Below are 123769 nucleotides of genomic sequence, written 5' to 3'. Positions count from 1 at the left end.
AGCATTCAGAAATGGGAGCTGCAAAGAGACTTGGAGTGCTGATACAGGATTCCCACAAAGTTAATTTGCAGGCTGAATCAGTAGTAAGGAAGGCAAATGCAATGTTAGCATTCATTTCAAGAGAACTAGGATATAAAAACAGGAATGTAATGCTTGAGGTTTACAAGGCACTGGTAAGACCACATTTGGAGTATTGTGAGAAATGTTGAAACCCATTTCTGAGGAAGGATGTGCTGAGTGGAATGGCTCTGAGCCTGTACTCACTGGAGTTTAGAAGGATGAGGGGAAAATTTCATAAAATTTACAGTACAATGAAAGGCCTGGATTGATCGGATGTGGAGAGGTTGTTTCCACTAGTGAGAGTCTAGGACCAGAGGTCACAGCCAGAGAATAAAAGTACGTCCCTTTAAAAAAAGATGAGGAGAAATATCTTTCGCCAGATGGTGGTGAACCTGTGGAATTCATTGCCATAGACGGCAGTGGAGGCCAAAGTACTGGGTGTGCTTAAAGCGGAGATTGACAGGTACTTGATTAATAAGGGTGTCAAAGGTTACAGGGCGAAGGCAGGAGAATTGAGTTGACTGGGAAAGATAGATCAGCCATGATTGCATGGTGTAGACTCGATGGGGATGAATTGCCTAATTTCTGCTCCTATGATTTATGAACATAAAATTTGTTAATAATCTTCCCCTGCCAGATTTATAGGTGTGGTGGTTTGCTCCATGTTTCTTCTTCATCAAAGGCAGTCTATATTCTCCCTAATCAGCTTTATAAAATTAATCCCATCGCGTGTGATAATCGTACAGAATTTGCTCACCAGATGGTGAAGAGATTTACTCACCTGATCATTTTGTTGTTGAGTTTATGGGATTTAGCACCATTAAATGTTGTCTTGTTGTAAACTAAGGACTGTGAATAGGTATTTATTCATAAGCATTAAATATAATTACTTTAGCATCTTGTTCCCCTCCCGATGGTAAATTTCTTCATGATAGTTGGGAAAACCAGTAGTCTTGTTCTGCTATGATTTTAGTCATTACCCCACATAATTCTTCTCATGCTGGCTCCAGCTTCCAAATGAGAATTTGCATTTCCAATGATCTGAAACCTAATTTGATATATGGAAATTAGATGCATTTAAAAACAAGTAGGCCCATCCTTACTCAATAACCTATCTATGTAACAGCTTATTTCAGGAAACATGGATTTAAAATGCTAGGTATCTATTGCAAGAGATTATGTTATCTATTATTAAGCAGATTTATCCCTAAACTATTTAGACATAAACAGTTAAGAATGGTTTTGAAGAGCCCAGTCTGTTGCAGGAAGGCTGGAAATGATTTGCGAGGAGTTAAATAAATCAGAATATTTGAAAAGTGCATGTTGCACGTGAGAAGTCACAGCTTATCACGGCAAATGCACAGAATTGTACAATGACTGATGTTTTTCTTAGTGATCCGCTGAACATTTACAATTATTCATCCAACTATAATGAAGTTTAGAGACACAAGGAACTGCAAATGCTAGTTTGCAAGAACAAACACGTGCTGAAGTAATACAATGGGTCAAGCAGCATCTCTGGAGAACATCGGTCGGTGACATTTCGGGTCCCATAATGTGGAAGAGTACCATTTCATTAGTTTAACCTTAAGCCATTGGAGTTGATCCGCCTGTAGGCAATGTCTGAATATTCTCAACTTCACATCAACCTGATCCACTCTGTATCTAAAATAGAAGATAGACACAAAATGCTGGAGTAACTCAACAGGTCAGACAGCACATCTGGAGAAAAGGAATGTGACAAGTCGGGTCGACATTCTTCTTCTGAAACATCACCTATTCCTTTTCTCCAGAGATGCTGTCTGACCCGCTGAGTTACTCCAGCATTTTGTGTCTATCTTTGGCTTAAACCAGCATCTGCAGGTCCTTCCTACCACTCTGTATCTAGTTTACCAGCAGAGCTGTGGTAAGAATATAGGAATGGGATAAAGTTATTAGCCTACTGTTCCTATTCATAGTTAAAGAAAGAAATATGATCAATTAAATTTATTGATCAATGCAAATGAAACCTTACTAGTGGAGTTGCTGCCTCCTGGTGATGCCTGTTTCATATTTGCACAATTTTCTGTGGGATGCACTGCATCCTTCAGTGCTAGTTTTTTCCCCACAGCCCAACGATGTGCAAGGCAGTAAATTATTTGGCTACTATGACTTGCCCAGAGTGAGTAGCAAAATCAGGATAATGTAATCCAGAGCAAAATTGGGTACTTATCAATTGACTGCCTTGGTGGGCTTGAGAGTCTGCTTCTGTGCTGCAGGACTTTAACATCTTAGGTGAATTGTGTGCTTGATGATAGGAATATTATTGAGGGGGTAGTAAGTTGCTTTTATTACAGCAGCACAAATTATGGAGAAACAGATTTAACTGATGTACTGTCAAAATGTTATTGTTTACCTAAATTGCTGAGTTTCCCTTTCCAAAGATGTTGCCCGACCTGCTGGAATTTCCAGCATTTTTTTAATTTAAACGCCAAATTGACTGATTGTACCAGATGTTATGAATCAAATTCATGAACATGTGTGAGAATTCAGTATCATTATCACCAGAGCAGAATTTCTATTTAAATGCCTGCTCCAAGATTGTTCCCTGTGCTCACTTAATGGATGTGATAAAAATAAATGCCAAATGCCAGGCAGTGGGAACTGCTTAATCCAGTTACATTTAATAGCAACTACTTTGCTTTAAAAGCCCATTCTTCATGAAATGTGCTTCTCAGTTTGGTTGTCTGTTTGATCCCTCATACATGGAAAACTTGGAAAATTGTGAAATATAAACAGTGACAGGTCAGGCAACTTCCGTGGGGATATCAGCAGTGATGATGTCTCAAATACTATCCTAATCATACTTATTTCACCACTTAAATGCAAGAATATTTTTCCTTTCCTATTATGCAAATAGCTATTTAGATATTGCTAGTTGTGCAGTTATAAAATGTAACTCTTAAATGCAAAAGTTTTTCAATATCTTCTCAAATTGATCAGAAATTGCAAGTCAAGAAAAACTCAAGTCACTTTGTAGGAATATAATATTTTAGACATTGTAAACATCACAGGCTTGAAGCCTACATTTTCATTTAAGCATATCACAGTTAAAGTATGCAATACATTACAAACGGTCATCTTCACATAATAGCTTCCATTTTACACAAAATTGCAGTTTTCTCCATTGGGTTTATCAGTTTAGTAGCACACAGCATTGAAAAAAACATTTCAAATGTTCACAAACAGCTTTATTAAAGCTGTAAAGTTAGGAAATATGATTCTGTTTGGTCAGTACAGAACCAATAGTGCTTGTGGAAGATGATGGACTGGTAATAAGAAATAAATTCAATTGTTTTAATGAAGTATCTAAACTTCTCCTATTTCATGGAGAGTAAATTTGTTTGCAATTTTCTCTGATGTTGGTTTACAATTAATCAATTTAGTAGATTTAAAGAGCATTCGAAGATAATTACTGGCTCGATAGATAGAATGCAATATTTTTCCAGAGATTAAAGAATGGACAGTACAAACCAAGTAAACAGATGGGACAAAACAATCTTGGATTTTTGCCCCTTAATAAAGGTATCATTAATACTCTTCAAAATAGACTGCACTGTGGAACTGCATAAAGCATTAGTTAGGCCACAGCCAGAATACCACGTATGGCTGTGTCCACCAGATCATAGGACATATTTGCTAGACTTGGTTTGAGGGGGGGGGGGGGGGGGGGGGGGGGGAGAATAAGAGTTCATAGAAGAGACTGGCTAGGTTGTTTTATTTGGAATAAAAGTGAAGGGTAGTTGATTTTAATGGAGCTGATTAAATTTTATGAGGCCTGGGCAAGAAGCAATTTCCGTTGACAAAGCAGAAGATAATAGCAAAGTGTCATATATTTAGTATATTAGCAGGACTAGAAGCAGGAATTGAGAAAAAATAATGAGTCCTGAAACTCTCTACCCGGAGGCAGAAATTCATTTTGGAAAAGTACCTGTTTGAGTACTCAGAAAGATCTCTCACCAGGTGAGAGACAGAGCTTTGAATTGGGACTAAACTAAATGGCACTAATTTTGTTTGGCATTGACATTATGGGCCTAATGGCGAACTGTTCCATAAATTTCTATGATTATAAAAACGTCCTGCAGCGTCCAGTTTATTTAGACTATCAGTAAAGATCATTTCTAAAATTGGGTAACAATGGAAATCAATGATGGCACATGAAAATTGACAAATTTCATTGAAAAGTGGACTCTTTCTGTGATTCAAAAATATGCTATTTAATTGCTAATCTCTCCACTTTATCTATGATGTAATAATACTAACCAAGTACCTAAAATCAGATCTACAGTGCATTCAGGAAGTATTCAGCCCGCCTCACTTTTTTCTACATTTTGTTACGTTACACACTTGTTTTAAAACTGATTAAAAAGAAATAACTGAAATATCACATTTATAGTATTCAGACCCTTTGCTATAACACTCAAAATTAATCTTAGGTTCATCCTGTTTCCATTGATTATCCTTGAGATGTTTCTACAACTTGATTGGAGTCCACCAGTGGTAAATTAAATTGATTGGACATGATTTGGAAAGGCACACACCTGTCTATATAAGGACCCACAGTTGATAGTGCATGTCAAAGCGAAAACCAAGCCATGAAGACAAAGGAATTGTCCGTAGACTTCCGTGACAGCATTGTGTCGAGACACAGATCTGGAGAAGGGTATAAAAAATTTCTGCAGCATTGCAGGTCCCGAAGAACACACAGGCCTCCGTCATTCTTAAATGGAAGAACTTTGGAACCACCAGGACTCTTCATAGAGCTGGCCGCCCGGCCAAACTGAGCAATTGGGGGAGAAGGGGCTTGGTCAGGGAGGTGACCAAGAACCCGATGGTCACTCTGACAGAGCTCCAGTGTTCCTCTGTGGAGATGGGAGAAACTTCCAGAAGGACAATTATATCTGTAGCATTCCACCAAGCAGGCCTTTATGGTAGAGTGGCCAGACGGAAATCACTTCTCAGTAAAAGGCACACGACAGCCCGCTTGGAGTTTGCAGAAAGACACCTAAAGGACTCTCAGATCATGAGAAACACGATTTTCTGGGCTGATGAAACCAAGATTGAACTCTTTGGCCTGAATGCCAAGCGTCACGTCTGGAGGAAACCAGGCACCGCTCATCACCTGGCCAATACTAGACCTACGGTGAGGCATGGTGATGGGGATGTTTTTCAGCGGCAGGAACTGGGAGACTAGTCAGGATCAAGGGAAAGATGAACAGAGCAAAGTACAGAGAGATCCTTGATGAAAACCTGCTCCAGAACATTCTAGTCCTCAGACTGGGGCGGAGGTTCACCTTCCAACATGACAACAACCCCAAGCACACAGCCAAGACAGCGCAGGAGTGGCTTCGTGACAAGTCCGAATGTACTTGAGTGACCCAGCCAGAGCCCAAACTTGAACCCGATCGAACATCTCTGGAGAGACCTGAAAATAGCTGTGCATCAACACTCCCCATCCAACCTGACAGCTTGAGAGGATCTGCAGAGAAAAATGGGAGAAACTATCCAAATACAGGTGTGCCAAGCTTGTAGTGTCATACCCAAGAAGACTTGAAGCTGTAATCACTGCCAAAGGTGCCTCACAAAGTACTGAGCAAAGGGTCTGATACTTACGTAAATGTGATATTTCAGTTATTTCTTTGCAAACATTTCTAAACACGTGTTTTCACTTGTTTATTATGGGCTATTGTGTGTAGATTGGTGATTAAAAAAATACATTTAATCCATTTTAGAATAAGGCTGTAACGTAACAAAATGGGAAAAATTGAAGAGGTCTGAATACTTTCGGAATGCACTGTAGATAACTAGCAGCACATTATAAACATTATATGCACTAGAAGTAGTTTCTTATGGTCTTTGTGTCAACTTGCTCTTTTCTTCTTCCTGCTCACCAAGTTTGAAATGGGTGTAAAATAAAATGCCAAACAATGTACACAGAATTCCTAGACCTTGATTAATTGAAAGAGGGTCTTTAAACAAAATGTATCCTCCAAGGAGGGTGATACAGAACTTGAAATGTCCAAACATATTATATCTGAAGTTTAAGTCAAGGAACAAAACAATGTTGTGCAACAATTATTCTATTGTATAAGAAACAAACGTACATGCTAATGGAAGGTCCTTATGCATTTTATCAAAATTATTGCAAGGGACATTTGCAGATGAATTTACATAATCGTTTGCCACAGGCGTGGTACCAGAAGACAGGAGGGAGGCCATTTAAAGGGAGCAAGGACAAGCTAGAGCGCTACAGGAAATTAGACAAAATGCTGGAGTAACTCAGCGAGACAGGCAGAGAGAAGGAATGGGCGACGTTTCGGGTCAATACCCTTCTTCAGACGATGCTGCCTGTCCTGCGGAGTTACTCCAGCATTCTGTGTCTTCCTTCGATTTAAACCAGGATCTGCAGTTCTTTCCTACACGCTACAGGAAATTAACAGTCCTTCCATAAGCTAGGGTTTTGTCCAACTCGCCTCTACCCCATTGACGGCATTGTCTTTGGAAATGATGCACAATAATATTCAATTATTTCAATCACACACGTAATTGTCACTTTGTCACATCTACCCTGGCACAGTGAAATGTGCTACATGCTGGGAACTATATCCTGCACTCTGTATCTTCCCCTTTGCTCTATCTATTGTACTTAATATAGGTATGTTGCAAAACGTACCTGAAGCGTCGCTGAAAATCTATCCCAGCCCGTGTGCGCGATTTTGGCGCCGTTTAGAGCGGGGCGGGTTTAAAAAGCGATTTTCCCTAGGCTGTTCAAATCGAGGTTTTTCAGCCTAGTTAATTATTAATGCAAAATCGCTGGAAGATTCCCTCGCTTGAGCTATTATTAGTTTTAAGGGCTTTATTTACTTGTTATAGTAGGTTAAAAATTAACCTCTAAACCCACGACCGCCGACAACGGGCCAGATCTCATACAGGGACAACAGAAGGTAGGCTGTTTATTTTTACATTAAAAAGGGTTTCTTAAGATCCCTTTATACAAAGTTTAAAGTTGCGAGTAGCTCATTTTGGGCCCATTATATCCCGCAGTATTTTTCAGGGCATTTGGGGGCACAAATCAACCGCAATGTGAACGTTCTAAACCAGCGCGTTCACAGGATCCCACTAGAAAGCTGATTTAAATGGACTTTAATTTACAGCAATTAAACACTAAATTCCTTCCATTTGGCCTATAAATTAATGTAAATGAGATTTAAAAATCATGTTTTATTGTGAATTGTTTGTGAATATTATTTGGACACTTAGGCTATTTAAAAATGTTAATCATTTATTAAGTAATGGATAGATGTTTAGATCTAGTAATTGAAGTTTGGAATTAGCTACAATTAGGTAACTAACTAATTATATGCTTTAATTTCAGGTCATCCAAGTAAGATTATTTTATATTTGTTTCAGAATGCTTCAATCTATGATAACTGAAAATTTCATTCCGTTCTCTTAATTTTTAAGAAAGTTATGGGCTTTTGACTGTCCACGATCACAGCTTTTTTGTTATGTCCATAGAAATTCAATAGGGAACAAGATGCTAATTTCCGAGTATGAAAATGGCCATAACATTTTAAATACTTGAGATATGAAAGTGAATTAGGTGTCAAATTAAACTTATTTTTATGCTTAATCTGATGGGATAAATTGCAGACTTGATTTTTTAAATCTCAAAATTTTGTAACATTGCTACTTAATACTGGCTTGACTGTATTTATGTATGGTATACCTGATCCATCAGATAGCATGCAAAGCAAAGCTTTTCACTGTACATGCTGGAATATTTTGGATGCAATTCTTGAATGATTCTGGATAAGGCATATTCAATCATCCTATGCTTACTGGAGGCTATGTACTTCTGACTCAAAGGGAAATACAGTAACTTACAAACTCATTTATAGGAAAATGGAATTGGTAAAAGCCTAATGCAGGTCACGGAATTCAAATTTGTAGGGAGAAAGAAAACTTATGTGGACTTTAGACCTTAGAACATTTGTTGACACTCACATCAACCCAAATTTTATTTAAATCGAAATAATTCATGTAAAAAAGTAAAAACTGCAAAACGTATAGTTTCAGCAACACAGTGAATGACTATGACTTGGCAATAATACAGAAGGATACGTAACAGGCGAGGTATTTCCAATGATCCAGTAAATGGACAAATTCACCAAAAAGGCAATTATTCCAGAAAACACTACCATCACCTGCAAAATAAAAAAGTTTACATTTATTTATCATGTTTTATTACATATTAGTGGCGCAGAAAATGCAATTTTTACTATATTCCAAATAAATATAATTTAAACTCCGAGTGTTCTTGTCCTATTTTTTAAAGCACAAGTTATAAATGAAAGCAGAACTGTTTGCTGCTGGGCAATCAGATAAACTGAAACCCATCCCATTTGCAATATCTATCTATTATATAAAAGTCTGTGGCTGCCGCCTGCCGTCCGTCCGTCCGACTGCTGGCTGGCTGCCTTTCTTCCTTTTGATTCGCTGCTCCTTCCTATCAGCTTCCAACACACTTCAAAACAAAGTTGCAAGACAGGAACACTCTGAACTTTTCACCTCAATGGGATATCACAGCAAGTGCTTCAATAGGAGGGGGAGGGCAGGCAGGGGAGGTGAAATCGGAATTTTTTTAAAATCCACTGCTGAGGGAGGCAGGGGAGTGCTGCAATCTTACATTTGGGAACGGGTTCAGTTCCGTTGGAGGAGACGGGTGCATGGTGGAATATTGGGTTGGGGGATCACACCATTGGGGGAGCAGACCCAACGGGTCTGCACTTGGCCTAGTATATTTATAAAACTAAAGCTCCCCGCATCTTCAGTACATTGTAGTAATGATTCAGGCCAAGAACTGAATTTACAATCCCTGGATGTGATCGTCCCTGGTTTACAAATTGAATGGTTTTGCAGTCAATACTGTGCTCCCATGGCTTCCTTAGCACTTTGAAAGTCTATCATTCTCCTCCTCTGAGAGGATATATCATATGCACCTGGCTTAAAACTAGTTTGAGCTGGGCTCTTGGTCATTATTTTACTTTGAGCTAATTTTAGTCAATATGCAAAATGCACTCAACTAGCTATCTGGCATGCCAGCAAACATTCATATTATTACTCAGGCATTCTGATGGGATGAGTATTTCCTCTCAACTTGAATATGGAATATGAATATAATAAAAACTGTCGGAATGCAAAGTCCAACATTTAAAACTAAATTGTTAGTTTCATTCACCAAGGTCAAAAGAGTAGAGGAGAAATTAAAAATATCACATTGTTGCAACAAGATGTTCTTATGAAGTATGTGGTTAAAAAAACATGAAGCTTAAAGGGCCTGTCCCAATTAGGCGATTTTTTAGGCGACTGTCACAGTCGTAGCAGGTCGCTGAAAAAGCGGCGACTGGACCCCCCCCCCCCCCCACGACAATGTCTACGACAACCAAACACCTAATCGACGTCAAGCTACCGGCGACCCAATCGTCACGACTTAGGACGTCCACCTACGACCACACCATTGATTACCTACGACCACACAAACAACATCCTACGACAACCGAAGTCAACCTACATCAACCCGCGACAAGCAACGACCCTGTCGGCGACAACTGAAGACAATTCAGTCGCCGGTACCTGTCGCTGGTTGACGTAGGTAGTCGCCCATGAAATTCACTGAAGTCAGCACCCCTCGACAACCTGCGTCATCCTGGCGACAACCTACGACAGCACCTACGAAAGGAGAAGCCAAGCTACGTCAAGCCCACAGTCGCCAAAAAGTTTTGAACGTTTCAAAATCCAGCGGCAACCAGAAAAACATCACGACTCTTTACGTGACTTGAGAAGACTACTCACGACCCTGCGAAAACAGCCAAGTCGCCTGTAGTCGCCGAAAAAAATCGCCCAAGTGGGACAGGCCCTTTATTTCTTTGTAGGGCAGCGAATACAGAAGGGACTTGTGTTCAGTGGGTCCTCAAAGTATTCTTTACTTAAGCAGTAATAGTTCTTTGATTAACAGTGCATTAAATGACGTTTGTAATCTGTACATCACTTTTGTACTACTTCAAATACATTGGAGACCACTTTAATTTCAATTAGATTTAGCAGTTTTAAATATTCTGGTCTTTCACGCTTGACAAAGAAAATCTTAAATTTCAGTACTCCAGATATTTTTTTAAATTGCACAAATAATGATACCAAATATTGAAGCAATCTTACCAATGCTGTAGTGGACCAATTTCCAAAAATTCCCCCGTCTCCAATCACTGGTTCAAAAAAGGGAACAACAAACATAAGAATGGCAGAGGACATCGGAGCCTGGTAATATAGGAGCTGCATAGAGTTCACTTGTAGTTCATGTTGTTTGGCTCCTACCCACTAAAAAGCCAAAAAGAAACACTATTGTGCACATTAGTAAATAACCATCATCAAGTTGTTCATCTGAGCCTGATAAATAATAATACCAATAATACTAATTCCCAGATCCAGCAATCTATGCATTTACATTTACAAGTTTTGCAATCACATTTACAAGAAGTGTCAGGTGAGAATTAACTCTCACAATCTATTCAAATGAACAGATAATGGAAAACCTCGGCTCAATGAAGCAGCACCACGTTAGGAAGCTATCTCTTTAATTTCACATTGGAAAATAATGTCACCACGCCGATTTAGTTTGTTTTGTTTGCCTTAATTATGCAGACATTAAAAAGTTCCACAGCAATATCAATACACTTGTGGCCTGAAGGAAAGAATGGTTGGCACAAACTAAAAGTGTTTATTTCCAGAACAGCAACACTATTATGTATATTTTTACTGTGTCAGTTTGACATATAATACATCGGCTTTCTGGAAAGATAAGGTTTCACAGCAGGATAACTAATCGGTTAACACTTTGGAATTCTTTCATGTCCAGCCTCAGTTAACTCAACACTGATCAGAAACTAAATTATGGATCTTACTGGCATTTGTGGCACATTCGTTTTTTCGAATTCAGAGAAAAATAATATTCCCATGGAAGGAATTCTTTTACAACAATGGGCAAAATGCACACCTGCTAAGGGGCCTCAAGGGAAATAAAGCACCATACTGATTTCAGTAGCACTTGACATTGGCGTTGACTTCTTACTGCTATGCCAAAACACTTTCTGAAACACCACATATCCAAAACAGAAACAATTCACAAATAAAAATTAAAATAAATTGTTCCTTGGCATTAAAAACGAAATTACCAGGATTTGGAAAGCCTTATGGAACTTGCAAAATTAAGTCTTTGTGAAACCTACTTATAACAATTCTAAATATATAAAGCAGTCACCCAAAATTGAAGATCGTAGACGTACCTACTATTAAAAATTGCATTTGTGTGACACTCGTGATATCAGTCCATGTTACTTTGCAGACAATTGAATCATTATGACAATTGAAATGCAAGAAATGCAGAACTGCAAAATTCCGCAAACAACAAAGTGATAATGTCCAGATAACATTAGCCAAGAGATAAAGTTAGCTAAAAATTGACCGGGATCCCAGTGATAACTTCCAAGCTTCTCTTTGAAATAGTGGTGGGATCATTTATGTCCATCTAAGTTAAGACAGGGTCTAATATGTTGCATTATAGACATGCAACTATAAGAATTGCATAATAGATTTTTATTCATTAAACCAAGTTTTATCAGATAGATGGATGGTGTTCAGAAACAGTGTTGTACTCTTTCAGTACACTGAGGTATGTCCTAGGTAGTTCAAGTCTCTGAAGTAGGGCTTGAGCCCACAGCCTTTAAGATTTGAGACTACTATCAACTGAGCCACAGATAACACTTGTTAAGTATCTGGGAAACCATCCTTTGAAAATAATTAAAGAATTGCAAAAGAGAAAGTAAATTGCTCAAATCACTCAAGATATTTAATATTACATTTAAAATTTACTTACTTGAATAATCTTGTAAAATCATGGTAAACTAATTTGTTAAATAGAGTTAAATAATTTTTTGAAGAAACACTTGGATGAAAAATTGGTCTTATCTTTGAAACTGCCTTCAAGTTTTTATCATCATCCTACTGTTCTCTCAAAAACATTGATTCTTCAGAATCTCGAAATTTATATTGTGAGCAAGGAGCATTTCATTACAAAACTATAAAGAAAGTATCAGAACTACTAACCACTTGATACAGAGAAGTAACCAAAATACCAAGAGTTGCAAATAGTATTCCCAGAAAATTAAATTGCACGTCAAAGTAAGAGTTCAGAACTACACCCAACGTAATAGGGATCTGTAATAAATAGGAGATGATTAGATCAGAATATCTACAACTTTACAGCGAGTACTAACTATGGCATCTCCTAGGGAGATGGTCTAAAAACGATGAGCTAAACATTTTTAGATGGAATTTACATTTCGAAAAGCAACAATTGTAACTTTCAGGATATTTAATGTAAAAGTCTATTCATTAACTTGTTTACGAAATATTGTGAAAAAACAAATTTCAAGAGTTCTTCCAGTAATTTTACTGATGATGACACATCTAAAAGGCAAGCTCTGTAAAAGTGTTGATTCAAGCACAAGATTATTTTCACAATAAACTCTTCATGGAAAGCACAGTGCTAGTTATTCATTCTCCGTTATTTCCCCCATGTATTAAACGCATAGTCATGAACATTTACTTATATTCACTTCTAATGGGCGGGCTTTAAACTTTCCATAACTGCACATTAGAACATTCAGTGCTACAGTATGCATAATCATTTATGGTATTCGAGGTAGAAAAGCAGAGTACAGATACTGGAAATCTGATATTAAAACAGAAAACGATAGAAAAACTCGGCAAGTCGGGCATACATCTGTTGAGAGTGGAATTTGTAGTTAAGTTTTGAAGTAAAATATTTGGTCAAGCTTACATAAAATCGTAGATTCGTATTGCATGGAAACAGGCCATTCAGCCCAACTTGTCCATGCCGACCAGAGGGCACCTGTACTAACCCTTCTGCATCATGGGGGCACTGTTTCCAGTGCTTCCTTCAAACTCACCAGGTCTACCAGAAAAAAAAATTATACTACGGTGCAACATTTAAGCAAATGAATTAACCATGCATTGAGGTATTATTAGGAGTGAAGTCCAACAGATATAAAAAATCTTCTAGTCGGACACCAAAGCCCCGAGGAGCTGGATTATTAGAGTTTGACGGTATTCCTCCGATTAAATGCCTGAAGATGTTTCAAAAAGGTTGAGGGGTTTCCCACAACTAATTTTGTTCAATGGGACGGGAAACAGGCCATTCAGCCCAACATGTCTGCGCCAGTCTGTTAACGGTCATCCATCCGTTCAGGGTTATATGGATAACTCTCCATTCACCAACAATTAAACTTGAGCTGGCAATTGCTAGTCTTATTCCTGTTCTGCATTACTTGTGAGTATGATTTCAGTCTAACTGATTCCGTCTGCCTGCATATAGTTTGTATTCTATTGCCTGCCTGTTTATTTGTCTAAATGCCTTTTAAACATAGCTATCGCATCTGGTTCTATCACCTCCACTGGTGTTCCAGGCACCTATCAGCTGGTGTAAAAAGACGGCGCACAAATCTCTTTTAAACTTTTCCCCTCTACCACATATCTACACCCTCTAGTATTTGACATTTCCACTCTGAGAAACATAGAAAATAGGTGCAGGAGTAGGCCATTCAGCCCTTCGAGCCTGCACCGCCATTCAATATGATGATGGCTGATCATCCAAATCAATATCCCATACCTGCCTTCTCTCCATACCCCCTGATCCCTTTAGCCACAAGGGCCACATCAAACTCCCTCTTAAATCTAGCCAATGAACTGGCCTCAGCTACCTTCTGTGGCAGAGAATTCCACAGATTCACCACTCTCTGTGTAAAAAATGATTCTCTCATCTCGGTCCTAAAAGACACCCCTCTTATCCTTAAACTGTGTCCCCTTGTTCTGGACTTCCCCAACATCAGGAATAATCTTCCTGCATCTAGCCTGTCCAACCCCTTAAGAATTTTGTGCGTTTCTATAAGACCCCCCCTCATTCTTCTAAATTCTAGCGTGTACAAGCCGAGTCTCTCCAGTCTTTCTTCATATGAAAGTCCTGCCATCCCAGGAATCAGTCTGGTGAACCTTCTCTGTACTCCCTCTCTATGGCAAGAATGTCTTTCCTCAGATTAGGAGACCAAAACTGTACGCAATACTCCAGGTGTGGTCTCACCAAGACCCTGTACAACTGCAGTAGAACCTCCCTGCTCTTATACTCAAATAATTTTGCTATGAATACTAACATACCATTCCAGAAAAAGATTGTGTCTGCCTATATTGTATGTGCTTTTCATAATTGGTGAACAAATTCATTTGTGGAGGCTGGAACTGCAGATGCTGATTTAAACTGAAGATGGACACAAAATGTTGGAGTAACTCAGCGGAACAGGCAGCATCTCTGAACCCCCGTTTTGGGTCGAGACCCTTCTTCAGAATGTATCTGCTCTGTTTATCTGCATAGCAACAGTTTCATTTGTAATTTTTGTAAACATGTTATAGCTTTGTGATATGCTATCCAGACATGGGATTCTGTTTTAGCAAAAGGGGAGCAAGAGGAAGAATCTGTTTTAGCAAACTGGCAAAAATAAATTCAGGTGGTAAATCTTTGATATAAAATAAAGATTGAGAATGTTAAAGCCTGAAAACCCAAGAAACTTGTCAAAAAGCAGCTGACAAACACACACAAATAATGTTAGGGAAAATAACATTGATTGGTTAAAGATGAGAATAGAGGGAAATGATTTTCTAAGGAAACAATTAATCTCAAATGAGCTCAAGAACTCAACTGTAAAGGTAACAAAATGCTTTTTAGCAGATTGTTTGGCTATTCATTGATATTTTACACAAATATCTGGAAAAGGGCCTTACAACGATGAAATAAATTGACCATAAAATAAATGTTCCCTACAACAATATCAGACTGAACACTTTACATTAATTCTAAATACAGTACTCACGACCGTTTGCCGTTTTGTCCTACGGTTACTGTTTCTAAAATCCAAGTGGCTTGTCACATTGTAAATCGGTACAAATAGTTTCAACCTGTCAGAAATAGTAACCGAAGATAGACACAAAAAGTTGAAGTCACTCAGCGGGTCAGACAGCATCTCTGAAGAAAAGGAATATTTGAGGTTTCGGGTCGAAACTCTACTTCAGGCTTTTTGCGTCTATCTTCGGTTTTAACCAGCAGTTCCTTCCCATAGATAAAAGTAAGTATCTCCGTCCAAAGAATCAAATTCGCAGACTTCGTTTTAATACTTGTCAAAACTTCAGGTGAGTGCCTGGGGAACATTTGCTAATTCTTCTAAAATGCCCAGTTTTTATAAGACAGTGAACAATGCGAGAGTATCAGACAGGCAGAATAAGTTTACCTTGTGTCCTCCTTACCAGTGTCAGCTTTATCTTGGTGGAGAAAGTTTTCTTGTAGTAGAAGGTCTGGATGCCAATGATGACCGGCGTGGTCATGGCCTTTGCCAGCTGGTAGGTGCCGATGGTGTTGTTCTGCAGGGACAGGTTGGTGAAGACAACGAAGCCGCAGAAGCTGAGCGCCAGCAGCAGGACCCTGCTGGGCCGCAGGCTCTTGGGGCAGAAGAGGCCGAGCGCCTGGCAGAGCCACAGCCCCAGGGCGGTCATGACAAAGTGCACCAGGGTCAGGCTCATGTTGGGGAAGCCGTACTGCACGTAGATCCACTTGTTCACCAGGACGATGCAGATGGACGAGGCCAGGTTGACCAGCAGCCCGAGCACCAGGCGCCCGCTGCCGCGCAGCTTCAGCGCCTCCGAGACGGCCATGACCCGGCCCGAGGCCGAGGCCTAGACCTCGCCCGCCGCCCGGCCCTCCCTCGCAACGGGAAAACTCAGCCCCGCTCCCCGCTACCTCCACGGCATTGCCAACCCACGCCGGCCCTCGATTACTGGCAAACACCGAGTGGAGGGCGGGCGGGGCGTCCCTCCTCCTCAGCCCGCACCTCCCTCGCCCCCGCCCCATCCCATTGCCCCGCCTTGTCCACAGGCTACATTTTATCCTGCAAAGTAAAGCGATCTCTGTGCCTTTAAGGGTTCAACAGTGGTTTATTTGTCACATATGCAACTGCACAGTGAAATTCGTTTTGCATATATATATATTACACTTGCAGGCGCCTCATTTTTGGCACCGTTACGTTATTCAAAGTGCAGTCGGCTCACACGCTCGATGTACTGGAGCAGTTCCCACAAACCGACATCCCCCTCCTCTCCTAGTCCGACTATCTTTGCGTTGAGGGGTGGGTGGGGGTTCCTCCTGCAGAGATGCAACACCTGTACTTATACCCAAAGGTCCTATAGCGGAGCTCTGCTATAAGATCTTTGCTTATACCTCTTCCCCTGTAGCCGCCGGAGGCATTACCCCGGTTCACCTTTCTACTTGCTCTTGCTCCTCTCGTCTGGCGTCTCCAGCTCCCTCACGGTTACGCCCAAAGATTATAGAGAGCTCCTCTAGGATCTTTGGTTACGCCGTCCGATGAGCCTTTGAGAAAGTCTAAGAAAGCTCGGCATTTATCACTTTTCAGCCTGTCTCCCAATTTTTAACCCCTACACCTCCTCCCTCACATCCAGTCAGAGACACCACCAGTCCTTCCAGGTGAGACAGAAATCCAGAGAATGGAGCAGCTGGGCTTGTACACTCTGGAGTTTAGAAGGATGAGAGGAAATCTCATTGAAACATATACGATCGTTAAGGGTTTGGACACACTAGAGGCAGGAAACATGTTCCCGATGTTGGGGGAGTCCAGAACCAGGGGCCACAGTTTAAGAATAAGGGCTAAGCCATTTAGAACGGAGACGAGGAAACACCTTTTCTCACAGAGAGTGATGTCGTGGAATTCTCTGCCTCAGAGGGCGGTGGAGGCAGTTTCTCTGGATGCTTTCAAGAGAGAGCTAGATAGGGTTCTTCAAAATAGCGGAGTCGGGGGATATGGGGAGAAAGCAGGAACGGGTTACTGATTGGGGACGATCGGCCATGATCACGTTGAATGGCGGTGCTGGCTCGACTGCACCTATTGTCTCACGCTCCTCCTCAACCACTGCATTCGGTGCTCCAGATTGCCAAGACAAGGTGTAGACTGGGTTTATTTCACCAAAAACTTGCGTTCAGTCCGCCAAAGCATGGTTGCTAATCATTTTAACTACACATTCCTGTACTGACCTTTGTCTTGGGCCTCCTTCATTGTCAGAGTGAGACCATATGCACCCTGGAGGAACAATGGTGGAGGCCCAGGAGAGAAAGGCAGTATGGAAATAAGAAGGGTAGTTGAAATATTTCGCAATCAGGAGATCTCATAAGCCTCAGCAGACCTGAAGTAAGTGTTCAGCAAAATAGTCGCAAGTCGACATCTGGTCTTACCGCTGTATGGCAGCCCACATCAGGAGGTTGCAGTAGCTAAGGTTAAGAGTAGGTACATGTGAATCTCCGTCACACCTAAAAGGACTGTCGGGGTCCCCGTCTGGAGTAAAGGGAGGAGGTATAAGCACAGGTGTTACATAGAAACATAGACATAGAAATCAGGAGCAGTAGGCCATTCGGCCCTTCGAGCCTGCACCGCCATTTAATATGATCATGGCTGATCATCCAACTCAGTATCCCGTACCTGCCTTCTCTCCATACCCTCTGATCCCCTTAGCCACAAGGGCCACATCTAACTCCCTCTTAAATATAGCCAATGAACTGGCCTCGACTACCCTCTGTGGCAGAGAGTTCCAGAGATTCTCTGTGTGAAAAAGGTTCTTCTCATCTTGGTTTTAAAGGATTTCCCCCTTATCCTTAAGCTGTGACCCCTTGTCCTGGACTTCCCCCAACATCGGGAGCAATCTTCCTGCCAACCCCTTAAGAATTGCCTGTCCAACCCCTTAAGAATTTTGTAAGTTTCTATAAGATCCCCTCTCAATCTCCTAAATTCTAGAGAGTATAAACCAAGTCTATCCAGTCTTTCTTCATAAGACAGTCCTGACATCCCAGGAATCAGTCTGGTGAACCTTCTCTGCACTCCCTCTATGGCAATAATGTCCTTCCTCACATTTGGAGACCAAAACTGTACCCATCTCCTGCGGTTGCTGGGGAAAGTGCCGGAGGAAGCAGTGATTTGAGTGGGAAGGGATTAGTGAACCAAGTTCTTGCGGTAGGAGAAGTAAGGCAGAAAGGGTTGGAGATGGGAAGATGTCATTAGTGGTGGAATCCCTTAGGAGTTGGTGGAAATGTTGGAGGATAATGGGTTGGATGCGGAGGTTGGTGGGGTGAAAAATGAGGACCAGGGGAACATTGTCCTTGTTACGTCGAGGGGGGGGGGGAGGAGCGAGGGGCGGAACTACCGGACACAAAGGAGACACATGTGGGCTCCATCTATGATAGAAGGGAGGAACCCACGTTCCCTGAAAAAAAATTAGGATATCTTGGGAACAGATGCACCAGAGACGAAGAAATTGAATTGGATTGAGAGTAGGGAATAGCATCTTTGCAAGAGGGAAAAACTGTAGTCCAGATTAGGTTTGTAATAAGTGTGCATCAATAGTCCCTCTGCTGTGATGGAGACAGAGATCAAGAAAGAGATTTGAGGGCAGGGCGGACGTTAGTGGTGAAGTTAATAAAGTACACGAGCTGCACGGGTGGAGGAGGTAGCCTTAATCTAGACATTGATGTAGTGGAGAAAGAGCTGAGGGATAGGGCCGGTGTACAGTGCAGGGCACGGGAGAACTGTTGTGAGAAGCAGTGGATGGTACTTGAAAGCGTCGTGCGGTTCCATTCTATTAGTGGACACGGCGAGTGGCACAGTGCCGCTGACCGGGGTTCAATCCTGACTACAGGTGCTATCTGTACAGAGTATGAACGTTCTCCCTGTACGTGCTTCAGTTTCTCCCCACATCCCAAAGACGGATAGATTTGTGGGTTAATTGGTTTCTGTAAAATTGTAAATTGTCCCTAGTGTGTAGGATAGTGTTAGTGAAAAGGGTGATCACTGGAGGGCAGAGACCCGGTGGGCTGAAGTTTCCATGCTGTATATCTAGTCTACTCTGAGAGTATGCTCTTAAGAGATTCTAACCACAACATGCTAATTGTATGATTGAAAAATACAAGATCAGCCTTTTGTTTGACCAATCCATGGGATAACACTCTTAAATTATTTGTAAGGAAGATTTTGAGATGTTAAGTGATCTGGGAATGAATTCTAGTTGTTACCCGAATGTAGTAGTGAAGCTCAGATTTATTTTAGATCCTGCACTGGTACAGAATCTGAGAACACACCTACTGATTAGAGTGAGGAATGTAGGGCAAAAGTTTAAGGTAAATTACTTTAATTAATAGGCTTTTACCTAATGGTATTAATAAATATTAACATTTAATTTCTTATTCAATTTCATTTGTTTGAATTGAATCCAGTAACTAATTAACTATAGTATTCAACAAATAAGATGATCTAGAGAATGCACATAATATTTTTTAAACTACATAAATCAAAATGGCTAAACACAAAATATTTCCACTTTATTGATTTATAATTACAAACCAGAACCAGTGCATTTTAGTAAAATGCTAAAAAAAATTTACAAAAGTGTAAATAAATCCAATGTTGGCCATTTCCAGTGAAACAAAGTTCAACTTTAAATGGAGAAGCAAGGGTGGTGGATGAGAAATTGTGAAATCTGAACAGAAATTGGCAAATTTTGGATTCCTATTTTAAAGGAATCGTATCTTCTCAGCAATTTCAGATATCCTCTAGGACTGTAATTCATATCCGAGAGGTCCGAGATTCTGATCCAACAGCATGAGTGATGACTCTCTCAACAATCGCAAAAACTTAGCCATTTCCTCCTTAGCAAACACCTGTTGTAAGGAAATACAAATTACATCATCATTACAGAAGAACTTCACTCAATATTTAATTATCAATTAGATGAATCTGGCTGACATTTCTGATTGGGAACACAAGCATGTAGTTACTGAAACGTGCAAGCAGTCCAAGATTTCCAGGCTTACACTGGCCTTATCCCCAAACTCTCTCTCCATTACATTGATGACGACTGCATAGGTGCTACCTCCTGCACCCATGCAGAGCTCATGGGCTTCATCAACTTCACCACCAATTTTCATCCTGCACTCAAATTTACTTGGACCATCTCTGACACCTCCCTCCACTTTCTGAATCACAATCTCCCTCACAAGAAATGGACTATTAACTGACATCTATTACAAACCCACTGACTCCCACAACTATCTCGACTACACTTCTTCCCACCCTGCTTCCTGCAAAGACTCTATCCCCTACTCCCAGTTCCTCCGTCCACACCACATATGCGCCCAAGATGAGGTGTTCCATAATAGAACATCCGAGATATCCTCATTCTTTAGGGAATGGGGGTTCCCCTCTCACATCATAGATGAGGCCCTCACTTGTGTCTCCTCGGTACCCCACAGCTCTGCCCTTACTCTCCCTCCCCCTAGTCGCAACAGAGACAGAGTCCCCCTTGTTCTTACCTTCCACCCCATCAGCCGTCGCATACAACACATAATCCTCTGACACATACAATATCCACCACCAACAACGGGATCCCACCACTAGCCACATTTTCCCATCTCCCCCCCTTTCCGCAGAGACCATTCCCTCCGCAACTCCCTGGTTAACATCCCTTCCCACCCAAACCATCCCCTCTCCAGGTACCTTCCCCAGCAACCGCAGAAGATGCAACACCTGTCGCTATATCTCCTCCCTCGACTCTGTCCAGGTTACCCGACAGTCCTTTCAGGTTAGGTGGAGGTTCACTTGCACCTCCTCCAACCTCATCTACTGTATCCGTTATTCAAGTCTGGGCGATTGTTTCGCGGAACACCTTCGCTCAGCCCGCGTGAACCAACCTGATCTCCCGATTGCCGAACACTATAATTCTCTTTCCCATTCCTACACACTTTCAGACTTCAGAGAAGAAGGGTCTCTACCCGAACATCACCCATTCCTTCTCTCCAGAGATGCTGCCTGTCCCGCTGAGTTACTCCAGCATTTTGTGTCTACCTGCACAGACCTTCCTGTCCTCGGTCTCCTCCATTGTCAGAGTAAGGCTAAACGCACCTCGTAACAGCACCTCGTATTATACTTGCGCTGCTTACAGCCCAGTGGTATGAATATTGATTTCTCTCACTTTAGGTAGCCCCGGAATACCCTCTCTCTCTATCCGTCCCCCACCCAAGTCGCACTAGCTTTTCAATTTCACCCGACTAACAGCTTACAATGGCCTGTTTCCTTTAATATCGTTACTTTTTTGCATATCTTTAATTCATTATTCTTTATCTCTCCACATCACCGTCTATATCTTTCGTCTCCCTTATCCCTAACCAGTCTGAAGAAGGGGCTCGACACGAAACGTCACTCATTCCTTTTATCCAGAGATGCTGCCTGTCCCGCTGAGTTACTCCAGCTTTTTGTGTCTATCCTAGATTTCTGTAGGCCTAAAGCAGCCAGCGAAGCTCAGTCTTACTTTAGATCCTGAACTGTCACAGAATCTGAGAACACATCCATTGATTCCAGGGGAGATTGTGGGGCAAAGATTTAAGGGGCCAGAGGAGAAGGTAAATCACGTCAATTAGCCTTATTGTATTAGTAAATATTAACATCCAATTCTTTTTAGCAAATTTCAATATTTAATTGACTGGATGTCCAACACAATATTTTTTTTTTACAGCTGACAAAGCGTCACCCACAGTCTTGCTAGCAGTTAAAGCTGGAAGGAGCTTTCTGTGATTGGCATTCTCACTGCATCACACATGACCCTATACATGCTGAGTGCAAGCAGGGTATGGGACGAAGTGCCCGCAGAATGAGATAGTTGGCACTGGGAGAGCACAAATGCAGGCATGGGTAGGTGCGACCCACTGTACCTACCATCAAAGTGTGCAACACCGCCCCCATCTGTTATGGGGTAGACTGACTCCCCCCCCCCCCCCCCCCCCCCCCAAATCTTTGCACATCCCCAATCCTGGACTTTACACTGGTCACTTTAATTTAATGTTTTGTGTATCTTGTTGTGTTTTACGACTGGTGGCGGACCAATTCACCTCCTGGGATAGGTTCTATTGTATGGTATCGTGTGTGGTGGGGGTGGGGTGGGAAAGAGACTAAGGATAGTGGTGGGAAGGCTAGTGAGGTTTGCCAGTTCAGGAAAATCCAGCCTAATAAAATTATTATGAAAATATGTTTTTGATATTCATCTCCCTAACCAGAAGAACCTACCGTGGCATATCCTTTAAAAGTGACAGATTACTTATATATTACACGATTATGTTTTACCTTTTTAGCAGAAACGTTGCACTCATTAAAACAGCATGTCTTATTGCAATAATCATTCTTTTAATATTGGGTGAAATATATCAAGGAGATTTTAGGACTTCTAAACCCAATTTAATACAGGTCCTGGGAAGGTAAATTTAATCTATTAACAGAGAACCTTTTATGTTGATTGGAATAATGTTTTCAAAAATATCACGATTAGCTGTCAGACGTACAAAGTCTATTTCTCAAGTGAATCGTGCTTTACTAAATTACTAAAAGCTGACAAGATTTTAAATGGATCTCAAATCTGCTTGCTTACTTGATAAATTTTGTGTTGTTCGGATGAAATCACATCAGCCAGCTTTAAACATTGTTGGTATTGCTTAGTGCTGTGCAACACAGTATGAAGCAGGAAGCACATAGCTGGTAGGCAGAGCTGACGTAACAATTTCAACTGGTGCTTGCGCTCGACATCTTCTTCACCATTCTGGATCATAAGAATTATATGTTAACTATAGGAATTGTGTTAACATTGCTGTAGACAAAATATGCATCACTTGTAACTTAAGGTGAAATTAAGCTAATTAACTGCAACATTTTCAAAGCCTGTTATCATAGTAAATTAATAAAACTAAAAACACAAACAAACAATGGATCAACTTGCAGTTTATTTAACGTCTTGCAACAAAATACTTTCAGGAGCCAATTGTGAAGTTTTTAGGAAATTGTAATTTTACATTGTGATGGCCAATGCATTAAAATGTTAAAAATATTTTATATGAAAATACTGCTTTTACTAAATTTTCTTTCTGGATATATTTTGGATGACAGCTCTTCAACAATGGCCTCCTCAAACCTGTTATGCCATCTAACAGGCTTTATTTGTTATCCGAGTTGGAATTTCATGAACCTAATGAGTGTGCTGCACTTATTACTACTGCACCAATTTGAGCCAAGGATTGGACTAGACTGAAATTCAAATAGTCAAAACAAAATATTGGAAATACACAGGTCCGGCAGCATTTATGGGGGAGTTGATGGTAAGAGATGGCACGATTCAAGGGTTTATCTTTCATCGGAACTAAGGAAACTTAGAAATCAAATATGTTACAAATTAAAGGGAAAGGCAAGCATTGGAGTGAACAACAGGTATGTCTGGTACAGAGCAGACCAAGAGAGACCAATTATGTGAGCTGAGGGGGATGCAAGCATATTAATTGCAGCTGGGGATAATGGCAATTTGATTTGAAGGGATGGCTTGTTATGATTAGATGGGTCTCATGTCAGGTTGTCAAGAACTGATATAAATGTGTAGGAAGGAACAGCAGATGCTGGTTTAAACCGAAGAGAGACACAAAAAGCTGGAGTAACTCAGGCAGCATCTCTGAAGAGAAGGAATGGGTGACATTTCGGGTTGAGACCCTACTTCAGACCAGCATTTGGGGTCTAAGAACTGAAATAGATGTGTGTAGATTGGCCAAAAGAATGGTCATCCATGACCAGAGGAGCCGTGGGTTACAATTACTGGGGAATGACAATGACTACAATGAAATAATTCCATGACAAAAAAATAATGAAAGACCTTCAACAGTGAACAAATAATTCCTTGATGAAAAAATATTGAAAAACCTTCAACAACGAACTCAAATTATTTCTTGTCAAAAAAAGTATTGAAAGAAATTCAACAATGAATATATTTTATTTTTACCTCTCTTATGTCAACCAACCATCCTCCATTTACAAAAAGTAAGACATTATAGATATTTTCTTTTACATCATTGGTCAGTTCTTCTAAGTTGTCACTCCATCTTTTATAATCAATCTATTGAGGGATTTAAAAAAATCATTGGAGAAACACAAATGGAAAAAATAAAACGGCAACAGCTAAAATGTTTACGGATATTTTTAACCTGGAACTTTTTCTGCTTGTGCTCATGAGCCACCGTCTCTGTGAAACTTGCATTTTCAGTAAGAGTGGGTTCTGGTGGTGCAGATTGCATCACTTTAAACCACTCATTAAATTTTTCGTGTGCTTCCTGGAAGAGATCATAATTTATAAAATTACAATGGCAAGGTGCAGAAAAGCGAGAATACTAAGAAATCATACAATGCAAAAAACACATTTGCACAGTAAAATTTGACAGTATGTTTTCACAAGAGTACTCCAGCTTAAATAATTAAAAAATAATAAAAAATTAAGTTAATGGATAAATTAGAAAAATATATAAATAAGGGTGAAAATCTCCAAGTTATGTTTACACCACTTGGCTGAAATTAATTGTCTATATGAATTCTGTTAACGGTCAGCCATCCGTTCAGGGTTATATGGATAACTCTCCATTCACCAACAATTAAACTTGCTAGTCTTATTTCCGTTCTGCATTACTTATGGATATGATTTCACCGCGAGGAATGCAGCATTTTGGAATCGTACCAGATAAGCCCTTATACACAAGTGTTCCCGGACAGCATTTTCATCCTCTGCTGGAGGCATGGATTCCATTCCATAATCATCCCAGTTTGCATACACCTCAGCGATAGAATCCTGTGGGATTTTGCTGAACACTTCTTTAGCTGCTTCATATTTCTTAGAAGCTAGAAAACAAAATTACACTTCTTATATAATAGACTACACTCACCCATTACATGGTTATATTTTATTACAAATTTATCTTTTGGAATGTCACAAATAAAAATTAATACCAGGTGCTGGAAATCTGAAATAAAACAGAAAATGCTTGAAACACTAAGCAGGTTAGATAGCATCAGTGGAAAAAAAAGTTAACGTTTAAGATCTGGGACCCTTCAAGAGAACGAACTTGAGACATTAATTCTTTCCCTTTCCACAGAAGCTGCATGCCTTGCTGTTTTCCTATCTTTTTGGAATATCATTGGAAGCCTCTGGCACAGAAGGCAGTGGAGGCCAATTTTTCATTTTTTGATGGTTTCAAGAGAGTTAAATTTAGCTCTTAAGGCCAAAGGAATCAAGGGATATGGGGAAAAAGCAGGAAATGGGTACTGATTTTAGATGTTCAGCCATGATCATATTGATGGCTCAAAGGGCTGAATGGCCTACTCCTGCACTTATTTTTTCTATGTTTCTATTTTGATGATGCTTTTATGTTTTTAATTCCAAATATTAAATGTCACATGGAAAAGCTCTTCAGTTGCCAAAATAAATACATACAATATTTATTTAATAATATCAGAAACACTGAGCATTACCAGAAACAAATTTGAGACATTCCAAACTAAATCCAAGTTACAAAACATATATCCTTAGAACTCTAACGACCTAAAATTAAAATTGTGTGAAAAATAAATGATTGCGAATTGTATCTATAATAAAGCATAGAAGGCATGACAAAAATAGGACTGAACAGGTGTAATTATGGTAAATTGTTGGCATTGTTTTACGTCTAGGGACACAAAATTCCACAAAGTACAATGCATAAAAACATACTAAAATAGACACAAAATGCTGGAATCTCAGAAGCATCTCTGCAGAGAAGGAATGGGTGATGTTTCGGCTTGAGACCCTTCTTCAGACTGAGAGTCAGGGGAGAGGGAGGCTAGATATACGTGGATGGGGAAGGCAAGAACAGGGTACTGATTGGGGATGATCAGCCATGGTCACATTGAATGGCGGTGCTGGCTCGAAGGGCCGAATGGCCTGTTCCTGCACCTAATTGTCTATTGTCTATAAGGTGTGAAAACGACAGATCAAAGAAATGTAGAATGTATCATTGTTAGGTGAGAGGAAGAAAAAACACGCTAGGTGTTTGTCATTACCTATAACACGCTCAAGTCAGCAGAATTGAATAGGATTTCACACCAGTGAAAAAAACCATGGAGCTCCCTACGTCACTTCAATGAAGTCAGTAAGTTGTTTACTGATGTTCACAATCTATGTCTGAAGATTTGATTATTTCTAGGTTCACACCATCCATTATACAATGAACTACAAGAGAAAGGCCTTCAACATTGGAGATTAAAAAAACCCATTCCATCCCAAACTAACATTTCCATCCCAAACTAACTAGCATAATGGAATGCCTCCATTGACATGATGCTATGGTGTGCAATTGCCAGTATGCAATATGGTGTGCAATATGCTCTTGATAATACAAGTGAAAATAAACCAGGTATTAAGTTCATATTCTGATACTGATCGCCAACATTAAAACACCAGCCTCGTTTATGGATGTCTACACAGTACGAGCTTGCCATAGCTCACTTCAGACATTTCAGAGGCAGTTTAGAATCTAGAAAATGGACACTGCACAGCTTAATTCCAAGGCAAGAAAATCTACATAAACATTAATCATAAATCAAAGTGATTTATGAGATTTACACATCTACTTTTAATTTATGATGAAATAAATATAAAAAAGTTGTTTTTAAAACATGCATGCAGTAAGAAAGCCAACATACCCAAGAATTTTCTCATGATCGCATTGCTTTGTATTAGTGCTTCTGCCCTTTGCGAAGGATCAAACATCAACCACTCAATTACATTAATTTTCATTTGATCTTCCTGTAAAAGTCATAAGTTATTACCTGACCCAGACAGCAAAATGTTAAATTTGTGACTTTACTGTTCTAGTTTTTTCTCTTAATATTTATTTGTATTAATCGACACAAGTTTCAAGCATAAAGTTACATGGACTTCATGTAACTTGAAGTTTCAAGCCTTGAACTGATTATAAGCAAAGGTTTAGAATCTCCGTTGGACAATATCGAATTCTAATACAGCCATGGATTAAACTGGGGACAAATTTCTTCTGGTCAGTAACTTTGGAAAGTTATTAATGAGAATAAAACACAAAATATTGGTCCATTCTTGCCTCAAATATTTTGCTAAAATTGGATTGAAAGAATGCCAATGGCTCAAAATAAAATAAAGGGCATTTGTTTACTAAATGCCATTTGTCAAGCATATTTTAATGGAAAATAACACTCACTTTTGTCGTAGCAGTGTCCAGAGATGGTGATAGATCATGGTGAGTAAAGTCCTTGGCATCCCTTTTCCTGATATTTTCCACGACAGACTTTGTCACAGCTGCTGCATCAAGACCTGTGTAATAATTTTGACAAAATATCACAATAAGTATTCATACAAAAATATATTCACTGAGAAGTTAGCATTTAAAGCCTTTCAAACCACATGATACTAGTAGATTATAATATGTTATACGTAATTCGAAATGTTATCTATTCAGCATGTGATATGCTTTCAAAAGCATTGGCATCCAATGGTATTGGTTTAGCAAGATCATGAAACCTAAGGAATTGAGGCACGTGAGTTTTGAACAGAATCCTACTTTGAGAAATATTTCTTCCATCTGCACTGGTAGTTACAGCTATGAAATCGCAATGGGATTGTAACCCCTCCCGCTACAATGTTGCAATCGCAGGACACTGAGTCTTGCCAGCTCTAGCGAGTGCAATTGCATTTTTTTTTTATTTTAAAATGAGGTAGGGTGAATAAGGGGAAATGAGCCACCCCTGCACAATTGGGGGGCTATGGGTGAGTGGTGGAATATTAAGTTGGGGGAACGGGTGAGTGGTCGAATATTGCCTTGGGGGAACGGGTTGTGTTGGGTCCAGGCCTTCCGTGCGACCCACTTGGTCTAGTCGCTTCTAATTCTGAAAGCATTACAGGTATATTGTTTTGTACAGTATATATGATTCATATTTTTTTCAGTTTATCAAGTGAATTTTTTGTTATGCTGACAATGTTTGTTTAGAGTCAGAGGTCAAATATGATTGGTCATGTGTGACCTCACAGGGAAGTATTTTTTTCATAACTCAGCTTTATCTTACAAACTGAATTTTAAAAAGTTAGAATGTTCATATCTTCAGCGGACATGCATTATAGTTCTGTAGGTAGGAAAATAGCAATAAGGTTAATCTCTTACAAGAATTTTTCAATGTATTACTTTCTGTGATGACATCTGGTCACATATGTTACATTTTGGTTCACTTTTGGAGAATTTAGAATCAGCCTTTTTTATGACATACTTGTCACAAAAGTTTTGATATTTCTCTACATCTCAATGGATTCTCAAAGGATTTTACACCTAAAACTCACTTTTCTGCCTTTCATCTCAGGACAGCCCTACCTAATTAATTAGAGATTCATCCTGAGAATATACGAGTAACCAGACGAAGCAATGAAGTCTATTTAATTGAGCCTGAACAGAAGTTACTTTTAGCAATTTTTAATGCAATTTAATCAAAACATTTATGTCACAACAATTATATATTACAATGTTTCCTTACCAGCCTCTCTTGCAAGGTCTAGACAACGTTTCCTTTGTTCCGTCTCTGTGACAGTCTCCAAAAATGCTGAATATTGAGCTATACCCAATTGCTGCGGTAAATGTCTTACATAAAATGCTATCAAGTCTATGTACTTCATTCCAATTAGGAACTGCAAAGGAAAATATATTTTTTAAGTGATTTTTAATGTTTGTATTCTTGCAATAGACAAGAACTTATTTCTATCATATAAGGGAGCACATGAAGTTATATTATCAGGAAAGCCGAAAATAATTTGTTAAATTATGCATAATAAACACATCAACAGTCATCCAATGTGTAGCATACTCAAAAGTGGTGCTTGGAAAGAAATTAATTATCTCACCTCAATATAGCTTTTTAGAATGCTCATACAAACATCCTCCTGAAAATGATAAAATAATTAAAGTAAGATAATTTAACATGTTTACATGTCTAAGATGATCTGCATGAATTTTTAACTTATTTATACAACAAAACAAATTAATTCACTTTATTTAATTTTATCAAGTATAAAAGTTTTAACGGAAAGCAAGGATAAAGAATACAGAGAGGGAAATAGAACCCTGAATATCGCTCAGGTTTGCTCCAGTATTAAAAAACAAATTGTATTTATGAACATAATGGCATTAGCTCCTTCGTTCTCAAGAAGCAGAAATGGATGTTACAAAAAAAAAAATGGTGATGCCTTTCAAAAAGCATTTCTTCAGGAAGGAGAGTTCAATAATTAATCAAGAAAATTAATCAAGAAAATTAGATCTTAAATGAAATCCAAGTTTACTGAATTTAAAATTCAAAGGAACTGAAATTTTAATTTCTGATTTCACATTAAATTTCAATTTCCTTTGCATTAAGAGACTTCTCAAACATTGCAATATTAAATTGTGTTTAACAAGTGTACCTTTGTTGGTATGCCAAGATTCCATAAGAACAACACGAGATGAGTCATGAAACGTAGGAGATGAGGAGGAAGCTGGAACTTACACTTTGTAAGCCAATCCTGAAATTCATCCATCAGGCCTATTATTAACAAACAAAAGACAATTACAAAAAACTATACAACTTAGGTGATAATGTCAAATCTCACACTTCATTTTGATACAATTTACATTTATTTTTCAAAAATACTCACCATCGATATCTCCCAAGATTATGTATTTCTGAATGATGTGATAATGAGCTTTATTCTCCTCTAAGACTTGCTACAAATAAAGAAATTAGTTCAATATTCACAAATTTCTGAGCAGACTAAAATATTTGGTACCAACATTTTATGCACACTAAACATAATCCAACTCCTGACACCAATCTCCTTTTTATTAATGGATTCATTTTTGACATTGGGCATTTGCACACTATAGGGCAAAATCTTTAAACCATTTAGAAAAATGAAGAATTTGGAAATCAATATTTACTTAAAATATATTTTCCTTGATCTCTGGGAAAAATCAAAGATTTTGGGATAACTGCAGAATTGACTGGAAACATGTTTGCAATGTACCAGCCTAAACACAAACAGCTGAATGGTCTATTATGTGTCTTTGTTTCTAATCTGCAATATTAGCAACCATTTTGATTTCAAGGAAAAGCCTGGCAGTAAGCCTAACATCTGTGGTAGGAAAGTTACTGGAGAGGATTTTTAGATAAAATATATATGCATTTTAAGACAAAGGCTGATTGTTTTGTACCTGGCTGATAGTGACTTACAAATTTGATTACGTTTCTTAGAATAAATAATGAAGAAGGTTGACAGGGGCAAGGCCAGAGACATTATCTGCATGGACTTCAGCAAGGCCTTTGATAAGGTTCCATTTGGTAGGCTGCTATGGAAGGTTAGATTGCATGGGATCCAGGGAGAACTAGCTACCTGCATACACAATTGGCTTCATGGAAGGAAGCAGAGGTTGCTAGTGGAAGATTGTGTTTAAGATAGCAGACATGTGGCTACCGTTTGCTCATTGCTGTTTATATTGATGATTTAGATGAGAATGTACAAGGTATGATTAGTAAGTTTGTTGATGACACTGATACAGGTAGTGTTGTAGACTCTGAATATCCTTATCAAAAATTACAACAAGATCTTGATCAACTGGGCTAGTGGGCTGAGGAATGGCAATGGAGCTTAATGCAGATAAGTAAGAGATGCTGCATTTTCAGTGCAGCCATGGCAGCAGCCAGGGCAGAGCATTTGGAGATTGAGAGTGCAGGCACATAGTTCCCTAGAAGTAGATATGACAGTAAAGACAGCTTTTAGTACATTGTCCTTCATCATTCAGGGTATTGAGTACAGAAGTTGGGACATACTGTCACAGTTGTATAAAATAATGGCGAGGCCACATTTGGAGTACTGGGTTGAGTTTTGATCATCTTACTACAGGAAGAATGTCATTAAACATGAAAGAGTACAGAGAAGATTTACGAAAATATTGCAAGGACTCTAGGGCCTGAATTACAAGGAGTGATTAGGCAAGCTCGGACTTTATTCCTTGGAATGCAAGAGACTGAAGGGTGATCTTATATAGCTGTAAAAAAAACATGAGGGGAATAGATTCGGTAAATGTCTTTTACTTATGGTAAAGTCTTTTATTTATGGTAAAGGAATCAAGAACCAGACATAGGTGAAGATGTCAAGGGAAATATTTAATAGGAACCTGAGGAGCAACATTTCCACTGCTGCTAGGTATATGGAACGAGTTGCCAAAGGAGGACGTTGAGGTAGGTATTACAACTGTATTTAAAAGAATCTTGGACTGATAGATGGATAGGAAAGATATGGAGGAATATGGGTCAAATGCAGGCAGATGGGACTAGCTCAGATGGCATCTTGGTCGGCATGGATCATGTGGGCTGAAGGGTCTGTTTCCATGCTGTATGACTATCTAAATTTCACAAGGTTTTGAACCTATTGAATTAAAAGATGGATCTTCAGAAATATTTATGGTTACATTTTGTTCCTAATATTATTTAACCAGAATATCAAAACGTTGTCATGTACATTTCTAGGGTGCCCAGATAACATTCAGCATTCTCCACACTTCCTCTTCTGCAATTCTCTTTGGTTATTTTTGGTTCTAAAGGATTGAAATAAGTGTTATTTAACTGTTTCCCCTTTTGATGGGCCTACACTTTTGATCAGGAAGAACCAAAACCCATGGCCCTCATCAAATTTATAAGGCTCGGTTACTATTCACTATAGGTCAGATTTTTAATATGCGTCAGAAGACTAGTTCTAAAATTGATATGGAAACATCTATTGTCAATAAACCACATACAAATACAACTATATTTTCTCAAATGAGTACACTCAGAGCCCCAGCTGACCAAAGGCAGTAAAAAATGAACTAAAAAAAAAAATTCAATAAAACCTCGTTTTACGGACCATGGTTATTACCAATTGTCTGCTATAATCGAATACGGTATGTTCAATACATGGAGCTCAAACAAAGGACTGCAGTTGCTGGTTAATATGCAAAAGAACACAGTGCTGGAGTTACTCAGCAGGTCAGACACCATCCATGGAGAACATGGATAGGTGACATCGGGACCTTTCTTCAGACTATTTAGTCTGCTGAGTTACTCCAGTACTTTGCGGCATTGCATCTTAAACAGTTAGCACGGCTGTCGTTGCGGTTCATGTTGTAGCCCATGGGGATGGCACTTTCTTCAGGCTGCCGTATACAAAGATACCGTGGGGCTCCCTCCCTCCCACCTGCTGCCTTTTCTTCTTGTCAGCCCGTTGTTTTAACCGCTCCGGGCTGGACTGCGACCTCAGAAAGGTTTGCAAGGATACATGCCAAACATGGGCAAATGGTGCTAATTTAGATGGGGCATATTAGTTGACATGGACAAATCTGGCCGAAGAGCCTGTTTCCATGCTGTATGACTCTATGACAACATAATGCAGTCCCAACAAGTCAAATCAAAACTTCTTTCCAATTAAATTCAAAATTCAATCTCATCTATGAATCCTTATGAACTATGTTCTACTCTATTTTAACAAGCTCAAGTTTCACATCCTCTAGATCGCAATTTACAACTGAAATCCTCTAGTAATCCTCAAATATCACCATTCCTTTCTCTTTCATTGAAAACCTCTAGAAATTGTGCCATAATTTAACGAGGCCATGGCTGATCTATATCCCAATTTAATATCCCACAATATTCAGTTAACAAAAATCTGTGTCAGATTTAAAATTAACATTGCTTTTTCCAGGAAGAGTTCAAAACCTCTATCACCCTTTATGCCCCGGAAGTGTTTCCAAATATAATTCCTGAAAGGCAAGTCTCTAATTTTTTGGATGGTGCTCCTTTGACCTAAAATTTCCATCGTTTTTTTTTTTTAAACACAATTTCCCTAATATTTACTATTCCCCTTCACACCTCAAAAAAATCCAAAAATACAAACCTGATTTTTGTAAACCCTCTCAATTTAATGAGAGCTGAGGACCCACTCCTTTAAAATATGTGTTGCATTTCTTCCGCTACAAGTACTACACCACTGATAGTACTGTCAGCCCTTTGTCCATCTTTGGTGCAATTAAATTATTTCTTTTTCTAGGCCAATGTCTTGGAATCTTGCTCCATTTTCTTGCTCCATTAGGTGACTTGGGTCACCATTTTATATAAAGACATTTAGAAAAGACAGGCTTATTTAATAGCATAAAACATTATTAATTAAAAAATAGAATTTAAGAACCCACATGCCTTATGTTTTGTCTTACCCTTTTGTCTGTTGCTTGCATTTCTTCAAATATTGCCTCTGGTGTCCAACTGAAAATGTACAAGGCAAGGTTTGTAATGAATAATGTAATGTAATCAAGAATACTGAGTGAAACCTGAAATATAGTTGCGTATTTTGTGATGTTTAGTAAAAAATTTGAAGTTTATACGTACTTCGCCTCTATGTATTCTTTAGGTAACTCTTCAAATTCACTCATAGGACTCAATGAGCGGATTTCTTGTTCCACAAGAGTGTCTACCATGACCCTGAAGTATGCCCAAACGCAGTCTTCCCAAGTATCACATACTGAAAGGAGCTAAAATTGATGACAAAATGTACTGTGAAACTGTAGGAATACAAGCAATTCAAGATTTCTGAATTTTCTGTATGGTTTTGTTTAGAGATCTGGAAAAGGAAGAGATTGCTTTGAATATATTACCTGTTTTAGGTTTCCACTTAGAGCAGCATAGATTGCTCGTTCATATCTGTTAAACTGTTCCTAGAAATTCAAATAATTCATGGTTATTCAACATTATAATATTTACAAAGCTTTGAACACCAAGGAGACTGCAGATGCAGAAATCAGGAACAAGAAACAGATTGCTAGAAGAACTTAGTGGGTTAAGCAGCATATGTGGAGACTGAGATCTATGTTGACAAAACTACCTGAAATTGATCTGCCCTCATCCTGCAACGATTTTGGCGCTTGGGGGGGCTAGTTTAAAACGCGATTTTTACTAGGCTGAACTAACACATGTTCAGCCTAGGAACGAAAAATCGCCCAGACCCGGACGCAAAAGGTATGCCAGTTTTATAGGCCTCGATAAATATGACGTCAAGACCTTAAAATTACTGTTTTATTTGCGAATCGCAGCCCCAGGGTGGGATAGAGCATACAATAAAGGTATCCCTCCATTTTTTACATTAAATGGGGCATATATATAACCCTGTAATTAAAGTTATCTATAGCGAATAGTTTTTTTCTTTTTATAAATACGCAGTATTGTCTCGGCATTCCAGGGCACTAATCAGCGCGCTGTCACATTCTACAGCGCGCACACAGAAATCATCTTCTGCGATTTAAAATGGGCAAACAGCAATGAACACTAAATTCCTTCTCTGGCTTATAAATTTTGCCCCTAGATATCAAGGTCATGTTATATGTCTATTTGTGAATATCTTTACTTCCTCTTTAAATTTTATCTATCCTTAGAAATCTGGACTCTCCAAGATCTCAAGCTTTTTTGTAATGTCATTGAAAAAAAAAACAAGATGCTAATTTCCGAGTATGAAAATGGCCAACCTCTTTAATGTAGATATAAGTGAACCCCTAATCCATGCAGCATTCGAGGAAACAACTTTTGCACCTTCTTCAAACCCTCCACTTCCTTCATGCATACGGGTTCCAGAATTGCAAATGCAGATCCTGCAACAGAAGCTGTAGGCCTACAGCACAGGAACAGGGTCCCATAAAGCTGCGAACATGGCAAGACCAACTGTCTTTTGCAATACTGGTGGGATATGCTACAATCCTATCTACTTCCTTGCATATCCTGCTGTGCAATCTAAAGGGAGCTATGGCCATTGTATCTGCCTCCAAAATACCTTTGAACCACATCACTTCTGTTGATGCCGGTCTTTGCCCTCTCAAGGTACTAAATCTATCCTATCTTTCCTCTCATTTTTATATATATTTATCAGGTCTGCTCAACATTGGGCATTCCGAAAGAACAATCCGCCACAATACGGCCTCTCACTGTTAAGAACCCCACCATGCAGCGCTCAGAGAAACCCCCCTCTTCAAACCCGCCACTTCCTTCATGATAATTTTTTCCCGTGCAATGCAAAACTGACATGTGGCCTACCAAAGTTTTTAAACAACAATTCTGTCCTTTCTACTCTATCTCTTATGCCCCTGCTGGAGGGAGGGGGAGGGACTATAAAACCAGGATCAGTGGTGTGCCTCAATTAGTCTCTGCAAGATGGAGCTCTGTCAATTAGTCTCTGTCTTGAAGTAAAAAAGCACTGCCTGCAAATGGCTGTTGGGGTTTGGGCACCTTGAAGTAAAAATACTCTCTCTCTGCTGATCCCTCTCTCTTTGAAAAATCCCTATTAACGTTTTCACCCCCCTCTCACCCTCTCTCTGCTGCCCCTGCTCTCCCCCTCTCCTCTCTACCCCCCCTTTCTCTCTCTCCCTCTCTCTCCCCCTCCCCTCTCTCTCTCCCCCCCCCCCTCTCCTCTTCTTCTCCCCCCCCCCTCTTCCCCCTCTCCTCTCCCCCCCCCCCCCCCCCCCCCCTTTCTCCCCCCTCCTCCCCCCCTCCCCCACCGTCCCTCCCCTAAACCGCACGTTGGGGGAACAGACCCAACGGGACGGCACTTAGTAAATTTCTCTAGTAAATTTTATATTTTCACCATAGATTTGATCTGTAAAAGCGCTCACACTTTCTTGGATTAAATTTCATCTGCCATTTCTCCGTTCATTTCTATAGCTTATCCATACGCTGCTGTATACTTTGGCAGCCTTCCTCAGTCTGCGACCCCAGCAATCTTGGTCTAATCTGAAAAATCAATAACCAACCCACCCATGTTTACATCCGTGTCATTTATAATTATATAACACAAGCGACAGACTCAACTGGTCACAAACCTCCATCTGAATATGGTCCTTCCACACCGAAAGGTCTGTCTTCTATCAGTAAGCAAGTTATAAATCCATATGACCAAGTCACTGTTATTTAGTCTACCATGGGGTCTTTATCCAAGTTCTTCTAGCATTCTTTCCAAGATTCGAAATTACAAAGAAAGACCATAAAACTTGAATTTCAATGTACAAAAATAGCCTGGACTCCAAATTATCTACAACATTGCTCAATCAGCGCATTTATAAGATTTAAAACGACATGTGTAGCTTACATCTTCTGCCATCCTCCAACAACAAGCCTTCCAAACACTTCTGTACGGATTTCCTTCTACACTTTCAAGCGTTGATCCTGAAATCAAACAGCAATTCATACAATAATCTGAAGCCATCAGAATAGCTAAAAGATTAAACATTTTAGAATTATCCTCACCGCCATCAAGGTTTGGATCGTGATACAGTTTCCACCCTTCAAGCGTTGCAGCTCTCCAAGCCTGACCACAACGTTCACAGAGTCGCTGAGCCTGGTAAGTGTTACATTATAAATTATTACATAGTTATTATACAACCAAACAAGGAATTTTGCATTGGGCCTGTCAAAATGAGATCAAAACAGCTGTACCTTATCTGTCATTCCAGCTCGGATGAGAGCAAAGAGATATTTCATAAATCTGGCATCATCTTCCCTATCCAAGTCAGCAAGAGGCATTTTCTGTCTTATAGGAGCATCTGGATCCTTGGAGAAAACATAAAAGTTTGGTCAGCATTTTGTTTTTGTGCACTTATCACATTTCAGTTTAGTTTAAGCTTAGAGATACAGTGCGGAAACAGGCCCTTCTGCCCACTGAGTAGTGATCACCCATGCACCAGTTCTATCGTACACTCTAGGGGCAATTTACTGAAGCAAACAAACAAGCACGTCTTTTGAATGTGGGAGGAAACTGGTGAAACCTGAAGAAAATCCATGCGGTCACTACAAACTCCGTACAGACAGCACCCGCAGTCAGGATCGAACCCGGGTTTCTGACACCGCAAGGCAGCAACATTGCCGCAACGCCCCTGGCTGTCCTTATGTGAACCAGATTAGCTTAAGAAGAAGCACAAAATACAACAGATGCTGGAAGTTTAAAATAAAATGCAGGAAATGCCAGCATGGATCAGTTCCAGTATTCCAAAAGTTTGGGATTTCAGCAGTTGTTCCAGCCAATTTAATGTAAAAAAGGGCAAGCCCCGACCCCATGAACCAATATAAGGAAAATCAGAACAAAACCTACCAGCTCAGTCACAAGTTGCCTTGAAAATCCAGAGATTCCAGATCTTTGTTGTTTCAACACATGCAGTGTATTTTCCCTACAAGATTAAAATAACATTTAGAAAACCGAATTAACAAATTGTTCTCTACATTTATCTCCTTAATGGTTCTTATATCTACACTACCATCTGTTGATTGGAGACTAGCCCGCTGATGTTATTTCCTAACCAGTAATGAGGATAATGATCTCTAAGGTAATTAACACCAACTAACTGTCCCCCACCCCCAAAGTCTGCAGATGGATATTTGATCAACTATTTTATCAGCTTAAAAATCAGCAGTTGGAATCTACCTTGAATAAGAAAAGGCATATATTTAAATAACATATATATCGAAATTGTAGAGTCTGGAAAACTGAAGCTAGTAAAATGTTGGCGAATCAATCACCATTTGGCAGAGTAGCTGCTTTAAGGTGCCAGAGGGTTCGATCCTGACTGCGGGCGTTGTCTCTATGGAGATAAGATAGTAGGGAAGGTTTAACTTACTAAAAATATTCCACTTTGTACTATCCTTCTTAGCTTATGTTCTGGAGAGAAGGAATGGGTGACGTCTTCAGTCTGAAGAAGGGTATCGACCCAAAACGTCACCCTTCCTTCTCTCCAAAGATGTTGCCTGTCCCACTGAGTTACTCCAGCATTTTATGTCTACCTTCAATTTAAACCAGCATCTGCAGTTCTTCACAGAAATGAAACAAAGATCCCAACTTGGTTCACACACTACAATAAAATTCACACACTCCAATAAAACTGTGGTTCTTACCAGTATACAGATTTTGCATAATATTCTATATTCTCTGCAAAATTTCCAGCCTCGTCGTTGGCAATACTCTCTAACCAGTCTACAACAATCTATGAAATTAAAAATAGACCATTAACATTCATAAACAAGATCAGATAAATCCTCACGTTGCTGATTATTGGACAAAGCACCCACCATGGACTTAAAAGGTGACTGGGACCAGTGACCTCAAGAGAAGCAAGCAATCAGATGTTAAGTGTGTGTTTGTTACAATCATTGAAAAAGGACATACATTGCATATGGAAGATGATACTGAAAGCTTACTTTCTCAACTAATACAAATTCATTCATATTTTAATATACTATTGTATAAATGTTCATATTATCATATTATTAATAATAATGTATCATTAATAATATATAATATTAAGATTGTTCATATTATTTTAATATACATATTAATATGTAAATATTATGTTAATAGATTATTTTGTCCACAATAATATTTAATATTTTACTAATTAGTGTCTCAAGTACTACCAGATAAGATTATAACACATTAAAAGACTTGGAGATGGTTAATTGCAAATCAGTTACACATTAAGTTTAAAATAAGCATCTACACAGTTGAACATTTACTTTTAATAAACCTTCCTTACTATGTGGCACAACCTAACAAAAAAGTTAGACTATGACACTTCCTAATCACCATTGGCAAATTGAAACAACAAGTTCACAGGTAATTTATTACAATATGCCACTGTGTAAGAGATGTGATAAATATGGAGCAACATAATCAAAGACAATGTGCTGATCTCAAATATCTTTCACTGAAGAATGCAGTGGAAGAACAAAGAAGCAACTACAGGTGCACAACCTTTTATCCGAAGATCCAAATAACGAAAACCTCCGAATAGCGGACATTTTTTCAGTCCTTGAAAAAAGGTCCTTGAAAACGTTCACCGAGGGCGGCCCGCAGAGGTGACAGCGGAACCTCCGGTCGGTCCTTGAAGAAAGGGGAACTAAATCCCCATTCATAAAAGAGAAGGCGAGGGTATATTGCGCGGGATGGTTAATAATTGACAATGTGCTGCTGTCTGCCCGCTGAGTTAAAAAGTTCCCACGGTAGACTCACGATACAGTGTATCGTGAGTCTTGCGTGGGAACTTTTTTAACTCAGCAGGCAGGGAGCAGCAGATTGTCGCTCCCTTCAGTTTCACCCCACCTATACCCCTCTGCTTCCCAGCCATGTGTGTGACCCCTTCCCTCCCCTCTCCAGCTCCCCGCCCATTGCACCGGCGTGGGAGCTTTGCACTGTCTTCACGTCGGCAATGCCAGTCACCGGAGACGTCAGGACCAACGGGACACCGACCCCCAGGCCCACTGCAAGCACGGAGATCCCAGAGACCCACAGCCAGCAGCAGCCCAGGCCCGTTCCAACTCCAGAGGAAAACTTAAAAACTATATCAAATTGTAGTCAGGACCACTGAAGCTAGTAAAATGTTGGCGAATCAATCCCATTTGGCAAGGGCTGCTTTAAGGTGCCAGAGGGTTCGATCCTGACTGCGGGCGTTGTCAATGGCAGATAGTAGGGAAGGTTTAACTTACTAAAAATATTCCAAGCTGTGCCCCCTCATCGGGAGAAGGACCGACCCCCAGGCCCAGTCTGCAAGCACGGAGATCCCCAAGATCAGCAACTCTTCTCCAGCCCCGCTCCAACTCCCAGAGGAACTCCACGCTCCCCGTAAACCAGCATCTGCAGAAACAGATGGTGCGCAAGGTGCGTCTTGTTCTTACGCAGCTCGGGCTGTGGGCGAACTGCCACTTGTCGCCGTAGCGGCCTATCGGGGAGCGGATTCCTCTGGAGTTGGAGGGGGAGGGGGGTATTGTGCTGTTTGATCGCCCCCTGCTATCCCAGGGACAGGGAAACAGGACGTTCACCGAGGGCGGCCCGCAGAGGTGACAGCGGAACCTCCGGTCGGTCCTCGATGAAAGGGAAATTAACTCCCCATTCATAAAAGAGAAGGTGATGGTACATTGCGCGGGAGAGTAGGAATCCCAAGACAAAGTTGAGTGAGCGTTCACCGAGGGCGGCCCGCAGAGGTGACAGCGGAACCTCCGGTCGGTCCTGTAAGAAAGGGGAACTAAATCCCCTTCATAAAAGAGAAGTGGAGGGTATATCGCCTACCTGGAAGAAACCGGACACTTTTTCCAGGATGTCGTCTGCACACCAAAGCTCACGTTTGGCGCCAAACGCACATCGCCTCTGCTACACACGGATATAAGAGTGTGAAAATGTCGCCTTAGGCCGCCTAAGGGCATGTAGCCCCGCTAGGGTGACATGACTGCGAGAGGTGATTCAATGCTGCGGTCACATTTACAAATTCAGGAATTCATTCAACACACTGCATTTCATACAGACATTTATTCTGCAAGAAAAAACTACATTGAAGACTCAAACTCGCGACCGAGGAACTGCCGGGATCAAGGCGCAAACTTGCGACCTTGCGGAAATGAGCCGAGCACTCTACCACTGAGCCAGCCATTAAAATCTACGCTAAAAAATTTCCATTCCGAAGACCGACAAATTCCAAATTACGAAAAGTGTCTGGTCCCAAGGCTGTCGGATAAAAGGTTGTGCACCTGTACTGATTTATTTTTAATATTTTTAAATATTTTAAATGATCAAAATTCCATTAGGCTGTTAAATTTGGACTCCTGACTTTATTGTACCTTTATTATCAATTGACATATGCTGAACAATTTAATGGCAGGTCAATTAATGTACCACAGTCACTTTCTGAACAGATAATATTCAGAGGATTTTTGATTTTCTACATATTCAATTATAAGGAATTAAGATTTTAAGCAGGTAGCCTACAGCTGGCAGTGCAAATATTTTACATAAATCAATCCAAACAACAGATCACCATTTTTTAAACTTAGCGGAAACATAAAATCTGCAAAATTAGCGGGCAAATAGTACAAATTTCTATGCAGGATATATTTTTCCAGTTTGTGCATAATAAATACTCTAGGTACCTGGCTCTGTCGGATCAGTGAATCTCGCTGGAAAAGCATCTCAACAATGGTCTTTTCAGTTGCATTTGGAGTCTGTAAAAAAAATGCTTTTCTCTTGTAGCAGATTATTTGACTTTTTTCCATTACAAATTATTAATGCTCCATGTTAGCAGATCACTCCTCATTTAACATTTAATCAGCTTCTCAATCATCAAAGACAGTACAGGATCACCCAACCCACAGCCCCATAACAGTAGTGTGGAAGGGAGGATGGTGTCAGGCAAGGAATACAGTCTTATTTTAAGAGCATACATCAGCTCAAAGATACATTTTAATCATGTTTTGAAATATGCCCTTCCTCCCAAATAACTCATGTGGAAAACAATGTTGAAATTTTTGTTTTGCTCTTATTTTGGGTTAAAAAAGGACCACGATCAAAAGACTTGCAAAGATCTCTTGTCAACCACCTGGGAAGATTAAGTATTGCAAGTCATCAGCAATTGGAGGTCAGTCAAATTAGCCTAAGTGGGACAGGCCATTAATGTACATCAACAACAGTGTATTACATTAGTGTATACTTACAGATATATCATACATTACTCCCTCTTCATTACTAGATTCAACTCTATCCCTGTATAAAAATAATTTAAAAAATCAACAATTAAAGAAAATAAAAATATTTTAGAATTTCTTAGTTTTCTCATTGAATACAGAACTAAAATTATTAGTCCACATGGTCATAAATATGAATGTGAAAGTCTAATTATTCTCCCTTTTGTTTTTAATTTAATTTTCTCCTTTCTTATACAATCCTTTTCAAGGAGAACAGAAGAAAATTAAGTAAAAAATCAATTTAACTGATAAGTGATCTACCTGCAGAATTAAATAATTGTTCATGAATGGAAATTATATAAACAGAAACGGAATACTTGATGAACTCAGCCAGTTAACCAGCTTCTGTGGAAAGACAAACAAGTTAATGTTTCAGGTCAAGGATCCTTGATCAGTGTTCTGATTCAGAAGGGTTTTTTAGATCTGGAAGGACATTAAATGAGAGAAAAGACTCAGAAAATAATTACAATACATTTATTAACAAAAGTAAAACATTAGCAAAACATTTAAGAAAGGCAAAGAAAACCACATCTGAAACAGACCAAAGAGAGAACTTCTTCAACATAGGCATTCATGGAAGAGAAATTGAAGGGAATTCAACGGCAATGGAATACAAATAAAACTGCTGATGTTGGAATCTGAAACAATATATCTAAACTATATAAAACTGCATCCATGGGCATCATAAGCTGAAAGGCAGCAGTCATGCAATTTTAAACCAGCAAATAGCAATCAGATTAATTTTATATTCAACAAAACACAAATTTGGGGGGTTCATGCAGCATCTGAGAAGGAAAATTGCTGGAGGACACTTCAACTTAGAACCCTTCCTCAGACTGGAGTAGTAGGGAGAGAGCTGGTAGAAAGGTGTGAGATGATAAGGTGGAGCAAAAGCTGGCAAGTGATAGATAGATTGTTTAGCCCCATCTTAGCTAAACAACACTGAACTCTAATGCAAAAAACTGCTGACGGAACAATACAAACTGCAGCAAAGTGAAAAGGCAGAACAATTAATCACACCAAAAAGAACTGATAAAACAATTAGAACAGTACAACAAACAAGTAGTTTTTCAGAGGATAAAGTAGTTGCAATAATCATAATTTTAATTTATTTTTACCAATTAAAATCGTTAGCCAACTTAGCTAAAAGCAACCTGTCCAAGATGATGCAAGTACAAAAACAATTGAAACGAGTGCATCCACAACACAGAGATTACTAGTAATATTACAAGGTGAAATAACATTAATTAGAAGATGCAAAATGCTGACAAGGGCTTGTGTTATGCCACAATAGGGTGGTACAGCGGCACAGCTTGTGGAACTGCTCACGGCGTCAGAGACCTGGGTTTGATCCTGACCTCCGGTGCTGTCCCTGAGGAGTTTGCATGTTCTCCGTGCAACTATGTGGGTTTCCAATGGGTGCCCCAGTTTCCTCCTACATCCCAAAGACGTAGGTTAATTGGTTTCTGTAAAATTGCCTCTAATGTGTACATAAGTTGATAAGTGGGATAACGTAGAACTAGTATGAACAGGTGATCCAATGGGACATGTGGATTCGGTGGGCTGAAGGGTCTGTTTCCAACCAAACATTGAGAAATCTGATGTTACTACCAAATGAAAATTCAGATTATCTAGTACTCATCTTCCTAAAATTACCTGTAAAGAGAGCCAATTAAACGCCAAGTGACCATCTCCTGCTGAAGAAACCAAAGAACACTGGCTGTTTTTGAAAACTTCTGTTGCCCAGGAGTTGCACGGTTCACAATCTTCTGCAGCAGTTTAACCTGAAACAATTGAGCACTTAGAACTGCATATTTGGTGTTTTAACAAATACATATTAACAGTTATCCTGAGGCCTTTAAGTACCCATCAGAAAATATTAATATCCCTTCAAAAGAAGCAATAAATTGATGCCCTGCCTTGGACGTGCCCTAGCAACATTCATTTAGGACTTTGCACAATAACCAAGCACACAATAGAGCACTCCTGGAGTTTAATAATAATAGTTACTGTATTTCCCGGCAATGAAGACGCACCTGTGTCGAAGACGCACCCCCATTTTGAGTTGCTAAATTTTGAAAAAAGGCTGGCGGGTACAGGATTTTGGCGGGTTTGATTTTGGTTTGGTTTGGTAGCTTGTCCCGGGACTGGCTGTGGCGCCGAGGTCACCTGCGATCCCCAGGACTAGCTGCAGCTCCCAGGTCGCCTGCGAGCCCCGGGTCTAGCTGCAGTTCCCAGGTCACCTGCGAGCCCCGGGTTTTGCGGCAGTTCCGCGGTCCGGTCCCGGCGGCCGCTCGCAGCCACCCGAGCTACTGAGTGAGTTGCTGGCATGATCGCCGACCCCCTCCTTCTCAACGCTCCTGCCCTCCCCGCAACGTTACCCCTAGTGGCCCAACCGTGCTGACCCGGGCCAGGCTCCCCACACACTGTGGAAGGAATTCTGCCCCACCCCCCAGCGGTGCTGTCCTTTTACAGCCACTGTACTGTAGTCGATCTTTCTTGGCTAACAATCTAACCTTCGGCCTCCAAGACGCAGGTCAATTTTCGGACCTTATTTTCAGGTTAAAAATAGCGTCCTCATTATAGGGAAATATGGTATATCTGAACTGGACATTTCTTCTGCTTTGAGGTTGGGCAATGAACAAAACATCTAAAACATCCTTTACTTAAGTAACAGCAAACAATTGCTGGAGATCCTGTGCAGAACAAGCAGCATCTGAGGAGTGAGTGTGAGTGCAGTAGTTGCAGGGACAATTTTGCAACATGCATCAGTGCATCACTACCTGTATCCTGATGACCACGTTTGTTCTCAGGGAAAAGCAGCCCTTCTTTATTGCACTCTCATTCCAGAATATGCTGTGTCTCATTCCCAGGCAGTGGTATCAATATTGTGTTTGTCATGACTATTGTGTTGAATCTGGAACTGATTACTCTGAACTGGCAGTCTGCAAGCAATGGATTTATTTGCTATTTCTCTAGCCCATTTTACCAGTGGGTTTGGCAGGGCTCAATGCCTCCCTGAGTCAAGTTACTCATAGATCCAAAAGCAAAAAAAAACATTGGACGATTCAGTGGGTCAGGCAGCACCTGTGGAGGGAAATGGACAGTTGACTTTTGGGGTCGAGACCTTTCATCGATACCTGACCCACTGAGATCCTCCAGTAATTTGTTTTGCTCCAGACTCTAGCATCTGGAGTTTCTCATAACTCCTAGATCTCTTCATTCCTAGGTAATAATTACTTAAAACATAGTTCCTTGTTCGAAGCAACTCAATCTAATCTGCGCCCATGAGGGAGGTTGGGGATAACATTAAGCAGAAAATTAGGGATGCGTGTAGCAAAGGTACAGCAGTTATCATGGGTGACTTTAATCCAGGTGTCGGCAACCTACGGCACCATGGGCCGATTCCGGCTCATAACACAAAATCATCCGGCATCCAGGCATTTTTTTCCCCTCAATCTTCTGGCCCTCAGACTTCCGTCATCTTCGGTATCTGGAAGGTGATTTTCGGATCGAGGGTCAAGTGAAACACTGAAAATGTGCTGGCCATTGCCCTGCGTGAGGCCGGGTTCCTCCTCCCAGGCGCAGGCACGGTGACGTAAAGAGGCCTGCGCTGGCAGTCGCAATAGCCAAGTGCCGAGCTCTGGCTGTACCGCATCCTGCGCAAAGCCGCCGGCACGGCCACGCACCTTCTGTGTCTGGGCTTCACTGTCGGGATTGGGGTTATCAGTAGGCCGGGGACGATTGAGTATGATATTTGAGCCCAGTGCTCTGGGTGGCATCCTCGAAGGGGTGGAATCTATGTGAACACGTGATTTGATGTCTGCCATCCGGGGCGGGATACATGTGTACACGTGATAGATGTGGCCCACCATCCACTCACAGACACGTGTCTTGGTCCTTTGGCAGAAAATTTTGCCGCACCTGCTTTAATCTATATATAGACTGGGCCAACCAAATTGGTAGCAGCGTCGAGGAGGAGGGTTTCCTGGAATGTATATGGAATGGGTTTTTTAAACCAAAATGTAGAAGAGCCGACTAGAGGACAGGCTATCCTACACAGGGTGTGTGTGTAATGAGGAAGGATTAGTTATCGATCTTGTTGTGCAAAGCCCCTTGGACAACAGTGACCATAATATGGTGGAATTCTGCATTAGGATGGAAAGTGACACGGTTAATTCAGAGAGTAGGGTCCTGAACTTAAAGAAAGGGGACTTTGAAGGTATGAGACGGGATTTGGCCAAGATAGACCTAACAAGGGAAATCAAGGATAGTGTTAAATCCAAGGAAGAGGCATATAAATTGGCCAGAGGAAGCAGCAAACTGGAGGGCTGGGAGAAATTTAGAACTCAACAGAGGAGGACAAAGGGGTTAATTAAGACGGGGAAAAAAGAGCATGAAAGAAAGATTGCGGGGAATATAAAAACTGACTCTAAAAGCTTCTTTAGATACGTAAAAAGGCAAAGGTTAGTGAAGACAAATGTAGGTCCCTTACAATCAGAGACAGGTGAATTTATAATGGGGAAAAAAAGAAATGGCAGAACAGTTAAACGAGTACTTTGGTTCTGTCTTCACAAAAGAAAACTCAGACAATCTCCTGGAAATACTAGGGGACCGAGGATCTAGTGGGAGGGAGGAACTGAAGGGAATCCACATTAGTGCGGAAATGGTGTTTGGTAAACTATTGAGACTGAAGGCAGATAAATCCCCAGGGCCTAATGGTCAGCAAGGGATATGGGGAAAAAATAAGGAACAGGGTACTGACTTTAGATGATCAGCCATGATCATGGCCTACTGCTGCACCTATTTTGCTATGTTTCTATGTTCCTATGATCTCTGCTGCAAAACTATAACAGCTGAACCCATCTATCTCCATAGTTCCTTCCTGCAGAGTCCCTCTTGCATTGATGCTCAACACCATTTTGCTATGCCTTAGCAGAAAGTGGTTTTTATTCCTCAAACATATCCTGGCCTACATAAGACTAACTTGCAACCCGCAATATTTTGTTCTTCCCTCAATTAATAAAGCAACTTTAATCACATCATCCATGTCATTCTCCTCGGGAGATATTGGCTATATTTAAGAGGGAGTTAGATGTGGCCCTTGTGGCTAAGGGGGTCAGAGGGTATGGAGAGAAGGCAGGTACGGGATACTGAGTTGGATGATCAGCCATGATCATATTGAATGGCGGTGCAGACTCGAAGGTCCGAATGGCCTACTCCTGCACCTAATTTCTATTATGTTAGCCAGCAATTAATCTATGCATGTGTCAAGAAATGAGAACCACAAAAAAAATGTTTGTTTAATTTTATTCGTTGTTATAATTTTTTCCTACAAAATTCTACAAGACCAAATTTTATTCTATGTTTTAGGTTTTTGGATAGTAATTTGTGAATCCTGTAAGGGCAAATTTCCGTATCACGAATGGCTATAACACAGGTGTCGCCTGTATTGAAATGGGTCAGGAAGAAGTGAAGGTTTCTCTATATTAGAATATGGAACATTGTTACTCTGCAGAAAGCAAATTGCAGAATCTAGGTTTTACGTTTCTTACCTGTTCATTACAAGTCTCTTCATAAGATTCAATGAGATCAAAGATAGGACTAGATAAATGGCTGAGGAAAGAATTCAAAAACTCCTGGAACAGGCGGGCTGATGCTGTCAACAGAAAAATATTAAAATTATGAGTTTTACTCCAATATGGCAGAATATCTTCGAAAAATTATACTGTTGTTGCTAAAATATATTCAGACTTTTATCAAAGTTACCACAACTTTATGATCAAGCCCACTGCTCACCAGTTACTCCTGGATCATCCACATTCAATAGGACAGCACTTAGAGTTAAGTCCTCAGTGAAACTTGCAGGTGAAGCAAATGACTTCAAGATAATCCCCTGTGAAGTGAATTCGTCTCCTTCAATATCATCTAATTCAAATGAAAGTTGGTGCTGTGGACAAAATTTAAAAAAGATTTAATTAAGCAGAAAGCAATGTGTAAAAGCAATCATTCTTCTGTATAATAAACAACGAACCATCAACTTTAAACTGTGAGCCCTCAGTGAGAGATAAGAAGTAATAGATGAATGAAAATCAATGAGAAAGTATGACAGCATCACCAGTGCTGATTGGGATGCACTCTGCGTTACTTATGGAGGTAAGGATGCTGATTGTATAAGAGCCTGCTCGGATTTTACTTCGGAGTCACGTGAGTGACTACGTGAAGAACCCCGCCAGGACGCATGCGTGTCATATCGCTACACCCATTGCGAAACGTCAGGCGGGGTGGAACAACGTTCCCCCGCAGCGGCAGTTTAAAAGCCGGAACTTGCAGGTAAGAGTTACTCTGCGATCTTTTGTGTTTCCCATACCAATTTACAGGTGGGGAACATGGACAAATCAAAGTAAACAAAAAGGGCTACGACAAAGCTGGTGGGGGAGGACCGCGTAGTAGCGGGCAGCCAGCAACGGCCAGCGGCACTTGGATCACCGATAATGGGATCAGCTGTGCCCGCCAGATCCACTCCGCGGACGGGCGGTAAGGTAAGACAGAAAACTAACAAAGTCGTGGACTCAGATGAGTCCGACTTTGAGCAGCCGCGGGCGGCCAGCGACCGTGAGCGCTGGAGCCGGATGGAGCGGTGTGTGGAGCATTTGCTCCAATGTGACAGGCTCCGGGAGATGGAGTCGAGTCACTGTGGGCTCTATGGAAAACCCACAGCAGCACCTCTTGTAGGGCTGCACAGTGCTTCTCCCTCATCAGAGGGGAGCACTGCGTATCAGTTCTGGGCTGATCTGGAAGAGGGGTTCGCAGAAGAAAAATCAAGTGTGCAAGGGGTGCAGGAACAAGAAAATCTACTGGACATGGTGTCCAACTTCATACAGCCAGACCAGACCAAAACCTGGAGCAAAAGCGAGCTGCCAGTATAGTTTTTTAACCAGCTACAAGAACAGGCTGTATTGAACACCACATCAAGACACCTGGCACCAGGCAACTGTATATCCCTAAATGTTCCAGTAGTAAATACTTGTATATGGAAACATATTGGAATAGGAGTTAGAAGCATGGATATCAAACTACAAAAGGTATTAAAACTCCTAACAGCAGGGATAACATCATTTGCCCGCACAGTGGATGACAAGGACATGTCCCAGAACCAACAAGATGCACTGGCACTGCTTTGCAACACTCAATATGAGATAAACAACATCAGGAAGAGTGCCACCCGACCCACTTTAAATCCAAAATTCGCGGGTCTGTGCAAACCTGGGAACATAAAACCACCAATACTACTATTTGGAGGTAACCTATCGAAGCAAGTCAAGGAGCTCGATGAGGAAGCAAAAACCCTGGGACTCATAAAAGGGACTCCATCAAAAACCCACTACAGCCATAGACAGCACCCCTACGCACCCATCAGTAGAGCAAGACCGACTGGTGAAAGCTCGAAGGCCCGGTACACAAAACATGGGTCTTTTTTAGGCCATGGCCCAGGCCGGCCTTCTTGGAAGATACGCGAACCTCCAACATTAACCAAACCACAAACCCAGACACCAACGCATCAACATCAACGAAGGACTTACAAAAAGAAGTAAACCTGCCACTGGTAACTATGGAGGCAGGTGGGTCTGGTTCCCTACAAAATACAGGGAGCATGGAGGTTGGGGGGAGATTACACTCCTTTCTGGATGCATGGAGCATGTTAACAACCGATACTTATATTTTAAGCAGTATCCAGGGATATACAATAGAATTTATACACAAGTACAGCCCACCAGTTCAACATACACCGAACCGAATGTTCGTACTTTCTGGTAAAGAAAAATCAGAAGCGCAAGCTGAACTGGAGCGGCTTTACGCAAAAGGTGTAATTGAAAAAACCCAACACGAACCGCTAGAATTCGTGTCCAATATATTTACCAAAAACAAAAAATATGGTGGTTGTCGCATCATCAAAGATCTGACCAAATTGAATACATTTGTACAATATATTCATTTAAAAACGGAAACCTTTGTTACTGCTAAACAATTGATTTCCAAAGGTTACTTCATGGCTCGCATCGATTTAAAAGATGCTTACTATTCAGTGCCTATACGAGGTGACCACAGATGTTACTTAAAATTCAACTGGATGGGACAAACCTGGCAGTATAAAGCGCTGCCAAATGGGTTAACATCAGCCCCCAGGCTGTTCACGAAAATTTTAAAACCAGCCCTAGCGTTTCTACGGAAACAAAAACACATGGTCATGGCATATCTAGATGACATACTTATTGTGGGCAAAACTTTGGAATTGGCCAAACAAACTGTAACAGCCACAAAACAGTTATGTGAAGAACTGGGGTTTATTATCCATCCAGTTAAATCTAAATTAACGCCTTCCACTACCATGGACTATTTGGGGTTCACCATTGACTCAGTTCACATGTCGGTGACTTTGCCTAAGGGAAAGGCTATAGACTTAATAGAGGCTTGAAATAACCTCATTGACATCAGTAAACCATCCATCAGATTGGTAGCAAAAGTAATTGGCAAAATGGTGGCTGCTTTTCCAGCCACACAATTTGGACCTTTACATTACCAAAATTTACAGAGAGTAAAAATACAAACACTCAAAATCAATGCAGGTCATTATGACAGACCTATGAAGCTACCAATCAAAGGTAAAATTGAACTAAAATGGTGGATAGATAACATTTGGCTTTGTTTCAATCCAATCATTATAAGTAACCCTTCTATGGTGCTACAAACTGATGCCAGTGCACTTGGTTGGGGTGCCACCAATTCCATCTCCAGCTGTGGAGGTAGATGGGACTGCTCAGGAGGTATCATTATTACTCACACTGGGCATAAACTACCTGGAAATGTTGGGTGCATTCTATGGCCTAAAGTCATATTGTACTGGGTCATATCACCAGCATGTTAGACTATAGATAGACAATACCACCGTGGTAGCATACATCAACCACATGGGTGGAAACAAATCGACATTGTGTGACAATCTGGCTAATACAATTTGGCAGTGGTGTATCCAGAGAGATATTTGGATATCAGCTACCTACTTACCAGGAAAGCTAAATTTAGTGGCAGACACCAGGTCACGCAAATTTAATGAAAACACCGAATGGATGTTGAATAAAAATGTATTTGCTGATATTACAGCACGATATGGAACACCAGATATCGATCTATTCGCATCCAGACTTAATCACCAGTTATCAAATTATGTTTCATGGGAACCAGACCCTGGGGCAGCGGCAACAGATGCATTTTCGCTGCATTGGGGGAAATTGTTTATTGATGCATTCCCTCTTTTCTGCCTCATCAGTCGGGTATTAAGAAAAATACAGCAAGACTCTGTGTCTGGTATTTTGGTAGTACCTGATTGGCCTACTCAACCATGGTTCCCTGTGGTACAAAACATGGTATTAGAACCATGTATCACCATCCCGAATAGACCAGACTTATTGGTTCATCCCATAACAAGGGATAGCCACCCGTGCCATAACTATTTGAATTTATTAATTTGTAGAGTTTAAAAACACCACTACTACAGCTGGGACTGACGGACCGAACAGTGAATATGATTTCGGCGGCCCAAGGACAGTCCACCAAAAAACAGTATCTGGTCTATATCAGGAAGTGGGAGATGTATTGTCACAAAAACAGCATCACCTACAGAGATATGAATATCCCGTCTGTTCTGGAATACCTGGCAGGCCTCCATTATGATGAGGGGCTCAGTTATAGTGCCATCAACTGCGCCAGAAGTGCCCTATCAACTTATCTATGGCAAGGAACAGAGCGTCACTCTGTTGGGACTCACCCACTGGTAACTTATGAGGGGAATTTTTAATACCAATCCCCCAAGAACCAGGTACTCCCAAATATGGGATGTGAGTATTGTCCTGAAGATGCTCAGGAATTGGTCTCCAGCAACAGCTCTGTCCCTACATAGACTGACATTAAAAACAGTCATGCTAATGGCATTGGTCACGGCACAAAGGGTACAGTCATTACATAAATTAAGACTCGACAACATGACTTCTACATCTGAAAATAGTACGTTTCATATTTATGAATTAGTAAAGCAGAACAGAAAGGGATCAGCAGGCCTCAATAGAGAATTTAGGTCTTACCCAACAGATGATCGTCTCTGTATAGTAAGACATTTGTTGTTATACATGGAGAAAACGAAAATCATCAGAGGCAATGAGAAGGCACTTTTAGTCAGCCACAAGCAACCACACAAAAGAGTGACGGTCCAGACCATCTCAAGATGGCTGAAACAGGTTCTAACACAGGCTGGGGTGGATACTAATATCTTTAAATCTCATTCCACCAGGGCTGCAGCTACATCGGCAGCTATGCAGTTGGATGTACCAATGGACCAAATCCTCAAGGCAGCAGGATGGTCAGGGGAAAAACATTTCAACTGTTTTTATCATAAACCAATCATGAAACCTGGAACGTTTGCAGAAACAATTTTAAGTTCTGTAATTTAATTTACCCCATAAATAAGGGTTTAATTTTGTGTTAATAAATTTTATGGATTTCAATGTCGGATTCATGTCTAAATTATTTTGACACAATTTCTCCTACAGTCATTAAGGCAGATGTGATGCATGGACTCGTTTCCACTGCATGAAATCACAGAGCTTTGAAATCTTCACGTAGTCACTCACGTGACTCCAAAATAAAATAGTAAGATTAAACGAGAACTTACCAGTTCAAAGTTTGATCAATATTTTATGAGGAGTACGTTGAGGGAATACGTGCCCTCTGCTCCCACCCATGATTATATACTCAACTGGTATTTTCTTTCTCTAATCTTACTATGTTTAAGTCATTACAGATATCTGTGATTTCACACCGCTGCTTCAAAGAATGACACGCATGCGTCCTGGCGGTTCCCTCAATGTACTCCTCATAAAATAATGATCAAACTTCGAACTGGTAAGTTCTCGTTTAATCTTACTATTTCCTTCCACATCCCAAACACCAGTTACTTAAAAGATTCAGTGGCCACTTTAATAGCTCCTAGCATGTAAGGCAAAAGGTTGAATCTGAGGGAGTTAATGAGAATGTGTGAGATTAAATCACAGGGAATAGTTGTCATGGCATAGGATCAAAGGGCCAAAATGTCCTCTCATGTCATATAGAAATATAAATTGTGCTAGCACATTGAAACAGATGCTAGACGACGGGTGAAAGCAAAGGCTCACACACAAATTAAATATCAGATAAGCAATTGAATTACCAGGGCTAAACTCCAAATGCTAGTAAATGGGATTGGTACAGGTGGGTGCTTGATAGGCTGCATGGACATGGTGGGCTAAATGACTTGCTCTGTGCTTACGAGTCTCTAACTCTAAGTCTCCTTAAAAGTAGTCAAACCTTTGTGATCAATTGTTAACGAGGTGATATTAAGTGCAATTCATTGTAATTAATCACAAAATTGGTATCAATGCGTTGATTATCCACATCTTAAAGTTGCCGTCTACTACACAACTAATCTCTACATTGTAATGCATGTCACAATATTTTCCTGTGCTTACTGTTTAGTGTACTGCTAAGAATGATGAGTGGCATCATGTGACCCTGCCACAGCCAGAGAACGTGTATCAGAAAAATATGGTGTAAATTAATATGTCAATTACACAAATACTAAACCAGTGTTTCCGAGAATGAGTTCATAATTTAAAAAATAATCGCTATCAAAAATAAATGTGCCAATTTAAATCCAATGACTGTAAATTATAACAATGTTATGCTTAAGATTGTATACAATAAACTTTGAATTATTTTGTAATCATGCAGTAATCAACACTCATGACACTTCCATCCACTTTTATTCCTGACCTTGTTTTAAACCAGAGAAATATTTTAAAATTGGAGTAATTGGCTGGTACTTACCGTTGATTCATTTGGTGTTGTTAATGTTACGGAATGTTGAAATGTCAATGAAGTACCAGCTAGATCATGTTTTCTAAGGGGACAAACTCTGGTCTGTGCAGTATCTGTAAAGTAATGCCAGATGTCATTATTAAACAATGATGTTTGAGTTTTATTTCTGTAACATTATCAAATTTAGGTAATTTCTAGTTAAAAGTGGTTACTCTAATTAATCACATGGTCCAATACCTTTGAATGATATTGCAAATTATTTCAAAGAACATTATCTTGAAGACAGAAGGCCACAGAATTGCACTGTCACGTTTCTTTATATTTAACGGGTAGACCCTAGGGTCCAGGCTTCTTATGTCATCGCTATCAAAGTAATTAAATTAGCAACGCAAAATATACTACAATGGGAGATACACAGAGATCTCAGAGGGCTGCTGAGTTTGTGTTTCTGAAAATGGAGTGGACATGTATAAAATCCAAATCAAGGATACCAATTCAAAATTAAAATTTGTTTAATCCTGATTCAGTCAGCAGGCTCATAAGCTAAATGCAAATTGGTGCAAAGTTAGGATGCAGACTGGAGGGATTAGTAAACAGGCAATAGTGACAAGAAAGCAGAGATATAGATGAGTTCACGTTTATTAGGTACGCAGGGTGGGAGATCACTGGAACAAAGTCCAAAGGTAATCAAAGCATTGAAGATGGTTTCAGTACGAATTGAGATAAAGATGGAGATTGTGGGAGCACAAAAGTGGATCTAAGAGCATAGGGTGATAAAGCAGAAACTAATTTCAGTGATAAATATGAGACTAAGTTTGGTTGAGTATTGGACAGTGCTAATGAAGCATTTATAATTGGTTCCTACATGATTTGTTTGCAGCAAAGTTCAAAAGGCATGGCATTTCATTTCTCAAAAGTTAACCATGGGACATTTGTTTACCCAGCACTGAGTTCACATAAAAAGTGATGTGACCAGAATTAGATTGCTGAAAAGGCTCATTTTTCAACATGATTAAAATATGAAAACAATTTGTGCATGGAAGTATTTAATGAACAAGAACGTTAATTCAGTCTTCACAAGGTCTGGGCCATGCAAATGGACATGCGTTAAACTTATAGAGTAAAATATGGCAACAAGGAAATATTTCAATGCAAGCTAAGTATAATATGTGAGACTAAGCCTTTCAAAAGATTCAGTCCACTATCACCTTACTTCTCTAACCCAATCTAACTCCAACTTGGTTTTCATCTTTCTACATGAATGCAGAGGTTCAAAAGAAGCTTAAGTAACTAAGTATGTTTATTGGCCAAGTATTTACATACAAGGAATTTGCCTTGGTGCTCCGCCCACAAATAACAACATGACATAGTGACAGTTACGAATGACTCATAAAACACTAAACATTAATAATAATCAAACATTAATGATAAAACACCATTAATCAAACATGTGAACCAACAAAATACCAGATCAAAGGGAGGCTACAGATTTTTGGCTGTTGAGTAGAGCAACTACTCGTGGATAAAAACTGTTTTTATACCTGGCTGTGGCAGCTTTGACAGTCCGGAGTCGCCTTCCAGAGAGAAGCGATTCAAGGAATTTGTGGCCGGGGTGAGAGGGATCAGAGATGATCTTGACAGCTCGCTTCCTGGCCCTTGCAGTGTACAGTTAGTTCATCAATAGAGGGAAGGTTGCAGCCAATAACCTTCTCTGCTGATCGGACGATTCGCTGCAGCCTCCAGGTGTCGTGCTTGGTGGCTGAGCCAAACCAGACCATGATGGAGAAGGTGAGAACAGACTCTACGATGGCCGTGTAGAATTGGACCATCATTACCTGTGGCAGATTGTGCTTCTTCAGCTGCCGTAGGAAGTACCTCCTCTGGTGTGCCTTTTTGACGTGCAGTCGATGGTAGTCCCCCATTTAAGGTCCTTGGAGATGGTGGTTCCCAGGAATTTAAAATACTCCACCGATGTGACTGTGGTGTTGTTGATGGCGAGTGGGGTGAGGGAAGGGGGAGCTCTCCTAATGTCTACAATCAATTCCACTGTCTTAAGAGCATTGAGCTCTAGGAACTGGAGATCATTGTTCCATCTGTCAATATTTAATTCTTCTGTTGCCAGTACATTTGACAATTAAACACCCTTAATTTTTCGTATTAGTCTTCTATACTCAATACTGAGCTCACAAATTTCAGATTTCAATCATTTTCTGTTTCCATTCTAGCATCCATAGTATTTTCTTTTTAATAATGATCTTGCTATTCCATTTATACTTCCGGATTAATTTTGTGTTATTCTCTGCCAGATCAATCTAGCTTTTCTTTATTGGTCCCCATTAACGTACCTTGATTTTCTATCATTCTTTTGTAATTTAATCTCACCTGCCTTCCATTTTATGGCAACAATTTCCTTTTTTTCTCCCCACACCCTCCATCTAACTGCATCTTATAACATTACCCAGCCTGATGAATGTTCACAGATCTGAAGCCGTTCTGTTTTCTCGCTGCAGAAATTGCCTTTTCCGATTTTCTTTTAATTTCCAGTATCTGGCCATCTGAAAGAGGGGACTAACCTTAATCCATAAAAGGAATAGGAATCCCTAAAAGGAATAGGTTATTTTAATAAATACTTACAGAATTCATGAAATATATGACCTTCAGCACGGCCAACTACTGGCAGGTGTACACTAGAAGCTCCTTTAGCAGCTGGCCTCAGTTCTGGAGAATGTGTTAAGGTTGAATTAGAAAGTTCAAAAGAAAATATTTACAATTTCATAATTTCTCTGGAATTATTTTTTTAAGAATGTCAAGTGCAGATTGTATGTCACGTCTCTTCAGAGGTACTTAGCTGTAAAAGTGAGGAATGACCCAAGACTTTGAGAAGAACCATATATATGGACATCCATTTCCTTCATCACTTTACTGTGGAAAGGGCAAGGAGTCTCCCCCTCCCACAATGTACACATTTTTCAGGATGTGGATATCTCTGGAAGGACCAAAATTCCCATTTGCCCTTGAGACAGTAGTAGTCCATTGCAGCCCTACGCATGACGAAACTCACACCATGCTGTTGGAGAGGGAATTTCAGGAATTAGACCCAATGGCAAGTAATATTCAAAAGCGAGTGATCCATTTTCATGTCTGGTTTGTGGGCATTTTGCGAGGGGAACCTTCAGCAGGTGGTGATCCTACATGCCTGAACCTCTGTATACTTGAGGATGCAAGTTTGAGGTACATTATCAGAGTAGCTTAGATGCCTAGACAATGCAACCACTGTATGCCAGAGGTGGATGGAATGAACATTAAGGGTGATGAATGGGGCACCAATTACATAAGCTGCTTTGGAACACAAAGTGCTGCAGTAACTCAGCGGGTCAGGCAGCAACTCTGGAGAACATAGATGAGCAACCTTTCGGGTCAAAATCCTTCGTCAGACTCACAGAATGCAACGTTTCAGGTCGGGACTCTTCTTATAAGAAATAGGAATAGAATTTGGCCATTCGGCCCATCAAGTCTACTCCACCATTCAAACATCCTCTCCACATCCATTCTATCCAAGCCTTTCACTATTCTTCATCAGCATTTTGTGTTCTATGTAGGATTTTGTCATCTGGAGTTCATTGTGTCTACAAAGTACGTTGCTTTGTCTGAAATGGTGTTACGATGCTCCAGGGAAATAAAACATACACAAAGTTGTTGTTATTTGTTGGGAAAGGGAACAAAGATTTCCTGAGGTTAATAAAATACATGGATACCCCTAAGGCGGGCAGGCAGCATCTCTAGAGAGAAGGAATGGGTGATGTTTCGGGTCGAGACCCTTCTTCAGACTTCAGCCTGTAGGCCATATGGTCAAAAGTAATAGGAGCGGAATTAGGCCATTCGGACCATCCGCCATTCAATTATGGCTGATCTATTTCTCCTGAATCGATGCAAAACTTCACCCATTCCTTCTCTCCAGAGATGCTGCCTGTCCCATTGATTTGCTCCAGCTTTTTGTATCTATCTTCGGTTTAAACCAGCATCTGCAGTTCCTTCCTACACATGGTACCAGTGAAGATAATTATGCAAGGCTTGAACAGACTGCACCTGAATTATATTACGTTTACTTTGTTTTTAAATATATATTTTATTTAAAACATCAAATGCCTTGGAATAAGAATCTTTTATTGGGATATTGTGAAAATGTCTATCTTCATTTTAAATCAGCATTTGCAGTTCCTTCCTACACGATACCTTTAAGGCCACCGGCAACAACACTAAGGCTACAATGATATCGAGCGGTCAATCTCTCCGTGATAAAGCAAATTCGAGGTATAATTCACCTTGTATGTTTCTGATTGTCAATACAAGCTTTTGCTTCACTGTAAACTAATAGATCAGCTTCACTTTTCTCATCATCCATAGCCGCTGGTAAACAGTGGCAACCACTGAAGTACTAAACAGCAAAGTTGCCAGTGCGACTACCCTAGTTCTGGCTGCAAACTTACCAACATTCTTGACCAACTCTGAAGTCTAACACCAACCAACTGCAATAGTCATAGATTAATGAAGCTCTTACTTAAGTTTAGCTAGCGGCTTGGGGAATTAGAGGCTTAGATGCGATAATCCAGAGTAAAAATTAAACTGCTATAAAAAATACACCCTGCCTACATTCCTGATTCTGCTTCTGACCACACACCAACTATTGATATATTGCTACATACCAACACAAGACATCAAATGAGAAGAAATTCCTGAACAGTTCGATAGAATTTCCTCTTTACCTTATCACTATGTCTCTTTAATTGACTCTCCCAATAGTCATAGCATCTTATCATCTGCCATATCATGCTGCAATTCCTTCATCATTCCTATGCCTAACCTGCTAGTCTTTAACCAGCAGCAGTATGGGAGTATATTCAAAAGAACTGATGCGATTCAGGAAGATGCTCACCACCACTTGGGTAATTGTGCATATATCTTAGAAAATTAATTAAAATACAAACAGTGCCAAATAATGAGAAAGTTGGAGATTAAGTTTTTGCAGAAAAATCCTGAACTCAGTGGCATCTATGCCATCATAGAATACCACGGAGAAATGCCAGCATTTCTCCCATGTCAATTACTTTGGCAACTTTTATTTCTGCTCCTCAATTCACCTAATCTTTTCTCACGTGTATTTTTGTGGGTTTCATCCTTCCACAGCTGTGATGGTCAATTTGATGCTTCAAGGGCCTTTCCTTGGCTAGATAATTTATTCCTTCTTGATGGCTTTTCTTCCAGACATTATAAACTAAAATTTCCTGGACCGTCCTGGCCTTAAATTTCTAGATAATGACAAAGCTCTTATAAACCCTTCTAAACCACATCCATAATTCCCGAAAGCACCATGATCAAACTTAAACAGAATCCTTACAAGTCAATTTAAAATGGAACAGATAAATATGTATGAATGAACTGCAGATGCTGGTTTAAACCGAAGATAGACACAAAAAAGCTGGAGTAACTCAGCGGGACAGGCAGCATCTCTGGAGAGAAGGGTCTGAAGAAGGGTCTCGACCCGAAAGGTCACGCATTCCTTCTCTCCAGAGATGCTGCCTGCCTCGCTGAGTTACTCCAACTTTTTTGTGTCTATCTTCGGAACAGAGAAAATGCATGGTACAGAAATACAATCAATGCACATTGATTAAAAAAAAAATGGTTAAGTGTAGAAGTCCTTTATCAGAATCAGCACCAGAGAAAAAGGATACCAATAAGTTGTTCTCCAGTGCTGGATCGCCTTGCAGATCTGCTGAGCTCAGACATCCTAATAAGAGGAGATATTATTTCGTCTGAGTCCCGTCTGCAATAGAAAATTCAGTAAGTTTAGAAAATAATTGCTCCCCTTGCATTCCCCTGCCCATCAGAGGCTCCCTCTCTACCCAACCGGACTCTCCGCACTCCCCTGAACTCTCCCCCTTGGGCTCACTCCCACCCACCAGGTAATCTCCCCCGTCCTCTGCCCCCTCACCCACCACACCCTCCCTACCCCCCTCACCCACTACCCCCACCCTACCCCCCCCCCCACTACCCCTACCCCCTCACCCACTACCCCCTCACCCTCCCTACCCCCTCACCCACTACCCCCCTCACCCTCCCTACCCCCTCACCCCCTACCCCCTACCCCCTCACCCCCTCACCCCCCACTACCCCCTCCCACCCTCCCTACCCCCTCACCCCTACCCTACCCCCTCACCCTCCCTACCCCCTCACCCACTACCCCCTCACCCTCCCCTACCCCCCCTCACCCCCCTACCCCCTCACCCTCCCTACCCCCTCACCCTCCCTACCCCCTATACCCAAAAAAAAAAACCCCCCCTCTACTACCCCTCACCCACTACCTCCCCTCCCCCCCCCCCTCACCCCTCACCCCCTCACCCCCCCTCACCCCCTACCCCCTCACCCCCCTACCCCCTCACCCACTACCCCCCTCACCCCTACCCCCCTCACCCTCCCTACCCCCTCACCCTCTACCCCCTCCCCACCACCCACCCCCTCCCTACCTAAATAAACACAACCCCCCTCACCCACTACCCTACCCTCACCCTCCCTACCCCTCACCCTCCCCCCCCCCTCACCCCTCCCCCCCCTCACCCCCTACCCCCTCCACCCCCTACCCCCCTCACCCTCCCTACCCCCTCACCCTCAACCCACTACCCCCCTCACCCTCCCTACCCCTCACCCACTAACCCCCTCACCCTCCCTACCCCCTCACCCACTACCCCCCCCACCCCCCTACCCCCTCCCTCCCTACCCCCTCACCCCCTACCCCCCCCCCCCTACCCCCTCCCCCTACCCCCTCACCCCCCTACCCCCTCACCCCACCCCCCCCCACCCCCTCCCACCCCCCCCCTCCCTCCCCCCCCACCCCCTACCCCCCTCACCCCTCCCTACCCCCTCACCCTCCTACCCCCCTCACCCTCCCTACCCCCTCACCCTCCCTACCCCCTCACCCCCTACCCCCTCACCCCCTACCCCCCCCACCCTCCCTACCCCCCCCTCACCCTCCCCTACCCCCTCACCCTCCCTACCCCCCTCACCCACTACCCCCCTCACCCTCCCCCTCCCCCTCACCCACTACCCCCCTCCCCCCTCCCTACCCCCTCACCCACTACCCCCCTCACCCTCCCTACCCCCTCCCCCACTACCCCCCTCACCTCCCTACCCCCCTCACCCACTACCCCCCTCACCCTCCCTACCCCCCCCTCACCCCTACCCCCCTCACCCTCCCTACCCCTCCCCCACCCCCTACCCCCCTCACCCCCCACCCCCCTACCCCCTCACCCCCACTACCCCCTCACCCCCCCTCACCCCCCCCTCCCCCACTACCCCCTCACCCCACCCTCACCCTCTACCCCCTCACCCTCCCTACCCCCTCCCCACTACCCCCTCACCCCCTACCCCCTACTCCCCCTCACCCACTACCCCCTCACCCACTACCCCCCTCACCCCCCTACCCCCTCCCCCCTCCCACCCCCCTACCCCCTCCCCCCCCCACCCCCCTACCCCACTACCCCCCTCCCCCCCCTACCCCCTCACCCACTACCCCCTCACCCTCCCTACTACCCCCCCTCCTACCCTACTCACCCCCTCACCCTCCCTACCCCCTCACCCACTACCCCCTCACCCACTCACCCCCCCTCACCCTACCCCCTCACCCTCCCTACCCCCTCCCTCTACCCCCCACCCCCCCACCCTCCCTACCCCCCACCCACCCCCCTCTCACCCTCCCTACCCCCCCCCTCTCCCCCCTCCCACTCCCCCCCCTCACCCCCCTACCCCCTCACCCCTCCACCCCCCCTCACCCCCCTACCCCCTCTACCCCCCTTCACCCTCCCTACCCCCTCACCCTCCTACCCCCTCACCCTCCTACCTACCCCCTCACCCCCTACCCCCCTCACCCCCTACCCCCTCACCCTCTACCCCCTCACCCTCTACCCCCTCACCCTCCCTACCCCCTCACCCTCCCTACCCCCTCCCCTCACCCCCCCCTACCCCCACTACCCCCTCACCCACCTACCCCCTCACCCTCTACCCCCCTCCACCCTCCCTACCCCCTCACCCCCTCACCCCTACCCCCTCACCCCACTACCCCCTCACCCCTCTACCCCCTCTACCCCCTCACCCTCTACCCCCTCACCCCCTCACCCCCTACCCCCTCCCCCCCTCACCCCTACCCCCTCACCCACCCACCCCCCCTCACCCCCCTACCCCCTCACCCCCTCACCCACCTACTACCCCCTCACCCTCCCTACCCCCCCACCCCCCCTACCCCCCACCCCTCCCCCACTACCCCCTCCCCCCTAACCCCCTACCCCCTCACCCCTACCCTACCCCCTCACCCCCTACCCCTCCCCCTCTACCCCCTCACCCCTACCCCCCTCACCCACTACCCCCTCACCCACTACCCCCACCCCCTCACCCCTACCCCCCTCCCCTCCCTACCCCCCCCCCCACCCCTACCCCCTCACCCTCTACCCCCTACCCCCCCTAACCCACCACTACATCCCCCCCCAACTACTACCGCCTCCCTATCCCCCTCCCACCCCTACTACACTACACCCTCCTCTCTCCCCCCCCCCACAGGCCGGTCCTTCCCCCTCCCCCAGGCTCCCCAAGTTCCCAGTCGCACCAGGCCGCGGTCGGCCGGGCGAGGCGAGGCGGCGCCGCTCGCTGCTCCTACCTGAAGGCCATGTTAGCGGCGCCTCGCTGCGGCCCAGCGATCCCCGAGCGACCAACCGCCAGCCAGCAACGGCCGCTATCGCGCCGGGAAGCGGGGACTCGACTCCAGCGGGCGCGCCCTCTGCCGGCGGCGAAACGTCACTGGCTCCGCTATAGGATCTTTGCTGGTTCCTGAGGGCTGGAGTAACTCAGTGAGTGAGACCGGCAGCGTCTCTGGAGAGAAGGAATGGAGGACGTTTCGGGTCGAGACCCCTCTTCACATTCCTTGGTGATGTGAAGGAAGGAATTGCAGATGCTGGTTTACTCCGAAGATAGACACAAAGTACAGGGGTAGCCCAGCGGGTTAGGTAGCATCCATGGTGATGGTTGGGGTCAGGACCCTGGTTGTAGGAGAGGAGGAAGGAAAGGTCGAAGAGTGGAGGGGCAGGACAAAGCATTGCAGGTAATTGGTAAAGGCAGGCAAGGGTTTTTTTTTATTGAAGGGCAGATAGTTGATCAAAGGCCAAAGATACAAATAAAAATATGCGACAAAAGGAATGAAGAGTTGTTAATTGTGAAATTAGAAGAGGAAGAAATGATGAGGCATATGATCAGAAGACATAGGAGCAGAATTAGGCCATTCGTCCAATCAAGTTTACTCCATGGACTACAGGGGAGGAGGGAAAGAAAGAGGGTATGGGGAGGGGGGTGGGTTAGCGGTTAGAGTCCCACTAAGGGGCTTTTTTCGGCGACTGCCAGCCACACAGTCACAGGGGTGTCACCTGTATGCCCATAGGCAGTCTCCTCAGAATCGTAGCGTTTTTCTTGTCGCCGCTAGATTTTGAAATATTCAAAACTTTTCGGTGAGTCGTAGACCGTGGGCTTGTCATAGCTTGTCTTGTCATAGGTGCTGTCGTAGGTTGTTGCTGGTGCTGACTGGTGAATTCCATTGTCGTAGTTGCCGGCAGTTGCCTAAAATATCGCCTAAGTGGGACAGGCCCATTAGTCCAATCGCCAGTTTTTCGGTGACATGCTACGACTATGACAGTCACTGCAGTCACCTAAAATTTGCCTAGTGTGACAGGCTCTTTAGAAGCTAACTAAAATTGGAGAATTCAACATTCATACCATTGGGTTGTAAACTATTCAAACAAAATATAAGGTGCTGTTCATCCCAGTTTTCATGTGGCCTCACTCTGGCAATTGAGAGCACCTCAGGAGGAACAGCATCTCATATTTTGTTTGGGCAGCTTACGCCCCAGCGGTATGAATATTAACTTCTCTATCCAAGCAACCCTTGCTTTTCCTCTCTCTCCATCCCTCCCACTTCCCAGTTCTCCAACTAGTCTGACTGTTTCCCGATTACATTTTATCTGCTTTGTTATCACATTTTAGCTAACAATGATATATTCTACATTTTCCTATAACCACATCTCTTTTGATCTAATTTTCACACCTTAGCCATCCTTATCTCTGTGTCTCTCTCCCCTGACTCTCAAGTCTGAAGAAGGGTCTCGACCCAAAATGTCACCCATTCCTTCTATCTATTGATGCTGCCCGTCCTGCTGAGTTACTCCAGCATTTTGTGTCTATCTTGGTTATAACTGTAACCTTGTTTGATTGTTTGCATGGTACATATTTCTAGCAGGATTACTGTGACCAGTGGTGTATCAATGTCGTACATGGTAAATGGTAGGGAATTGAAGAATGTAGGTGAACAGAGGGATCTGGGAATAACTGTGCACAGTTCCCTGAAAGTGGAATCTCATGTAGATAGGGTGGTAAAGAAAGCTTTTGGTGTGCTGGCCTTTATAAATCAGAGCATTGAGTATAGAAGTTGGGATGTAATGTTAAAATTGTACAAGGCATTGGTGAGGCCAATTCTGGAGTATGGTGTACAATTTTGGTCGCCTAATTATAGGAAGGATGTCAACAAAATAGAGAGAGTACAGAGGAGATTTACTAGAATGTTGCCTGGGTTTCAGCAACTAAGTTACAGAGAAAGGTTGAACAAGTTAGGGCTTTATTCTTTGGAGCGCAGAAGTTAAGGGGGGACTTGATAGTGGTTTTTAAAATGATGAGAGGGATAGACAGAGTTGACGTGGAAAAGCTTTTTCCCACTGAGAGTAGGGAAGATTCAAACAAGGGGACATGACTTGAGAATTAAGGGACTGAAGTTTAGGGGTAACATGAGGGGGAACTTCTTTACTCAGAGAGTGGTAGCTGTGTGGAATGAGCTTCCAGTGAAGGTGGTGGAGGCAGGTTCGTTTTTATCATTTAAAAATAAATTGGATAGTTATATGGATGGGAAGGGAATGGAGGGTTATGGTCTGAGCGCAGGTATATGGGACCAGGGGAGATTATGTGTTTGGCACGGACTAGAAGGGTCGAGATGGCCTGTTTCCGTGCTGTAATTGTTATATGGTTATATGGTATCATAAAGATCCAGGTAGTGGCCACCAGGCAATAAAATCAGAAAATGAAGGTTGTAGAAACAGCAAATAACACGTTACTGGATTGACCAAAAGCAAATGGATTTTTTAAACAAGGCTATATTTGTAGCACAGGAAGGTTATCGAATGAAAGAGATCAAACAAGTTTCCAATACATTTCTAAAAGGCAGATTGATTTTTATCTACTCAGCATACTGGCCATTTCAAATTTACTTCCTGGTTGTCCGTGCAGGCAAGTCCTGAACTGAATATACAACGAAGTGTTGGTGCTGGAGTAATTCAGCAGATCAAGCAGCATTTTTGGAGAACATGGATAGATGACGGTTTAGTTGGGACTCTTGTTCAGACTGATGGGGGGAGGGGGGAGCTAGAAAAGAGGATGGGCAGGACAAAGCCTGGCGAGTGATAGGTGGATACAGGTAACAGGGGGTTTTGATAGGCAAATGCTTGGAGAATTCAATGTTCAAAGCATTAGGTTGTAAGCTAACCATGGAATATGCAATGTTGTTCCTCCAGTTTGCCTGTGGCCTCACACTAACAATGGAGAGGGCCCGAGACAGAAAGATCAGTGCGGAATGGGAAGCGGAGTTAAAATGGTTAGCAAACGGGAGATCCAGCATGTATTGGCGGACCATGCGCAAGTGTTTGGCAAAATGGTCGCTAAGTCAATGCTTGGTCTCGCCGATGTAGAGGAGGCCACATTGGGAAGGCCAAATGCAGATGAGGTTAGAAGAGGTGCATGCGAATGTCTGTCTCACCTGGAAGATCTGCTGGGGTTCCCGGATGGATGTGAAGGAGTAGTTATAGGGACAGGTGCTACATCTCCTGTGGTGGCAGGGGAAGGTACCTGGGGAGGGATTGGTTTGGGTGGGAAGGGATGAATGTCGGTAGGCAGGAGCTAGGGAGGGTAGATTGGGAGCAGTTGTTATTGGCTGTCCACAATTGTTTAAGGACAGTGTGGGCAAGTTGGGCCAAAGTGTAGGATTAAAGTGTAGGATTAGTATGTTCCATTAAGGAGGAGAGATAAGAACGGCAAGGCAAGGGAACCGTGGATGACTAAGGAGATTGTAAACTTGGTCAGGAACAAAAAGGAAGCATATTTTGGGTTTAAGAAGTTGGTATCAGATGGGGCTTATTTGGAATATAAAGCAAATAAGAAAGAACTCGTGGGCAATTACAAGGGATAAAAGAGAGTTTGATTAATGAAAATCCCAAGGCTTTCTAAATGTATAGTTAAAACAAAGAGGGTGACCCGGGAGAAGGTAGGACTGTTCAAGACTGTTGAAGGTACCTATGCTTTGAGTCAGAGGATGTAGGCGAGTTGCTAAGAGCACTTCACGTCTTTTACCAAGAATACAAATATGCTAGGGCAGTTTGAGATTGAGGAGGAGCTGGAGCTGAGGCTCATGAAGAACATTAAGATGATATGTCCCCAGGGCTTGTTGGGATCTATCCCAGGTTATTGAGGTAGGCAGGAGAGAATGTGGGAGACTTGACAAGTATCTTTGTTCCTTCTCTGTCCACAGACTGGAGGACTGGAGTGTGGCCAATTCTGTCCTTTGTTTAAGAAGGGGAGAGAACCCAGGGAACGATAGGCCGGTAAGCCTCACACCAGTGGTCAGGAAACTATTGGAGAGAATTCTTCGAAATAGGGTTTACTCCCATTTGGAAGAGAATGGGCTAATTAGGGATAGCCAGTGCAGCTTTGTACGCAGCAGGTTGTTTCTAACTAACTTGATTGAATCTTATGAGGTGACAAAGGAGATTGATGAAGGTTGGACGTTGTATACATGGATTTTAGTAAGGCTTTTGATGAGGTCCCTAATAGTTGGTTGATTCGAAGATCAAGATGCACGGGATTCACAGTAACTTGGAAGTATAGATTCAGAACTGACTTATTCATAGTAGACAGGGGTTGCAATGGAAGATATTCTGGCTGGAGGTCTGTGACCAGTTGCAATTGGTGGAGTTGCAGTGAGGAAGACTGTCAGAAGATATAGCGGGATCTTAAAGCTCTGCGGTGAGGAAGAGCCGATCCTGGACTGACTCTGGACTCTGGTCCTGTCCACGGGGGGGAAGTGGAGGAGGACTGGCCAAATTTTGTGCCTTCCACCACAGTGATGATTGCTGTGGTGGATGTTTGTGTTACAGTTTTCTTGTGGTTGTGTGTTCTTTATTATTGTACTGCTGCTGACAACCCAAATTTCCACCGACCCTGGTTGTGTGGCAATAAATTATATCTATCTATTATATCTATCTATCTATCTATATAGATCAGCTGCATAAATGGACAGTGAAATGGCAGGGAGTTTAATCCAAGCAAGCATGAGGTGTTACACTTTGGGAGATTGAATGCAAGAGGAGAGTATACAGTTAATGGCAAGACCCTTAACAGCATTGATGTGCAGTGGAATGTTGGTGTCCAGGTTCATAGCTCCTGACGGTGGTAACACAAGGTGCTTGCCTTTATTGCTAGCGGCATTGAGTATGAGAATCAGAAGGTCATAATGCAGCTCTGGCGGCTTTGGTTAGGCCACATTTCGCGCAGTTCCGGTTGCCCCATTATAAGAATGATGTGGAGGCTTTAGAGAGAGTGCAGAGGAGGTTTACCAGAATGATGCCTGGATTAGAGAGTTTCAGCTACAAAAGAAGGTTGGGTGAACTTGGATTGATTGCCATAGATAGGGTAGACAATCAGAACCTTTATTCCAGAGTGGAAATGTCCAACACTAGAGGGCATAGCTATAAGGTGAGAGGGGGGAAAGTTTGATGGAGAAGTGCAGGGCAATTTAAAAATATATATTTTTTAAACACAACAAAATAGTTGTCAACAAAATAGAGAGAGTACAGAGGAGATTTACTAGAATGTTGCCTGGGTTTCAACAACTAAGTTACAGAGATAGGTTGAATAAGTTAGGTCTTTATTCTCTGGAGCGCAGAAGGTTAAGGGGGGACCTGATAGAGGTCTTTAAAATGATGAGAGGGATAGACAGAGTTGATGTGGACAAGCTTTTCCCTTTGAGAATAGGGAAGATTCAAACAAGAGGACATGACTTCAGAATTAAGGGACAGAAGTTTAGGGGTAATATGAGGGGGAACTTCTTTACTCAGAGAGTGGTAGCGGTGTGGAATGAGCTTCCAGTGGAAGTGGTGGAGGCAGGTTCATTGGTAAAATAAATGGGATCATCTATATATCTATAAAACTCTGGGGCCATCCGACCGACTGCCGACCGGCGCTCTTCCTGCCTTTCGATTCGTGCCCGATACTCGCAGATGTCCAATCGGAATGGCCGATGCTCGCAGATGTCCAATCGGAATGGATTCATTTGCATGTACGGCTGCTGGCTGCATTTCTTCCTTTGATTCATTGCCACGCCCAATCCAGACGCTTAATCTCCGAGATATTTTCCATTTCGGTAGAGATTTCGCTTTTCTTTCTAAGTATCCGCTCCTCATTTCATTTCGTCGTGTTGAAGTACACGTTTTTAATCAAATCCTTCTCCCCCCCACCCCCAAGTATTTCAAAAATAAACAGGCTTCTCCATTTACATGTCAGCTTCCAACACACTTCGAAACAAAGTTGCAAGACAGGAACACTGAACTTTTCACTGCTGCAGCAGGCAGGGGAGGTGCCATTGGATTTTTTTTTAAAGAGGCAGGGCAGTGCTGGAATCTTACTTTTGGGAACGGCTTCAGTTCCATTGGAGGAGACGGGTGCATGGTGGAATATTGGATTGGGGGATCATACCATTGGGGGAGCAGACCCAACGGGTCTGCACTTGGTCTAGTTTAAAAATAAATTGGATAGGCATATGGATGAGAAGGGAATGGAGGGTTATGGCATGAGTGCAGGCAGGTGGGACTAAGGGGAAAAAAAAAATTGTTCGGCACGGACTTGTAGGGCCGAGATGGCCTGTTTCCGTACTGTAATTGTTATATGGTTATATGTTATATAACACATTGGTGAAGGCCTGGAACACATTGCCAGGGGTGCTGGTAGAAGCAGATGCAATAACGGCATTTAAGATGCTTTGCCATAGGCACATGGAAGTACAAGGAATAGAGTGATATGGATTATGTACAGATCAGTTTAACTTGGCATTAGTTTTTGGTGCAAAACATTGTGGGCTGAAAGGTTCATTCATGTACTGTACTGTTCTATAACATCTTCTAATTAAACAACACATGGAGCCATTTCTACGGTAGTGATAGGGTACAAGATCCTACAATCCGTACGCCCAGGAATTGATATATTCGACAGACTTTCTAATCATGCCTCTGTAAACACCTCAGTAAAGGTGACTACAGAAGCATGAGGGAGGGACTGGCCAAAGTTGATTCTAAATGGACCCTAGCAGGAATGACTGCGGAGTTGGGAAGACGATTCTGGGAATAATTCAGAAGACGCAGGATCTTTTCATCGCAAAGAGGAAGAAAGATTCTAAGGAAAAAATTATGTGACTGTAGCTGACAAGAGAAGTGAAAGACAGCATAAAATTAAGAGAAGGCATATAATGTTGAAAAGATCAGTGGGAAGCTAAAGGCTTTTAAAAAACCACAGAAGGTAACTAAAAAGGCCATACCGGGAAAAAAAAATGAAACTAAGCTAGCCAATAATACAAGAGAGGATAGCAAAGGTTTCTTCGCATACATAGAGTAAGAAAGAGACGAGGGTGGACATAGGACTGCAGGAAAATCATGCTGGAGAAGTGATAGCAGGGAATAAAGAAATGGCAGATCAATTGAATGCGTTTTTTGATAAGGTGTGACGTGATGCTGTTAAAGATGAGAGCCCATGGTATTAAAGGGAAGATGGGTAAGTTAGCTGGATGGCAGAAGGCAAAGAGTGGCAATAAAGGGAGCTTTCTCTGCTTGTCTGCCTGTGACCAGCGATGTTCTGCAGAGGTTGGTGCTGGGGCTGCTACTTGTGGCCAAGTTTACGGATGATATAAAGACCGGTGGAGAGGCAGGTAGTGCAGAGTAAGCAGGGACTTTTCAGAAGGACTGGAGAGATTAGGAAAGTGGTCTAAGAAGTGGCAGATGGAATACAGTCTAGTGGACTATTTTCTAAATGGGGATTGAATTTAGAAATCAGAGGTGCATAGGGACTTGGGAATGTTGTTCCAGCACTTTCCTCACAATTTAAAATGATTAGAAGTTGTAGTATGTAACTGTAATCTCGGAAGTAAAGATACATTACCAGAGTAAGAAATTCTGGTTTATCGTCATTTATTAAATTCCTGGTTTGGATTTTTTTCTGCAGTAGCTCAATTCCCCAATTTCAATAGCCTCCTACCCCATATGCACACATTTCCACCACTATTACTCTCTCCTTCCCACACTCATTTTCCACCTCCGAGTCTCCCATTTCCATTTTATTCCCCCTCCCAATCACTTTATATCCACCCCTCTGGCTTTACATTTCAAACTTCCTTTTCTCCCCTGATCAGATAATTTTTTGTCTCCTTTTCACCTTAGTCCTTGGCAGTTGCTTTGCTCATTTACCAATATCCCCCATCCTTCTCCTGCATCCACCTATCATTTGCCAGGATTTGTCCCACCCCCACCTCTCTTTTCCAGCTTTCTCCCACTACTCTAATCAGTCTGAAGAAAGATCACAACCTCAAACATCCATTGATTCTCTCCACAGATGTTGTTTGACCCGAGTTCCTCCAGCACTTTGGGTTTTGTTTAAGATTCCAGCATCTGAGGATACTTGTAGCTCAATTCTTGCCAGTAGTAAATGTGGGCAGACTTGGAAAGAATACTTATCCTATACAAAGGCAGAAATAACATTTGTGATTATCCTCCATTAGCATCCTTATAATCATCAACGTGGGAAATATGATGTTACTAATACAACCAACCTATTAGAATTAGACAGATCTAAACTGTTCTATTACGTTTCCTTTTGACAATTAGAGAATCTTATTGACTGCAGAACTTTTGAACCAAGTCTAACATCACAGCAATGGATTAGTTCCACAAATAATCACTTGCCTATAGGAGGCATTTTATAGTTGTGCCACAGCATGAGTTCAAGTTGTAGGAGTACAATGGCAAAAGTTAGTCCTATAAAAGGAAAATGTGAGTAAATCCTTTCTTTCCCCTAATTTACAAAATGAGAGCAAAAACTATGTTTGCATATTATAGAAAAAACATGCTTATAATTAAAGGGTTTATTAATGCAGAAGAATTTCAGGGATTAGGAATAGCAACTAAAATGATTCCCTGGCTCATTCTATATTAATCAATTTATTTTGTGGCATAATACCAATGCAAGTACAAACTAAAAGTTAAAAGTAAACAATCAGATATAGTATTTTCCATCAATACCAAGCACACAGCCTGCTCCAAGGTGATGCTTTTAGAAACATAGAAAATAGGTGCCGGAGTAGGCCATTCGGCCCTGTGAGCCAGCACCGCCATTCAATACGATCATGGCTGATCATCCAAAGTCAGTACCCCGTTTAGATCAAAACTTCTAAAATGTAACCACTACAAATTCATGAACACACACAACAGTATTAATTGTACACAATGTTACCGTTACAAAAGTTAAACAGGTACTTTATTTACTTGCAGTTAAAACATGACAAAACATTCAAGTGGCAGATAATCATAATGCAAGCCCTTGCACAGCAATCTAAATTTATGGAACAGAAGAGGTTATTCAAAAAATTGCACTCTATGGAAATTAAGGCTTTATAAGTTTGCATTTGGCTACCTTAAAGCATCTGTAGCATTAATTTTCAATTTCAAATACCGTGGCTCAATTCCTCAGATAATCTTCTATCCAAATATTAATGTACACAAAGTATTCAAGGCATTATAAAATAAGATCAGCAGAACTTAGGCTATGTAACCAATTACACTCAAATAATTATTCTCACATTTACCATCAATACCCACAGTACTCTTCCACTTAGAAACATTTCAACAAAACAGTACACGCGTAACATAACCACTAACAGGCAATGTCTAATTCAATGTATATTTGGTACTGGTAATTACAAATATGCATAAGCAAGCAGAATTACAGTGAGAACCTACAGCTCAGGAGCATTTCGATCTCCAAACAAAGTCGCAAAATCTTAAAATATGTTAAAATATATATTTCCGATGTAGACCCGCACTGTACAATCCATATAAACATTGTTCCTTATGTAAACAAAAAGGAAACTGACAAGGAAAGACATTTTCTGAAAATGTTAACAGCTATTTAAAAGGCAATATTATAGAACAGACAAAATATAAATGAGACAAAACATACATATTCTATACAGAGTAACTATTTCCACAGGTCATTTTAAAATAAAAAATAATAATTTTAATAGCTTTCAATGATCAGAGCGCAATTATACACGAGAACGATTATCTTGTATCTCCATTTTAAAGAAGATACAAATATCAAATAAGCAGTTGGTTGTGAGAAATCATCTAAAGAGATCTTTGGACTTCCATCTAAATGATGCTAAAATAGTGGAGCTTTCAGTAAATTACAATTTGTCTTTGCCAAAAAAGGAATTTCTACTAATTATAAGTTTAATACAACATTGGTAAAAGGTATGCTTCCTCCCTTATGATCAGTAATAACACTGAAAGTAGGATACAGTTTAACAGTTGCCTACGAATAGAATGTTTTGAAGTAAAAAATAGCTTTCTGTTCTTTGTGCAAAATGACTTGGGAGCTTTCATCCGTTTGTTGAAAGGTACCACCACAGGAAAGTCCATTTTTCAATTGTCATTGGGTTCACTAAAGTGGAATGCTGGCACTGTCAAAATGAGAGATGGTTCATCAGATCTAGGAGTTAAACAAGGGAAACTTTAGTAAGTTAAATTTTATTTTTTAAATAGGTGATTATTAAGACCCAAATGCCAATCCTTTTGATGTCCGACCTGAAAATTATCAACCTTCTCAAAATACACTGAAATATCTTTTTTCAGAACCCATTTCCATTGTTTCATCCTTTCTTAGTCATATGGCATAGAAAAGGTCCTTCAGCCCAACTCGTCCATGCTGACCAAGATGCCCCATCTGTTAGTCCAATATTCCTGTATTTAGCCTATGTCCCTCTAATCCTTTCCAATCCATGTACCTGTCCAAGTGTCTTTTAACTGTTGTTATTTTACCTCCCTCAACTATCTCATCTAGCAGCTCATTCCATATACCCAGTACCCTTAATGAAAAAGTTGCCTCTCAGGTTCTTATTAAATCTTTCCTCTCTCACCTTAAACTTATGACCTATGGTTCTCCATATCAATTCCACTTATGATTTGATCCACCTTAAGCTGGAAAGAATACAGTGGATTCATAAGGATGACGCCATGACTTGAGGGCCTGAGCTATAGGGAGAGACTGGGCAGACTAGGACTTTCTTTCTTGGAGCGCAGGAGGCAGAGAAGTGATCTTATAGAGGTGTATAAGATCATGAGAGGAATAAATAGGGTGATTATTATCCATAGGGGAATCAAGAATCAGAGGACACAAGTTTAAGATGAGAGGGGATAGATTTAATACAAACCTGAAGGGCAACTTTGTCACACAGAGGCTGGTGTGTATATGGAATGAGCGTAGATGGTGCATCTTGGTCGACATGGGCAAGCTTGTCCGATGGGCCCATTTCCGCACTGTATAACTCTATGACCTCTATAAGATCAACCCTCAGCATCCTGCGTTCGATGGGATAAAGTTCTAGCCCAACCAACCTTTCCCTGTAGCTCAGGCCCTCAAGTCCTGGCAACACCCTCATAAATCTTCTCTGCACTCTTTTCAGCTTAATGACATAATTCAGATATATTCCATATTGTTACTTGAAATCTTCAGTACAAATAAGAAAATAACTTAAATGTTTTCCCTATGTTTATATCAATATACACCAATATAAAATTTGTCTCAAGTGCTTTTCATTATCATCAATACATACTTGGGAGTTTCTAAAAACTTTCAAATAAATTAAGCAATTTAATAATTGGGTTAATCAACATATCTTTGCTTTACAACATATCTTCTGGCATTATGACCAGCATTTATATTAACACTTTCAGAAAATCGTTTTTGTTTTACATTGAACAATTCTGCGAGTCTGGAACAAGAGAAATTAACCAGGGACGGTGATGTTTTACACCACCTTCCACTACTGGTCCAGCAGGATGACTAGCAGATGGAAAGTGTGACATCCAATGGAATTGGCCCTTGAAACAAGCCTGTTTCTTTAAAAGACTGCAAGCAGAAGGGAGTGAATGAGATTAAAGGAAGGAGGTTTTCATTTTTTTTTTTATACACACAATGTTACATGGTATTCAGTTTACACAAGTTCATAAGGTTTTCTGTATTATTAGCCAAGAAAACCACAACTTTAAAGTTTCCTTTGTACAGAACATTCATCAGGTTGAAATTTAACGGAACCCTTCAGAATATTGGCAAACGGAGTCATTTGGCACCAATGGATGTACACATAAATTAGAAGAGAACCACTTACTATGCCGCGTAAAACAAAATTGTCCTCTATGTCTCCTTTAAACTTTCCCCCTTTGACATTCAAGCTATGTTCACTAGTATTTGACATTTTCTCCCTGGGGAAAACATTCTAATTGCCAACCCTATCCATTCCTCTCAATTTTATAAACATCTATCATGTCATCATTCAGCCACCGATTTTTAGAGAAAACAATCCCAGTTTGTCCAACCTCTTCTTAAAGCTAACACCCTCTAATGCGGGAGCATCCTGTCAAACTTCTGCACTCTCTCCTAAGCTTCTAAACCAGTAATTGGGCAATCATAACTGCATAGAGTACTCTAAATGTGGTCTAGCTAAAGCTTTACAAAGATATGGCACGTGTTTCTGACACAATTATGAAGGCAAGCATACCCAACGCTTTCTTTACCATTTTACCTACCCGTGTTGCTACTTTCAAGGAGCTATGGACTTTGAACCCTAGACCCCTCTGAACATTAGTGTTGTTAAGGATCTTATCATTAACTCCTTACATTAGACCTCCCAAAGTGCCTGGTTTAAACTCTCTCTGCTGTTTCTCTCCCACATCTGTAACTGATCTATACCCTGCTCGATCCTTTGACAAACCTTTTCACAGTCTGCAACTTCACCAATTTCTGTGTCTTCTGTAAACTTGCTAACCAACCCATCTACAGTTTTGTCCAAGTCATCTAAATAGATCACAAGCAGCAGAGATCCAAGCACTGATCACCACTGGACACACACCTCTAACCAAAATAACAGCTTTCCACCACTAAGAGTAGTGGTATGGGGAAGCCAATTGTGAATCCAAACTATCAAGACACCATGGATCCCATGCGTCTTAATGTTCTGTATTAGCCTGAAGGACCTTGTCTAATGCCTTACTATAGCTCATGTAGATAATATTCACAGCCCTACACTTATTGATCATCTTTGTCAGCTCCTCAAAGCCCATTCAAGTTTGGTAGACTTGACCTATCCCGTACATCACCAAGCTGACTACCTTTAATGAGCCTATTCACTTCCAAATACAAGTAAATCCCAAGAATTCTCTTCAATAGCTACCTTATCATTGACGTGAGGCTCACCTGCCTATAATTTCCTGTATCATCTCTATATCACTTCTTTAAATGAACAACATTGGTTACTCTCCAGTGCTCTAGCACCTTGCCTATGGCTAGGAAGGATACAAAGATGTCATCAAGGACTTAGCAATCTCCTCTCTTGCTTATCTCAAAAACCTGAGAGATTCCATCAGGTCCACCTTTCATTCTCTGCACGAGACCCAACACCACCATCTTCTTGATCCCTATCATCCATGTCCTTTTGCTCAGTAAACACCAGAGCAGTCAAGTTTTGCCAGAGCATTTCAGCATTTTAGTACCTGAAAATCAGTATTATGCTGAGGAAATCAGTATTTTTACACGGTGCCATTTTGCTGAAAAAAGTGTTATTTTTCTATGTGCGGTCACACCCATGTAAGAGTACAAGAATGCATAACCTTGCTACCAATTGACATGTCTTCTACGCACCTTACTTGACAGTGCATTCATTGCCATCTATTTGTATACTGCTGTTTGAATGGCTGCTTCCTGCTTTTAGCACTAGATGATGATGTAGAAGCCATTTTGGAAGCCTCCCTCTCCCTCTCTCACCTCCCTCTCTCCTCTCTTCCCTTCCTCCATCCCTCTCTCCCTCTCTCTCCCTCCCTCCCTCCCTCTCTCCCTCTTCCCTCTCTCACTCCCTCTCTCCCTCTCCCTCTCTCCTTCCTTTTTTCCTCCCTCCCCCTCTTATTCCCTCCCTCCTTCTCCCTTCCCTAACAGTCTGTGACTCGTAGCGCTGTGGCCATAGCGATTCCTACACGTTAAACTGACAGCGTTGTTTAAACCTAGAGTGGGACAGGCAGATCAAAGCTTACAAAAATAATCATCCAGATCTTGAAATTTAAAATACTAATAGATTTAATCTGCTATAATTTTTAGAGGTACAGTATGACTTTTTATATCTTTGCATTTTTTAAGCAGCGAGATGAAACAGGAAGTCAGGCTGATTTTTTTAAAAACAAACTGATACATGTCAAATTTTGTACTTTCCTCCCCTCCCACCCTTCCAAGGTCCAGCTGAATTATTTAGCAAACCTCTAGAGGAATACAGTGGGAAGCATATTGATTGGTTACATCATGGCTTCCTCTGGCTAAAAGGTAGAGAAGCCGGAGAATAATTACATCCAGATTTCAAAAAGTGTCTTCCCATCAGGGTCCTGTACAACCCTGCACAACCAGACTTCAGCACTGAACTACTAAGGCTACAAAGGATTTTGCATAATTATGGTTGCTTAACATACTTTGGTTTTTACACTGTTGCGGTCTGGTTAACTTAGAATGAGCGACAATTTATCGTTGCTGCTGCTAATATGCCTGTAACGCTGCAGCAAGAAAGAATTCCATCATTCCCATTCATATCTGATGCACATGACAATTAACCACTCTTGAACTTGATCCTTATTCATAACTATCTTAAAAGGAGTTGTGACCGCTGTTTCCAAAATCTCTCCAAATGAAACACGTCACCCAACCAGCTGGTTTCCCAATACCAGGACCAATATGGTCCCTCCTCTAGTTGAATTGTCCATGCACATTTTCAGGAAACACTCTTGGAGGCACCCAACAAATTCTGTTCTCCCTAACCTTTTGCATCGGGGAAGACCCAGTCAATACTGGGGAAGTTAGAGTCACCACTATGATAACCCTATTGTTTTTATATCTTTTCATAGTCTACATGTCATTTCCTCTTTCTTCCTGGCTATTGGGAGGCCTAACATATAATCCCATCAGAGTGATTGCAGCTTTCTAATTTTTGAGCTCTCTTGATATTGCCTCAATGGCCACATGGGTTTTCTCCAGGACTCTCCTTTCCCGACACATTCCAAACCTACAGGTGTGTAGGTTAATTGGCTTCAGTAAGATTTTAAATTGTCCCCAGTGTAGTATAGTGTTAGTGTAAGGAGAACGCTGGTCGACATGGTCTCGGTGGGCTGAATGCCCTGTTTTCGCGCTGTATCTCTCAACTAAACTAAGATATAAACTCCATACCTGGGTGCAGAAATGACAATCTCTCTGATGTATATGATATATAGCATTTTCTTTTCTCCTCACATAAAACTATCAATTCATAGATGCATGTATTTGTATTTTTACCTGCTTCTGTCAAAATAGGACTGTATTAAAGCAGCTGGCATTTAGCTGGTTTTGGAGGCCTTCCAGAAACTGGTGATTTTCTGTTGATTTGTCGGACCAGATCATAAAAAATCTGTTAAAAAAAATCAATAGTAAACTGTAAGCTATGAAGCCAAACATATGATTTTGACAATGTCCCAAAAAGTGTTTTTTAAGTCTTCAGGCAGCTTAAAATGACCCAAACTTATGGCAGAATCATTAGAAACAAGGTTTTCCCTTATTAGTACAAATTTGGTTACATATTTCCATAATATTCTATTCAATTGAAACTATTTTTTCGTACAATTCAATTGATCACATGAACAAGGTGCACTAATTGTATCATCCAATCCTCATGTTCTTTCATCCAAACACTTGGATTCACATTTGCTGAATTTGTATACAAATACATTTCTTTACATACGTTTCTTTTTAGAAGAAAAGGAACCAAACATTTTTGCAAAGATAAGACACAAAAAGCTGGAGTAACTCAGCGGGACAGGAGAGAAGGAATGGGTAAATGGGAAGGAGAATTAAAATGTTTAGTAACCGGGAGATCAGGTAGGTTCAGGCTGACTGAGTGAAGGTGTTCAGCGAAACGATCGCCCAATATACGTTTCGTCTCCCCGATGTATAAGAGTCTACATCTTGAACAACGGATATAGTAGATGAGGTTGGAGGAGGTGCAAGTGAACTTCTGCCTAACATGAAAGGACTGTCGGGGTCCCTGGACAGATTTGAGGGAGGAGGTATAGCAACAGGTTTTGTATCTTCTGCGGTTGCAGGGGAAGGTAGGGGAGGGGGTTTGGGTGGAATGGGATGAGTTAACCAGGGAGTTGCGGAGGGAACGGTCTCTGTGGAAGGCGTGGAAATGGGAAGATGTGACTAGTGTTGGGATCCCGTCGGAGGTGGCGAAAATTTCAGAGGATTAGGTGTTGCATGCGATGGCCGACTGGGTGAAAGGTAAGGATTAGGGGGATTCTGTCTCTGTTGCGACAAGGGGGGGGAGGGAGCAAGGGCGGAGCTGTGGGATACCGAGGAGACACGAGGGCTCGTGTATGATAGGACTGGGGAACCCCCATTCCCTAAAGAATGAGGAAACAGATTTGCAATATCCCAATAAAAGATTCTTATTACAAGGTGTTTAAGAAGGAACTGCAGATGCTGGAAAATCGAAGGTACACAAAAATGCTGGAGAAACCTTTCCATTTTTATCCAGCATTTTTGTGTACCTTATTACAAGGCATTTGATGTTTTTAATGAAATATATTTATTTAAAAACAAAGTAAACATAACAGAATTCACTAAGGTGCAGTCCGTTTAAGCCTTGCATAATCATCTTCACTGGTACCATTTTACATATGCAATTTTTCACCATATGCAATAAATGCTGGTACGTGAATCAAGTTGAATAGGTGCAGCGGATAAATTGTCATTGTAAATAAGAGACGTAGAAAAAAAGACCAGTTGGTCTTCACCTAGCGAACTATGTCCAATACTAGCACAGTGCTTTAGCAAAGATATTTAGAAGATGCAGAATTTATTGCAATATTGAAGAAGGGAAAAACTGCTAAAGTTTAACATCTGATGTAAACACTGAAAATGCAAACAGAACTGTTAACGCTTCAGGTTGATGGCATCTCAATAGATCTGTAAATGGCTGTAGAAATCTACTAAACAGAGGAGACAATGGTAAAAACAGGATTTAATAGGGATAGTCAAAATCAAGGGGTTTTAAAAAACAGACAAGAGAAACTTTCTACTCTTACTGTTGGTAATAAGAGGATACAGAGTTAAACTAACGTGTTAATCAAAACAAAATCAGGAAAGAAATTTGGCCGGTGTCATAATGATCTGAAAAACACCAATCTCCGAGGATGTATACATGAAAGAATTTTGCAGGCCATATAGGAAGCAAAATATATTTTTTTCAAACAAAACAGACAACAGTTACGATGTATGGGTGTCTCCTGCACTATTTGATTCAAAGCTTACGGTTCGAACAAAGCAAATGAAAATAAAAAATCCATCCACTGGAAAACTAGGAAAGCCTATGCCAAATAAAATGTAATGCAAAGCCTTGTGATGAGATTCATTCTGATATGATAACGAGGAGAAGCACTAGAAACTAATGAACAGTTGAAATGGGGTGCAAAATCTTCGGCGATCTACCCATTTGTGCCTCTTTGACCAAAAGCACAAGATCACAGCATGAAGAAATCTATGTTACATGAAATAATCCTGGAAGGTTAAGCCGCATCAGGGGTATGTGGCTAGTGGTGGGATCCCGTTGGAGACGTGGTGAAAATTTCAGAAGATTATGTGCTGTATGTGACAGCTGGGTGGGGTGTTGCAGTTTACACCCCAGTGGTATGAATATTAATTTCTCTCACTTCAAGTAACCCTTCCTTTCCCTCCCTCATTGTTTTGCTGTTTAATTGTTCGGTGCTGTTCGAGAATGGATATAGCATTATTACAGTACATTGGTCTGATCCATCGATTGCCATTTGGCACACTCATCAAAGACATGGACAACGCCTGGTTCAATAGTCTATCCATTCATCTGCATTAATAGTCTATCCATTAATGCAACAAATCAAGTGCATTTCCAATATCAGGGCACAAGTAGTACACATGTACAGCTACCTATGCACAGACTATAACGATAAGAGAAGGAAATATCAATGCCTGTAAACCAAACATCATTCTGCCATACCACAAAAGCTGGAACTGTTCTGAAACGTGGTCTATTGATGCTCTCGCAGTACGTCAATAAATAGGGTATCACGTGCTCATTTAAGCCCTACTCCAGCCAGAACAGAATTGATCTGTGATCAATAATGCATCAAGAAATTAATTTCAACACATTCCACAAATTTAGTTAATTCTTTAACCAAGGGCAAAGAAGTGATGGCATTGATGCAAGTATCAGATGTCCAATTTGTTCAAATTTTAATCAGCATCAGGAGTAGCGGTCCCTCCAACGGTATGAGCAGCTATTTAAGGCAACACACGGGATTGAAGATTATTCTGAATGTTAATGTATGGGGAAGAGAAGACACACCTCATTAACATTAATCTTTGACTTTGCAGAGGATTCTAGAAAGGCACAGTTACACCACTGTCTTGCCAGGTTCTGTCCTTGCTCCTTTCCAACTACCCGCTCGTCCTCCAAGTCACACTTATTACCAACCAAAATCATTGGCACCTGTAAGTAAAAAGTTCAATTATTAAAAGCTAAAAACATTGTATAAAAATTATAAACTCACACGCATTTCTTACTTTTCTCTATTAAAATGCACTAATTAGCAATTTGTAAATGAATCACAAATACAGTTATGACCAGAAGTAAAATGCTGTCAATGGATAAATTTACTATAGTTGTTAATATGCCAGCGAGCACACAAGCAAATGTACAATCAATAATTTTAACCCAATATTTTAGGATTGATCAGGAACATTTACTGGCAATAACTTATATTTTGTTAATAATAATAATAATACATTTTATTTGTATAGCGCTTTTCAAGGACTCAAAGTCGCTTTACATGGTGAGTCAAGAACAAAACAAAAGAGAGCAGTAAGACAGAGATGCAAAGGGGAGGGGGACATGGGACTAAGGGTATGCAGAGGTGAAGAGATGGGTCTTGAGGCAGGACTGGAAGATGGTGAGGGACTCAGAAGTTCGGATCAATTGTGGGAGGGAGTTCCAGAGCCTGGGAGCTGCCCTGGAGAAGGCTCTGTCTCCAAAAGCGCAGAAGTTGGATTTCAGAATGGAGAGGAGACCGGCTGAAATGGATCTGAGGGACCGTGAGGGTTGGTAGGGGGGGAGAGGAGGGTCAGTGGGATATGGGGGGGCCAAGTGGTGGAGGGCTTTGTAGGTGAGGACCAGGATTTTGGAGATGATCCGGTGGGAAATGGGAAGCCAGTGAAGTTCTTTGAGGACTGGGGTGGTGTGGTGCCAGGATTTGGTGTGGGTAATGAGTCGGGCGGCTGCATTCTGGACCAGTTGGAATATTGTTAGTAATTCCCTGTTGAAATATTCTGTTCAGATAAAAAGCTTACAGACAATTTTTTAATCCAAAATTTCCAAAGATCAAGTTACAACCTAAACATGTTGAGAAAATGTCCCGTGGCAGGAATTAGAATTTGATCTTGTTTTGGATGCAGATTCTTTTTGTATTTTACAAAACAAATGTAACAGGATCACCGTGTTGCTTCATCAATATCTCTTTGGAACCAGAATGTGAAGTGGACTTTCCAGGTAAGACTTGGCGGCCCTGGGCCAGGCAATCAGATAAGATCCTTTATATTAGTACAAAGCCAAAGCTAGCCTCAGTTGCAACCCTGCAGTAACAAAATCAAACAATGGAGCTTGTCGTCCAAGACCATCTCTTTTGTTCTAATCCAGAGCACATTTGAAGCACTAATTGTTATTCCCCCCCCACCCCGCAATCCTTAATGTGAAGTCAATTGTATGTCCTATCGTTCCGACTGAAATTAAAATGCTTTCTTCAAAAACCAGCAGGTGGCCTTATGGCCCTCAAGTTTGCACTACCATTCTATAAGAAATGGCTGATTACATGCTCAAATCCATTTTCCTGCCTGATCCTCGTATTCCGATGTGGAAAATAGATCAAATTAATGCAGTCATGAACTTAAATAAAATGACTACACATTTTGAAGAATATCCACTACCCTTCAAAGGCAAACCATTACTTTCATCAATTCAAATTGACCTTGTTTAGTCCTGTTGATGTTTTCCATGGGTTATCACATCCTTTGTAATAGACACTAGTATTTTCCCTGCTGTTGATGTTAGGTCTGTAGTTTTCTGGTCTCAGTTTTTTCTTTGGACGATTCTTTCTGAAAGAGTGGGGGCTAAATTTGCCACTATCAAATTTCCAGGAATTAGTCTATAATCTACAGTTTTAATGATGAAAGCCAACGCATCCACTATTTCTACTAGTTATGGCTACTTCCTTTGGCCCAAGGATTTATTGGCAATTAACACATTTCTACAACTCTATTTATTTGAGCTAAAATTAATTTTCAATAATTCCAATGGAATTGTGAGAGGCACATATAGGTAGTCAGAACCTTTTGTTCCAGGGTGGAGAGGGCAATGACTAGCGGGCACAGCTTTAAGATAAGAGCAGCATAATTTAAGGATGATGTGTGGGGCAAGTAAGTGGCGGGTCCTGGAATGTGTTGCCATGGTTAGTGGTGGAAGCAGATATGGAAGTGATGTTTAAGATGGCAACATGTATATGGAGGGAATGCTAGAGGGTGGGGATGGTGGGCAATATGGATCATGTGCTAACAGTGCGATTATGTTTGGCACAGATATTTTGGGCTAAAGGGCCCATCCTGTGCTGCACTTTTCTATGTTCTTTGTTCTATGTTCCACATTTTCATTAGACTTATGGTTCCCTCACAATGATGAGAAGATATTTGTGTCCTCTTCTGTGAAGAAGTGTCCCCAATCTTGCTTGGTACTAGGTGTCAATTTCTACAGGAAACTTCATTAACTCAGCTGTTTTAAGATCAAATTAACCGTTTTGAGCACAATTAAAAAAAGTTTAGGTCACTAAGTTTCACAGATTTTTCCTTTGGTCATTTGATATTTTAAAAACACAACAAGCATACCTGTCATACAACAGAAGCAATTATTTCCATGACAGGGTTGATCAAAGAATAAAGCAATATTAGAAAATTCTGAATTAGACAAGCTGGTTGCACACTTACATCATCAGTATCTTTGACTCTAAGAATTTGTTCTCTCAAGTCTTGCAAGTCATTAAAGGTTGATTGTGCTGTTATAGAATATACTAATGCAAAACCTTGTCCATTTTTCATGTATAGATCTCTCATTGCAGTAAATTGCTCCTGTAATTAAAAAATGTCTGTATTATTCTGCCGTTTTCAGTTTCTTTAACATTAAATAAATGCTGTTTATATTAATAAATATTACAGTGAATTCTATGCATACCAGTGAAAAGACTACACGTAAAACTGCATTTTATGAGAGCGAGAAATAAAAGCTTTTCAATAATGTTTAGGTTAAACCTCAGCTTTCCTAATCTATAATATATATATTTTCTAAATCAGTAGTTCAGGTCAGGCCAATGATCAAATCATGTTCAGACTAACTGGTTTTGGAAACAGCTTAATGATCCAAAGTGTACTCACTTCACACAAGAATAGTAATGCAAAAATATTTACATTTAAGACTACTCAGTGGTTCCACGACTTGAAAAACACACCAGTTTTATGCTTTAAAATGATAAATTAGAAAAAAGACATTCCCAAATGTCCAAAATATATTGAACCAGTGCTTCAGTGAATCAGTGCTTTGATTATAAAAACAAGTGAAATTATGTAGAGCATGTAATCTATTTGAAACATCATTTTTACATCCTTCACACCTTTTAGAGCGGATGTGGAGAAATGGCAGAGGTGGAATGGTGGCGCTGCCTTAGCAGCTGCGACTCGCCTGCAGTCCGTCTGTATTTTCTTTGTTTTTTGTTTTGTTCTTTTGTCCTGTTTTAGTTAATCTTTGGTTTATTAGGTTGTGTATGTGTGTCGGTGGGGGGTAGAAACATGTTTTTGGTCTCTTCCTTCGCGGGGGGGGGGATGCGACTTTTCTTGTCATATCCCCCGTCTCCGCCGAGGCCCAATAGCGGAGCTGGCGGCCGCGGAGCTGGGGCAGCGTTCCAGCGGCAGTGGTCCGACTCCGGAGCTGCGGTGTTCCGACAGCAGCGGAGATCCGGCCTCGGAGCTGGGGCAGCGGCATCGGCCACACGGCCTCGGAGCTGAGGCAGCAGCCACGGCCACACGGCCTCGGAGCTGCAGCAGCGGCAGCGGCCACCCGGCCTCAGAGCTGGGGCAGCGGAAGCGACGACCCGGCCTCGGAGTTGGGGCAGTGTTCCGGCGGCAGCGGTCACCCGACCCGACCGCGGGCCCAGTGCCGGGAGCTCGCAGGTCACAGGTTGCGGACCTGTTCTCCGGAGCTCCCGCAACAACAGCTGCATCCACTGGACTGGAGGGCCGCAGCTTCGGCAGCTTCGACCACCTCGGGCTGCGGAGTTGAACAGGCCCATTCGCGGAGCTCGGATTCAGCCGCGGGACTGACATTACTTACTATCGCCCGGCAGGGTCACAGCATCTGAAGCCTGGATCGCCTCGGCGCAGAGGGAGAATAAGAAGGGATGAGACAAAGACTTAAGACTTTTGCCTTCCATCACAGTGAGGAGGTGCCTGGTGAACTAACTGTGGTGGATGTTAATTTGTGTTTATTGTGTGTTTTTGTCATTTTGTACTATATGTAGGACTGCAAGGCAACAAAATTTTGTTCAGACCGCAAGGTCTGAATGACAATAAAGGCTACTTTGACTTTGCTTTGACTTTTGACTTTGAATTTAGTCCAGCATAGATCACCCCTGATCATATTAAATGCACAGCCCTGATCATATTGGCCCTAGCCAATTAATGGTTAGACAGGCAAAGGGCCAAATGGCCTATTCATGCACTTATAGACAATAGGTGCAGGAGTAGGCCATTCGGCCCTTCGAGCCAGCACCGCCATTCAATGTGATCATGGCTGATCATCACCAATCAGTACCCTGTTCCTGCCTTTTCCCCATATCCCCCGACTCCGCTATCTTTAAGAGCCATATCTAGCTCTCTCTTGAAAGTTTCCAGAGAACCGGCCTCCACCACCCTGAGGCAGAGAATTCCACAGACTCACAACTCTCTGTGAGAAAAAGTGTTTCCTCGTCTCCCTTCTAAATGACTTACCCCTTATTCTTAAACTGTGGCCCCTGGTTCTGGACTCCCCCAACATCGGGAACATGTTTCCTGCCTCTAGCGTGTCCAAACCCTGAACAATCTTATATGTTTCAATAAGATACCCTCTCATCCTTCTAAACTTCAGAGTGCACAAGCCCAGCCGCTCCACTCTCTCAGCATATGACAGTCCCTCCATCCCGGGAATTAACCTTGTAAACCTACGCTGCACTCCCTCAATAGCAAGAATGTCCTTCCTCAAATTAGGGGACCAAAACTGCACACAATACTTCAGGTGTGGTCTCACTAGGGCGATGTACAACTGCAGAAGGACCTCTTTGGTCCTATACTCGACCTCTTGTTACAAAGGCCAACATGCCAACATGTATTCTAGTGCAAAAAAGATTTATTGAGAACTGTGTTTATAAAAGCATACGGGAATATTGTTTTGATAAACAAAAGTGATGAAAACAAACTGTTCTGTAGAAAGACACAAGCCTGATGGAATATTTTAAAAATAGTATATTTCTAAAAGGTGACAAGTATATCGGCACGATTATGATTTTATTGTTTATTAAGCACACTAATAAAGAGTGAGGCACTTTTCAAAATAGAAACAGAAAGTTTCACAGTAAAGTTTCACAGGGAAAGCAGGATTCACAGTGAACAATCACAAGGTTCATCCCTCATCAATCTGCAAAAAAGTGAACTGTGTGTCTAACGTCCAAATGTATTATAAAATATATTTGGAAAATGGAATGAAAGGATTGTGCTTTTAAAAGATGCTAAATGAGTTTTGTCTGTGTTCTTTGGAGTTTAGGAGAAGTGATATTGTTGAAACGTAAAGAACCAAACAGGGCATGGCAGGGTAGATGTTGATATGTTTTCACTGCTGGTCTCGAATGAGGAAACACAACATTCAAAATAAAAATATATTTTCGCAGAGGATAGTGAATCTCTCGTATTTTCTACCCTAGAGAATTCTGGTCTAGATCATTTTAAATATTTAAAGTGGAAGTAGGTATATTTTCGAATGATGGGGGAATGAGGGCTATGGGCATATGGCGCAGAGAAAGGACCAAGGCCCGGAGTACACTACATTGAATTTCAGGACAGGCTTGAGGGGCCAGGTCATTGACATCTTTTGTGGCATTAAGCTTGGAGTCTGCTGAAGACCAAAAAGTCTGTTAGATTGATTGAAAGACACAGCATAGAAACAGTGTAGGAAGGAACTGCAGATGTTGGTTTAAACCGAAGATAGACACAAAAAGCTGGAGTAACTCAGCGGGACAGGCAGCATCTCTGGAGAGAAGGAATAGGTGACATTTCGGGTCGAGACCCTTCTTCAGACTGGTTAGGGATAAGGGAAACGAGAGATATAGATGTGGAGAGATAAAGAACAATGATTAAAAGATATGCAAAAAAGTACCGATGATAAAGGAAAAAGGCCATTGTTAGTAGTTCTGACGAAGGGTCCCGACCCGAAACGTCACCCATTCCTTCTCTCCAGAGATGCTGCCTGTCCCGCTGAGTTACTCCTGCTTTTTGTGTCCATCGTCAGTTGAAACCAGCATCTGCAGTTCCTTCTTACACACTGTTAACTGTTTGTAAGGTGAAAACAAAAAGCTAGTGTGACATGGGTGGGGGAAGGATGGCGAGAGAGAGAGCGGGCATGCCGGAGCTACCTGAATTGAGAGAAATCAATATTCATACCACTGGGCTGTAAGCTGCCCAAGCGAAATACAAGATGCTGTTCCTCCAATTTGCGTTTAGCCTCACTCTTTGACAATGGAGGAAACCGAGGATAGAAAGATCTGTGTAGGAAACCTCGCTCAGCCTGCCCGAAACTACCTGGTCTCCCGGTTGCCGGACATTTTAATTCTCCTTCCCATTCCTACACAAAAATAATTGTGACTACTTGCTCACTTTATTTCAGCCCGATGTGTAGAACGTTTCTATTACAATCCGCTGTTTGAGGCTCAAAATAAATGCAATAGCATAGAGGTTAAACTATTGTAATAGCCCTTTTTCACGGGGCGACTTGACGCAAGATGTAGCCAGAGTGGAGTGGTCGTGGTCTAGCACGATATCACACGATATAACGGGGGTAGAGTAAAGAGTTCCCACGGTACTCGGCAATTCTGTCATTTGTGCGAGTGACTTGTCCGTCTCCCGATCTTTCCCGTTAATCGTGAATGAACATCGTGGACTGTAGTGTAGTTAATCACGTGGCACAAATGATGTTACTTTGTTGTCACACACTATATTGGTTTTTTTCACCCGAGCTCTTTAATGAGCTGAAGAATAATCTGTGTTTTTTTAGACAAATGCTGTTTGGTGTGATGCACCTTCTCTCAATATGTGCAAGAAGTCGTCTTTTTATTTTGTCAAATATGAATAAAGACTGTGTCTGACATTGACCGTGATTGATTGTGTTATTTAATGATTTACTGAGAGGTGAAACTTTCAGTGTGAAGAAGGGTCTCGAATGGAAACGCCACCCGTCGCTTTTCTCCAGAGATGCTGCCTGCCCCGCTGAGTTTCTCCAAGCAACTGGTGTGTGACTGACCAGGACACATACACACTCTCTCTCTCTCTCTCTCTCCCTCTCTCTCCTGGAGGAACTCCGCGGGCCAGGCAGCATTTACGGAGGGAAATGGACAGGCGACCCATTCTTCAGGCTGCCTTATGTCTCTCTCCCCCCCCCCCTTCCCCCAACTCCCACCCACACACGCGAATGCTGGAGAAACTCAGCGGGTGCAGCGGGGCCGAAACGTTGTCTATTTCCTTCATTCCATAGATTCTGCTGCACCCGCGGAGTTTCTCCAGCATTCGCATGTGTGGGTGGGAGTTGGGGGGAGGGGGAGAGAGACATAAGGCAGCCTGAAGAATGGGTCGCCTGTCCATTTCCCTCCATAAATGCTGCCTGGCCCGCGGAGTTCCTCCATTCATGCCTGTGTGAGAGGGAGGGAGGGAGGGAGAGAGAGAGAGAGAGAGAGAGGAGAGGGAGAGAGAGAGAGGAGAGAGAGAGAGAGAGAGAGAGTGAGCGAGAGAGAGAGAGAGAGAGAGAGAGAGAGAGCACACACAAGGTGGAAGCGAAATCTCACCTGCCTGTTCCAGTGACAGACACCCACCGCCAGTAAATGAAGACACCCCCATCTGTCTCCCCCTCCTCTCCCTCAACTCCCCCACCTTTCCCTCCCAACTCCAGTCCCGTCCCGACTCCCTGGGAAACTGTAGGTTTCAAGCTGTAATTAAAGAGTTCCCACGGTAGACTGTAAAACTGGGACCCTGGTTCTGGACTCCCCCAACATCGGGAACATTCTTCCTCCATCTAGCCTGTACAATCCTGTAGATACGATTAGACAGGTATCTAGTTATTTCATTCAATTAATGATTTCTATCGCCCAGCCTCTCATCTTTCAATCGGGTTCAGCCAGGAAGGAACTGCAGATGCTGGATTAAAACGAAGATAGACACAACATGTAGCTCAGCGGGACAAGCAGCATATCAGAAGGGTCTCGACCCAAAATGTCACCCATTCCTTCTCCCCAAAGATGCTGCCTGCCGTCGAACTTATTCTCTTTAAACCGACATCTGCTGTTCCTTCCGACACATACACAAGAAATAAGCAACTTTTCGGGCCGAAACGTTGCCTATTTCCTTCGTTCCATAGATGCTGCTGCACCCGCTGAGTTTCTCCAGCATTCGCGTGTGTGGGTGGGAGTTGGGGGAAGGAGGGGGGGAGAGAGACATAAGGCACGTTGCAATGCTCAACCACAAGTGTACAAGTCACTCTTGGACAAATTCAAACATGTTTGAATTTTCTCCCGAGTACCCAAGTTACACGATTACCTGCCGTTAGCGCCACGGTGGTCCACGAATGCCGTACTGTTACCACACGAGGTTCCCACGATGTTAAACCTCTTGCGTCAAGTCGCCCCGTGAAAAGGGGGTTTAAGGAACATAAATACACAAGAAATAGGATGAGGGCATCTGGCCCCCTCAGGCCTGTTGTGTTATTTGATACTTTCTTATCTGATTGTCATAACCTTTGATTCCTCTGGTATCCAAAGTCTGTTAACCCCAGTTTTAAGCGTACAACTGAGCAGCAACACAACCACAAAAGAGACAAATCTACAGATTTTCAACCCTCCCTTTCAATCCTCAATCCTAAAATGTCAACCCCCTTTTTTTCAATGCACCATAGTTCTAAATTCTAAATAGTCAATGCTATCTTAGCACTTACTCTGTCAATTCCCAAATTGTACAAGTTCTTTCTTCTGACTTCCAACAAACACAGATCAAATTCAACCAATCTCCCTTTTAGGACTGCCAGGTAATCCTGGACTTAATCCGGTGAATCAAAATCAAGCTGGTTCAAAGTACTTTTCGCATTTGGTATATTAACCAAAGCTGCTCACCTAATCTCAGCAAAGTTGATCCCAAGATTTGCTTATTTTTGCACCCTAGTGCTTTGTAATAAAGCCAACGCCAAGTACCTATCTAACTCTGGCAAGATATGCATGTTTGTTTTTGTATCTCGTGAATCACATATCCAGATCCCTCTACATACAAAAAATCCCCTCCCATTCCTCCATTCAAAATGCATAACCTTTCATATTTCTGAATGGCATCCCAGCTACTTTTTATCTTGTTGATATATCTTTGCAGAATCTCTACATTTTCAGCTATCAAAAACTGGTTAAAAAGCAGAGTTTCCTAGTATAAGATGAGGCTCAGGAACATAACCAAATATTTTAAGATGGAAACCAAATGAGTACGCAAGAGGGAATAAAAAATAAAAGCGACAAGGCTGAAATCAACTTGCAGCAGAACCAATTCAGCAACTTTACATTGTCTTCAAAGAACACCACCCCAGAAAGATTCCTAAATGGGTGGAACCTGGGCAAACCAAAGCTGGAAAAAAACAATGAAACCACAATATGGTATTCCTGTTTTCAAAAGACCAAGAAAAGGCAAAATTAAAGACAAACATGAAATATAGACATAAATAGAGACTATATGAATAAAAGGCTGTTCATCTGATTAATATTTTATGCAATATGTTTTACCGTTCCGGCTGTATCCAGGATTTCAAGCATACATTGTTGTCCATCTACTTCAACTTGCTGTCATAAAGGAAAAAAATAAAATGGAATGAATAAAAATGAACCTAACTGTGTCTAATTATCAACTTCACAGACAGAGGTACGTTTACAATAATGAATTTTATCAAGATCCTATCTTTGATGAAGCATTCAAAAGATTGACTTCATTGTAAACTCACCTTTCTGTAGGAATCTTCTATTGTTGGATCATATTTTTCAACAAATATTCCTTGAACAAATTGTACAGTCTGCAAAACAACATAATAACATGGCATTAGCAAAAAGATTTGAGCATACAGGTTGCGCTGCAGACATTAGCGTCATATAAACAATGTGAAACAATAACCTTGATTTAAGGCCAGCATTTGAGATGCCAAGTATTTTTCACATATACCATGGACATATACATCAACCAGGGGGAATGATCCTGCAAGATCACAGAGTAGAACTTAAACATAAGAGATGACTTTGGTCAGTTAGGTCCATTTTTATTCATTCCCTGGTTAGGGACGATGGAAACAAGAGATATAGACGGTGATGTGGACGGTGGAGAGAAGAACAATGAATAAAAGGTATGCAAAAAATCATGAGCAATGACAGGACTCACCAAAGCTGATTTTCCAACACCTCCTGAACCAAGGACCACCAGCTTATACTCGCGCATTGTGTAGCGTATTCAACGAGCAGTGTTTCTTGCTGCCCAAAGAAAAATCACAGATTTGTACTTCTTGTTGAATAAAATAAGATTTAACAGTAAAGTTGCTAAAGTTTCATAGAAATTGGAATCCAAAAGTATATAATTTAGTCCAACAAATCCACCCCAGATGCAACACAAGTGTCCATACACACGTCGATCTAAATATGTCAAATATATCTAAATCATTTATTATTTTCAGCCTTGTCTTTATATAGATTCCTCTTAAGTACATCCATAATATTATCCTTAGCTCTTATCCGAGAGTGTAAATGCCATGGTCTAAATAATTTCAGTATAAAGATCTTTCTTCCAAATTTCTTATTGGTCTTATTAATGGTTCATATTTATGAACCAGATGGGGCTTCTGTCACAACTGGACTGGTACTTTGTAACGCAACAATTTATTTGGATCCCTTTTATACATTTGGAATGGGACCGAATATTTTAATTTATATTGTTATTATCCTCATTGCTCTCACTTTGTGATTCTGTTCCTCGTATTCCCCTTCTCCTCCGAGCCATTTAGAAACATTTTCAAGTGGCCTCCAAAACTTTTCTACCAAAATGCTTCAGTTACATTAGTCTATAGGAGTCATTTGATAACAAACTGTACCCGCTTCATAGTTTTAAACCCCTTTTTCATGGGGCGACTTGACGCAAGAGTTAACCAAAGTTGAACATCGTGGGAACCTCTTGCGATAACCGTACGGCATTCGTGGACCACCGTGGCGCTAACGGCAGGTGCTCGTGTAACTTGGTGACTCGGGAGAAAATTCAAACAAGTTGAATTTCTACAAGAGTGACTTGTACACTCGTGGTTGAATATTGCAACATTATATGCATGTAGTGGCCAGAGCGATATCCGTACTGACTCTTGCGTGTACCGTGGGAACTCCTGCGAACGGTGAACCCGGAAGCTGGACAGAGGGGACAGAAGGCGAGTAAAAATTGTCTTCTGTGGGATTGAATTTAAAAAATAAAGATTTGAATCCGCATATGGACATCAACTTATTCATGAGTTATGTTAATGTGATTCAAGAAAATAACTATAATCTTTAAAAGGGACTTTACTGAAAGGCCCCGCATTTTTATGGTCCGTGAGAAATTTTTCACATGAACTTTTTTGAGAGATACAGCTCGGAGTCCTCGCCAACCAGCGATCGATGCCTTTCCGAAGCAGGGTCCGGAACGCTACCAATCAATGTTCTCCAGATACCCGTGTAAAGGAGTGAAGTGCACATGCTGGTTTAAAACGAAGACAGACACAAAAAGCTGGAGTAACTCAGCGATTGAAGCAGCATCTCTGGAGAAAAATAGGTGATGTTTCGGGACGAGACACATCTTCAGACTCAATTCCGATTAGGATGTCTGAAGAAGGGTTCCGATTCGAATCGCCACCTATACTTTTTCTCCAGAGATGCTGCCTGACACGCTGACTTACTCCAGCTTTTTATGTTTTTCTTCCCAGATCTGACTTACCTGCTGAGTTACACCAACATTTTGTGTCCATGTTCACTATGAACATTGAATTATTTAATTTTAGGTAACTTACACTCTCTCTCTCTCCCCCCCCGCCCCCTCCCCCATGCAGTAAATGTCGGTTAACCAGTCCAAGGTTTGCAACGCTGGTTCCCTCTTGGGATCACACTATCCCTAGCCAACAATTGGCCTATCAGGGAGCCAAATATAGACATAAAGTGCTGGAGTGACTCAGTGGGTCAGGCAGCATCTCTGGAGGAAAGGGTTAGGCGACATTTCGGGTCGGGACCCCTCTTCAAAATACCCTGCTGAGGTCATCTGTTGTTGGCCCTGATTTGTCCTGGTCTTTTCTTGCTTCCAGTTCCCCCCTACAATCATCCCGAAGAAGGGTCCCGACCAAAAATGGAATCTATTCCTTTTCTCCAGAGATGCTGCTTGGCCCGCTGAGTTACTCCAGCATTTTGTGTCTAACTTGCTGATTCAGACAGTTTTTGATTTACTCTGAAACACACGTTGGAAATTTAAACTTGGGCGCAACTAACACCATCTTACCGTGGGAACTCTTTAACTCAGCGGGAAGGCAGCAGTTAATTGTTGCTCCCTTCAGTTTCCCAGGGGGTCGGGACGGGACTGGAGTTGGGAGGGAAAGGTGGGGGAGTCGAGGGTGAGACAGATGGGGGTGTCTTCATTTACTGGTGGCGGGTGTCTGTCACTGAAACAGGCAGGTGAGATTTCACATCCACCTTGTGTGTGCCTCTCTCTCTCTCCCTCCCTCCCTCTCACACAGGCTGAGAGACTCTGCCTCTGTGAGTGTACGTCTATTTCTCCGCCTCTCCCACACACAGTAAAGACCGAGTAACTGTGCTCACTCCATCTGTGTCTCCCACATACACAGTAAAACTCTGCTTTGTGTGTGTATATACCAATTCAACCAAGGGAGGATATTTATAGTGTGTGAAAAAAAAAGTGACATCATTTGTGCCACGTGATGATTTAATTACACTTGACAGTTTACAATGTCATTCAAGATTTAACGGGAAAGCTCGGGAGACGGACAAGTCACTCGCACAAATAACAGAAATGCCGAGTACCGTGGGAACTCTTTGTCTACCCCCCCGTTATATCGTGTGATATCGTGCTAGACCACGACCACTTCAATCTGGCTACATCTTGCGTCAAGTCGCCCCGTGAAAAAGGCCTATTAGGCTTTACTTCCAAGAGAATCCAAATAATTTATGTAAAGAGTGAACATGCACAATGCCATGCAAAGTAATTTTCCTTCATTCCTACTGTTTTGTTGATAATTGTTTTCATAGAAACAGTCTTTTATGTGCCCCCTATCTTACTATTTTATCAAAAGGTCAAAGATATACGATGTTGGGATTTATCTATTACAGGTAAATCCCATTTATCCTCCAATGACAGTTCACATCAAATGGGAAAATTATATTTTAGGAGATTAAATTATAGAATCAGAATAATACAATTGTAAAGCAGAGAAATAGACCTTTCAATCCACTTTATCTATGAGAACCATGATGTCTATCTATGCAGATCAATTTGCCCACATTAGGCCTTCATTCCTTGACACCTTTCTTATCCATATGCATTTTAAACACTGTGACTGTATCTGCCTCTACCAGAAACTGCAGGAAAAATCTGCCAGTTTTGTAATGAATTGTTGACATTTCAAATCATGAATGGGGAAGTGAAAGTGGTAAACAACTTGGCAAATTCCCCAGTACTTATGCTAGGGTATCTGCACACTAAACCAACAACAGGACAAACGCGACTAAAGAACATTCAATTTTAATTAAGAAAACTCCATGGAAGATTGCTTTTGTGTGTTAAATTAGCTTGAATGTTAATCAATTATTTTTTCAAACTCTATTGTACAATTAAGAGTTTTTGAACGCTTCTGAGGGGCAGGGACACATTGTTGAATAAATATGAATGAACTCACAGCTGAAAGAAAAACAGGCTTCCTTATCTGAATGTTGGGTTTGTGCCCATATCCCTGCGCATGCTGTAGAAAGTATCCCTTTGTGAGCTCAAGGACGGGTTCCAACCAAATTATAATCGGACACATATGCCTCCATTTTTGCAAGTGATTAATGAGAGAAAATATTAAAATCCTTTCTTACTATAAGTGTTGATCACAAAGATCAGGAAGGAGAAAACTGTGGAAAAAAATATTAATATCCTTTCTTACTTAATTTTTATTGGAATTGAATAAGATAATGAAAGGGTGTTTGGATGTGACAATTGTCATCTCTCGTGACGAAGTGTTGAAGAGGTTCGTGGGAATCGGCAAAGTATGATCAGACGTATTACCTCTTGTCTCAGAATGTGTTGAAGGGTGTATGGTAAATGCAAACATGAAATAGTAGACAGAGATAAGGAAGCTTGTTTCTCTCAGCTATGTGTTAGCGTAGACCACCCCGCACCCCCTACCGCTAGTAGTGTGGATACATTGAAGTAAATGGGGTGTTTATGATTGGCTCAGAGGGGATGGTGGCGCGGTCCGCCTAAAAGGTGAGATAGAATAATAATGTCAAGATGCCCTTGTATTGTGTTTGACTTGTAATAACCATCTGTTGTTGAATAAGATTAACATAAACAAAAAGTGAGTTATGACGAATGAAATCATTGGTACACACGTATTAGATAGTATATTATCGTATAGTTGTATCTAACAATAAAGAAAAGTTGTTTACTGCACAGTATAACTGTTGGCTAATTCTGCTGTGAAGTCAGGTGCTCAGGCTCTGTTTCCACCTCTGGTGTCTTGGGTGGATCAGACCACCGGTAAAGGAGCCACAGCTCCTCCAGCAAGTCTATCAGAAGCAGATAGTACCACTGAGAGGGGACCTGATACATGATTAAGAAGATATCAAAAATATATTAAAAAGGATGAGCAAACAAAGCTCCAGATGATGAATGTTGAGGAAGAGTCTAAGCCCGAGTCACTGATAAAGTCCCCCCCGTATTATGATCGGAGAAGTGCCCATGTTGAAACCCTGGACCCCAGCTGAAGCTAGAGCCATGGTTGCTGAAGCTCCAGATCCCTGAAGAAAGTCCAATGCATTTCTTAATTGGTTAATCTAGAATGGCAAAATAGGCCATGGGAAAATGTGATAACAGCGCTGGCGAACATGGAAAGGGAAGGACTGTTTGCGCAAGCGAGAGAGCCGACACTCAAAACATCGGGCCAGTATTACATTTGGAGAGGGGGCTGGGTAAGAGGAGGAAGTTGTAGAGGTAGGGGCCGAGGAAGAGGACAAGGACAAGGACAAATAAAAGACAACACGAGGTACATGCTGGAGATGTGGAAAAAAAGCGCATTGGGCTGGAGATTGCAGATGTTCCCCACAGCAACAGGGAGGGGATCCAGCCCCTGCCCCCTTCTCATTCAGTAACCCCTTCACATCCGGTAATCCTAATCATCAGCATAGGGATGCCGCGAAGATAAGGTGGTACAGGCGGCTGTGATCAGATTGTCCAAATCAATGGACGAAGAACCTTCTTGGCTGAAGTCAAGATAGGTGACTGCCATTTACACCTTCTGGTTGATACCGGAGCCACTATGTCATCTGTACCCCCCTCCATGGACATCCCCCTCAGTCAGTCAAATATTAATACTATTGGGGTTGTCGGTGTCCCCATGATAGAACCTTTATCAGAATCCACTCGCATTTAGCTAAATGGCAAGCCCCGTACAGATACTTTTATAATCTCTATAACAGCCCCACTCCTGTTACTGGGAAGACAGGCTCTGTGCAAAATGTTTTACACTGCACTGCAGACGGTATGTTTATGGAACTCCCTCAAATGCAGACACATCAATTGTCAAATTTAATCAAGGAGGAAGAACAAGGAGAAAAGATGTCCATCCCATATTGTTGGCAATTGAGTAGCAATCCGTACAGTCAATTGGTTAATCAAATCCATTGTGCTCTGCGAAGCGAATTTCCTTCGCTCCATAGATGCTGCTGCACCCGCTGAGTTTCTCCAGCATTTTTTGTGTACCTTCGATCTTCCAGCATCTGCAGTTCCTTCTTGAACACAGTGCTCTGCAAAGAGTGCAGGATTCAAAAGGCCAGTATTTGCAGTATCTTTTTGAAACCAGCCAAGAACATAAGTGAACGCATTACACTGCATTATATACGCTCCTCCCTAATTCCGGGTACCAGGAAACAGTCTCCCCCTGGTTGAATAAACTCGAACAATTAATAGTGACTCCTTATTTATTCTTTGGGGTCCCGGGATTAGGAATAATAGTGCACATCTCTTAAAATCAAAGGGATCGATTTGAGATGGGGGACACTTCTGAGTCACGCTTGACCATAGCTACTAGACCTCCAGCAGCAGCGGAGGAAATAGGAGAGATGATAAAAAGGCTGAAAGACAAACGGTCAATTCACGTTTTAAAGTTGCTAATGGCAAAAGGAGGTCCAGATTGACATTTTTAATGACACGGAAGGGAAGATCACTTGGGTCAGAAAGGAATGAGACTAATTTTGAAAAGCAACAGCCGATGTTACCAATGGCTCTGGTACTGTCTGAACTGAGCAAAGCATAAGAATCATGTGGGGAGAGTGCGATCAGCCCATGAACATGAAGTGACTTTAAAAAGGGTGCTGCTTTGCCATGTCTAAAACAGTATCAATCGGCCCCGGAGGCTGAAGAAGGGATAGCTATAATCATTATGTCTTTATTACAAAAGGAGTATTAGTGAAAACACAAAGTCCGTGTAATACTCCTATTCTGCCAATCCCAAAAGTGGGAAGACGTAATGAATGGTATTAGGACCAGGACCTGAGAGCTATTTACAAAATAGTGATCCCCATCCGCCCTCTTAGTATCAAAGGGGTTTGGAACCGAGGTCCTGGTTCAGGAGCATGGAGGGGGAAAAAGACCGGTAGCCTATTATCCCATGGCTTTACCAGCTGTAGCAAAGGGCATGCCAGCTTGCTTGCGAGCTGTAGCAGCAACAGCTACGATGATAGAAAAATCAATCCCCATCGTTCTTGATCACCCGTGTGTAGTGACTGTTCCTCATTATGCCGTGATGTTATTATTGAACTCAGCAGCTACACAGCATTTCACAGCCGCTAGAAGAACAGGATATGAAGTTATCCTTTTATCACATCCGAACTATACTTATCAGCGATCACCAGCTACTTTTGTGCCACCGCCAGAAGAAGATGTGACCATGATTGGCTATTGCTTGTAGACGCCACTGCCACTTCCCAGCTGGACTTACAGAATCATCCGATTGATTATCCTGACCTGGACCTATTTACTGGTGGCTCTTCACACCGACCTATCGATGACAGATCATTAGCAGGATATGCGGTGGCCACGCCGCACCAAGTGCTGGAGGCATATGCTTTACCATCCAGAACGTGCGCTCAGGCAGCTGAGCTGTATGACCCGACTTGTGCCTGCATATTGGCAAACAATAAAAGTGCTAATATCTACACCGATTCTCGCTATGCATTTGGGGTTGTACATGACTTTGGGCAATTATGGAAAAATAGAGGATTCATCACATCAACAGGAAAGACTATTAAGCATGATAAACTGGTCTTAAATTTATTGGATGCTATCCAATTGCCACAGCAAATTGTAGTTATTAAATGTGAGGCTCATACATCATCAGATGATGATGTATCTAAGGGAAACAGATCTGCTGATTATGTAGCCAAACAGATGGCCCTCAGGCAAACCCCACAATTACAAGCGGCTAAAATTAAGTCTGCAGTACAAAGGAAGTTCCCGGTCAGCATTGATGTAACCCAGTTACAGGATGCCCAAAGCTGAGCATCACTCCAGGAAAATAATTCCTGGAGCAAAGCAGGGAGTTATCAAGACCCCATCGTCTGGGTCCACCCTGATGGTCGGGTAATTTGCCCCAGGAGCCTATTTTTGTCCCTGTCTTGCCAAGCCCATGGACAGGCTCACACAGGAAATGGGGGGGGGATGGCACACACATTGTCCCAGCAATGGTATGCACCAGGTATAACAGTCATAATTGATAAAGTTGCAAGAACATGTCTGGTGTATCAACAAAATAATAGAGGGAAGACGCATGTAAGATTTGATCACCTACCACAACCTGAATTGCCTTTTGAGAATTTGCAAATTGATTTTGTACATATGCCAGCAGCAAAGGGTTTTAAGTACATCCTGGTCATAGTTGGTATGTTCTCTAGATGAGTGGAAGCACACCCCACGAGGAGGGATGATGCAAGGACGGTAGTCAATATTTTAATGAAAGAAAAAAATACCTAGATTTGGGATACGCACAGGAATAAACAGTGACAGAGGAACTAATTCCACCAGTAAATTAGTTCAGAACTTTGCGTAGGATCTTGGGTACCAGTAGAAATTACACATACTATGTCGACCACAGTCCTCAGAGATGGTAGAAAGAGTAAATGGGGAAATAAAAGCTACTTTTGCCAAAGTTATGTCAGCAAAATAGGTTGATGAGGCCAGACGCCATGCCCGTGGTAATGTATATCCTGAGAAATCAGAAAAATAGAAACACAAGCCTAACATCTCACGAGATATTGATGGGGTGACCTATGACAACAGGAATCCGACCCCCAATAACTCCTGAAAATATCTTTTCCTGATACAGAATGATGAAAATTCCTTAAGATATGCTCAAGCCATGTGTGAAACAGTTGGTGAAATCTATGAGAAAGTTAAACAGGCACAGGCCCCTCTGGCAAAAAGGAAATATGCACCCGTCTAAGCCAGGAGATTAGGTTTATGTGCGAGCAATAAATGAACAATTCTTTCTCTTCTAGGTGGAAAGAACCAGCAGTAAAAGTAAAAGAAAAACCTGATTGGATACATGCCAACAGATGTAAACTGTGTCATTCAGACAGAACCCTCGAGGAGAAGGAGAACGCAAGAGCCGTACATTTTTGTAGTGAGAAGATGATGATAAGAAAGTGTCAAAATGTTCTTTATTAACTATCTTTGTTGTAATACATACTTATGAATATATTAACATTATATGGGATCATAGAGGATATGAGGGTGAAGAGCAACATCTAGATAGTTACAAGAAACAGGATGAAGGTAGAAATTGGAGTATGAAATTCAACAAACAATCTTCACACAGAACACAGTGAACTCGCAGCTGAAAGAAAAACAGGCTTCCTTATCAGATTTGAATGTTGGGTTTGTGCCCATATCCCTACGCATGCTGAAGAAGGTATCCCTTTGCGAGCTTAAGGACGGGTTCCGACCAAATTATAATCGGACATGTGTGTCTACATTTTTGCAACTGATTAATGAGAGAAAATATTAAAATCCTTTCTTACTATAATATAAGTGTTGATCACAAAGATCAACAAGGAGGGAACTGTGGAAAAAATATTAATATCCTTTCTTACTTAATTCTGATAGGAATTGAACAATTTAACAAAAGGGTGTTTGGATGTGACAATTGGCATCTCTCGTTGACCAGGTGTGGAAGAGGTTCATGGAAATCGGCAAATTAAGATTAGACGTATTACCTTTTCTAGGAATGTGTTGGAAGGGTAGATGGTAAATGTAAACATGAAATTGTAGACGGAGATAAGGAAGCTTGTTATTCTCAGCAGTGTGTTAAGGAGTAGACCACCCGCGCCCCCTACCGCTAATAGTGTATATACGTTGCAGTAAATGGGGGTATATGATTGGCTTGGAGATGAGATGGTGGCGCGACCTGCCTAAAAGGAGAGAAAGAATAATGTCACAATGCCCCTGTATTGGGTTTGACTTGTATTAACAATCTGTTGTTGAACAAGATTGACATAACCAAAAAGTATGTTATGACTAATGAGATAATTGGTACCCATGTAGTAGATAGTATATTTTTGTATAGTTGTATCTGCATAGTTGTGTTGTATAGTTGTTTGCTGCACAGTATAACTGTCAGCTAATTCTGCTGTGAAGTGAGAGAACCGGTGAGCAGTTAAATGCCGCCATCTCTCCATGATATCATGCAATAAAGTCTCTTGAAGCAAACCTGCAAAGTCTCCGCTTTTCATTTTCCTTTAATTTCCTTCTAAATTAATTTCTTCCACAGAATTTGGCGTAGTCGGCAGGATCCCAATTGTAAAGGGATTCAAACGAATACAAGTGGGAAATAAAACTGAATGATAAAATAGTCCTAACCGAAAGGGGGACAGAAGGGCTTCCAAGAGAGAATGGAGAGTCCCAGGGCAACCTAGCTTATCTGGCTGGTGACTCACACTGAGACAAGAGGCCTGTGGGGTGAGGCGAAATAGCGGAGAAGATAAATTTACTCACACTGGAGGTAGAAGATAAATTGAAGCAGGTGCCGTAAAGCGCGCTATAGAAATTGAAAGGTGACTTTGAGGTTTGCGGACAGAGTAAAACCGGAGTGCGCAAACTGTGAATAGAATATAATAAGAAATTGTCCGCGGAAACCTAGCTTTTGTTTTACAGACTTCAGAGAAGAATATAGGAGGCAACAGTAGTCAATCGGAGAAATCTGATCCTACTGCTAGAGGGAGGCCTGAAGAAAAGAAACAGGTGGTCCAGGAGGGAAAAATGCAGATAAGAGAGAACACTGCCAAGGTGATAAAAAAGACCATAGGACACCGGGAAAAGATAGGAGATCCCATTGTTCCACCGGGATCGCCAGCAGATGTGGTAATAGCAAAGAACGGAGATGACCAATGTGTGGTAGATTTTTGTGGTAATCTAGCTGATCGATCAAATGGAGATTGGCTGGATGGGGACGTTATAAGCTATCTCTGTCCTACATATCACTAAAAAAGAAATGGTTGGGCGAGATGGGAGCACAATTAAGATTTGCAGTGGTTTGCAAAGACACCAGCCCCTAGAGGAGGTGAAAGGTGTTCAGCAAAAAGGGGGAAATGAGGGACCTGTGCCTATACCACCAAAGCAAGTGGCAGCAAGAGGATGAATTTGATGATCTGTTGATGATGGCGACCGCATTACGCCCACGCCAACCTCCGTATAACCCGGCTTACATAGAGGAAGAAGAGGCTGCTGCCCCGTTGGGTGCTGAGGCTCTGTTTCTACCTCTGGTGTCTCGGATGGATCAGTTCACTGGTAAAGGAGCCACAGCTCCTCTGGCAAGTCTAGCAGAAGCAGAAGCTAGAGATGCCGGATGCGAGCAGTGGGCCGGTAGGAAGGTGTACCGAATTCCTCCAGCGCCATAAAAGTCAGCTGTAGGAGGCCCCACCAGGTCACAAAGATGGACCTCCAACGTTTGTTTGGTTAGGCACCAATATTATTTTTTCTTCTCACTGAATGATTTTTTTTGTGCTGGTTTTATTATGCTATCTATTGAGTATTGTGTTTGCTGACCGGTTAAGCTGCTGCAAGCAAGAATTTCATTCTCCTGTTTTGGAACATATGACAATTAAACACTCTTGACTCTCAAAGCTTTCCCGTCCAGGTAACGTCCTTGTGATTATTTTCTGCACTCTTTCCAGCTTAATAAAATCCTTCCCACAGTTCGACAACCAGAAGAAATATCTTGCACGGTTGTAACTTGACGTCCCAACTCTTGTACTCATCATGTTGTTTAAGAAGGAACTGCAGATGCAGTCTGAAGAAGGGTTTCGGCCCGAAACGATGCCTATTTCCTTCGCTCCATAGATGCTGCTGCACCCGCTGAGTTTCTCCAGCATTTTTGTGTACCTTGTACTCATCACCCTGACTGACTGATGAAAGCATGCGTACCATGTACCTTTCATACCACCCTGTCTACTGGAATCATTGCTCTCAGAAAACTATGTACTTAGATTCCAGGTCTCTCGGTTCTACAATACTCTCCAGATACAAGTGCTACCCTGATTTAACTTACTGAAATACAACACTTTGTACTTGTCAGAGATAAATTCCATCTGCCATTCCATGATAAATTTTCCCAGTTCTAGATCCTGCGCAATCCTAAATAATCTTCTTCACTGTTCGCTATACCACTAACGTTTGGTGTCAACTACAAGCTTAATAACCCTGCTAGAATCTGGGCAGATCTGATCTGAATATGGTCAAAATGAATAAAATGGGTTTAACATAGGATTAGTGCAAGTGGATGCTCCATGGCTGGCAGGATGAAAAGATCAGTTTCTGTGCTGTGTCTATTGTGCTTATGCAAACCAAGAACCCACCTTTCATAAAGGAAAGTGCATGCACAAGGTTAGTTCAGCTCCCTATTTGAAGTAGATTATTGAAAGGAGTGCTGCAAATTTCAGATTGTTTGCCTTGTTAGAAACACTTTTGAATTGGAGAGTTGTATTACATAAGAATTGCTGTCCTAGTTCAAAATGCCACATGGTTGAGAACATTTTAATCTAAAGAACTGTCACAATATTTCTAGCTGCATCCCAACAAACATCTTTAGAATGCTATACAGGAGCACTGAAAATAAATAGAAATAAAAATCAGAGACCTCATCAGAACAAGAACTAAAAATCGAAGTTTTCATATTATTTGCGTAACCGCTGCAGCTCAGAATCAACCATTACCACCTTCTAAACTCAAAACTTCTAATAGAGCACATAATTATGACATTAAAAAAATAATTCATACACTAATCGAAGTAAAAATTGAGGAAATTCTGGCTGTACAGTTTTGCCAAATGAGTGAGAATATCTGTAGATTGCAGCTTTAAAATCTAAACTTTAAAATAAAATTCTGAAAATTGTCTTTTACCACATTGTCATTACCTCCGCAGAGGCACAGATGTGGCACTGGCTATGGCAAAGTGATGGCAGAACGTTGTCTGAAACACGAACGAGCGGGATTACCTCTATCTACATATGACCGACTTACACAAATACTTTTCCAGTTGCCTCTTTTTATTTCTGGTCAGCAAAATCGAATTTGTCACAAACCAACTGAATTACAATCAACTTCTTAAATTCTTGCACTGTCCAGCATTGGTGACATTACTTTAACCAGAAGGGTCACATTCTATGCACAAATTATGCAAACAAATTCTAAAACATGGTATAGTTACAGTTTGATTTTGGAAATACCGACACTTAATATTAAAAGTTAACCACTTCACTGATAACTTACAATTCTTCAGTACCCTGTGTCTTGATACAGTTGGATTCAGATTTCAATGACTTCCACCTATAAAAGTTAGAAATTTAACATAAATGTAAAATACATGGATCTTAAAGTCAGTGATAAATTATGCACACTTAAAGTTAATTAGTCCTCACCTCTGCCCAAAGTATGCAATTTTCCACAAGGCACCATATTACCCCTTCTGATATATAAAATTAATACTATGCACACCTCAACAACAAAACAAAACCCAAATCAAGTCTTTTTGGGAACACAAGAGGCTGCGGATGCCGGAATTTTGGACAAAAAACAATCTACTGGAGAAACTCAGCTGGTCAGGCAGCATCATTAGAGAGAAATGGACAGCAGATATTTCAGGACGAGACCCTTCCTCTGCAGAAGATTACCTGAACCTTTATTGGAAACTACTTTCTCTCGTCTCAGAACCTTATTTACAGGTAGCAAGAACATAGATCAGGTTTACTGAAAACTTGACACATGGAATATCTATGTATACAATACAATACAACACGGATTTATTCGTCACATTGCTCATAAAGTGCAAGTGAAATGAATATGTCAGCAGCGATACAATGAGAAAGAACTAAAACTCTGATCTTGTTATCTTCCAGTTTGCTCAGTCTTTCTATTTACGCGAAAACGGTACGCGATTGCGCTACAATTTTTCGCCAGCTTACTCACCATTCTCCTGTGCTGCGAATGCACCAAGTTTTGTTCCGATCGGTTTAATGTTGTAAAAGTTAGCGAGATTTAAAAATCTTAGAAACCGCGCGTGCGCAGATCGATCTCCTCTCCTGCCAGTCAGTGCCGCGTGGATTAGTCTCTTCTCCTGTCACTCCCCTGGACGGTCCGCCCCTTCCTGCGCCATCTCATCTTTACTGGAGCTGAGGGACGATCTGGATGGCCGGTGGAGGTCTCCAACCGGACACAATTTTCGGAGGGACTGGAAGCGGCCCAGCCCGGCACGGAGTTGGAGATGTCGCCAAATGGAAAGCGGAGACTCTGATCCTGGCAGAGGAGAACGACCAGCGCCCGCTGTGAGTCCCCATCGCACTGCGAGCTCCAGCCTCTACCCCTCTGGTCCCCCTGGTCCCCCTCCCCCGTGATCCCCCCCTTTCCCCCATGGCTCTTCCCTGTCTTTTCTCCGAGCTCGCTTCCCCTCTCTCCCCCCCCCCCCTCCTCCCTCCTCCTCCCCCCCCCCCCCCCCCCCCCCCCCCCCCCCCCCCCCCCCCCCCCCCCCCCCCCTCCCCCCCCCCCCCCCCCCCCCCCCCCCCCCCCCCCCACACCCCCCCCCCCCCCCACCACACACACCCCACTCCCCCCCCCCCCTCCCCTCCCTCCCACACACAAAGAGGAGGGGGAGGGAGTGCTCGGAGATGAGGGGAAATGAGCCTCGCCTACGCAGTTAGGGGCTATGGGTGGGTGGTGGAATATTGCGTTGGGCAATGGGTTGCGTTGGGGGACCAGGCCTCCCGTGTGACTGGGACCCAACGGGTCCCACTTTGTCCAGTACTGTGTAAATCTGGTAGCCTTTTCCAATATACATTGCATCATTCAAAAATAACAAAGATAAAAATCACTGAAAACTCAAGATGCTGGAGCAACTCAGCAGGTAAGGCAGCATCTCTTGAGAACATGGATAGGTGATGATTTGGGTCGGGAAACTTCTTCAGACTGATTGCAGGGCGGTGGTGGGAAATAAAGCTGGAAATGAGAGGCAAGACAGTGTGTGGTCAGTAATAGGTGAACACAGGTGATGAGCTTTTTTGATAGGCAGGTTAAAACCCCTCGCCTGTGCACCTATTACTGGCCATGCTCAGTCCCATCTCCCAGCTTTCTTGAGATTATCCATTCTTCAAGATAAAGCCAGTAAAATCCAATCAAAGATAGTCCGAGGGCCTCCAATGAGGTACATAGCACTTCAGGACATGATTGCACATGAACACAAGGGAGACCAATAACCTTGCTGGGAAATTTGCTAATGCTACTCGGGATCATTTAAACTAGAGTATAAGGGGGGTAGGAACCACACAATGTTAGCAAATGGAAGGACTGATGGGTAGGTAGAAGCTTAGATAATAGGTGCAAGAGAAAGTCATTCGGCCCTTGGAGCCAGCACCTTAATTCAATATGATCGTGGCTGATCATCCAAAATCAGCACCCCCCGTTCCTGCTTTCTCCCCATATATCTTAATTCCGTTAGCTCTAAGAGCTATATCTAACTCTCTCTTGAAAACATCCAGTGACTTGGCCTCCACAGCCTTCTGTGGCAGAGAATTCCACACATTCACAACTCTCTAGGTGAAAATTCTATCCTCATCTCAGTCCTAAATGGCCTACCCCTTATTCTGAAAATGTAACCCCTGGTTATGGACTCCCCCAACATCAGGAACATTTTTCCTGCATCTAGCCTGTCCAATCCATTAAGAATTTTAGATGTTTCAATAAGATCTCCTATCATCCTTCTAAATTCCAGTGAATATAAGACCAGTCGATCCATTCTTTCATCATATGTCAGTCCCGCCATCCCAGGAATTAACCTGGTGAACCTACTCTGCACTCCCTCAATAGCAAGAATGTCCTTCCTCAAATTAGGAGACCAAAACTGCACACATTACTCCAGTTGTGGTTTCACCAGGGCCATGTACAAGTGCAGTAGGACCTCCTTGCCCCCATACTCAAATTGCTATGAAGGCCACCATACCATTTGCTTTCTTCACGGTCTGCTGTATCCGAATGCTTACTTTCAGTGACTGATGTACAAGGACATCCAGGTCTTGTTGCTCCTCCCCTTTTCCTAATCTGACACCATTCAGATTATAATCTGCCTTCTTGTTCTTGCCACCAAAGTGGACAACCTCACATTTACCCACTTTATACTGCATCTGCCATGCATCTGCCCACTCACCCAAGCTATCCAAGTCACCCTGCAGCCTTATAGCATCCTCCTCTCAGCTCACACTGCCATCCAGCTTTGTGTCATCGGCAAACACGGAGATGTTACATTTAATTCCTTTGTCTAAATTGTTAATATATATTGAAAATAACTGGAGTCCCAGCACTGAGCCTTACGGCACCCTACTAGTCACTGCCTGCCATTCTGAAAAGGACCCGTAAATTCCAACTCCTTGTTTCCTGTCTGCCAACCAGTTCTCCATGCACGTCAATACCCTAGTAGATGTTAGGACCAGCAAGTCTCAAAGAAATCACACAAAAAAAAAAATATGGTGAAACTGATGGGCATTTCGTGGAGTATCGTGGGTAAAGCAGATAAACTTAGAACCTGGATCACTGCTTAGAACTATGATGTTATGGCCATTACTGAGACGATGTTGCGAGGTACCGAACGGACAGATCAACTTTCCCGGGTTTCAACCTTTCAGACATGATAGAGAAGGAGGTAAAAGACATGGACGAGTAACTCTACTAATTGGGGAGAATGCCACGATGGCTTTCAGAAAAACAACATTCATCATCTGAGGCAATGTGGGTAGAACACAAAAATAAGAAAAGTACTATTGTTCCAATGGGATTATACTATAGTCCTCCCAAAAGCCAGCAGAAAAAGAGGGGTACAGTTACGTGACCAGATTACATAAAGATACAAAAGCAATCGGGTTGTCATTGTGGGCAACTTTAACTTCCCCAATATTGAGCGGAGCGATCTTTGTATTTTGGTGTCGTCTGCAAACATCTCCAAATGTCCGTTGAGATCCCCGATGACTGGAGACTAGCCAACGCTATTTCATTGTTTAAAAAGGGAAGTGGAAATAATCCAGGAAATTATAGGCTGGTGAGTCTCACGTCAGTGATTGGGAAGGATTGGAGAGGATTCTTCCGGATAGGATTTACTCTCATTTGGATAATAGGATTCACTCTCATTTAGGCTAATTTGCAACATTACATTAACAATTTGAATGTAAGTGTAGGTGGGTTAGTTAGTAATTTTGCAGACATCAAAAAATCAGTGGAATTGGAGTTGAAGGTTTTCAAAATAAATCAGCAACCGAAATGGGGCACATGTTGTTGACCTGCCCGTGGTGAGCCCTGTCAACTGACCTCAGTCAGGCGAACAACTAACAGAGCAGAGCAGCGCCGCAGTTTGGTGCCAACCCGGAGCATGCACCCTTTTTAGGGCGGGCACCTACGGATGTCGAACCGGATGGCATCAACTTGTTGCGGACTTCTGCTGCCTCAAACACAAGAAGAAGAAGAAGCAACCGAAATGGGCAGAGAAATGGCAGATGGAGTTTAATCCAAGCGAGTGTGATGTGCAGTGGGATCTTGGGATCCAAGTCCAAAGGCCCCTGAGAGCGGTAAGATGATTAGATAGTGATAAGGAAGGCACATAGTATGCCTTTTCCCCATTAGTTGTGGCATTGAGTGCAAGAATCAGCAAGTCATGTTGCAGCATCTTAGTTCTGATTAGGTCACATTTAGCACATTGTGTGCGGTTTTGGTTGCCATATTTCAGGAAGGATGTGAAGGCTTCGGAAAGGGTTTACCAGAACGCAGCCTAGATCAGAAGGTATTAGCTATAAGGAGAGGTTGGACAAACTTGGCTTATTTTCTCTGGAGCAATTGAGACAGGAGAAACTTGATATAAGTAAATAAAAGTATGAGAGGCATAGATGGAGGCATATGGATCACGATTAGATAAGGTAGAGATTAGATAAACTTGACATCTTGTTCGGCATGGATATGGTGGACCAAAGGCATTGTTCCTGCGCTGTACTGTCCCATGTTATATGTAATTACATCTGACTCACTCCGGCCTGCAACCCTTAAGGGCCTGTCCCACTTGGCCATCATTTACGTGACGGGCCAGTAGCGACGGTCGCGTGCGTCATCATGCGTCCGCACAGCTGTCTGGAGCGTATGACGTCATTTGAAGATAGACACAAAATGCAGGAGTAACTCAGCGGGACCGGCAGTGGAGAGAAGAAATGGATGATGTTTCGGGTCGAGACTCTTCTTCAGTCTGAAGAAGGGTCTCGACCCGAAACGTCACCCATTGCTTCTCTCCAGAGATGCTGCCGGTCCCGCTGAGTTACTTCAGCATTTTGTATCTATCTCCAATCGTCTTGGTACCATTTTGGAAGTAGGAGTAGGGGTGGTTCTGGATCCGCAACGGCCGTGAGCCTCAGTCCGAGCTCAGCGATCGTTTGCCTGCTTCTGCTGCTGTTGGCGTTGAGACGTTGTGACGCGCCAGGGTCTTGGGCCTGTCCCACTTTGGCCGTCAGTTACGCGACAGGCCGGTGGCGCGCAAAGATTTCATGCAGGACAAAGTCCACACTCCTCCACACCACTCCATGCGCCCGTGCCGCGCTACCCACGCGCTAGCAGGTCGCCTAAATGGCACATGATCCCCCCCCCCCCCCCGTGAAGTCCCCCTCTACCCCCGTATTTACTCCAAGCTCACTCCCCCCCCACCCCACACACCCCTCTCCCCAACAACTCCCCCCACTAGCCCCCCTGCCCAAACACCCCCTCGCCCACCCACACACACACCCAGGGCTCTTGCTTAACTTTTTTTCCCTGTTGCCAGCCGAGCAACCTTGGCAGCTTTTTAGGTTGCCAAATGACATTTTAGGTGGTCATTTAAGATGGCTTGCATGACATGTGCTCGGACGAAGTGCGTAGTTACCAGTCAGAATTATGCATTCACATATTATTTCTGCTTCAAATAAAGTCACAAACTAACATATTCACCAATCAAGACATGATATATACCACAATGACATGCAGCAAAATTATAATACGGTATCTCAACTCTTTTTACACATTGCAATTAATGCAATTTTTATTATTTCTTTCCACTTCCAAACAAAAATGTGGTTGGATTATTCAGCGTATGATCAACCTGTGTCAATAAATCCTGGATCTTGATAACATATATGCTTAACCATGCACACTACAGATTGATGCAAGCATGTTTTCTGTGAAGGACCGAAAGTTATCATGACATGGCCATAGCATGGGTCGTTATTGCTATTGGTACAGAAACACTCTCGCTTCCCACATAATTTATCCACAACAAAATGTACAGGTTGCAAGGAATTTTCTAAAGGCATTTTATGATAATAGCTGACAAAACTGACTATACCCATCTGACAGGATAAACATTACACTAACTAACAAGAGATAGCCAAAGGACATAAATGCAGCAAATGTTTGGTAATATATTTAAAGGTGTCAAGATGCCACAGTACCAGACATTCAGATTACATGTATGTGGCAATGAGGATACCCAGTTTGTAAGCACAATTTAAAAAAAAATTGTTGATAAACGATAAATTTCCATCATTCCCGAATTAACGTTAAAATTTCAACTGAAATATCTCCTGACCAAATTTGTGATGTACATGACTGACTGTAAAAGTAAAACCTGGATAAATCCAACGTATAGTTGTGAATGTACACAAAATTGCTGGAGAAACTCAGCGGGTGCAGCAGCATCTATGGAGCGAAGGAAATAGGCAACGTTTCGGGCCGAAACCCTTCTTCAGACTGATGGGGGGTGGGGGGGGAGAAGGAAGGAAAAGGGGAGGAGGAGGAGCCCGAGGGCGGGCGGATAGGAGGGTGGGAGGAGACAGCTAGAGGGTTAAGGAAGGGGAGGAGACAGCAAGGGCTAGCAAAATTGGGAGAATTCAATGTTAATGCCATCCGGACGACGCAAGGTCCCCAGGCGGAATATGAGGTGCTGTTCCTTCAATTTCCGCTGTTGCTCACTCTGGCAATGGAGGAGACCCAGGACAGAGAGGTCGGATTGGGAATGGGAGGGGGAGTTGAAGTGCTGAGCCACCGGGAGGTCAGGTTGGTTATTGCGGACTGAGCGGAGGTGTTCGGCGAAACGATCGCCCAACCTACGCTTAGTCTCCCCGATGTAAATCAGCTGACACCTAGAGCAGAGGATGCAGTAGATGAGGTTGGAGGAGATGCAGGTGAACCTTTGTCGCACCTGGAACGATTGCTTGGGTCCTTGAATGGATTCGAGGGGGGAGGTGAAGGGACAGGTGTTGCATTTCTTGCGGTTGCAACGGAAAGTACCCGGGGAGGGGGTGGTGCGGGAGGGAAGGGAAGAATTGACAAGGGAGTTGCGGAGGGAGCGGTCTTTGCGGAAGGCAGACATGGGGGGAGATGGTTGGGGGTATAGTTGTGAATGTTGCTCATTAAATAACTACAGTACTGATACTCCATATTAACAGCATTGATTTGCCATTATAATGAATTCTGTAATAACGTGTCAGTGACATTCGAACACTACGGTTTTAATGTTTCACGTGTTCAAAATTTAATTAATCCATCTTATGGATTAAAACAAATAATAACACTGGGAGTTAAAACATATTTGATTGCATTCCGTTATCAAACATAGTCAATGTTAGCTCTGAAGACATTTCCAGCACAATAGGGTTGAGGGGGGGGGGGGGGGGGGGGGGTTGGAGTAGGTAAAATTATGAGGATGAGATTGAGGCAGGGGAATTAGTGAGTGTTGGTTGGAGTAGGTAAAATTATGAGGGGAGAGCGTGGGGGGTGTCAGTGGGGTTGAATGGGGGGGATCTGAGCAGGATGATATGAGAGAGATAGAGAGGAAAGGGCAGAGGAGATGGGAAGGAAGGCCAGTGCACACTCACACACACGCGCGAGGCTTCGGAGGCTTCTGTGAACGATAATTTCAGCTCAATCCAGCGTTAAATGCAGCCCAACTGCCTGTCTCGCCTACAGCCCTGTCTCAATCCAGACATGGCTGTTGATTAACCTGGCGGGACAGGCAGAGTGAGCTGGGTTTTGCGCTGGCTGTGGGCCTGGGGGCACCGCGCCCGTCTGACTCCCGACGCCTCTGGCGGGTGATGATCCAGTGGCGGTTCGGCAGCGATTGCAGCGCCGGAGACCGGGATCGGTCCTGGCTGCGGCGCCGACCTGCCGAGCTGCCGAGTATTTTGGCACATCTCCCTCCTCCAATCACCCCCCCCCCCCCCCCCCACTCTACTTCCGCCTCTGACCGACACCTCCCTCCTTCAAGGGTCTGTTTTGAAAGCGTCGTTGGCATAGTGGCAGCAGCTGCCGCTAACAGGCCGGGCGGGGCGCGGGAGGAGGAGATGGAGCCACGCCGCTGCTGCTGTGCGGGGCCCGACATTCCGTCCGACACACTTAGCATCTTTCCCACAACCGTCGCCGACGCAAAACGTCACGTTCCTTTTCTCCAGGGATGCTACCGGACCCGCGGAGTTACTCCAGTTTTTTGTGTCTATCTTCGGTATAAACCAAGTTGCCAAGCCGAGCAAAATGACTTGCCGTTTAGGTTGCCCGGCGGCACTTTCAGTGGTCATTGGCACCCGGGCAACCGTTAATTTCAAGCCCTGCACACCCCCCTCCCACACCCACACCTCCCCCTCCCACAACACCACCCCCCCCCCCAGGTTAACACCCATCCCCTCAACCCCCCCCGCCCACACACAAACCCCCTTGCCCCCCACCAACCACCACCCCCCCCCCACAACCCCTACAAACCACCCGCCCATACATACCCCTCCCCCACAACCACTCCCGCCCGCACACCCCTCTCCACAACCTCCGCCTACACACCCCCCCCCCACACACCTCCCCCCCCCCTCCTACACCTCCCCGTCCACACACCTCTCCTCCCCTCCAACCCCCTGCCACACACCCCACTTCCTTCCCCTCCTCCCCTCCTACACATGAAGAGGAGGGGGTGGGAGGGAATGCTCAGGGATGTGGGGAAATGAGCCGCACCTGCGCAGTTGGGGCTATGGGTGAGCGGTGGAATATTGTTTTGTGGAATGGGTTGCGTCGGGGACCAGGCCTCCCGTGTGACTGGGACCCAACGGGTCCCACTTAGTTTGGTACCTAATACAGTCCAAGTCACATTACTGGAAGCATATCACTGCAATATGTACAATGGATGTACTTGAATGCTCCCATGTTGTAGATAAAGACTAAATAAAGTAGGGCTTTGTCCATTTGAACAGAAGAAATGTAATGAGGGGAAAGGTCCATTTCACTTAAAGGAATGAACAAATAAAGGGGGCAAGATGTAAAGCAGTTGATAGAATGATTCGAAAGGAGACGACGTATGAGGAAAGAATGCGTCGACTGGGCTTGTATTCACTGGAATTTAGGCAGATGCCAGATCTCATAGAAAAATGTAAAATTCTTAAAGGATTGGACAGGCTAGATGCAGAAAAAATGTTCCCGGTATTGGGACAGTCCAGAACCAGGGATCGCAGTTTAAGAATAATGGGTAGGCCATTTAGGACTGAGATGAGGAAAAATGTTTTCATCCAGAGAGTTGTGAATCTGGAATTCTCTGCCACAGAAGGCAGTGGAGGCCAATTCACAGGATGTTTTCAAGAGGGTTAGATTTAGGGTTGAAGGCATCGAAGGATACGAGGAAAAAGCAGGACCAGGGTACTGATTTTAGATGATCAGCCATCAGTCTGAAGGAGGGTCTCGGCCTGAAACGTCACCTATTCCTTCTCTCCATAGATGCTGCTTCACTCGCTGAGTTTCTCCAGCATTTTTTGTCAACCGATTTTTCCAGCTTCTGCAGTTCCTTCTAAAACATGGCGTACTCGGTAGAATTTAGAAGATTGATGGTGGATCTTATAGAAATGTACATAATTCTTAAGGGGTTGGACAGGCTAGATGCAGGAAGATTGTTCCCGATGTTGGGGAAGTCCAGAACATGGGGGTCACAGTTTAAGGATAAGGGGAAAGTCTTTTAGGACCGAGATGAGTAAAACATTTTTCCCACAGAGTGGTGAATCTGTGGAATTCTCTGCCACAGAAGGTAGTTGAGGCCAGTTCAATGGCTATATTTAAGAGGGAGTTAAATGTGGCCCTTGTGGCTAAAGGGATCAGGGGGTATGGAGAGAAGGCGGGTACAGGATACCGAGTTGGATGATCAGCCATGATCATATTGAATGGCGGTGCAGGCTCAAAGGGTCGAATGGCCTGCAGCTATTTTTCTATTTAAAAAAAATATGTTTCAATGATAAAAACATTTTTTCCCGTCAAGAGGATGACATGTTTCTAGAACTCCATGCCTGACAGGATGGTAGGGACAGACACCAGATTTTTTTTAAAAATGGATGTGTGAAGAGACATGACCTATAGAATCAGCGAGTGATCGAGAGTAGATTTATTTTGGGTAGCCCCTTTCCCATCAGAGTGGGCACAATGGGCTGAATCGTGGCCTGAGTCATGCTTTCAATTATCCCATGCTACATTTCTTCACAAACTGAAAAATACAGCACCCTCTTCAGGATAATTTGATCCTGAATTTGCTGAAAATTACCAATGTCGTGATGCTGTCTTCCAAGAACCAGCTTCCAAGACCATTTCTCTCAAAATGTTCAGATAGGCACACCTTCAGCACCCCGAGCAAGCAAGGTAGCAATGACATCAATGAAAGTCTGACAATATCCTTATGTTGGGAAAAACTCCCGTACATTTGAATGGCTGAAACAATAACTACACTAAAGATTTTTTTAAGGTTGGACAAATTTGTTTTCCATAGTGGTTACTATTCCATCTACACAGCTCAGTATGCTAAGGTGTGTATGATGATAGTGGCTTGATTAGCATTTTAACCCCCACATGCCAGTCTTTGAGGTGGAGCATGTTGTTCAGCTAAAGATAGACACAAAAAGCTGGGGTAGCTCAGCAGGACAGGCAGCATCTCAGGAGAGGAATGGGTGACGTTTCGGGTTGAGACCCTTCTTCAGACTCGTCTTGACCCAAAACGTCACCCGTTCCTTCTCTCCAGAGATGCTGTCCGTCCCGCTGAGTTACTCCAGCTTTTTGTGTCTATCTTTGGTTTTAAACCATCATCTGCTGTACCTTCTTTGTTCAACTGCTGGTTTCACAAAGTGTAATCAGTGGTTTGATACAACTATATTGCAACAGCTTGACTACTGGCACAGCTAGTTCTGGAATGCAATCCTGCAGAACCACTGCTGGGATGCTGTCTGGTCCCAGAGTCGTGCTGCCTCCAGTGCTCTCAATCATTTCTTGATATCATTTAAATTGAATGAATTGGCTAAATACTCGCTTTTGTGACAGTGTTCAAGAGTATGCCGAGATGGATTATCCACTCAGAATTTTTGGCTGAGTACGATTTGAAAATCTTCAGCCTTAGCTCTGGCAATCATATACTGGGCCTTCCCATTATTAATCATGGGAATGCTGTCTCCTCTTCTTCCATTAGGCCTTTAATCAGTCACATTGAAATGTAACTGCACTCCAGAGATTTGATCTAATCCCACTAACTATGGGGATCACTTGGCTGTCTATTGTGTGGTATTGTTTGTTTTTCAGCACAAATGTAGTTTGTACTGTAAGTTTGCCAAAAAGGCAACTCGCTTTTAGTCTGACTGATGCTCTCTTGGTATTCTTATTGAAAAAAATTATCAGGTTGGCACCTTAGTTTGATTGCAGTGGTGAGATATACTCTGTAACTACGCAGTCAGTGTATGTGGAAAACAATTTTGCTGCTGCTGCTGATAACCCGTAGCATCTCATAGTTTCCACGTTTGACTCAGTAAGAGAAACTTTGCTGTGTACAATATTGGTGCCTAGACTGCTATCAAGTTATCTGTTAAGTTTTATTCTTATTTTGTTTCAAAGCACCAACTCCAAAATGCAAGGTCATTAATGACCAAAATACATTTTTATAACAGTCATTGCCAAGACAAGATTATTAATTGAATTTTAATTCTACAGTTCCTGTGGCTGTGGGATTTTTGTTTTTGGACTGTCACTGCAGGTATCTGGATTACTAATCTAGAAATTTAAATATGACACCATAACCAATAAACCCCCCCCCCCCCACACACACACACACACACACACACACACATGCTGAGAATGCTCTATTTGTCACAAAACCATTTTGATCAATTACATTGCTTAATCTTGGAAGATTTTACATTCACACTCTCATGACAAAACCAACCATAGTATAATGCATTCTGCCTTTGAACTCCATTAGTTACACGGTTCATAGCATGCATTTTTAATAGATCATGAAACATATGTTTATATGAAACATGATTGCTACCCCTTAAATGCAGTTAAATGAACCAATAGCATTTGAAACATTACCAGAATACATCCACTTGTTGAATTTTACAAGAGAAAATTGAAACTGAATTGATGAAATACAAAAATCCCACGCAACGTTTTATCCTCCTTTCCTTTGTTTGATGTGAGATTGTTGCTTCTGTATCTGAACAGTGGCCAACCTTGTGATTGATGTCACCAGGCATTGTTTTATTTCCTGAATGAGCAGTTACAATGTTTGCTTGAATGAGAGTAACAGCGAATGACTATCATTGGGTAATCATTAACTGTGCCTTAATGCACATAATCCACAATAAATAGACAAAAGCATTCTCATGTTCTAGTACAGTATATGGATTTGAGCAATTCCTGCATATTATATAATGGTTTACAAACCAAGCATAATCTTTCCACTGCATAAGTAAATCTTTCCACTATTAGTTGAACTAATTTCAATCAATTCTAAAACCACTTTGGCTCAGCGGAAAATGTTATTCTTGCTATACAAATACAATTGAATACCAAAGGTGGAGTTATTATAGCAGTCCTGGTTCAGAAGGAAGCTCAAATTTCATTAACACACCAAATAATGAGCTTTGATCTTAACATAAAAAACCCTCTGGCACAAAATCACATTAGTTCACCTGTTAGTTTGTTTCTCGCAAGGCCAATTGAGACCTATGTTAGAGGCAGTTATGCAGTGGGAGGTGATATCTATCAGGAAATGAGCTGAAACATTTTTAAGATAGAACCCCCAAGCCAAAGATTTGTCAATTTTAATATGTATTAAAAGCAAGGGCAAAGAGATAAAATGATACTGCTCTATCACACTACCTAAACATATTTTAATATTTTTATTATGGTAGTGAAATATATTAAACATCAAACCACATTGAATATATCTATGTAGTTTAACAATGACCAAAAATTAAAATTACAATTTGAAAATATCTTAATCTCACCCTTAAATAACACCACTTTACCACATTGCAAGTCGCTGCCTCAAAAAGGCGGCCAACATTATCAAAGACCCACACCATACTGGCCACACATTCATTTCACCATTGCCATCGGGAAGAAGGTATAGGAGCCTGAAAACTGTAACATCCAGGTTCAGGAACAGTTTCTTCCCTACAGCCATTACGATATGAACACAACAACAAATAAGCTCTGAACTACAACAGACTATTATTATTATTGTACCATATTTGTTATTTATTGAGTATGCGTGCATGTGTATACACACACTGAACTTTTTTTTCATTTCCCGTTATGTACTATGTTTACATCAAAGATCTTTGGTTTACATATTCTGTTGTGCTGCAGCAAGTAAGAATTTCATTATCCTATCTGGGACATATGACAATAAAACACTCTTGACTCTTCACCAGGATTCACAAGTGAAGAATTCTGACATGATTCACAAGGATTCGGGTCTGAAGAATGGTCTCGACCCAAAATGTCACCCATTCCCTCTCTCCAGAGATGCTGCCTGACCCCGCTGAGTTACTTTCTGTCTACTAAGGATTCGCTGCAGTTTCAGAGAACCATAGCCGTATAGCATCAAAACAGGCTACCAAAAACCCATTAAGACTAATACGCTTATTCTTCCCATCTTCCCATCAACACTTCCATCCCCCTCCTCCTCCCAGACCTGCACTGTTGCTAAACATTAGGGGGTGATTTACTGTAACCAATGAGCTTACCAACCTGCACATCTTTGAATGTGGGTAAAAACTGGAGCACCTGGAGTAAACCCATTCAATTACAGGGATAAAATGCAAAACTCCACACAGACAATAGAGGTCAGGATGGAATCTAAATTGCTGGAGCTGCAAGACAGGAGCTCTACCAGCTGCACAACCCGCAACTTGTACGGTATGAATGCAGCACAGCATTTTGAGTCCACTCATCCAGGCAAATGAAGATCATTCCATCACACTTCCGATTTGTGCGATGCAGATGGTGGAAAGGCTAGGCAGAATCAGGAAGTGAGTAACTTACTGCAGGATACCCAGCCTCTGACTTCCTCTCAAAGTTAAAGATCGGTGGCTTGCCCGGTTAAGTTTGTGGTTTTTTTGTATCCCCTCCCCCACCCTACCACCTCCTCTCCCTTGCCCTCAGGATGTTGATAATGGTAAGCCTGGTGACGGAAATGCTGTTATATGTCAAAGATCCATGCTTTAATCTCTGGACAGAAATTACAATTTCTTGGTATACAATGTGAATAATTTTCCTCTTATCATATTGGCCGTGTGCAACAAGACCTGTATATGCTGACTTAATTTTCTGTGGAAATGCAAATGAACTGAATAATGTGCAATCAACAAACATCCCCATTTCGGATTTCACACAGAGTCGGTGGTGAGAAAAGTTGAAAATTGTTAGGTTAAGACACCCACCCGAAGAACATGCTCTTGGGCTGAGATAGTTGACCACCAAAAACCACACAAACTTTCTCTTGTAATGTAGAACTGCACCAGTGGAGCATTCTTCCTTTGATTCCTACCGATTTCAATTTTATTACGGGTCCTTGAAATTACTCCTAGTTAGATGTTACCTTCATGTCAACAGTCATAACTGTCAAGTCTGAAATTTACCTCTTTTGTTCTGGGTTGAAGTGAGAACTTGGATGGGTCCAACCACAACCCAAATGAAACAATAAGCAATTACTAAATATTCACGCAATTAATTCCTCAAATCAGAATTTACAAGCATACCAATTGATGTTTTTTAGCTCAGTGCTAAAGTATCAAATTTTGTTGGCCAAGTTTCCGCAGAATTAAAAATATCCCAAGACTATTTAAATCCCAAGACTACATCAACAAATTTCAAAGTTCACTTGTGTAGAAAGAAACTGTAGATGCTGGTTTGCACTGAAGAATGGGACCAGGCCTGAAACGTCACCCATACTTTTTCTCCAGGGATGCTGCCTGGCCTGCTGAGAATCCAGTACCAGGCCTATAGAAACGTCACCCATAGAAATTAGGTGCAGGAGTTTCGGCCTCTTCGAGGCCTGCACTGCCTGATCATGGCTGATCATCCAACTCAGTATCCCCGTTTGTGTCCATATCTGGTTGGCCACAAGGGCCACATCTAACTGCTTAAATATACATTTTTCACAGAATATATGCATTGGTTTCACATTTTTTTACAAAAAATGCATGTATATTTTTAGTAACATTTAGGATTGCCAAAATCACTTCCTGTCGTTTTTGACTCTTTATTAAATACAATAATTTGACTTGATGTTTCCAAATTCCCCCAAAGGATAAAAGCTTCATTCCGCAATACTGTGATAACCCTGACAAATTACAGTGGGACACAGTCGTTCCAAAAAAAAAAATCCCCTAGGTAGGTACATGAAAACATGGCATAGAGACCACCCTTGAACATGGAGCATACAACAACAACAAAAACGATTTTCTGTGAAGTACTTCCCTGTTGAAATTGAAACTTGTGGCACAAACGCCATAATTACGAAGGCACCGGATTCTAATGTAAGAGTACGCAGAGGTGCGAAAATAATATTCATATGTACCCTATTAATCGGGATTAACGTGTGCGTTTAGACGCGGGATACTGAGGCGGGGCTCTTGCCTCACTCACATCAGCCTGTTACTGGCAAGACCGTTGAATACATAAAGTATCCAGAAAAAGACAACAGGCAGTATCGTGCGGTTTGGGACCAATTTCTCGGCATTCCGGAGCTGTCGAGATACTTTGCGGATAGAAAATACAAGTTTAGATTTCTGTTTGGCGAACTTCAAGCCGCCGGCACTGCTGGAGTGGAGACGGGGCGGGGGCCATAGGCTGGTCTCGCCGCGGCCAAACACACGGGGGCCGGCGGGCGTGTGGGACCACCCTCCCTCCCTCCCTTCCCCACCGGCCGGGACACCTTCCAACAGATGCCGGCCCCGCCTCACTCAGCCGCAGCCCGGTGGAGGGGGCCGGCTTGTGATAGCTGCCATCACACTGACCCCCCTCAGCTCTGCTGTGAGGGGCCCGGCGGCAGAGTGGGAGCCCCCTGCTAGCACCACGACTCCACTCCGCCATCTTACAGGCTGCGCCCGTTGATGGCTCCGCGGGGCTGGGGCTGGGTCTGGGGCGGCGGCCACCGGCCCCCCTCACCGTCCAGTCCCCGTCCCCGTCCACTCCACTCCGGCCAACCACCCCGGGCTCGGCCCCTCCTGGATTCGGCATCAGAAGCATCCACTTACCGGTGGCTGTGAGGAGGATTAGGAAGAGGTGCGGCCGTTGCTTGGTGCGGTGCGGGGCGGGCGGGCGGAGTGCGGGGCGGCCGCTGGCTGGTGCCGTTGTTAGGCTGCCTCCACCAGGCAGCGCCTGTCGTCAGCGCCGCCACCGGCCGCAGTCTCCGCCTCACGTCGGAGGGAGGGAGGGAGGGCCCCGGCCCCGCCTCACCCACTCTGCAGCCCACTCACCGCGGCTCTGAAACTGGGTGCACATCTTTCATTCATGTGTTCCACATCTCTCTCCTCACTCTTCATCTCAAGAAGGGTCTCGACCCGAAACGCCACCTATTCCTTTTCTCCAGAGATGCTATCTCTATCTGACCCGCCGAGTTACTCCAGTTTTTCTGTGTCTATCTGAAACTAGCCGTTCCTTTCTCCCTCTCCATCTCGATGAGTATCCCATCCCTCCATCTCAACGTCTCTATCTTAATGAATCCATCCCCATCTCTCTTTCCATCCCACAGTATCTCTGAATTCATCCCTATCTCTCCATCTCACTTTATCTCCATTTCACAAGATCCATCCCGTTTCACTGTATCTCCATCTCACCAAATCTATCCCTATCTCTATTTTTATCTCGTTGTAACTCCATCTCACTGAATCCAGCCTATCCTGCAAACTTACAATATCTCTTATCTTATTGAATCCATTCCTATCTCTCTTTCCTTCTCACCATATCTCCATGTCACTGACCCATTCCTTATCCAAATCTATCCCTATCTCTATTTTTTATCTCGTTGTAACTCCATCTCACTGAATCCAGCCTATCCTGCAAACTCACAATATCTCTTATCTTATTGAATCCATTCCTATCTCTCTTTCCTTCTCACCATATCTCCATGTCACTGACCCATTCCTTATCCATGTCCCTTTATCTCCACTGCTTTAAATCCATTCCTAGTTGCTGCCTTACAGTGCCAGAATACCGGGTTCGATCCTGATTGAGGTTGTTATCTGTACGGAGTTTATACTTTATCCCTGCGACCAAGTGAGTTTCCTCTGCTTACTCCAGTTTCCATATACATTCCAAAGGAGTGTATGTCTGTAGGTTGATTGGTTTCTCTAAATTGCTCCTAGTATGAGGATGCGAAACTGGGAGAGAAAAAATTAACTAGTGTACTGTTGATTGTTGGTTGGCGCAGAGTTGATGGGCTGTTGCCGTACCTGTTTCCACACTGTATCTCGAAAACAAAAACAAAATCTGTCCTTCTCGCTGTCTCCTTGTGCACCACAATTAATCCATGTATCTCTTTCAAACTCACTAACAACAAATTTACCTTGCTCTCATGTCTGTTTCTTCCTTTCAGTACAATCATAATTTTCATCACAATGTCTCCAATCATATATCACTATTATATATTTTTCATATCACTCTCTTGTAACACTATATCCTATTGTAACACTATATCCTAAACATCATATTTGTTTTCAGGATACTGCCACCATTAATTGCGTTTCTCAAGCTTCCATTGAGAAAATAGAAATGAACCACTATCGTGAACCATTGCAATCTTAATAGAGAAGGTACAGCATTCTCTCATTTGTATATTGGGTAAAACTTTCCAGGATTGGGATCCAGTGATATTGAGGAAATGGCAATATATTTTCATGTCAGTTGATGCATGTTAGTTGTAGTATTTACATCTACCTGCTGTTCTTAACCTCCCGCTGAGAAACTACAGGTTTGAAATATATTGTTGGAGATGCCACGGCAGGCAACTCCAATGCATTTGACAGTTGGCACGCAATGCAGCCACTGTGTGCCAGAGGTGAAGAAAAGTAATGTTTTGAATGGGGGGTGCAGTGTTTGCCAAATAAACTAATTCATTCTGGATGCTGATAAGCTAATTGGGTGAGTTTGAAGCTGCAGCCACGCAGGCAAGTGGAGAGTGTTCCATCGAATTCCTAACATGCCATATAGGTGATGTAAAGGTTTTGGGCCACAAGGTGAGACTTTACAACAGGATACTTAGGCTCTTGCATCCACAGTATTTGTGTAACTGGTCCAGTGAATTGCTGATCAATGGCCATTCCCAGAATGTTGATAATGGGGGAACTTGACAATGGTAGTATCATTGAATAACCGGTAGGTGATTAGACTCTCTCTTGTTGGAGATGATCATTTATTTGCCACTTATCAACCCATTCCTTCATGTCTTCTAAGTTTTCTTCTTCTCAAGTTCGAGTTTATTGTCATGTGTCCCTGTATAGGACAATGAAATTCTTGCTTTGCTTCAGCACACAGAACATAGTAGGCATTTACTACAGAACAGATAAGTGTGTCCATATACCATGATATAAATATATACACACATGAATAAATAAACTGATGAAGTGCAAATAACAGAAAATGGGTTATTAATAATCAGAGTTTTGTCCGAGCCAGGCTTAATAGCCTGATGGCTGTGGGGAAGTAGCTCTTCTTCTTGCGTATGGCGTGCACAGCCTAAAGTTGTGTCAACTTGTTCTATTTGATCTATTTGTTTGTGCACGTCGGGTTGATTGCATTAGTCGAAACAGGGTGGACCACGTGAAGGTTGCAATTTTCCACCTCTTCTAAGTTTTGCTGCATGCAGACATCAACTGTTTCATTTTCTGATGAGTTTTGAATAGAATTGAATCATTCAATGCTGCTCATTCCCTGTGGAAGACTAAACAATGCTTTTTTTTCTCATTAGGATGAGAAACTGCACTAGATGGCATTGACAGGCTGGGTAAATGAGAAAGTCTTGTTTACTAGTTGCCATTTGTCTTATTTAGAATAATGATTTATGAAGCAAGCCAGATCATTGCAATTCAGGCTTGCATGGCTACAATCCTATTTTGTTTTAGAGATATGTCACTTTTAGTAGGTCCTTATGCAATGCAATTTCTCTCTGGTTGCTACGGGAACAGTTTGGCAAATCTTTGCACAATGCTTGATACTGGTGAATTTACTTCCGGGTGGAAAAGGTTATCTGGGCCTAACTTTGGGGTTCTGTTAAACCCTACATCTGATAGATGTAGAACAAGAATCTGAATTGTGTCAGATTACGAAAACAGGAGGTGCAACAAAACCTGGGTGTCCTTGTACATCAAGTAAGCATGCAGGTTCAGCAGACAGTGAAGAAAACAAATGACATGTTCGCCTTCATAGCGAGAGGGTTTGAGTATAGGAGCAAGGAGGTCCTACTACAATTCTCTGTCACAGAAGGCAGAGAGGCCAATTCAAGGGTCTTGGGGCTAACGGAATCAAAGGATTTGGGGAGAAAACAGGAATAGGGTACTGATTGTGGATAATCAGCTATGATCATATGGAATGGCAGTGCTGGCTCGAAGGGCCGAATGGCCTACTCCTGCACCTATTTCCTATGATATATGGCTGATATTTAGCGATTTATTATTGTCACTACTACCAAGAAATGTTATTAAAGATTTGTTTTGGATAGTATGCAGTCAAATCGTACCATACATGAGTACAATCAAGTTCTACACAACTACAAGAGAAAAATAACCAGTCGGGAGTGTTTTATTGTCATGTCAAAATCCCAGTGCAAAATATAATGCTACAGCATTACAGTGTTGCATAGAAACAAATATAATTCTATTAGTAATTTTTGTTTTAATCATTTCTTCAGACTGCTGATATCCTCTTTTAATTTTTAAACTTTTAATTGTCAGTAAGGTTACTAAAATGGACTCTTCAGCCGTCCCAACACACTTTATCATTGTGTTACAGCATGGATAATTCGTACCTCAAACCTA

At 42.3% G+C, this 123769-nt stretch overlaps 3 protein-coding genes and 1 long non-coding RNA gene across 6 annotated transcripts; 1 reads left to right on the top strand and 3 right to left on the bottom strand.

Moving 5' to 3' along the window:
• Positions 1-3068: 3068 nt before the first annotated feature.
• On the bottom strand, positions 3069-16085 carry slc35e3 (solute carrier family 35 member E3). Of its 2 annotated transcripts, XM_055650829.1 has the most exons (5): positions 15529-16083; positions 12262-12372; positions 10318-10476; positions 8224-8306; positions 3069-6133 (listed from the first exon to the last, which is right to left on the bottom strand). In XM_055650829.1, the coding sequence occupies exons 1-5, from the start codon at positions 15931-15933 to the stop codon at positions 5947-5949; spliced, it is 945 nt and encodes a 314-aa protein (XP_055506804.1). In that variant the 5' UTR covers positions 15934-16083; the 3' UTR covers positions 3069-5946. The 2 variants fall into 2 exon arrangements, with proteins under 2 accessions (XP_055506804.1, XP_055506805.1); XM_055650830.1 differs by lacking the exon at positions 12262-12372 and having other exon boundaries at positions 15529-16085.
• A 3548-nt stretch (positions 16086-19633) lies between these two features.
• Positions 19634-62525, bottom strand: nup107 (nucleoporin 107). The gene is made up of 28 exons (XM_055650826.1): positions 62383-62525; positions 59411-59502; positions 56316-56399; positions 53691-53794; positions 47574-47724; positions 47330-47433; positions 43431-43558; positions 41745-41793; positions 41184-41255; positions 38163-38251; positions 37366-37441; positions 36714-36827; positions 36525-36615; positions 36367-36443; positions 33893-33952; positions 33627-33769; positions 33455-33503; positions 29866-29935; positions 29635-29753; positions 29080-29118; positions 28716-28866; positions 27395-27507; positions 26865-26967; positions 24865-25025; positions 24341-24466; positions 24139-24252; positions 22750-22917; positions 19634-19993 (listed from the first exon to the last, which is right to left on the bottom strand). Exons 1-28 carry the CDS (start codon positions 62391-62393, stop codon positions 19886-19888), a joined length of 2766 nt encoding a protein of 921 aa, XP_055506801.1. The 5' UTR covers positions 62394-62525; the 3' UTR covers positions 19634-19885.
• Positions 62526-62591: 66 nt separating this feature from the next.
• Positions 62592-103664, top strand: LOC129706490 (uncharacterized). Its single transcript, XR_008725067.1, has 3 exons — positions 62592-62728; positions 66340-66412; positions 99404-103664. It is a non-coding gene; the product is annotated as an uncharacterized LOC129706490 (long non-coding RNA).
• LOC129706489 (ras-related protein Rap-1b) lies at positions 71357-120142 on the bottom strand. Of its 2 annotated transcripts, none has more exons than XM_055650828.1 (9): positions 119993-120142; positions 103671-103727; positions 91014-91102; positions 90586-90654; positions 90371-90427; positions 83256-83396; positions 80572-80715; positions 77490-77601; positions 71357-72588 (listed from the first exon to the last, which is right to left on the bottom strand). In XM_055650828.1, the coding sequence occupies exons 3-8, from the start codon at positions 91068-91070 to the stop codon at positions 77515-77517; spliced, it is 555 nt and encodes a 184-aa protein (XP_055506803.1). In that variant the 5' UTR covers positions 91071-91102; positions 103671-103727; positions 119993-120142; the 3' UTR covers positions 71357-72588; positions 77490-77514. The 2 variants fall into 2 exon arrangements, with proteins under 2 accessions (XP_055506803.1, XP_055506802.1); XM_055650827.1 differs by having other exon boundaries at positions 71357-72617; positions 119993-120140.
• Positions 120143-123769: the final 3627 nt, after the last annotated feature.

The sequence above is a fragment of the Leucoraja erinacea genome, chromosome 19, assembly GCF_028641065.1.
Source record: "Leucoraja erinacea ecotype New England chromosome 19, Leri_hhj_1, whole genome shotgun sequence".
Lineage (NCBI taxonomy): Eukaryota > Metazoa > Chordata > Chondrichthyes > Rajiformes > Rajidae > Leucoraja > Leucoraja erinaceus.
The sequence above is the reverse complement of the archived record's forward strand: the minus strand, read 5'-3'. Positions and strand labels throughout refer to the sequence as shown.

Coding starts and splice junctions, on each gene's coding strand:
- slc35e3 (XM_055650829.1), bottom strand. CDS start 15,933: ATGGCCGTCTCGGAGGCGCTGAAGCTGCGCGGCAGCGGGCGCCTGGTG. Junction 12,373..15,528: donor CCAAGATAAAGCTGACACTG/GTAAGGAGGACA, acceptor TATTTATTACAG/ATCCCTATTACGTTGGGTGT. Junction 6,134..8,223: donor GGAAATACCTCGCCTGTTAC/GTATCCTTCTGT, acceptor CTTAAACTTCAG/ATATAATATGTTTGGACATT.
- nup107 (XM_055650826.1), bottom strand. Junction 36,616..36,713: donor GAGCTGGAATGACAGATAAG/GTACAGCTGTTT, acceptor AACACTTACCAG/GCTCAGCGACTCTGTGAACG. Junction 29,754..29,865: donor AATCTTGGGAGATATCGATG/GTGAGTATTTTT, acceptor TGTTAATAATAG/GCCTGATGGATGAATTTCAG.
- LOC129706489 (XM_055650828.1), bottom strand. CDS start 91,070: ATGCGCGAGTATAAGCTGGTGGTCCTTGGTTCAGGAGGTGTTGGAAAA. Junction 83,397..90,370: donor TCCTGGATACAGCCGGAACG/GTAAAACATATT, acceptor TTTTAATTACAG/GAGCAATTTACTGCAATGAG. Junction 77,602..80,571: donor CAAAGATTAATGTTAATGAG/GTGTGTCTTCTC, acceptor TTTTTTTAACAG/ATTTTTTATGATCTGGTCCG.